At 43.7% G+C, this 142,373-nt stretch overlaps 3 protein-coding genes across 9 annotated transcripts; all 3 read left to right on the top strand.

Moving 5' to 3' along the window:
* Nucleotides 1-23,296: 23,296 nt before the first annotated feature.
* Nucleotides 23,297-48,186, top strand: SERPINE2 (serpin family E member 2). 4 transcript variants are annotated; one of them, XM_049803678.1, is made up of 10 exons: nucleotides 23,297-23,348; nucleotides 37,179-37,453; nucleotides 38,656-38,775; nucleotides 39,961-40,188; nucleotides 41,259-41,456; nucleotides 44,539-44,737; nucleotides 44,882-44,982; nucleotides 45,970-46,056; nucleotides 46,607-46,690; nucleotides 47,516-48,186. In XM_049803678.1, the coding sequence occupies exons 2-10, from the start codon at nucleotides 37,198-37,200 to the stop codon at nucleotides 47,551-47,553; spliced, it is 1,311 nt and encodes a 436-aa protein (XP_049659635.1). In that variant the 5' UTR covers nucleotides 23,297-23,348; nucleotides 37,179-37,197; the 3' UTR covers nucleotides 47,554-48,186. The 4 variants fall into 4 exon arrangements, with proteins under 4 accessions (XP_049659635.1, XP_049659634.1, XP_049659633.1 ...); XM_049803677.1 differs by lacking the exon at nucleotides 23,297-23,348 and adding an exon at nucleotides 33,830-33,942 and having other exon boundaries at nucleotides 38,659-38,775; XM_049803676.1 differs by lacking the exon at nucleotides 23,297-23,348 and adding an exon at nucleotides 33,830-33,942.
* Nucleotides 48,187-58,281: 10,095 nt separating this feature from the next.
* WDFY1 (WD repeat and FYVE domain containing 1) lies at nucleotides 58,282-88,767 on the top strand. Its single transcript, XM_049803680.1, has 12 exons — nucleotides 58,282-58,491; nucleotides 66,297-66,364; nucleotides 68,316-68,389; nucleotides 69,608-69,662; nucleotides 71,016-71,166; nucleotides 73,852-73,964; nucleotides 78,761-78,887; nucleotides 80,526-80,631; nucleotides 82,974-83,075; nucleotides 83,847-83,977; nucleotides 85,044-85,152; nucleotides 85,859-88,767. The coding sequence occupies exons 1-12, from the start codon at nucleotides 58,355-58,357 to the stop codon at nucleotides 85,916-85,918; spliced, it is 1,233 nt and encodes a 410-aa protein (XP_049659637.1). The 5' UTR covers nucleotides 58,282-58,354; the 3' UTR covers nucleotides 85,919-88,767.
* A 7,102-nt stretch (nucleotides 88,768-95,869) lies between these two features.
* On the top strand, nucleotides 95,870-114,858 carry AP1S3 (adaptor related protein complex 1 subunit sigma 3). 4 transcript variants are annotated; one of them, XM_049803700.1, is made up of 6 exons: nucleotides 109,635-109,644; nucleotides 110,203-110,487; nucleotides 110,761-110,939; nucleotides 112,168-112,276; nucleotides 113,250-113,387; nucleotides 114,377-114,858. In XM_049803700.1, the coding sequence occupies exons 2-6, from the start codon at nucleotides 110,428-110,430 to the stop codon at nucleotides 114,410-114,412; spliced, it is 522 nt and encodes a 173-aa protein (XP_049659657.1). In that variant the 5' UTR covers nucleotides 109,635-109,644; nucleotides 110,203-110,427; the 3' UTR covers nucleotides 114,413-114,858. The 4 variants fall into 4 exon arrangements, with proteins under 4 accessions (XP_049659655.1, XP_049659658.1, XP_049659656.1 ...); XM_049803698.1 differs by lacking the exons at nucleotides 109,635-109,644; nucleotides 110,203-110,487 and adding an exon at nucleotides 95,870-96,110; XM_049803701.1 differs by lacking the exons at nucleotides 109,635-109,644; nucleotides 110,203-110,487 and adding an exon at nucleotides 96,810-96,888.
* The last annotated feature ends 27,515 nt before the right edge of the window (nucleotides 114,859-142,373 follow it).

Here is a 142,373-nt window from a genome sequence, read left to right as displayed (position 1 = left end):
TTGCAACTTTTTTGTGTTCCGGAAATGCTTCAGAGAAGAAATTGTTAGAAATAGAGTTGTATTTTTTTCCCCCAAGAGTCAGGAAAGAAAGCCTTTCTAGGGAAGGAGATCTTTAGTTACTCACATTTTCCAAAATTTAATTGTCTATGGTTCTGAAACATATCTAATATCTTGCAGAATGATACATGCAAGAGGAGCCTAGATTTACAGTAACTTGCCTTTTGAAATTGTCTTATGGAGTGTTCAGATCAGTTATGGTTTTATGGGTGTGGTTTTATGGTAGTTTAAACTAGGAAAAAAATATTCATTTTTCCTGTGCAGTTAGTTTTCTGCCAGATTGGAGTCTGGAGCTCCGCTCAGCTCTAGGGGTCAGATAAATGCCACCGTTGAGGCAAGGAAGAGAGATGGGAATATGCAGCCAGTGAAGGGAAAGGACCACAGTGACATCGACTTTAGGTTCAGTTAACCAGTGATGGAAGTGCAACCTAAGCAGCTGGATAAAGCTACGGCATGCTCACAAGTTTTACTGAACTGGGACAATGGTACCATTCCTGTGCAATGGCCTGGCCACAGTTGTAAAGAAAAAGGAGAAGCAAGGCTGCTTAGCTGACTTTGGGCTGAGAACCACATATGTGGTCCACGGTTACTTCCTAAAAATCCCTGTAAGCACTTTCACTATGTGAATCTACAGGAGGTGACATTTCTCGAAGGGACCAACACCCTCCCCAGAAAAATTGCAGAAGTTCAGAAAAGGTGAAAGGTGAACACTACCACCCCCTTCCTCTTGTGTAATTTGATTAGCTCATCCTCTTAGGCAGCAGAAGTTGCCATCCCCGTGGTGTTGGTTTCAGGGCTTTTTTGAAGTCTTGTGTTGTTTTAGGAACTGCTATCGTGTTTGAACTCAATTGAGGACATGAAACCAACTGCAGTTTGGCAAGCCACATAGACTGGAGCTAATTTTTGTTCTCTGTTAATTTACCTGCCTGTGGGTTTTTGTGCTGCCCAGGATTTAATCACAACTTGCTCAAGAGGTGCTAAACGTGTTTGAAACTGTGCTGGCTGCTGACCGATGGGGAGCCGCAGTGTGTCAGCTGGTCTGGTTACTCCTCCCCATGGCCAGGCACAGCTGCTATGCTGTAACGTGGGCAGACCCCAAGCCTAAGGCTTCCCTTGACTACTGCATCCCTGAGAACATGAAAGGAGCGTTGAAAGGGTCTTTCACAGCAGGTACAGCTCTGGGCTGTGGGAGCTAGTGGGGCTGACATGTAGAGACCCCTCCATCCAGCTTTTGGGCTACACAAGGAGAGCAGAAGTGCTGGAGATGACGGTGTGCTGTGGCACACAGTTTGTGGAGAGGCCTCTGGGAGGGACGCTGCAAACTGTGATGACTAAGAGCGGCCTGGAAGCTAAATCCAGTGTAACTAAGGGAGTAGGTTCATTAAATGCTTAATCCAATTTAAACACAAGCTGCTTCCAACAGAGGTGGCCTCTCCACATCCCACATGAGCGTTCCTGCCCTCTCCCTTCTGTCACCTCTGGGTATTCTCGAGCCATAGGCTGACTTGGATCATGTTGTTCATCCAGTACAAAGCAGACAATCTTCTGTGCATTGTAGGTTTAGTTTGTGTCAGGCCATAACTATGCATATGACAATCTGACCTAGGAGGCCCCATCTGGTAGGACAGAGGGAGAAATACTTCTCTGTTTGGTAGCCTGCAGTTTGACTGGATTAAGTAAAAGGAAACTGGACTACAGGGAAACCAATATGGAAAATGCTCAGGGCTGAACTGGTTTCAGCAGCTCAGAAGAGACTAAAAAACAGAAAACCATTGGAAACTCCTCTTAGCTACCCCATGTAGGAACCACACAAAACCTGGATCCTTACACCAAGCTCCGGTAAGCAGGACCACAGACAGAGGAGCCTTCTTTTGGAAATGCCACTCAGAAGAAATCAGCCAGCCAAAGGCGGTTTGATGGGGTTTGCTGATACATTTATACAGGCCAACAGTCTGGAGGCCAGGAAGGAGCTCTGGTTTCTAGATAAATGCCCTCTCAGCCATCCACTTTACTACTGTTTAGTCCTGTTTCGGGACAGGGATGTGGCAGGTTTTGAACAGGGCTGGTGGTTGCACAGCGCTCGCACAGCACTGCAAGGGAACACAACCACGGCATCCTGCTCCCGCTCCACTGGCATCCAAAATAAACACCCTTTCATCACTGCACTTATGCTTTGATTTTAAACATAGCTTTTCCATTCCAAATGTAAACACATCCCAGGATTATCACCTCCGGTTTCTGCAAATGGATGTTTGTTTCAGGAAACAAGTGGAAGAGCAGCGTACTGCTGGGGTAAGCTCCCAGCTTCCAGCAATCTGTCGCATGGGGGCTTGCCTCCTGAGCATGAGATTGTGTCTCTGTGTTGAGAAACCTGTAGTGATTACTTCTTCCAGTCCTGTCAGTTAAGTGTAGTTGCAGAGTGCTAACAAAACATGTTACAGGACTGCTGAGAGGAGCAGTGGCTCAGAGATGCTTTGGGAGGTGCAGGTGGGAGCTGAAAGTGAGGGATAAGGAGGGAAGTGGAAGGGGTACCATGCCTGGAGTGTGAAGAATATTTGGCAGCTGTGGGAAGGAAGGAGAAGACTTCTAGGTTTTATCTGTAATGCAAAAAAAAAAAAAAATCTCAGGGAAATTAGGACACAAAACTGGGGATAAAGGCAGGAAAAAATATGGGAGCTCTCCTTCCAGCTTCTCCTTCTCTGTCCCGCTCCTTCTGTTCTCTCTATGCTCCGTGTTGGCGTGTTGCTGCTCTAAACTCTCGCCTGGAGTATTGCTGTGAATCCCATCCATCCTCCTCCTTGCGTGGCTCACAGAGCGGGTGCTGCTGTGGGTGTTTTCTGACATGCACAAGTAAAGGCTTTGCCTGGGGGGTGCCCACCTCAGGCAGGTGGATCAGGAGCCCCTTGCATTTTCAGAAGCGTCATGCCTTACTAGCCCAGCACCAGGCACCCAAACCAATGTGCAAGGCTTGTGTGCAGCAGAAGCGGGGCTTCCCCATCCAAGGATATTGTGGGTGAAAGTCAGATCATGAAGAAAGACTTGGGGGCTCATCCGCTGCCCAGACAAGACACCTTCCATTTAAGCCTGTGGGTTCTACAGCAGCTTCTCTGTCGCAGCTCAGGGATGAGCAGCCTTGTCAGCCTGCCCCGTCTCTGCCCCTGCCTGCGGTGGCACAGCTCCATCCCAGAGCTGCAAATGAGGCAGTTTGCAGCCTTGCAAAGGGACAGTGAGGGCAACAAGTGAACGGCACAGAGCACAAGCCCTGGCAGACCTGAAGAGAAGGCTGCACAGGTACAGAGGAGTTCTGGACTCCAGACCCTGCAAACTTTACAATCAAAGCCATTATCACATCAAGTAAATACGTACAAATAAATTAATTTAGGTGGCCTGCTTTACACAGTAACGTACTGCATGTACTGTCACTGAAGTCTTTAATGAGTTCCTTCTACAATAAATTCTGGTTTTTTTGTTATTATTTTTAATTCAGCACAGTTCCAGAAATGTCATCCAATTTCCCACTGTCATACAAAGTGCCCAAGGCCGTGATTGAAAAATCTTATTAAAAGATACATATTCTGTTTCTAATCTGATGCATTTCTGTCTTTAGAGCATCTGCTAGTTTCTTTTTGCCTGCACGCCTTTTCTATTTTGATCTAACCTCTTCCTTTCCTCCCCCTGTTGCAGTACCTCTGTCTATAGTGCTGGTTTCTCCTTCACAAGTAGTTAATGCAAAAAACTTACATCGCCCCATATCTGGGCAGGTCAGCTTCAAGTACGCCTGAATCACAGGTTCAGCTGATGTTTATGGTGGCTAACAATGAAAAGATTTTTTTATGCTGAAGACAAGGGTGTATTTTGCACTGTAAGATAAACCTTAGATGTAAAAATCATTATTTATTTAATAAGAACATCAAAGAATACCACTGGAGAAGGGAACTTCAAAGTTTCCCAGAATAATCAGATTTCTGCTATTATGTGGGGTATTTTTTTCTCCTGACTCTATAATAGTGAGTAATAAAAGTGTAGTTACCAGAAATCATTGAAAGCATTACTCGATTGAGCTAAAAAAAAAAAAAAAAAAAAGGAATTAAGTGTTTCCTTAGAAGCTAGGAATCTAGTAAGCGACAGGACTGCAGGGCTAATGAGACAAAGAGAAGTCTGACTTGGAGCAGACTGCAGTGCTTCCGAAACCCACTCCCAACCTCAACAAAGATTTTATTTTGGGAAGGAGGAGAATTACCATTAGGAAAGCTCATTGCTCAATTTCCTACAGAACTTGTCTTAATTAAATGCATATTTAAATAAGCAGGAGGTCAGTAGTGAAAGTATCCTATAGCATCATTGTGCATTGTCCTCCAGCGGTACAGAAGCACCACTGAGGGCAGCCCCATCCCCAAGCACTGCATATTCGAGGTAGAGAGTGCCACAGAAAAGACATCCTTTGTGGCTCTCCCGTTACAGATTTGTCTGAATGACTTTCTAAAGCCTCCGATGACTGACTGTGAAACAAGGCCCCAGTTGATTAAGGAACCGAGTGGCTTGGCAGAAGAATGGGGTCCTTCAGTTTAAATTCAGGCTAGTTTCCGTTTTCTTAGTCCTTTCCATGGCTCACAGAGAAATCCCTCATGATATTTTAACCCTTTGCTCTGCCTGGCTGAGCCCTGGGAAGACACGGGCTGTGAGCCCCCAGGAGCTTTCTTTGTCAGCAGCACCTCAGTGCTGGAGCCCCAGCGCAGCAGAAGAAGGCTCGCCAGGCAGGGCTTGTCGGAGAGGTGGGTCCACTCTCCTGGTCGGCAGAAAGGAGGAACCGAGGGGAAAAAGGAGGCATGCAGCAGGTGAAGCATGTATCTTCCAGTGGGGAGCATTACGGTCCAGGTGATGCAGTCTGCGGCTGGGAGGGAAGCGTGGTGGTCTCTGTCAGCCCCAAGCCCATGTGCAGCTTGCTGGCCCCACCTGTGATCAGCCCATGTCTGATGAAAGCCAGGGTGGACAGTCCCCTGCTGCGTGTGTGACATTTGGTGAGCAGCCATTTGTGTTTGACATTAATATACACAGATACAGCTCCAGCCCAGGCACAGTTGTAGCCACAGAATTGCCAGGTTTTGACAATAGCTGTGAAAGGTTTCTTCATCCTGAAAGAACAGAGTTAATTTCCTATTCCCACAATAAGTGCATTGTTTGCATGCATGTGTGTTGGGAAGGAAGAACAGTTTCTAAGTGGGTAAGGCAATGATCAAGCTCTCATTGGACCTGGCTTCTTGTCCCACAGCTGTCAAAGGCCTGCTCAATGGCATCCAGCAAATCACTTCACCTCCTCATGGCTCAGTTTAGCTGTTGTGAAACAGAAATAAAGGTGTTGACCCTTGGTAAAGTTCATACAGTGACTTCCATTAGCAGATGGTATGGGAGGTTATACCAGTATTATTATTATGGCATGCATAAGGAGAACAATAGACAGAATTGGAACAAAACCAAACAAAGTGGAGGGGGAAAAGGATATTTTATAGCAGTGACAGCAAGCAGGAAAAATAGTTAGGTGAGAGCATGTCTTGCTGACTAAGAGCAACCAGTGCTGTCTCTGTACCTTACAAGATGTGGGTGACCTCTTGGTGTCCATGCCCGATGTCCTCACCTGGGCAGATTTCTTGACAATAATGTGTGTATTGCAAAGCTCTTTCCAGCCTTTGGTTTCATTGCTCAGCTTTCTCGGGCAGTGCTTCACAGTCCTCTGTAGGCAGCAGCAGCATGCATGGCCCATAGTCCCAGCTCGCTGCTGGCTGCTTGTGCTACACCAGCTCCCCAGCCCGAGCTAGTGAGCCCTGCAAGGGCTTGCGGTGGTTCTCATGCAGGCATGTGCCTTCTGGCTGGCTCACAGCATGGCCGTAATTCGCTCGGGCATGCCTGCATAGGGCCTGTCAGGGCTAAGTGACATTGCCACATGACAGCTATTTCAAAACCTGGCTGGTGAAGAGTGGCAACACATCCAAAGGCACCTTAACCTGCGTGCAGTCAGGTGTCCAGGAGCTCCAGCCACGATATCACCCTGCCAGGGATGGCCAGTGCCGTCACCAAGCTGACTGAGGGCTGTACGCAGCACAGGAGTCTTTCAGGGTGGGCTGGGCTGGGGAGGGACCACTGAGATTAGACATTTGGAGGTACTGCACTGATTTGGGCTGTTCAGGAGAGCCATGCCTCATCTGCCATGGCAGGAGACAATTTATCCTTCCGTAGCTCACCCAGAATTGTTCCCTCTGACACAACAAACCAACGTTTCCCTTCTTGTGGGTAGGGGATGTGCGGTGGTCTGCATTCTTGGGTCAAGCAAGATGTACTTTTTCCCATTTTCCTCACAAGAGCAAAAATGGAAAGAAGTTAGTTGAAACAAAACTCTTCACTTAGTTGTTTAGAAGGGGGGGAGGGGAAAGCACTCAAAGCACACAGTGGCTGTTGCAGTTGCTCCCTTCACCCATTAGTTGGACTAACTACCCAGGACATGGGGGATGTGGCCCTGACTCTCTCCTCCACCTCACACAGGTCTCCTGGCAGCACTGGTCACCACTGCAGCACTGCTCGAGTCCTCCTGCACTGCTCCCCTAAGCCTGAGCTGAAGCAGGGTGAGTACCCAGGGATACTGCCCATGGGGATCATCGAGCCGGAGGGACAGCGCATCACTCCATCCCAAAGATGAGTTCTGGATTTCACCTCAGTGGAGCCATGCCGCAGCGACAGACTGAGGAAGGCTTACCCAAAAGCACCATGGGGCAAACTGAGCCTGAAAGAGGGTAGGGAATGGAGGCAACGATTTTAGCTGAACAGCACTAGGAACTAGGGAAATACTCAGAGGAGAGCCTGGTGAGATTGCTCCTCATAAGACAAAGAATTTTAAGACATGCAAAATAGTTATAACATTTATGGGTGTGATACCTGGGAGAGAAGGCAAGGGACTGCTCACGAATTTTGGTAACATATGGTGATTTAAGAAAGAAGGTTGCTTAAACTACAAAAACAAAGGTGATACTCAGAAAGCTGTATACGATTGATCTAAAAATAGTTCTGAAGTTCAGAAATAGTTCTGAACTTGTGGATTTTGACAAGTTGTGTAAGCTATTTTCAGAAGGCAAAAGAATATAATGGTATAACTGAAATGGAAGAATACAGGTGTCCCAAGGTCTTGAATGTTCTCTGTGATGTACTTACAGATTGCATGAAAAGCATAGTGGATAAAAAGATAATATACCTCTTGTCCTAGTAATAAACAAAATAACCTTTTGTTCCTATATAGAGTCTGGTTCCAGAAATATATGCAATACTATAATAGTACTTTAAAGTAACATCAAATACAAAGGTATATTTTCCTTTTTCCTAAATACCATATTTTTTAGAAAGTCTGTGGTTCAAGTCGCCCAAAGTATATGACTGAAAGCTTTTCAGAGATAGTAATCTGCAGGTGTGTTCCACCCCTGGACAGTGATGGATCTGCTGCAGAGAGTCCTTCCCACACAGAAAGGGGCTCCGTCTTGTGGGATGTGCAAAACAGCAGGAATGCAAAGCTTTAAGGAATATCTATCTATATATAGGTGGCAAAAATACTGTCAGTTTAATTTTTAAACCAATACAAGCACTTGTAATGATTCCTAATTGCATGAAGCAAGACTCGTACATACTTTGGCATTAGGGCTGGTGAAGTCAGGACAGAGAACTTAAGTGGGAGATTAGTACAGCTCTAACCATGCCAAAGGACAGGAGAGAAGGGTCAGAGTTTCACAGTGTAGTTCTCCACCAGAAGGATTTTTACTGGGTCAGGAGGAGTAAAAAGGAGGCTTATCCTCAATACAGTACAGTATTTTGGGGAGAATAATACTAAAAATGATAGCGTATAGAGCTGTTACAAGGACAAATTTTTGTGGACCAACTCTAAGGAACAGGGCCTGGACCAAAAAAGCCCTGCAATAACACGAGTGATAAATATAATACCTTCTTGAACCTAGAAAGCAAAATAGAAAGGCTGGAAAGAGTAGTATTCTGTATGAGATTTGTGGTATTTTTGTGGAGAACTGACTAACAAGCACATGATGTGCAGCTTGGAAGAGTGGGGGGAAAGTGCTGGAAGAGAAACCTGAGCTTTCAGAGAAATTAATCTCACTGACTTTAAAACAACCTCAGTTCACACATTTGCAGGAGAAAGACTCAAGTGCCAGATTTCTAATTAAAAGGTAGCCATGATCAAGCCATGAATAGCAAAGAGGCATAGCAAAGGTTTTTTAAAAATGGCAACATATTGAGGAAAACCTATATGGAATATGTTGGCTCCAACTGCAATATTGAGACAGCTGTTGAATTGCAGCCTGAAAAAGCGTAAAATATTGAGAACTGGTAACACAAGCTCCAATTCTGAAATACTTGTGTGACAAGCAGAAGAGAAACTCGCTAGGCAGCTGAAAATGTCACAGAACTAATTGCTTCATTTTGCTAGCTACCTTCTGTTACATGCGCATCAAAAAACACCTCCGTAAGATGGGGGATACTCAACTTTTGAGGAGCAGTAGTAGACTCTGTGGCATCTGAACACCTCCATGCTCCAAACTTCTGCTGTCTGGCACTGCAGTAAAGAAATGCCACTATTTCCATTTTACAGACAGACAGGTAAATCAAAACAAACTAAGTGATTTTCTAAAGGTTGCACTGAGAGTTTGTTGGCAGGTCAGGGACTGAACCCAAGTCCCTAAAGAACTAGCTAAATCTTTAACCACTGGAAATTTTTTTTTTCCTGAATTGTTAAATGGGTCATTGTTAATAATCCAGAATTGTTATTCTTTTCTCCTTTGACAGATTTAAGGGCTTTCACATGCCACCTCCTTGTTCTCTTGTATGTTTATATGAAGCATGCGCTGCATATTTGGTTAAAAGCCAAATGTGCCACAGTTCCTCATTTGCTCTTTTTATGTTGCAATTTATCTCCCATTCCACCTCTGCATTGTCTTTTATAAGTGTATCTCTAATCTCAAGCAGCGTTTAGCAAACCGAGATACCAATGTCACAAGGGGTGACTGCAACAGTAGTGCTCCTAATGGTCTCCACTACCGCATCTATGGAAAACTTGAGCAGCCCTAGGAACAGATCACTAGGTGTTTGAGATTATTTTCAAGAACCTTCGCTAAGTGTTCACCAGGAATAGGGAGACAGCTGTTAACACTCCAGAAATACCAAGTGAAGGTTTGAATGCCAATCCAGAAAAGGAGTTGAAAATATACTAGATGATTTATCAAGGGCATATTGGAGAAGTGTGAATAGAGATGGTGCTGTGCTGTCATGATGTATCTTACAGTGCCCGATACTGGAATGACTGCTTAGAGATTTCTAGTTAGACATGGCAAAATTTATGATAATTGCCAGTGTTGAGGGAGTACCAAAAGGCAAAATATGAAGAGCCTGAGGACAAAGGAATTTGGGTGGTTGGGTTTGTGGTTGGGTTTTGGGGGGTTTATTGTGAAACGTTCTGACACAGATTATTATAAAAGCATAAGAGGAAAATGGCATTTTATCACCATCCCACTTGCCATCAGTGGCAGTTCTCCCCCTCCCTAGCTCCAGAAATCAAGGGATGTAGAGAGGACAGAGGTCTGGGGAAGGAGTGCTGAGCGCTGCATTGCAGTGTGGGTGGTAGGGACTGAAGGAAGAGCATCTGCTGCTTTTGTTTGCCTCACTTCATCACTGCTGGTTTCAGAGGCAGTTGGGAGGTAGCCAGTCATACAAAGGAATTAACTTAATCTAAATAATAGGCATTGGTAATAAAATACAAAAGGAACTTGGCAAGAGGGTTGTACAAAAGAAGATCTGTTTTAACCTGAGTTGTGATCACACCTGAGGTGTGAGGTGTGAATTTCTGAATGCAGTGTTTAGGAAAGACGGATGCAAAATCAAAGGAGCTGCTGGCACCACTTGAGTGACATGTGAACTTGGTTTTGTCTATGTTACTTGGAATTGGCTTTTAGCTTCTGCTGCTCTATTATCTGAGCTGTTTTGACAGTAACTTAATAAAAGTAGGAGCCAACTGCTCTGAGGGATCTGTGTGTCCAACCTGGATGTTCAGTCCAAGTCCAGCCTGGTGTCTAGCTGGCCATGTGCATGCACAGATGCCACTTCCGTGCACAGAGTTGCTATGCTAGTGCCAAGAGATGTGGCACGCAGAATTTGTGCAGGCACATACGCAAACAGATAACTCGAAAATCTAGTCTTGAAAGTATTATGGTTATTACCAGGGTAATTCACCTTGAATCTGTTTAATAATAGCATTTTAGAATGATTCAATCCTAATGATTACAAAAAGAGACCTACAATAGTTTGTCCTCACATGTTCCATTCATTTTGAATACAGTATATGGATACTAAGCTCCGATTCTCTGCCTTTGATCCTCGAGTAACTATTCCTATACAAACTGGACTAAATGCTGCTGAACAGGAATTCAGTCATCCTGCCTTGCTCTGCTAGTGTGAACAAACCACTTCTGAAAGGAGAGGGAGCTCTGTGGTGTTTGGTGGCTGCCTGACACTGGCTCTACATGTGTGTGAAAGGCTGGGGTCAGACTCACTGTATTTGACTGAAACAGTCAGGCTTAGTAAAAATGTCTTTGTCTCACCTCTGAAAGGAAATCATATCCAGTAGGCAGTTCTCCGCTCTCGACGACAGTGAAGACTCAGTACAAATGATGTAATATTAGATTGATCAACACCTGACATGAAAAAAAGCTTATAAAAATTGGGTATGTGAAGATTTATTGAGATAAACTGTGGCAAGCTGCCAGGAATTCTTCTGTGAGAGAAATAACCACCCTAAGAAAGCAGAGCCCAGAGCACCTCTGAGGACTGGGCTGGCCAGAAGTGACAGTGAGAAATGGTTTCTCTGGAAGCAAAGGGAATTTGAAGTGCTCTTAGAAGAAATGCACGGATATAAGGGGCTGGTGCTTTGAGCTGTCTCAAAGCTACTTTGAGCCTAATTCCTGGCCTTTCTCTTACAAGTTACTAAAAACTAGGGTTTGATATATGCCATTTATTCAACACAAATGATTGTTCAGCCTGAACAAATGCCACTCACAGATGGCAAGCATAGAGGCACTGGGCGAGATTGCTACCTTTGGACTAGTGTATGAACCAAGTGGGAAGTTCCTAAGAAAAGCTGAAGTTGCTTTATGCAGCTCATTGCCATCTGGATTACCTTCCTGGACCTTCTTGATAACAGGTGAATTGCCCAAAATAGCTTCCTCTGATACCATAGTGCACGACAACTGATAACGTAACGCCAGTGCTAATGCATATGCCTCCTGTTGCTTCATGTGCCTTTTGCCCCTTCTCTCCTGGGGCATAATTAGAAGAATCCTCTATGAGGGGACATTTTAAGCTGGGTGGATGTTTTATGTGGTCCTCCATGACTTCCAAATCACACAGTACACCAAAAGAATTACAGATATTGGCTCTTCAGGACATTGTGACTAGAGTGAGGTACATCCACATTTTACTACAGGAATACAGTTCTTGGTGTCAACTGACCAGGAATTCATGAAGTTAGAAACCTAATCCATGTATTTATGATCTTTGAGTAACTAACTCTGGAGATAAGCTGAAACGAGCCAGGATTTCTGTGGTGATCCTTTCTCCTTGAGCACTGACAGCTTTCCTGAGTGCTGTCACCTCAAGGGAAGGCACTGGGGCTACAGCATCAATCATTTCTGAAGTGTTGTCAAGCCCGATGGGACAGAGCAAGCCTGAGCTAGGGACGCTGCTGCCAGCGAGCTCACTTTCTGACTTAAAAGCTTATCCACCGGGCCCAAATGGTGTGACTGGAAAACAAAGCAGAAAACCCTAGCTGACAAAAGTGGATGAAGGTAAGCCAGGACTAGAGCAAAACAAAAGCTGCAAATAAAATATAGGTCATCTCAGCCCAGTTAAAATAATAATTAAAAAAACCCTCACGTAGCCAGGGGAAGTCTATGCAGTGCAGTGATGGGCACAGAGCGGGCCTGGACATTGATTTACGTCCCTTCTTATGACACGGAAACGTGGTGGGGAAGGCAGAGTTGTCTGCCCAGCACAAAAAAAAAAGAAGAAGTCACGTTTGTTTTCCCTGTAGAAGGAGCTGACGTGAGAAAACCTCAGGTTCATTGTGTCCTGTATTGGTTGGGGAGTAGCTTTGATCTCTCCTCTGCTGGACTATGTGTGTCTGAGGAGAAAAGGTGCTGACCCAAGGAAGAGCCCGCGATACAGACTTTAGTGCAGGAGCTGAGGTTTTCTTAGGCTAGCCCATGAGCCCACCAGCTTACATGTGGTTTCAAAATGCAGACAGTGGACACAGCTTGGAGATAGAAACATATCCCCAAGCACTGTTATGATAGCTGTGGAAATGGCAGTCACTGTCTGCAGAGCCACAGCAGGACAGATCGCTTTGGCAACGTCTTCTGTTCAGGAAGGGGGCACCCACGGTGCTCAGGCACCAGCCAGAGGCCCAGACTTGGGAGGGAAATGTGTTCCACCTGAGCTGTTCAGACCCACAAGATGACTTCAGTGCGCTTAATTGCTTCTAGAGGGAGCCATCCGCTGGTGTAACTGTCTAGCCTCCTGACTTCTGGCATGATGAAAGTTTCCCAGCCTGGGACAGTCTGAACATCTTCCTTAGCTTTCCTAGTGATGCTAGGATTCACGGACGGATCCATCTGCTGAAGCCTCTGAAAGAGATGGAGCTTGTGCCGGTGCAACAGCGAAGGGGACTGGCAGAGGCAGGCCTGCACACGGTGGGGACTGGCCTTGGCCATCTGGCCAGGGCTTGACTTGGCACTGCCACCAAAAGGGCCAGAAATAAAAGTGAAGCAGATGGGAAGTTGTGGTAGAGGCTAACCACAGGGCAAGAGTATGGGACGCATCTGTCCGCAACACCCACGTACCATGGGAATGGCCCTGCTGACGCCTGGGAAGTGGTTCGGCATCCTGTCTGTCCCCCCCTTCCCTGTATTTTTCCTTGTGGTATCATTCCCTGCAAGCACTGACCTGAGCAGATGTAGTATATTTAAGCTTCAGTCAGGGCTTACTTAAGTTTGGCTACAGTAGTATCTAAACTGCTTGTCTCAGAAAGGATTTTGACAATTATTTTCACCCTCTTCTTAATCTACAAACTTGTAGTTTCACTTACTAGCAGCAGTGTGGTACAAAAGGGCCCTGTAGACTTGGGGGCAGAGACACTGCATGGGGAGGTACACACCGCACTCGCCAGAGGCAAGGCTTCAGTGCCTTCCCTTGGTCTTGCCATTACTGATGCACAGCCCAAGGTTTCAGCCAAAAAATCCCCACATAGGACACTGGCTGCTGCTGCGTAACAGTGAATTGAGGGCAAATGTGGTTTTGTTCCTTGGCAGCTGTTTTGTTGTACAAGGAGACTTCAAGAGCTTTCTTGGACACCTCTACATGAATAAGGACAGAGCTGTTTCTGCCCAAAAGTCTACCTAGCTCTGTGTACTAAAAGACAATGGCTTTCATAATTAAAGCTGCTTGTTCTGTTATCAGTAGTTGTAAAAATTGTTTCCTGAACCTCCCTGTTTCTCCTTTTTCTTTTTAACAGAGTATCTGTCTCCCATAGTGGTACTGGGTTTTGCCTTTTAATTTAAAAAAAAAAAAAATTAATGTCATATATGCTTTTATATATATTCATCGTGTATTGAAAAATATATGAAACATTTCCTATAGACGGATGCTGGGTAGTTGACATTTTAGTCCTAATGCATAGTAGCAACTAAATCTAAAGAATTAGATTTGTCCTCATCTTTTTTTTTTTTGTTACATCCTGTCAGCTAGTCCTCCAAAGCAGACTGCTCTTGTACCTCAGAAAATTGAGACATTAATTCACAAATCAGCCTGGTGTTATTAAAAATAAACCCCACCCCCTTCTGAAAGAATGCGTTTGAAGCGTGAACCATTCAGACTACTTCTGCCTTCAGAAACTGAAACTTCAAAAACTTCAGAAACTGTGACTTAAGAAATTGTTAGCCTGAAGTCCAGCTCTGGGAAGGGGACAGGGTAATGGACCCTTCCCAACATCTCTCAAATTATCGTGATATGCTTTAATTCTTAAAGCTTTGAACCAGTTAATCCTGTCTTTACTGTTGTTGCAGCACAAACTGACTCAAGGGGATGTCTGGACTAAACTATAGGCAAGAGAAGTTAAACCAAATCTCTCCTACCAAGCAGAGAGGACATCAGTCCTGGAAGAAGCTGGTGCTGGAATGCAGAAGCAGGGGGGCAAACCCAAGACACTGAGGCATCAAACACACCAAACAGAGGTGGTGGGTGGATAAATAAATTGGGAAAATAGAATGTTTATCAATATGGGGATAGGTGCTTTACATATAAAAAAAGAAATACATACATATATATATAAAACTCCACCTTAACTAGAGCTGAGTGTATAATTGCTAATCCCTAGAGACCATGAAAAGCATGACAGAAACAACACAAGCTGAAGATCACTAGCATGATCAGAGTTTAAGTGCAGGCAGGAAAATAAAGAGACCAGAAGGAAAGTATGAAATACCTTGCTAAAAAATAACAGGGTTTTCAAAGCAAGACCTGAAGTATGTTAATTAGTTGAAAGGCAAGAGACCTTTACTTTATCCAAAGACTGCCTGATCTGCCATATTCTACGTCATTTTGGCAAAATGAGCAACGAAAGATTTCCTGTGAGTACTACCCCAGCTTGCGAACTCAGAAGTTAGCCTTTGTTTTGGGAAAAGGCAAGCTAACTTGAGATGCTGGGGTTTAGCTATGGTGTCAGGTCTAGCTGACTTGTGATGAGGGAAGTATGTTCCGGCAGAAAGCTGGAAGGCTTGCTTTTTTGCACTAGCTGTTGTGATTACCCTGACGCACAAAGGAGAAGCCAGGTTAGCTCAGGCAGGCAGGAGCAAGGTACATTTGCATTGTACCTTGGCTGCCTGCTGCTGGGTTTCCTTCCTGCCTGAATGGCAAGTGATTACAGGCTGCAGCCGCTAATTATTTGAACCTTTGGGGAATCAAAGCCATAGTATTTCTCTTGTGGACTCTTAACTTTAGATATTTACTACTGGCTGAGCAGGCCAATAGCATGCTCTCTTGACAGGCTTAGCAGCAGCCTGTTTCATCCCAGCAGGTTGAAATCAAAACCCGGAACCTTGTTCGTCTCTACAGGCCTCTGAAAGAGAATAGTAATCTAAATTGATTTATTATTCTTGGGCTGAATATAGAATTTCACTTTAGACCTTATCCTCAGAGGATAGAAAATACTTGTTAGCCCCAAAAGTCACTTAAGTGGGCAGGAAAAAAACAACAACAACAACAACAAAAACAAAACAAAAATCCAAAGTCTGTAAATCTCTGGGGAGAATATTAGCTTTTTATTGTTTCCCTATCAATAAAATGCAGGAAATAGTCCTAACTGCCCCACCTCTACAACTTCCCATTACACAAGAAATGTCCTTTCTAGGCTCCTTGGTTTACTCCTGCAAATATATTATGCAAACATATCCCAGAATTCAGCATATGGAGCATAACAGATCCAAACTCTGTTCAACCAAATGCACGGTGCCTTCATGAGATGCTACTTCAGAGTGTGAGCTGACCACTCTCAGAGAAGGCAATGCACTGCATTGTATTACAAGCTGAGAGTATGAAAACACCTAGGTAGTCTTGGAAAAATGGCTAATCAGAAAGCATTCACTGGAACTGGCAGGAAAGCACATTTTGGAAACACTTGTTTTATAAATATTTATTTAAAAAATTGAATTTTGTGAATTTCCATATAAAAGAAGCCCTAAAACAGTGAATAGAAACTTCAGGTGTTAAATTCTTGTGTGTTCATTTTTTTTTTAATATTTCCTATAACCTCTTTTATTCTTTTTCAGTTTGACAGTTTGAAAGAACTGGAGAAATGAAAATCTAAAAAAACCTGTCTTGGGCAGAATGAAGAGCCAAGGCCAGGTTTCCAGAAGAATGTGTCAGTGAGAAAGAAACTTACAGCTAGTAACCAAAATGCCTGGAGTTGTTATCATTAAGTTATCTTGAATAAACTATGTATTGTGTATTTCCTGAAAAGCATGACCAAAAACTCAATGAAACCATAGATCTCCCAGTAGGTTATGGCTAAAAGCCCAACTAATGTTTTGTGCCTCTTTTTGGTTCATATCCAAAAGGATTTGTTTGTTTGTTTTTACTCATTCCTTACTCATGAAAAAAAACCCAACAGTGAACTTAATGGGGTTTGCATTACAAAATTCATTTTTCATTTGTTAGAGAGCACTTCCTTCAGACTGTAGAGAAATCGTTTCCCAGCACAGAAAAAATCTGTACTGATGTGGCTCAGATTTAAAATTTAGTAATGTATTTCCTTTACTGGGGACATTCTGAATTTCTTTAGAGCACTGAGTCATTCTGGTGGTGGAACCAAACTCATCTTATTTATGTTGAATGGCAAAACAACAACAAAAACTTTCCCAAATTTGAGAATATCACTGAAAAAGAATAAAAGCACAATTGTCTTCAGCCATTATGGCTGCCCTAATTTGAATCACACGGGAAAATGCTTTGTTAATAGCTTTCTTCTTTTACTCTTCATTGGCAACAAACCAAACCAAACCCCTTTCTTTGTTCTTTTTCCTTTATGTATTGCTTTTCCATCTGGTTTTAGAATGAGCTGGTCCCGTGGGTTAGCAATTATGTTGAAATACTAGAGGTCTGGGGTCGTTTCCACAGACTTCCTGAATAGCCACGGACTGACCACTTTACCTCCACTACTATTCTGTAAAATGGGAATAATTCCACTTTTCCTCACAAGGCTGTTGCTAGAAAACCTATTTATTGCTGCAAGATGACCAACTACCACTGGAATATTCAAGGCATATATGTTTTGTATTTTTCCTTACAAGTGTGTACTGTAGAGTTTAAGCTGTGTAGAGTTTAAGCTAATAAGTCCCGATGATGATTCATGATGATATGATGATTCATAAGAGGAACTAATTTGAATAGATTTAAATATGTGCATGTAAAAGAAATGTGTGCGACCTCCCAGCACTCTTTGAAATATAAACGTGAGAATTCCTTTAGATATAACACTGGAAGCCTTCACGTCAGACCGTATTGGCAGGTGCCAGGCAGAAGAAGCCAGCCAGAAGGACTGATTTATTCAGCTTTCTGCTGGCAGATCCCAAAGGCTGCAGCCCTGCATTACTCCAAACCATGGGGCGGGTGGTAGGATGCGCTCCACTAACGCCGCCTTCTGCTTTTAAACCCAAGTAGAAGGCTTATTCCTGTGTGTTCTGGACCTGTGGTCTTTTTTTTGGTCTGCTTTTCTACAACAGCTTCTCTGAGTTTGATTTTCATTTTATTCCACACACACCACACCACCCCCACCCCCCCCTTAGAGTATTATTTACAACTGAATAACAAAATGTTATAGGCTGAGCAGACAGGGCAGTATATATAGCAAGAGCAGGGCAGTTCCCCACTCTAATCATCTCCTCCTGCTTTTATGTAGATAGTAAATGATGGACCACAGAGGGAATTGCCATTCGTCTTTAGGAAATGCATGTCAAAGGGGTTTAAGCGCTGCATCCTGCCCACACCAAGGGAAGGTAATTTAGGCTTGACACAGCAGTACTGGCTTTTCCTGGCACTGAGGAGTTGCAGATGAGATCTTTCGTCCTTCACCTGTGTGCCAAGAGCCCAAGTTTTAGAATAGGAGATTTACAATAGCACATGGTAGCATTCCCAGCCTGGAGTAACAGCCAAATTTCAGCCAAAAAAAAGTGGCATTCATTTGCATCATCCCCCTCTGCTGACCCCGTTGCCTACATATGCCTCTCTCGGCCTTGGGAACCAGGCCATGCCTTGGCTGGTGGCTCAGCTCTGTCCTGCCAGGGCCTGGGCCAGCCTCAAGGCTGCCATTTGCTTTGTTTGTGCTTCGGGCTCGTTCCTCTGACTTGCCTCCCCCGAGCCAGCTGACTTGTCTGTGCTTTTTTCCCTCTGCCAAGTCTGCTTTGCTGCCTTCTTTCAGGTCTGGAGCTGTTCTGCTGCCTGCTCTTTTTACAGCTGTCCAAGTGAGCAGAAATAGTTGAACCAACAACAAAACTTTGCCAGCTCTGGTCACTTGGGTCCTACAACCTGAACACAGCACGCAAAAGCTTAAGCAGCAGCTTCGCTGATGGGGCTTAGCCCCAAATCCACACAAATCCAAAGTAATCTGAAAGCAGCTCACGGCTTTTTCTTAATATTACTGTCAGACGGCTTCAGCTGAGATGGAGGCTGAAGGAGCTGTGAGCTGTGTGTGTGCCTCGTCAGAGAAAGTTTGTGATCTAAAGGTTTTATAATCTGCATATTAAAAACTCCCAGAAAGTGTAGTGCAGAGGTTCTGCTTTTACATGTGCAGAGCTATGGGGCATGGGTTAAGGCCCAGCTCCAAGAAGCGACTGAGGTATTGCAATGCAAAGATGCAAAAGAGATCCTGAGTACAAGGTTATCAGTTAAATTTTCTGCCCAGCCTAGGGGTCGTTCATGTATTTTATCCACTGGCTGATTGATGTAAAATACAAAAGCATTCTGCCTGGCAAGCAGGGAGTAGAACTACAGTCTCCACCCTCCCAAAGGATGACTTAAATATGAAGCTACGGTGCCATGCTCTTCCTTTTCTTCTGCCTGATCAAATGCATTTCTAATTCTTTAATGCAAAGTAGGAAGGCACCAAAACAAGAGTCAAAGTGCTCTCTCTTGCTCCAGAAAAGCCTCAGACAGGGTGCATAGAGACCTCTCCTGGGAACACCAGCAACTCTCCTCCTGACTTTCGTGGAGTTAAAAATCACACTCCCCCTGTTCTAAGTGACCACCTAACCCCTGAGGTACAGGACGAACGGAGCGCTACCTCCTCCCAGCTGAGTGCTGCAGCACAGCACCAGGTACCATGGCATTTTGTACCCAGGTGGTCTCAGCAGTGGCCAGAGTCACCCAGTGAGCCAAGCCACTAGCCTGATCATACAGGACCTATGGGCAAGAGCAAAAGCACAGGTTTAGTCACCCAAGGGATATTAGCTCTTCATGGTCCATTGATGGATTTCAACATACTTTAGGAAGCCACCGTTCAGGAAGAATTGTCTTATACCCAACTGACTATACAAAATACAGAAGAGCCTAATGGTCTTCCAAAAATCAAATAAAAACTGGACATGCTGTTTATTGCAGTTGTCTATTCATTACAGGCAAAGCATTTCAGAGATGCTCCTCCTGAGGTGCTAAGGAACACCTGCTGTGGTGTTTCCATTGCAGGCTTGCTATGACCCAAGTCACCAATACTTTCTAGTTAAGTCACTTCAGATGAACACCATGAAAGCCAATAAATAAACAAGAGAATTGTTGATTGGAAATGCTTCCCCATTCCTGTCACCAATAAAAGCAGCCAACAATCTGTTGTTTGCAGGGTGAAACAGAGTACAAACTTTTTAATCCTCAATCCAGAGCTCACCTAAAAGATTTAGGGCCAAATATTCCTCTTATTTACTCCAGTGTAAATTTAGGGAAATTTCATGCCAGTTAATGTACCGCCAGGTGGTGGATATCGCCTCAGATCTCATTATTTGTTGGGCTTTTATTTATATTCAACCACTGTGTGTATACACGTATACAAAGCAGTAATTTTTGCCAGCAATGAGAAGAGAGTGGAGTTTGCTATATAAATCAGTATTTCTCAGTCAATATGTTGCAACCCCTGAAGGGGTTATAAAAACCATCTGGGGGCTTGTAAAGCACTGAAAATTTTATAACAATCTAAAGCAAAGAAAATGTCATTTCTTCCACTCTCCATATAGCAGCACCATTCTCTTGGCATCCTGTCAAAACCATACATGAAATAATAAATTCTATAGGCTTATCACTTTTACCATAATTTTTTACTTTAGCTTTATAAAACATGTATGGGAACTGTAAATTTTCTTTTACATAGGATTTCCAAACTGAACTGCTTGAGAAATAGTGCTTTAAAATTTTTGGCCTCAAAACGCAGTAGTTTGCATTAAGGGCCTCCACCTTAGTCTTCTCCTAAGCTGCTTGTTAAAACTACAGCCTATTTTGTCAAGCTTAGGCTTGTTTGTGTTGGAGCCAGTTTTTCTATTTCACTGTGACTTTCTGCCTGTCGGCTTCCTCTTTAAGCCTAAATCATACAGGGAAACATCAACATTTCACTCTGTGGGAAGAGATGTTTTGCTTCAAGTGGAAAAAATGGACGAGATTTCCTGTATCCTCATTAGCAACCTGGTGTACAGTTTGAAATCTGCCCTTTCTAAGGTGAGATACCATCTGAAGAACCTCTGTGCTTTTAAGTATAGCCTCACAGTACATTCAACTTGTCAGTGAATTTTGCTTTCATGTACGCATCTTTAATCTCTGTATATAGGTACTTATCTATGAAATTAATTCCAGCAGCAACCAAGTGTATCCCACATGCACTCACCTAAAGGAATCTATGGCAGATCTTGCAATGCCCCCTGTGGCTGAGTTTCTCCAGCAGTTTAAGCCAGTCTCGCTCCTGACTGCTGTTGGCCTGGCCACTTTGCTGTTCGAGTGGCTCCAGCATTCATCAAGCCCCTCAGAAGGCTCCTTCAGAGAATAAATTCAGAAAAAAAGCTCAGTGTTGGGTTTTTTCCCTACCAGGATGAGATGGGTCACACAATGGCCTGGCAAGCAGCAGAGCTAGTGAAGCTCTGAGACCCTCAGAGGGGTAGGGGAAAAAGGAGGGGATAGTAGTGCTCCCCTTTTGGCAGCTGTTAGGTTGGGTGGGCCAAACTCATGCAGCTTCACCCCAAACTCCTCTTGACTTCAACTATTTTTGCCTGATGCTTGAATTTCCACAAATGAGTCCTTTGCTGATGCTAAGTACGTAATAGGTATGACTCTTTCCAAAACGTGTGACTAGTTAACTGTTTAATGGGCACAAATTTGGTCACTTAAATCATTTGCAAACCAGGAGAAACAGTGATTTCTTGCCTGGGTGAGAGGTGGTTGCCCACGGCTACTTCAGTTTCTAGCTGTGGGCTACCTGGCAATAGGAAAGGGGAGGAACAGCATTGCCTTCTGGCTGCAACTCTAGCTTCAGTTTCACTGGATTGGAACTGTGCTGTCCAAACTGGATGTAATCAAAACTGAGCCTGTTTCACGGTAATTTGTTTGGAACGTAACTTCCCTTATCCCTGTCCTGTTTCTACTGAAGACAGACGACAAACTTTGCACCTGCAAAGGCTGGGTTTGGATACAAGCTGAGGGCATTTGGGGGCTTGGCTGTTGGCTTAGGTCTTCAGCCTTTTGGACTAGAGCCAGGGTTCTTGCCCCAAGATCTGGGTGCAGCTGGCTAGTCATGGTCTGGCTCTTCTGCCTCCTTTCCATAAGCCAGTTTGTACCAACAGCCTCCTAAAACCACTCAATAACATTTTTCCATGTGGTTTTCATGATGTTAAGCAGTTGGGCAGGAGATCTGACATGGTCTACATAGCTTTCTGTCTTCATCCGTGAGAGAAAAGGGATACTCAAAAGCTGTCCCTGCTAATATTGAACAATCATGCAAAAGGTGGGGGTTTTTTTGCTGTTGTTTTAAATTCATCTCTATTCTCAACTCAGAAATGGATCTGCGTTTGTAGAAAGGATGGTGTGAAGTATTTTGGGAAGAGGAAAAGAAGACGATTTTTAATGAAAATAGCAAAATCAAGCCAGTTAGTAAATAGGCTAAGAAATGTCCACCTCAGCTGGCACTGTCCCCGTTCCTCGACAGCCCAGCCTGCTGATGCCAGCACCTTGTCTCAGCGAAATTCCCCTTGCCCTGGTTGAGGCTGAGCTCCTTGCCTTCACACCCCGCCACGCTGTGCCACCTCCCTCATTCTGCTTGCCAGCGTTTCGGTTTCACCCAGGCACAGGAGCTCTCCACAGAGAGAGCCCACCTCGATGGGTTGTCCACCTTAAAGACCAACAGCAGCTGCCATCACTGCTGCTCCTGGCTCCTGCCAGGAGATGTTTGGGGGTTTTTTATCCAGAAGAGTCCAAACTCCTGAGGGAAGAAATGTGGTTTATTGCATACTTGTCCTGTTTCTTCAAAGCTGGGCTGCGCCACACATGAGAAATTTTTTGGAAAACAGGCCCAGAAAGGATGACTTAACAAGGCAGTGTTGTCCTCTGCCAGGCCAACGCGCTGCCTGCTTCTCTGGCATTGTCAGCAGCACCGTTTTGGTATTGATAGTGGAAATTCCCTGTTGTGCTTTGCCAGCTGAGGAGTCTGGGACTGTCAGTCAGTGCTAAGATTCACACGCGTTTGCCCAGGGTTAAGCTTCTGTCCTGCCACGCTGCCGTGCCTATGCTGTGCGGCTGCAGCAGCAGCCTGTGTCCCGCAGATCCCCCCTTACGATGTTTGTGACGAATAAAACCCCAGCACCATGTGAGGGATCAAGGTCCTAGGCTGCTGGCACACGTTTCTTCATCCCTGCTGCCAGAGGACACGGGTGCAGCAGTCCCAGCCGTGGGGAGCAGGCGAGGAAGCTGGGATGGCGAGACGAGGTGCCCCTTCAGCCGAAACCCTCAACTCCCCTGCAACGCCGCTGCCAGGAAGGGGCCTCACGGTGTCGGGGGACGTTGCAGCCTTTGGCCTCGGTGGTCTCCCTCCCCTCGCTACCCCCTGCTTCGTCAGCAGTCCCGCCAGGCAGGGCCTTGCCCCCGTGGGCGCCCCAACAGCTGCCTCCGCTTCCTTCTCCCCGCCGCGGCCGGTCCCTCTCCCCGTGCCCCAGGCAGAGGGGCGAGAGCTGCCAGCGGGGCTCGGGAGGGACCTCGGGGCAGCTGGGCCCCAGGCACAGGCGTGCCGGCGGACAAGCCTGGGGCGAGGGGACGCAGCCGGCCGTGCCCGGCACGACGGGCCCTCCGGTGCCACGGGCGCCACGGGCTACGGCCGCGCCGTCGGCCTGTGGCCCGGCACGCCGCGGGCAGGCCTGGCTGCTCCCCTCAGGCGGGCTCGGGGCCGGGCCGGCGCTTCCCGCCGCTGCACTTCCCCCGCTCCCCTCCCTTCCCCTCCGCGGTCCGCAGCGGCGGCCGCGGTAGCTCTGCCCCGAGGCGGGCCGCCGCGGGGCTCGGCGGAGGGGCGGGCGGGTGGGCGGGCCGGGGCGGGCCGCGGGCCCTATAAACGCCGGGCGCCGCCGCGCTCCCGGCTGAGCGGCGCGGTGCAGCGGCTGCCGCGGCGGGATCGGGCTGAGCGCCGCTGAGGGGAGGTGAGCGAGGGCCGGCGCCGCGCCGATCCGCTGCGGGGGCGGAGGAGGGCGCGGCGCGGGCTGGAGGGCTCGGGGCAGCCGCCCGGCGGAGGAGGAGAGGGGCCGGGGCGGCGTGCGGGCTGTGCGGAGCGGGGGAACAGAAGTTTCCCTATTGATAACCCGGAGGCCGCTGGCCGCGAATGGTCGATCCGGACGCGTTATGCAGGGTGCCGGTGGGCTCTTCGGGGTGCCTTGCCTGTTACCTGCTCCCCCAAGTTTCCCAACGCCGGATGCGTGGGCGCTGTGGCGTGAGTGGGTGCTTCTGGCGTGGTGAGTCTGTTCTTCTTTCTGGTTTTTTTGAAAGCAAGGAGGTGTGTCGTCGTCCCCCCCGCCTCCAAGAAGTGGGTCTCCAGGCGGGTAGCGCTGCCCTCTGCCAGCGCCGGCCCGGCCCCGGGTGGGGAGCGCCTGGCCCCCCTCTGCCATCGATCGGCTCCGTCCCGCGTCCCCGCCGCCCCGGGAAGCGCCCGGATCGCCGCTGCATCCCTGGGCCGGCGTGGGAGCCCGCTCCTCTCTCTCGGATGCGAGAGGTGGCACTGCCCGAGTATCGGCTTTATCCTAAGAACTTGCAAACTGGAAGTTGGTCGCTTTGTTAGTGTCTCCTGTCTGCTCTGAGAGAGAGCTTGCTTTTCTTGTACTTAAAAAAAAATAAAATAAAAAATCATAATTAGTTTAGTAACTGAGATTTGTCTTTACATAGCGAGTGATAGAGAAATGGGAGAGAAGTATTTACAGCCATTGCCTTTTCAGGAGGAAGGGGTGTATACATTCTGTTATTGAAACAGGATTTGGATAGTGCTGGTGACCTCAAATTGTGTGTTGAAGCAGAGACCTGGTTAGCTAAAACTCTTACCTTGGCTCCCTTTTGAATAATGTGGGGAGCCTGCTTCGTGGATTGAGTTCTGGGAGGATTTGGAAATGCAAAGTATACCTCAGGAGAAAGTCTTTTGTCTCCTGTTTAAAATGGTGTTCAATACCTTGGCTCAATATTGTGCAATACAGGAGGATCTTCCCAGAGAAATAAAACCTTTGGAGATACCATTGCGCGAACAAATAGGTGTTAAAATGTCAGATTTCCCTTAAAAGTTGGGAATATCTGCTTATGGATTAGAGGCCTCAGTGTGATTTATTTCTCCCCCCCTCCCTTTATGCCTGCATATGATTCTGAAACATGGTTTGCTTTTTGTGGTTTTAATTGCATTCTTGGGCAACTTCCTGAATGAGAAACCTGGTGGGCTGATTATTTTTTTCACTGCACTGAAAAATTACTACTTTTCCCTTCACTTTCTCGTATGAGCATTTATTAATGTCTTACCCCCTGCTCTCCACAGGAATTCATTAGAAACCTGGTTTTGTAGGGACTATTCACAGAACATACATAGGTGTAAACAGCTGTACTGTCGTGTAGCTTTGAAAAAGGGGAGAAGCTGCAGAAATCCATGAAAAAAGTGAAAAGCAGCTGCATGCCTGCTGAGTGATCAGATGAGTCTTTAAAGTGTGTGAGGTGAAGACTAATATAAATAAAAAGGCACAATGATTAAGTAGATTGATTCAAATATATATAAGATGAGCTAGCTTGGAATTTTGGATTTTTATGGGGTGTGATTAAACCTGTGAGAATAGTAGCTGTTTGGCACAGGGAGTATACTTTGAGCAATGAATGCTAGTCCACAGCTTCTTTACAATTATGGACAAGTTGTATGTAAGACAACCTGTCAGCAAATTTTGTCAGTGCTCTTAAGATGCTGAAAAGCTGCTTATCTGGACATACCCTTGCACCTGCTACCCACATAGCAGGATGTTATAAAAACTCCTCTTTGCTTCAGATGGTGATATGGCCATCACTATAGACAACTGTCTATATATAGCTCTACGTACCTCATGTAGCAGGTGATATAAACTCATGTCAGTACAAAAAAGAAAACAACAGAAATCTGCAGTGGATTTTGTCTCAAGGTGTATACAGAAGTGTTGAAGCTTCTGTTTGGTGTTGTCATTGACAACCAGGAGAATAGCATGTCTTGGTGGCATGCAGAGACTTTTAGTGTGGGTCTCTAAATTGCACAGCCAGAAATGTGTTCCAGTCCTTAAAGCTTCTTAACAGCATACTGTTAGGCAGAAAAATGTCAAGCAGTGAGCCCAGTAAGTTGCACTAAGCACTCTTAGACTAGATCGAAGCGTGTGTGTATATAAATATATCAAAATAACCACCTTGCTTTATTGCTAGGAATTAAAATGGAGATGCATATGCATTGTGTACATCTACAGAAGGGAACAGTTCAGAGGGAGCTCCGGCTAGAGCTTTGTGTGGTGCTTTGCTTTGGTGGTGGTGGGCTCAGTTATCTACCTGGCTCATGCAGCCGGTTGCGGCTTTTGATTCTTGCTAGGCAACTGCAGTGCTCATGCTTGAAAAAGCTGAGGCTCAGTGGAAGGGTTTTTTTGGAAGCTGGAGTTAGGGTTGTCTGGACTGCTTGGATTGCTTAATCACAAGCATGCATGAGAGCATGCTTTTGTAATATTAATTAGGGGGAAATCCAGCCTAATAATCAAAACACTTCCAGTTACTTGTTCTGTTAACTGGATTCTACTGTTCCTAAGGGTCAAAGGTTTTATACATGGGAAGACATGGAAAAGAGGGATTAATCATCGCTTATCTGTAAAGTGTTGCTGCATGCAGTCATCTTTGCTTGTCTGTGGGCATCTCCCCAATCGCCTGTGACATAACTTTACAAATGGTGTTTTATAGCAAAGTACTAGCCTGTAAGTACCATGTAATTCAGTGCACCTATACAAAACAACTTTTGAATAAGCAGAGTGATATAAAGAATTGCTTCTTTTTAGTGTTGGAGAGCAGGTAGCATGGAGTGGCCAATCACCTACATATGAATTTAAAGATTAACAGTGTAAATTAGAGAACTATGAAATATAGGAAGCTTTCTTATTAAAGTAAATGGTTTCTGTGTGTGAAAATATGAAAAAGCTGAATATGTGCAACTGTGTACATGTTCAGGTATGTCTCCTCTAGGATGGTTAAAAGGATGGGGTGCTAGGAGACCACGAGGAGGTGAAAATAAAGGTGATAGTATTCTACAGCTGTAGCTAAACAAATGTTTAGGCTGGCATGCTATGGAAAAAAGCTATCCTGTGTTGTGCTTTTTCCTGTCTCCCCTTTAGTACTAGAATCTAGTTCACTGCTCAACTGCATGAATACTTCTGCAAGCACGGAGGATGTCACTGCTGAAGCTGGAGCCGGTGATCATGGACAGGAGGAAGATGGGGCAGTTTTAGTGGCAATGCTAGTATGAGCCATAGTTTCTTGAGTTGTTTGTCATAGCCTTGAAATACACTTAAGTGCTAACCGAAATGCTTTATTCATCCTTTAGCACCTCTTTTTGAGCAGTGTCTGTGGAAGCACATGAGTTTTGGCAGCTACTGTATCTTGTCTGTGGTCTGGTGTTTACCTTTAATAGCCAGAAAGATGCTTTTGCTTGTATTTCCAGGCTGAAATCAGGAGGTGATTCATGCCGGGGCCTGATAAATATGCCACAAAGTGGTTTAAGTATGAAAGCATATTCATCTTGTGGATTGATCTCCCCATGGTGGAAATCTCAGTCTTACTGACCATACTCAGCAATATGATGTAAACCATGTGCTTCAGGCAGCCTTCTGTTCTCTTCCTGGGCTTTAGAAACAGTGGCCTGAAGTTCTTTTTAGTATCTTGGGACCATGAGAGCAATTATGGAAGGCAGAAAGACTGATTACCAGCAAGTTCTGAACTGAAGACCCCTGCTCAAGGCTGTGTATATGTCATGGCTTCAGCATGCAGGTAGAAACTGTTTGTGAGAAATATTAGTTGTCAACAGACTGTAAGCTACAGTTGTAAATCACACTGGAGTCTCCAGTAGCAGTATAGAGAGATGTTCGTACATCTTAGCGCTCTCAGTTCAGCTGATGTGCGGATGATATGAATTCATGTTCACCAGCTATGTAGCTTTGACCAAGCTTTGTTTTCTTAAATGCTTTTCTTATTATTTAACAACTTGAACTTTAAACATCTATTCCTTCAGAAGGGCATGTTGTGGTATTTAGTGATGGTCCTCACTGCTTCCAGGTCAGTTGTGTCATCTGGTCTGAACTGCAAGCTCCTGTTCTGTTGGCCAACGGTTGTGAGTTATTTTGGGGCTTTCTTGTTTTGTTTTAATAGGAGAGGGGCAGTCTCTGTCACTTGCTCTGACAGGTTACAGGTACAAAAACAAGAGGAGAACTGAACATACCTCTAACTTTTCCTCTTCCGTTCTGTTATATTCTTCCTTTACATCCTTAAGCAATCTTAAGAAATCCTGTGTAGAAGTTGGTGGATTTATCTGTTAGCTTTGTCTCCATCTTGCTATATACCTCCTTCTTCCAGAAGGAGTAGTTCATGTAGCTTTCTCAGCAATGAAGCAAGCTTCAGGCCTCCAGCTGCTCTGGCAGCTCAGCTTAAGAGGCTGCTTTCCCAGCTAATTGCCTACTTCCTCTGCCGAGGTTCGTCATCTGTGTTACAGAAATAGCGATGGACTGAGTGGAGGCTTCTCAGACAATGCAGCTCACAACTCAGCCTACAAACTTTCAATCTGAACTGAATCAGATGGTTTAATATGCCAGGTCATGACCTGCTCTTTCAGGATTCTTGTGCATAGTTCCTACTCAGTTGTCCCTTTTTTCTGTGGAAATTTAGGTCTTGCCTTTCCAGAAACCTGTAGTAAAGCCAGTGGGATTAATTGGAACTGAGGTCAGATTAATGAAAAGAGTGTGTTTTCCTAAATACAGGTCTTCTAAATAGCTGTTAATTCTCTTATTAATGTAGGTCATCTTGCAGATGACTGAGGAGGTGTCTATCTCAGTATGCAGATAGGGTTCCCAGCACGATGCTTCATTCCCGCATCCTTACTGGGTGTGATTCCTGCATCCTAACTGCATCTGTGACTTCTGATCACTTTGTGGTTGGCTGGTTCTGCTTCTGAAGCGAGGGTGGGGAAGAAGATGAATATAAGTAAATGTTTGTATGCTGTAAATAAAAATGTAAATATCTCTATCCTTTTTGGTAACCTTCAAGCTAGTTCTGAAACGGTTGAGAAGAGGCCACTAGAGAACAAGTATCTGATGTTTCTGTGAGCTTAAGTCTGTTTCAGTGATGTTGTCCCAGAGAAAGAAAATCAATATGCTTTTTTAATCTTAAATATTAATAACTTTAGTCCTTGGCTGCATTATACTTTGAGTTACACATGTTGTCTAGTTTTTCAGATGAGAACAGGGTTTCTAAATTCACCTGCAGATAGGAAGTGGTTGATCATTAATGTTGCACAGTATTGTTAATAAATAAATGAAAGGCTTAGTCACCTGTCACTGCAGATCTCCAACCACAAGTGGAGTAAATGGTTAGAACAGTGTTCCTGATCTGAGTATTTTGTCAGATGGTAGCATTCCCTAGATACAAATGCTTTAAGTTTCAGGTCTTGGATATCAATTTGTTTGTGTAAGTACAAGTTCTTATAGAAATTCTTATTATGAACAGAGAATACTGGAGCTGTTCCCATTTATTTTTATGGTGAAATGAGTGTATCAGATACAACTCTGTAAATTTATGGAACTGGCAGCACTGTTATTACCACAGTCTTACCTCTTGTAGGAGGAAGAATAAGTAAAAACTTAGTAATATTGAATTACTTGCATTATTTTAAGTGGGGTTTCTTAAAGGCCATTTGGAAGACTGAGAGCCTGTCTCTTACTTGTTACCAGTTGGACATCTCTAACAAAAGCATGCTTAGGCTTTGGTTAGATACCATGTGGCCGATACATCCTGCCATCTCTCTTAGCTTCCCAAGTGTATAGAAATATTATTGCTACATGGAAAACACCATTATCAGTGGTGCTGTAAACCCAGACTGAACCACAGGGTGTGGAATGATGGGAACTGGGCTTTGTAAGTTGTTGTTTAATAGGACATACAACTACTTTTTTTTGTAGAGTAAACTAAACCTAAAAGAATCTGAAGACAATCATCTCTCTTATACTCTGCAGCAACTAGTGTGCCTTGTCAAAGCTCTGCTGAAATTCTCAGTGCTCAATTCTGTCTTTTAGCTTTCATTATTGTTTACAAAGACTTTTTTCTTTGCTTGTCAGTTATCTAGGTCTGAGCATTACAGATACTAGTATCTTGGCTCTTCTGAAGAAGGATGTGTGCTGGAAGTTCTCGATGTTCAGTCTGCTCCAAGCACAGCTCTCCATGCAGTCTCAAAGTGGCCATGGAGCCATGTCCACAAGGCTAATTCTACTCTCTCAGCCTGGTATGAGCAGGAGATGGGGCATGTGTCACTGGCCAGCAGATTAAAATTTACCTGGGGAGAGAAGGAGCAAGTTTCAGTTTGCTCTGCAGGGGTGTAGGGGTGTGAGAGTCCTGGTATCAGATGAGTCCTGCAACAACTGGAAATGAATAAGGGTACCAGGTTTACCTTTAATATTGTTTAAGGAAGAAAAGAAGGTAAAATACTATAGCAGAAGTAGGGGTTAAGGTAAAGGTGGTGGTGGGGTACCTGATAAGACACCAGCCATGGCTAGTCCAGCAGCTTGTGGGGTTACTTCATAATTCTGTACTTATACAGCCCATTACCAAAGAGTTAATATCCTGTACCTTATTAATGGGACCTGGCAATCCTGGAGGATTGCCTTTGCTTCTTAATGAGCCTGTATTTGCATAGTGAGCATTGTTAATGTACAGTAAATGTGGGAATTGTGGTACCACAAGGTTTTTCTTCCACAAAAACTTAAAATGGGAGCCTGGGTTATAGACCTGCTGCTGTATTTTAGGCAAATACTTTAATAATTGAACCATTGTTCCCTCTGCTGGGGTGAATCCAGAGCAAGAGGGTATAGCCTCAGTGCCATGTTGTGAAACACTACTGTGCTGCATCTTTTTGGGAAACTGGTTCTGCAGCATTAGTCATGACGGGCTGACTGTCCCATGCTGTTTCTTCATTATGTTAAAATAACCACATTGCATAAAGAACTTAAGATCAACAAAACCACTGCTTTATTAAAGGGACACCAGTAAATTAAAAACATACTTCTGTTTAATCTTTCTGATACTGTAAGACTTGATAATAGATCTTAGAGAAGGCTGTGGAAACTCTGCTTTAAATACAGGAGTAAATAAGACATAGAAACTTTAACAATAGTTGTTGAGCCTACAGTAATGAGAGAACACAGATAAAATTTGGAAGTGGCGGTAGAACTGTAAAGTCTCAGAATAATCTCTGGAAGACCCCTGCCCTGTGATATCAGCAAACCATGTATTTGCTTCATGAAGCAGGGCTAAAGCTGGCTTTTTAAATTATGTATAAATGAGGGATGGCAGTAAAAGCAAATGATACATAAACACCTATTTATGTTCTTGAAACTGAATAGTGCTTATATAGTTGTAGTGTGGTTACAACTGAGTGGTGAAATCAAAAGTTCTCTGGTGAAATTGGTCTTTGTAAAGTTGACATCATGCAGTGAACTACCATGAACAACCACCAAGTGCTGCAGAAGACAGATACTGGTGAGAAGAAAATCAGTCTGGCTTATGAACTGGAGATACTGGTCATGAGGCTACAGAAAGTTTTAAAAGGAGCTTATCTCTGTCCTTCCTGCTAAAAGGAAACTCCCAAGAAGTGGTAGTCAGGACTCTTCATAAAGAAGCACTAAACTCTGACTATGCTTGGACAAAGAGATGGTTCCCGTCTGGGGCCAGCCAGTTTTACAAGCTGGTGCTCTGCTGGGAAATTCCCCCTTGGCAGAGGAGGGCTGGTTCGACACAGCTGAAAGGGAGCCGTTCCAGATGGAGATGGTGCATCTTGAAACAAACACAAATGCACTAACAAACTGAGAGAATTAGAAATAGCAGAGAAAGGTTAAGGTTGAGAGAGTAAAGCCTCAGAACCAGTACTGTGCTTTTTGCAGTTGTGTGTGATGTGGGCTGTAGTGCCTGAAGTCAGACCAATATCTTAACATACAAAATGTTTTTTAAAAAACCTTCTGGCTTATCTCTGTGTACAAGTTATGTTTATCTCATGTTGACAGTAATGTACTCTTCAGAGCATTATAAGTACTGAGCTGTTTAAAAGCTAGCAATCATCCTTTCTTAGTAACACTCTGCATATACTGACCCTTCCAGGTATTGAGTAATAAAAATCTGTTTTGTTGTGTTAGATATTTTTCATGTGACCTGACATGTTAATATAATGTGGCTTTTACTTTTGTATCTATTGGGGATGTCTGTGGGGTGTTTTCCTCACAACTTTGCAGGAAGTACTGGAAAAAGTTGTTAGATGACGGGGAAGAACCAACATCCAGGATGTACCAGAAAACCTGGAGGAAGAAGAAACATTTCACAGTTCTGTCATGTGGAAGAAGCCACTTCTGAACTCGCCTGCATTCAGACTCCAGGGTCTTCAGCATTCAGGGTCCTGCTGCTCTGAACCTGAAAGTGTGTTAAGGTGTAGCAGAGCCCAAGCAGTATGGTAGGAGAGGGTACGGAATGTGAAGGCTTTGAGCTATAAGAGGCTGAGGCAGAAATGGGAGTTGCAGACACCTGTGAGGCAGAGAGGAGAAGCCTACCAACAGGCTTGAGTGTTTTAATATGCTGCCAAGGGTGCATCGTCTGAAAAACAAGACCCAGCATGTGACCTTCCCATTGCAACCAGTGGTCTCATTGCTTTGGAGAAACAATTGCCGTGTGCTCAGCCAGCTCCTTAAATGACCGTTAACAAGTTTGGTTGAGTATTTGTTCAGTCCTGCTGGAGAGAGTTGGTTAAATGCCTGAAGTGAAACTGCTTTCTTTTAGCTCACATGTCAGTTGAAATAAGACTTTTAAATTAGTAGCACAGATGGCACTGACAAGGAAACATCAACATCTCAAACCTGGAGAAGTCCCTGAATGTTTGTTCCAGGCTGAGTTTCTCTGGGCACACAGGCTGCCCAGTGCCTGCTTTGTGGGCTCAGGGGCTCTGAGCTTTTTGGGCTCAATACAGTAAGACCAGCAGTGCTGCAAGACTTTGCTTCTTAGTTTTACTCTGTTTAGCTGTGCTTGCTGCTGTTGTGGTTACAGCTATTCACAGAAGTGAAGTCTTGTGTCTAAACTTACTTAGGCTTGATACATCTTTTAAAGAAACTGCAGAACCCATCTTGCAGCTGCAAGAATGAGCCTTCTGGATTATACCTTACTGCTGTTGAAGGTAGGCTTCAAAATAAACACTTGGAGGTGTCTCATAGGATACAACAGTATTTAGTGTGGTTGGTACAGATATCTAAATCTACAGTTCACTTTTTCTTCTTCAGTTCATTTTGAAGCGTTCTTCAGGCTCTCTGGGACATCTTTTCTCCAACTTACATTTTAAACCTGGGTGTCTTTTCAGCTCATGTTTTTGCCTCTGATCTTGAACCAAACTAACTTCTCTTCCTCTCGGGAACAGTGCAGCAGCTTGGTCTGGCTCTGAAAACAAAGTCCTTCCTAAGCTAGGCCTTTCCTGTAGGAGGATCTCCATGCACAGCAGCTTTTTCAGCCTGGGGCTGAAGATGTAACTTCTCCCTGCTCCACCAAATGCCTTTCTAGACCCAGATCAAACAGTCCATATTAATGTAACTTTGCTTTTGTACCAAGCATTCTGTAAACGCAGGCTGAAAGCACTGTGTCCTCCTTGTTGACGTAAATACTTCCATAATAACTATAGCCAAAAGCTTAACTATGCATTATGTGCGTGATCTGAATAGTTGAGCCTAGTGAGAGTTGAGTATGCTGCCTAGTATGTATGAGGGTTAGTGTTTGCAACACTGGCTAGAGGCTGAGGTCATCCAAAGATTGGTAGCCTGAAGATGTTTCATCATCTGTCATGAAACAACACAAAACTATCGGTGCAGATACCCCACGCTGTGGTGTTCCTTTCTTGCCTTCCCCAGAGCTCTGCCTGACTGGACTACTTGTCTAAAAATACGCAGGCTCTGCAGTTAGATATAAGTAGTAACTACTAATTTAGCATGGTGTACAGGAGTTGGTATGGTGCTGCTCAGTGAGGCAGGTGGAGTAATGGAGTTCTCTGCTTGCTGTTGACAAGGCATCCCTCATACAGGTGCTCACATTTACGTGAATGAATTTGCCTATACACCTTCCTCCTTCTCAATTAACTTTGTAAAAATATAAAGGTCATAGGCAAAGAAATGCCTAGCTTGTATTTTTGTTTGGCTTTCTGAAGCATTAGATTCAAATTTAACTGTCACTAAGTTTTTAGCTTCAGCATTATGAAAACTTGTTGGTATTCTGTATAGCAGGTCAACTGTTTTCCATCCTACACACCCTACATCCTTTTGGATTTTTTTTCTCCTTGCACTGTACTTAAGCTGTTTCTTTCTTTCAGGATATGCAAATACGCTTGTTACTGAACTGCATAGAAGTCGAATATACTGAAATCCATGCCAGAAGCATTAATACATGAATGCCACTCTTGCTTGAAGATGAAATTAGCTCCCCAATTAGCTGGTTAAGGTATGCAATGGGCATGGCAGGGCCAAGAAGTGACTGTTCTGTAACTAGTGCTGAAAAGCAGTTTTATTCTTTTCCTGTGCTCAGAGCACTGCACAACTTTGTTTCACCTACTGAGTAGGTATCTGTTGGAGATTGTGCTCCAAAATGGAGACCAACCTGCCTTAATGGCATAGTGGGAGGGAGAGGTTAGGCAAGCGTGGAGACCTCTGGGGAAACCAGGTGCAGGAGGTAATAATTTTTCCCCTGAAACAAAGCAAAACCGAAATCCTGCAGCAGTGGCCTTGGAAGCAGAGTTGGGTTGCTTTGACAAGGCTTTACCCATGTGTCATGGGGAAATGCAAGGCTGTTGGTAGCTCTCACCCATCCTGAGTCTGGCAGGGGTTGTCACCAGTGAAGCAGAAAACGCGAGACTTGCAATATAGTGTGGTAAAGGCAAAGAAGAGACAAGCGTCTGACTTCAGTTAGCCTTGTGCAGATGCAGTACATAAATGACAATGAAACATGGTTTTATTTGGTTTCATAGAAGTGTCGCTCCTGTCTTTGCCCTCATAATATACTTCTGGCAATATGTGTCAAGGGTAGATGTGCTCAAAATAGCTTGATCTCTTCTGGTTTGCTGGCTAGATCAGGTTGAGCTGCCTCAAACAAAAGTAGAATTTTCAAATTGTGTGCTCTGTGATTGTTGTCTGTCACTATGCCTGGTCTCCATCACTACATGGGACAGGCTGTATTGCACCAACACTAACTGTTTGCTTGCTTGTAAGTGCATCTACTAAGAATATCTAGTAGTTGTGGTTTTCTGGTGGGCCTTTTTTTGCCAAGGTACTAGGTAAAGGTAAAAGTCTGATTAATGTTGGGATCAAGATTTTTTGTTTAAACTGCCCCTTGGGTCTCTGGATAGGGAGAAGAGATGGTCACCAAACCACCAAAGACAATCCTTAAACCCAAAACATAGTTTCTCTTGGAGTGGCAAGCCACGCTTGCCTCCTGCAAGGCAGCATTGCCATTGATGTAGAGCTGCTGCCTGCGAGAGAGGGAAGCCTTCCCCCAAGAGCAAAACTAGAGATTTCAGGTGACTTGTTTGTGAAAGTATCAAAGAACACTTAAGAATATCCCTTAACACTTTTAACTAAAAAAATTACAAGATCACTTTCCCTGTCAGGCTGCTGGTCTTCCCCATGACTGCTTCCCGTTGTACCCAGTAGTGTGGGGTGCAGCACAAATTTAGGAAGTGACTGGTGTAACCTGCTCAGGGAGGTCAGATGGCATTTGGGTTTTCTTCCTGCAGGGCTCAGCTGTAGCTGGCCAAATCCAGTCTAGCTTTCCGGCTAAACTTGAGTAGTGCCAGCTGATGGCTGGTATGGAGTTCCTTTGGAAGGAATTGTGCTTCAGTGACTCCAAAACAGCTTGGGGGATTAGTAGGTTGATGGGAAAGACTGTTAATTAGTGGGCGGGCTGTTAACCTGCTTTGTAGGACAGCCTTTTCACTTTTTCTTGCATAACTTAAAACAGTCCAACAGGTTCTTCTGGTCACAGCTATACTAACAGTTGGGTTAGGGGGAGAAAGATGTCTCAACTCCTGCCTTATTTCATGTTTGGTATTTGGTTTATTCAGTGCTGCAAGGGCAAACTTTGACGAAGCCAGTTCTGTCCCCTGAAATGAAGAAAGTGGAAATGTAGAAGAAAGTGGAAATGCTGTATTTGTTACTTTCAAGTGTTTGAGCACAGTTGAAGTACATGCTATTAAAAGACGATTAAATGAATCTGCACAAACACCAGCTGGTTTTCTGGTAATCAAGTGCTCCAGAATGGTTTGAACTTGCAGCGTAGGTAGGCTGTGCAATGGCAGAGCTTCTTGGTGCAGTACGCCCTTCCGTGTGAGTGGGAGGCGGCTGTGAATAACACCGCAGCCAAAATGCTCCCCCCGCCTGAATGCTGCGTCTCTGCTGGCCTCCAGCTTGGGGCCTGCTGGAGCCAGAAGAGCAAGTGTGCAATGCTGAGCAGAGGGCTCCAGGGGAGGAGACCTATTTTTGGTTTTTGCATGTGGTATGCAAACGAAATTTTAATCGGCTGTATACCTTCTGCAGCCTGCTTAGCCCTCAGCGAACTAGGGAACTAGTTGACTCCTCGGTGTGTTTGAGAGACTTAACACCCAAGCATGCTCTTGGAGCACCAAAGTCAGCTCAGCGTGGGAACAGGCTTGCTTGTTGGTCTGAAAATGGAAGTCAGGACTCTTGAACTGCAACTGAAATGTCTTAAAATAAAAATGTTGTGATTGAACTTCTCAAACGTGAGCAGGGAACCTAATTTCATGAAATAGGAGATTATTGCATGACTATGCCTCTAAGTACCTGTTTGTACTAACAAAAAAGGGATTGAATGACACTTCCATGACGAGGAAATACAGCTTAGTAGTTACAGTACCCAGTATTTAAGATTTCGGCTTGGTTCTCTAATCGGTTGCTGAGAGGTCCTGAACAAACTGTTGCTGCTGCTTGTGGCTCAGTTCCTAGGTCATGGGTGTAACGATACTGAATTCTGTTAGGTGTTAGACCTGCAGATGAAGATAGGCCCACTTTGAATGTGACATTCCTTCTGTATTTATTAGTTGGTGAATTTTCTTAAATGGAAAAGTACAGGCTAAAATCAAAACTTAACCTTGCATTTTAAAATCTAAAAGTCTTCTTCTATATTCTCATCACGGAAAATGCCAGTTATGCAGCAACTCTTTATTATTCCAGGCAGGTGTAAATTCCCACAGCAGAAGGTCTGTTGGCATATGTGTACATGCTTCTGTTCACTGCAGAAAGTGATCTATAAAATGTACTGTGCATCACATCTTGGTGGGCGAGGATCGTACCACAAGTTGTCTTAACACTGATTTATCCTAAAGGGCAGTTTAAATAGAATGCTAAGACTCCATTTAACTGAAACACAAAACTAAGTGAACTTGTGTGTCATGAGAGGTAGTCTTCCAACTTGGTGGCTTTTGTCCTGTCTTATAGTCACTGATACATAGCTATTTTATGGTTATCTCTGATTCTGGAAACCCTTAGACGTAAAAATACTGGAAGCAGTAAAACGCAGGTATGAGTCCCATTGCCAGAGCTCTGTGAATGATGCATGGAGCATGTGCAGGACTCGCCGGCTCTTTAGGTGACCAAGAATTTAAGTTGAAGATAAAAATGCTGTACTTGTGAAAGCTGACTTAACTTTCCCCTCTTCTTCTCTTATAGGTATCTCCAACCAGAAACCATGAACTGGCACTTCCCACTTCTCTTTGTTCTTGGGACTTTAACATCTGTATGTTCCCAGTTCAGTTTTTATCCTCTGGAGGAACTTAGCTCTGATGTTGGAATCCAGGTCTTCAATCAGATAGTGAAAGCTAAGCCTCAGGACAATGTTGTTGTTTCTCCTCATGGGATTGCATCTGTCCTGGGGGTGTTGCAGCTGGGTGCTGATGGCAAGACAAAGAAGCAGCTGACAACTATGATGAGATACAGTGTAAATGGTCAGTGATTCCTAAGGTGTTTCGGGGTGTGTTTTGTCAGAATCTTCATGCTCTTTTGAGATGGCTTTCAAAGTGTGGTAGATTGCATCATATACCAATTAACTCTGTTTACCAAAGCACAAAATGGACATGCTTGAAGTTAATTGGCAATTTGAGTATGGACATGTACATATACTTGAACTGGCTTATATACAGCTTTGTTAATGACTTCAGGGCCCTGGTTAGTTGCCTTCATCTTTGCAAAATTGATTTTCCAGAGCAGTGTGGATGGCAGGCCAGGGCCAGCACTATGCAGGAAGGCTCTAATACCCCATTTCGGGCTGTACTGAACAGCCCTTAATGTGCCACTCCTTAGATAACAGGGCAAGAGAATATTTCTTGTTACCGCATTGAAAGCAATGCAAGCTCTAACCATACAATTGATACTTTCACTTCGATGCTCTTCAGATTTGTTCATTTATGTTTCTGCTGTCAGGATCCCTGAATCTGTAGTTTTTGTAGTGCCCTCTTCTTGAAACAGCCGTTTCTGCTTCTCTGTGTGCCTGACACTGCATGCATCTGTGTTTATATTCCTCTGCTAATGTCTGCCCCTCAAGAGGGTGTAGGCTGAAGGTTCTTGCTGCTTTACTTTGCATGCTGAGTATTTTTGTGAGTGTTTGCCAGCAAGACTTAACATCTTAGTGCCAGCATTCTGCCTTCCTTCCAGGAATAGGAAACCCTCCAAGAGGTAAGTGCACATTTAAATCTTGAGCAGTATTGTCATTTAACATGTTGTCCTGTCTTCATTTGCTTTGCTGTTTTGGTTCTGGGTTTAAAATACAGCAAAATGATTTGTCAGCTTAAGATCTAAATGTTGTAGATTGAAATCTCTTCATGGGATAATCAACTTTAGGAGCATTTGAATGCTCAAAATGTAAGTACTTGCAAAAATTTTGAAGCATTGTATCAACTGGTTTTATTTGGCCTGCAGACTTCCTAATCCTAACTGTGAGACACAGAGGTTCTCAAACTCCTTAGAAGGTAGCCAGTACCTTGTTACAGAGACTTGTTCTGGGATGCTACCTATCTCTTTGCACGAATCTCCTCTGCTCTTGTTCATGATTGCCTTACCATCCTTTGGCAACTACAGCAACTGCTTCTTTGGAAAGGTAGTATTTGGAAAGTATTTAATTTATCTTTAGCTGTCTTTTAATGCAATTTAGCAGCTGGAAGCAAAGAGGAGAGCCAGCATCATGAGACCAGCCAGCTCTCCCCGGACCACCAGCAAGTGCTCCGTGGACCACCAGTGGTCCACAGAATACAGTTTGAGAACCTCTGTTATGGTATGTTCTCCAAAACAATTTGCCCATAATATTGGAGAGTAAACATGTAGAAATTTATACAAGCAGTACTGCTAAAGCATTCATGATACATGAAACAGCAAAGCCATCTGAGGCTTTTTCTTGTATGCAGCTAAAAGAATAACTCTGAACTAATTTATTCCCTTCATATCTCTTATCTTAAGCTTGTCTACATATGGAAGCAGTCTGGAAACATTGCTGCCCAAATTGTATTGGGAAACAGAGGGAGCCCATTAATAACTGCTGTAAAAGCAGCCACCCGAGGATCCTGTTCAATATCAGTTGAACATGAAGTTGCTTGCCTGGCAATAGCTTTCCTGTGTAGACAAGCACTCATTTGTAAGCCATAACAGCGGGGAGAACTGGGTATGGTGAACATAGCAGTTCTTCTGTGCTGCCATATGCCTTCTCTCATGCAGTGAAGGAGCTAGCAAGCACTCGATATGAGCTGCTTTCAGGTCCTAAGGATCTTGACTGTAAGCACTGGAACCTACTGCTCTCCCTTTTTCCTTTTTTAAAGGCAAGTATATGTGTTAAAGGATTGACTCCTGCTTGTAGCTGATTTAGGCCAGGAACTAGTCCTTAAGGAAACCAAGACTTGACTTGAACCTTATTATAGAAATCTTGACAGCTTCCTTTGTTCTCCAGTAAATGGAAAGGAAGGATGGTGAGAAAACAACATTTGTTTTGCACTCTAAGGTTCAAGACCACCTGTATAATCCTGCAGACCTGTTTGCTCTGAGTAAGCAGGCTGAGCTCTTGACTTTCTTTGTCACTGTCGCAATTGACAGGTGGCCTGGGCTTATATGATATGAAATACATTTTTGGAACAGCCTGTTCTGTCAAAGAGCGTGGTTAGTAGCTCCACACCAAGACTTGAACCTCAATATTATCCCCAGCGCTGTCCATAGCATTCTGAGCAGACAGCTGGAGGAGCAGCAGGCATCAATCACAGTGAAAGTCCTGTCTTTGCTAGGAAACAGCAGTGTTCTTCAGATGTGAGATCAGAAATGGGTATTTTGGAAGACCTCTCAGAATGCCTGCTTTGGTTGCCTTTTCTAGTCCAGCATTTAATGTCTGACCTTTCATGTCATTAATAGTTGCATATAAAGTAACTGTTTGTTCATCATCTTATTCTAAATTAAACTTGCTGTTCTTTCCAACTAGGAGTTGGTAAAGCGTTAAAGAAGATAAACAGGCTCATAGTCTCAAAAAAGAATAAAGACATTGTTACAATTGCTAATGCAGTGTTTGCAAAGAGTGGCTTTAAAATGGAAGTGCCTTTTGTTACAAGGAACAAAGAGGTGTTTCAGTGCAGTGTCAAGAGCGTGGACTTTGAGGACCCAAATGCAGCATGTGATTCCATCAACCAGTGGGTGAAAAATGAAACAAGGGGTGAGTATTGGTGAGTGCTTCTATGTGCATGGCAGGGTGGTGTCTGAGCCATCTCAGATTCAGATGGAAATACTGGGGAAAGATGGGGAGGCAGAAAAAGCTCTGCCTTACAGCTGAAAACTGTCTTTAAGCTGGCATTAGTGTGATATTTTAGAGCTGGTGGGCCAGGAATCTGCAGTCCCACTGCCCCAAAAGATGTGCCTGTCTGGCCTTGAGGGATATGTATAGCGTGTGTGTCCATCTGCCCATGGGATCAGGGGAGCTTCTACTGTGCCTTGCCTTAATACAACTGGTGAGAAATCCAAGCAGAGTTCTCTTAGAGCTATGCTTTCTCAAACATAAAAGATGCTTTCAAGCAATTCAGACATTTGGCTCAGTAAATCAGATTTGTGGAAAGCTGTAAAGCAGTTCAGCTTTTGCTCTTGCTGCCCTAAACTGTTGCAAGATATGGCCATGTTCTTGGGAGTCATGTTTAGTGGAGGATTTTTAACTAACGCTGCCTTGACAGAACTCATGGTTCAAACCTCATGGCATCTAGTTGCCAAGGTTACATATGCTAAAGCCAGAAATCACGTTTTGCAACATATTCGTAGTCTAGGTGAACTACATGTTTGGTATCTCTTGGAGTTAAACCCAGTGCTTCCTGGATGTGAGGAGTGTGTTAATGATGTTGAATGTGGTATTTGTGAAATGAGGCTGTCAAATTCTTTGACTACCACATCACCACTTTCACATAGCAGTGTTGCAAGCAGTGTGTGAATGGGAAAGTGCTTCAGCTGAAACCGTTACCACTAACATAGTCTTAAATCTGCTCATGTGCTGGAAAGGGTAAGGCCTTGCTAGTAATAACATCAGTCTATCAATTAGCAAGATATGTTTGCTTTCTAATTATCCCAAAGGTTTACTTTTTGACAAAAAATACCGTTGGCTTTATGAACCTCAGATGTATTGCCCCATGAGGAGTTGGCACACTCACAAAGAGGCCTAAAGTAACATGTGCTTCAGGTTCTTAGTGAACAGTAGGCCAGTGTTATGACAGCAAATACTCAGACTTTCTTTATTTCTTCTAGGTATGATTGATCAGGTTGTAGCTCCAGATGATATTGATGGCAGTTTAACCAGACTGGTTCTAGTAAATGCTGTGTATTTCAAGGGCTTATGGAAATCACGATTTCGACCTGAAAATACAAAGAAACGTCCATTTTATGGAGCTGATGGGAAGACCTACCAAGTTCCTATGCTGTCGCAATTATCTATCTTCCGCTGTGGTAAGCTCAGTAACTCCCACTGCCACCAACAATAGCTGTAAAATTTGCTCTTTCCCTTCAAACTAGAGCAAGAATTTGCTGCACATGTGGTGTTTAATGGTATTGCTTATTGTAGCTGATGTAGGAGGCTTTGTGCTACAAAATTATCTGAAACTGCTGAGGTGTGGATGAGCTTGCTGTGCAAGGTATTTAACAGTTGCTTAAGGTTGAGTACTGTCAAAGTACTTGCCTTAGCTGTTGCCTTTAAAAAGGGAAATCTGAAGTACCTGAACTGAGAATTCTGCCTGTTATTTAAGCTTTGCAGTAAGAAGAAATCGTTAGTTTTTAAGGGGTGAGAATAAAGGAAAAGTGCTGACTGAAACAGAACCCTGAAGTGTATCTGGTGATGACCTGTGTATGGAAGAAAGATTGGAGTAGAATCAATCTGTATTTTACTGTATAATAAAGAAATGGGACTTGCACAGTCCCCAGACCTGTGGGAGTCAAAGCAGCACAGGGTTAGTATGTTGGCTATATCTTGCAAGGTGTGAAGCTGCTCTTCAAATTCAAATTGAGTCACAAGTGAAAAGAAGTTCAGCAGGTTCAGCCAGACTTCCATCAGAGACTCTCAGAGCTGACATAGGCAGCTCTATACAACTGACAGTATACTTCAGAGCTTCTTTATTGGTCAAAGTAAGATTGAAGCTCTGATGAAAGCACATCTTCTGTTGTGTCCTTCCAAGAAGAGAGCAGTGCTGCCTGGAACTCGCTTCCATGTGTGCTAAATACAGTCTGAGAAATAGGCCTGAGAGTACAGCTTGCTATAAATCCAAAAAACAAGACCTGCTGTGCTTTTAAATGCCTAGTTTTACTATCAGTAGTACTTGACTAATAGTAGATTTGTGTTAAACAGCCGTAACTTTCTGTCCCAAACCCACATATTAGAGCAGATGTAATACTTCGAGATAACTGCTGAAAGTGTGAGCTGGGAGAGGTGGGGAAGCTTACTGCAGTGTATATTACTTATCTATGGAGTTTGAAAGAAGTAGCTAACTTAAGATGGGCTTTAGCAAGACCATTATCTTAAGTTTTTGTTTCTGATGCTGGTTAAAAACTCCATTATGTTGGTGTCATGGTTTAACCCCAGCCAGCAACTAAGCACCATGCAGCTGCTCACTTACTTCCCCCACACCTGGTGGGGTGGGGGAGAAAAGGGGGGGGGGGACGGGACACAAAAAAAACTTGTGTGTTGTGATAAGAACAGTTTAATAGGACAGAAAGGAAGCAACTGATAATAACAATAACAAAATTACAATAATAAAAAAAGAATTGGAATATACAAAACAAATTATGCACAATGCAATTGCTCACCACTTGCTGACCAATGCCCAGTTAGTTCCACAGCAGTGATCTGCCCCTCCTGCCCCAGCCAGCTCCCCCCAGTTTAGATACTGGGCATGACATCACATGGTATCGAATACCCCTTTGGCCAGTTTGGGTCAGCTGCCCTAGCTGTGTCCCCTCACAATTTCTTGTGCCCCTCCAGCCTTCTTGCTGGCTGGGCATGAGAAGCTGAAAAATCCTTGACTTGGTATAAACACTACTTAGCAACAACTGAAAACATCAGTATGTTATCAATGTTCTTCTCATGCTAAATCCAAAACATAACACTATACCAGCTACTAGAAAGAAAATTAACTCTGTCCCAGCCAAAACCAGGACAGTTGGCCTATGTTTAAGCTAGAAAAGCTATTGAGGCTAGAAAGGAACAAGAGAAATACTGCTGAGTTAGGACTAGTTTTAGGTTGGGTCTCTCTGGATATCCTAACACAGGGTTTCTGTCTTATTTATGCTTGCAAAGGTATCTTTAAAGGTTTAAATTTCTTAAGCATCTTAAATCCCATCAGTTGACTGTGAAGATGAACTCCCCTCCTGTTTGATATGCCTCAGTAGTAATGATAGTAGCATGTAGCAGATCAGGAAAGTAGTACTTTGCTGTTGGACTGTTAACCTTTTGTTACTGTCCTGTAGCTGACTATGCAACCAGTATTTTGATCTGTAGGCCCCAGTCTGAGAACCGCTGTCATAATAAAAGGAAATAATCAAACTGCCAAGCTTGACACAATTCCTGCAAAAGAAGTTCAACACAGCCAGTTTTCTAGCAATATGAGTTCAGTAAAGGCAGGTTGCATGGCCCTGGCAACATGATTAAATTTCTGATGAAGATGTTGATTTTTCAGCTTGGGCTGACAAGTGCAGACTTATATGAAGAAAAGAGAAAGATAATAAGGTCTTATTGCTATCCAAAAAGTTTGCCAGAAACGCTGTCTGTATTTAAACTGACAAGTTTTCACTTGAAACTCCTATAAAAAGCATTTGCTTCCCAGTCACGTGCCAGAAATCCCACAGTAACCAAAGGGAACTTGGAGGACAGGGTTGCTCAAAGACAGTCTTCCCAGCACTTGCTGTAACTCGGAGGCATTGCTATCTCACTCCTTCTCATCTAATTGGCCTCCTTCACTGCCTTGAAGTGGCTGCTCTCCACTACCGTCAAGGACTTAAGACTACTTCCTAATGAGACCCTTATTAAGCAGGAAAATGAAGTAAATGCAATAGACTACCTCAAACAGGAGGTCTTCCAATAACTCTTGGAGGAGAAAGAGCTTGTCTACAAGATCTCTTTGGTTTGGAAGTATAGTCTGCTGCTTTTCCTTGGTTTTTGTTTCTCAGTGCTCAGTTGGTTCTGGTACAGCTGAGGTCTGAAGTAGCGATCCAGCTGATTCACAGACCTGGTGACTTCTAACACTTGTCACTCTGGACTGATGAGGTTTTTCTGGGAAACAGTATGCATATCAAACTCAAATGAGCATTTGCTTCATGGTGTCATCCTGTCCGTGCTCTTTGTCAAACTAGCATCTGTACAGAGCCGATGCCAGTTTTGAAGGGTTGCCTAACAGGAAGGCAGGCAGTCTGACTTTTTAGAGTTGGTTTTAAAATGTGGGCAAAGCTTTCGTAACAGACCTTTATAGCTGTAGGTGTCTAAAGGTAAAATAGAGATGCAAGACTAACAATTATGGCTCATCAGGTTTGCTTATTTTTTTAGGCACTACAAGTACTCCAAATGAGCTGTGGTATAATATCATTGAATTGCCATACCATGGTGAAATGATAAGCATGTTGATTGCTCTGCCTACCGAAAGCACAACGCCGCTCTCTGCTATCATTCCCCACATCAGCACAAAAACAATAGGAAGCTGGATGACAACCATGGTAGCAAAAAGAGTGCAGGTTATTTTACCTAAGTAAGTACTAATATAATTCATTTCTCCTTCAGGGAATGTTTTGGGGGTCATATACATATATCTCCTCTCCATACAGGAGAAACAGCAGGCTTAAGGCAAATTTCCTGCATAATACTCATGCATTCTTTTTTTTGTTCCAACTAGATTTACAGCAGTAGCAGAAACAGACTTAAAGGACCCTCTGAAAGCACTTGGTATTACAGATATGTTTGACCAGTCAAAGGCAAACTTTGCAAAAATAACAAGTAAGTTGTTTGTTGTTGGGTTCTTTTTTTAATCCATGTTGGTCCTTATTCATAGTTTCTGGCACTGAATAAAGCACTGTTTTAGCAATGCAGTTGTCTGTTTCATCTTGGGTAAGTGTTACCATGCCATTGGAGCTAAGTTCTGTTTTGTAGCCAGCCAAACATGGCTGCTTGTTTCTGTTGAATGCTGCAGTGGCTTTTTTCCCCTTATCTTGCACTAAAGCAGTAAATCATATTAGTCAGCTTAAGATTTGGTATTACAACCTGAGTCTCAAGCATTGTCTAAATCAATGGCAGGACTTCTAACGATACCATACCTTATACTATAACAAATACTGCAAGTGCAGTATTTAACTTTTCCCTAAAGTGTGTGTTTAATGACTTTCTCTTGAGCTGTAGGAAAGCTCAAGGACTAAATTCCCAGTTTAAGGGACTGGACAAACCAGAGCTATAAATATTAGTATCTGAAAATAGGGTGTAAACATCTTTTGAACTCATGGCTCTAAAATGGTGTCCTTTTTTCTGTTCTCTGCTTCTGTTAAACTCCTGATTAGCTTCTACAGAGAGATCTGACAAAACAGCCTGCCTTTTGCTGAAAAATTCCTGTGTTTTATTGAAAGCAAGGTGTCTTACTAAGTGCCTTTTCCCCCTGACATTGAGATAAATGGGAGTGTAACTTAAATTCAGATAGCATATTTTTTCAGTCATTTGTTTAATTAAAACTAAAAATGCAAGCGAACACTTAAACCATGAAATAAGACCTAGTAAATGGGGAGAAGGGAGTTATTCCCTATTCTCTAACTACTAACTTAGTGACTGTAATCAAAGATATTACCAGTAGTGTTCTTCCCTGCAGCTTCAGGATTTCAGCAAGATTGTAGCAGCTTTTATTAGTCTTAGCCATGCTAGCATAGCTGCTAGCTACAAGGTACTTCAGGACTCTTGCTTTTATTTTTCTGAAAGTGCTGTTCTCCTTGGGTTTTTCAGGAACAGAAGGTCTTCATGTATCTCATGTTTTGCAAAAGACAAAAATCGAAGTTAGTGAAGATGGAACCAAAGCTTCTGCAGCAACAAGTAAGCAGCTGTACTGATAACTGTCAGACTTGTTGAAAACTGTGTTAGAAGGCTACACCACTAAGCAAAGATAGCCCACTTAGAGCACATTCCTGCAATTGTCTCAGACTTCAGATCAGATTAGTTGATGGATTTTATGTAATTTCTAAGGAAAACCCCAACTTGCCAGTATTGATCAGACCATTTGTATATTCTAAGAAATATAAACAGGCTTACTTCTAGAGAAGTGTCTTTTAATAGCTAACACTTTGGCCACCAATGTAATGTTCCTGGCTATCTGGGTGGCAAAGAAGACTAAGCTACTGCATCCTTCAGGTGACAACCCAAGACTTCCTTCCAGCTTTCTGTGGGTCTTGTGTTGTGTCTTTTTAATGTGGTTCCTATAAGAATGTGACCTGTACAACTTTAAATGTCCAAGTTGGTAGGTTTTAAGCATTTATCTCTACCTGTGCAAGCTTCTAGTATATGCTAGAAAACTTCACTTTGACAGAATATATAATGTGTTGTGGTCCTTGCTTTGTCTAACTTTAAACCATATGTTTCCTGCAAGCTGCAATTTTAATAGCCAGGTCATCCCCTCCTTGGTTCATAGTAGACAGGCCGTTTGTGTTTTTCATCCGGCACAATCCTACAGGTAAGCAGCATTTATCTGTACTTTTTTGCTTAGAAGTTGAATATCAGCTATCTAATAGAGACAAAAGAAGTCTGGAGCTACTGAATAACTATTGCTTTAAAAACAAAATAATCCTGCAAGTATATTTCTATGCCTTTTAATACTAGATTGTTTTATTTGGAATACAACTCAACGGGAAAATAGTATTGCCTGCCAAGTTAACAGAAACAAACATGGCAGGTTCATGGGTACAGAAGAACAGTCTTTAATACTCCTAGGTCCCCTGAGTGGAGAGGAGATAACTCTGTTACTGATAGTGAATTGGTGAATAGGGACCCAGCTTTCTGATGGACAGTAAAATAGTGCTAGGGCAAAGGCTAGAATAGGGGCTTCAGAGATATGGGGTGTTGCTGCAGCCTGCTGTGAACAGAAGTTAGTGCTAGAACATAGTGATTGTGGTTTCTCTGCAGTATGGGTTGACTCTCATACAGCAGAGCTGCCCCAGTTACTTTGAATTGCTCATCTACTTCTTGCAGTGACATGTGGATGATAGATATGCTAGTTAGTAGGGAACAAGATGCAGCTGCCAGCATTGGGGGAAGAGTAGGCTCCTGGCAGCAGTCCCTGTCCCAAGGCTCCACAGAGCATCAAGACACTGTGTGTCTCTAGAAATATGAGCTGGCCACCCATCCAAACATACGCTTCCCTGGGCTCACAGACTTAAGGGAGGCTAGACAAGACTGTAATGACGTGGCTTGGCTGTGCTCTGTGGACTTGATGCTTTTATGGAAAAGTTTAACTGTATTCATGGACTATGGTAATCCTTGTTTTCACTTTGTCCCTCAGGTACAATCTTGTTTATGGGACAAATAAACAAACCTTGAATGTGGAAAAGACTTTCTTCAAGGAGTAAACAGACTCATGTGACACACCCCTGTTCTAGTAAATATTTTGTACGCTACTCTTTGACTTCACTCAAGAGCTAGTTTTAACCACTGACTAGGTTTTGAAACAGGAGTCGATGTAGTTCTGGCTTTGTGGGGAAAAATACAGATTGAAAACTACAGTATCTCTTCAAAATGTCTAAAAGATTCTCTAAACTACTGAATGGTTACTTACACTAACAAACTTCTGAGCTTTTTCTGTATCTACTAAGAATTTTATGTATGGTTTTTGTGAGAGGATTTTAACAAAGAATGATAAATGTTTCTATTAATGTTGGTTTCTTCTTGTGTGTGGAAAAGGTCTGATTTTGTAGATACTGCCTATCAAGATGACTTTTGGTTCTTGAGTATCTTGGTACCTGGATATTCTTGGTAGAAATAGATTAAAAGTTCTAGTAATTTTTATTTTATATAGTGCATGTATCACTGAATTTTAAAACTAATGTGGTGTTAAATACACATCGCATTGTCCTGTCTTATTGTAATGTAAACTTGTCATTGCTAGTATACACTTTCTATGGGATTTAAATTTTTATATTTGTTTTTGTACAAAGGAAAAAATAAAACTGCATTATGAACAGTCAGTGTTGTGGATCATGGATGTGCTGATGGGTATTTGGGTCCAGAGCCCTGTGACGTACTTGTTTGAGACTTCCTTCTAAGGAAGGTGAAAGAAGGGTGGTTTTGTGAGGATTTTTTTTGTTGTGGGTTGTGGGGTTTGGTTGTGTTTTGTTTTAACTGCCTGCAGCTGATTACCTTTTCTGCTGAAGTCATTCTGCTGTGGATGAATTATCCATAGGTTCAGTAGCTGAAGAGCAAACTCTTTGTATTTGCTATGCCCAAGTTGCTGCTAAAACTGCCATATGAGGACATCTCACTGCACCTTCAGGGTCTTTCCTCCTGCTCCCTATGGTGTAGGTTATGTGCACATTTGCATGTTTGCAGCTCTTTACAGGAGTCTCCTGAGTGCAAAACTCTTCAAAAGATAAGCAGTAAATCCCCTTGCCTTGTCACAGATGTTTTTTTGTTTGCAAGCATGTTGTACGGCTCCTGCGGCAACTGAGGGATTTGGATGGGGAAGGTAAATCTTTGATATTAGTTGCTTCTCTTAAGGGCATGCTTGCAGTGAGGGGAGCCAGCTGATGGTGATCTGTGGGCAGAAATTCCTGCAGTGTTTGACACTCAGCCCTGGTGTAAGTAGATGACAGTTGCATGTATCCACAAGCTGGAGGATGAATGAGCATTGAGCCTCTTTGTCAGGTAAGAATACAAGATGAAGTGAAAATGCTTCCAGCAGAAAATATCTGAATGTGTCATGGATGGCCAGTCCTGACCCAGGGTGAGAGCTCATAATGCCACAGATAATGCACAGGCACTAACTTAGTAAGGGGGAGGGGAGTTACAAAACAGCTCTACAGAAAGAATGTCTGGCTCTAACTGCTGGCCTCTCTTTTCCTGCTTGAGTTGATTACTGCAAACTTAAAGAAGAATAAATCTGGCTAGCTGTCTTTTACGGGATGTATTAGTTGCCTACCACCAAATACTCATGAACTGGGAGAGAAGTACTCCTGCTGTGTCTTGTGGTGCTGCATGCTAAGGGCTAGGTCTCCTGCACTCAACTCCAAAGAGGTAAATGGAGAAACTAGCATAATCTAGTTCTCTTCCAATCTTACTGAAGAGAAAGTGAGCCATGCAGGCAGAAGACAAAAACAACCAACCAACCAAAAAAAAAAAAAAAAAAAGAAAAAAAAAGAAAAACCTCTTAAGTGCATGACTGATGTAAATAAAGATCCCAGTGCTGCGCAGATTAACTAAAGATTCTGATGCTGAGCAGGAAGGCTCTCCTGGCTAGCCTAGCCAGCCTTGCCTTCAACTCCTTGTATCTCATGCAGGTAAGGAGCAAAAGCAGTAATGGAATTGTACAAAACTCAGTAACAATTACAGTGACGCTTGCATTGGTTTGTCTTGCATCTAGCTTGGGTATGGTTTTTCCTGCAAAAATAGAAATGTTGCCTCACAGAAACTGTATAACTAGGACCTGAGCTGGACTTCAGAAGGCATGATGTATGTGAGAAGTGCCTGCTGGGGTGCAAGGTGCCATCTTAGGGCTCTGGAGCAGTGTGGGATTGTATTTCAGAGTAACAGTATTGCTTTTTTGATATTAAAATTAAATTACAATATGAGAATTAATTTTGCAGTTGCTTCTATTTGATATTTGTGGTAAGAATTCAAATATTAAGGGGTTGGCACTCAAACTGAACTCCCATAGGGCTTGCACACGGCAGCAGTGTATGCTCTGTGCAGCAAGCAGGCTTGGGATTAGATGTGGGCAAGAAAAAAAAAAATGCAGTGACAAACTGTAAACAACTGTTGGTCCCTTCTGTTAGTCCTGAAATAATTTGCGAAATAAGATGATTGCTTAGAGCACTGAACAAAGAGTAACTGTGAGCATTTTCTCTTTCCCGCAACCAGGCAAAAGCTGGACAACAAAGAGCGTGGCTTGGAAAACATGAACGGGCTTATTCAGCCTGATTGGGCTGGGCTTATTCAGCCCAATACCTGCCCAGGCTGAGCTCTGAGTAAACTGGTGGGGAATGTCACATTTAGCAGCTACTTGGGAGCTTCAGGGTTCTGCAGTACATGGCTGAAATAAGTCACCACTATGAAAAAGGGTTTTTCAGCTTTGCCACTTATGACGCTTGAAGCAGTATTTTTTTTCAGTGCTGGGAAAGGCTGAACTAAGATGCTTATGGTATTTGCTTGTAAAGGAGTTCAGGATGAAGGGAGGTGAAATAAAAGCCTGGGAAGGAGAGGGTTAGGTTTGCTGCTAAAAACTTCCTTTTTAGTAATGCTGTAAAAAAACTGTCTGTGCTTTTCAGTCCTGGGAGTTGATTCATATCAAATTTCCAGTCCTCCTTGACAGAGTAACTACAGTTCAGTGTGATGTTTTAGTGTTAGGCCTATGCTTACTGTAGTCTTATTAACCCTTACTGTAGCAGTCTCTTAGCTGCTCTTGAAAGGCTTTGGGGAAGCCTGCCATCTGCAGAGGTTGTCTGTTAATTTTTTAATCTTTGTGTCCAGGAACATCAAGCCTAAGGTGAATGCTCGTGCTACTTGGGTCTGCTTCAATCTGTTCCTCCTTTACTCCCTACTGCTTTGCAGTTGAACTTTGTCTTCACTCCATGGAAAAGCTGAGGTGGTTTTGGGCCCCTGAGCCCTGCAACATGGTCAGCCCTGCACCCTGCTTGAGAGCAGGAGGCAGGAGGAGGGGCTTGGGAGGAATTGTCCACAAGAACAGTGTGAGATGGAATGTGTAGAACTCATGACTTAACAATGGATTGGTAACTTAAAGTAGGAGTGTATCTGCTGTTACTGGCTGCTTTCCCTAGATATGCCTCAGTTTCTCCATTTTTAAAAGTGGAGGTAATGCATCCTTTGTAAACTTTACTGAGGTGGAAAGCCCAGAGAGACTGTTACCTCTTCAGTAACATGAGACTGAAGCCCTGGGCAGGGAATGATCATGGAAAATGCTTGTGGTTATAATTGCTTTAGCCTAGAGACTAAGTAGGGAGGAAGAGTTCAGTAAAACTTGCCATACTTTTCCTGAGCCAGACTTGTAATGAAGAAAGTGGTTATGCATGAAGTAATTCACAGGAAAAAATAGCAGGCTATTAATCTGCTAAATTATCAACTTTGTCTTCCTAACTTTGGAGAGCTCTGAAAGGCTGCTTTTCTTTTACAACTTCCATGTTTCACTAACACTTTGTAGTTTTCAAATCTTGTTTGCTGGACAGAGTGGAGAGGGTAGGGAGGGGTGTGGTGGGTTGACCCTGGCTGGAGGCCAGGTGCCCACCAAAGCTGCTCTATCACCCCCCCTTGCAGCTGGACAGAGGAGAGAAAATATAACAAAGGGCTCATTGGTTGAGATAAGGACAGGGAGAGATCACTTGCCAATTACCTACCCCCACAGGGGTGTGGGTATTGAGGGTTATGGTCAGTTCATCACATGTTGTCTCTGCCACTTCATCCTCTTCAGGGGCAGGAGTCTGCACATTCTTCCCCTGCTCCAGTGTGGGGTCTGTCCCATGGGAGACAGTCTTCCACAAACTTCTCCGCTGTTGGTCCTTCCCATGGTGTGCAGTCCTTCAGGAGCATGCTGCTCCAGCATGGGTCCCCCATGGGGTCACAAGTCCTGCCACAAAACCTGCTCCGTGGGCTCCTCTCTGTGCAGATCTGCAGGTCCTGCCAGGAGCCTGCTCCAGTGTTGGGGTTCCCATGGGGTCACAGCCTCCTTTGGGCATCCCTGTGCTCTGGTGTGGGGTCCTCCCTGGGCTGCAGGTGGATATCTGTTCCACCATGGACCTCCATAGGCTGCAGGGGAACAACCCATCTCACCATGGTCTTCCCCATGGGCTGCAGGGGACTCTCTGCTCTGGTGCCTGGAGCATCTCCTCCCCCTCCTCCTTCACTGACCTGGGGGTCTGCAGGGTTGTTTCTCTCACATGTTCTTACTCCTCTCTCTCGCTGCCATTTCTGTGTGCCCTGCAACTTTTTTTTTCTCCTTAAATCTGTTGTCCCAGAGGTGCTATTGCTGATGGGCTTGCTCTTGGCTGGCGGTGGGTCTGTCTTGGAGTCGGCTGGTATTGGTTCTGTCGGACCTAGGGAAAGCTTCCAGCAGCTTCTCACAAGAGCCACCCCTGTAACCCCCCTGCTACCAAAACCTTGCCCCACAAACCCACTACAAGGGGCCAGATCCTCAGCCCATGTAAAGGGGTAACTGCTGTTCATCCCTTGGCATCACACAGAATTCCCTGGTGGCAGCCCTCTTATGACAGCATCTGCTCCTTTAAAAACATGGCTGCGTTGCCTCCCAGCAGCAGAGTGTGTTAATAAAGATGAAAAAAAAAATTCCAATATCTCTTTGTAAGCAATCTTCTAAAGACTCTCCCTTGTTCTTCAAAGAGAAAGCCCTTTAGCTTAGTCCAATCAATTTAAGCTGCATGTATTTATTAGTAATGCTACCACTGCCTGTAGTGGTTGAAACCTGTCTAACACTAAGAATTCCCATTATTACTGTGGTGCCAGGAGGCTGTGATAGTCTTGGGTGCCTGATGTGATGTCCAGGAGGAGACAAGCCCTACCAAAGGCAGTAGGGGAACCTGAAGGTAGAAGCTGTGGAGGGTGACGCAGTCTGTTCTCTTCCCCAGGAGGCTGGTGCTGGAGCTGATGACAGACTGCAGATCTCCTTGCTCTCGGTTTGCCAGGCTTGCTGCAACAGCCAAGTGGACACTGGTCACTTAACAGATGATAATTTTCTGTGAGCTCTTGACTAATGATGCTTTTTGCATGCTGCAGGGACATGGAGTCATCTTGGGTGGATACTGCTAGCTCACAGTAACACAGCCATCTTAGTGCTGCGCTGCCTTCAGTCCTCTCTGCCCTTCTGATCATGCTGAAGTTCCCAGGGATGCCATTTTTGCCTTCAAGGCCATGGTGGGGATAACTGTTATAATCTGGAAGATTGGACCCTGTCTGGGATGTTATGTGCATTAACATGCTGACATGTCCATTCCAGTGTATCTCCAATGTACAATTAGCCCTGAGCAAAGGATTACTTTCCCTGAGCCTTTCCTGGCTGCTAAGCCTACGGCATCTCCCTTGAATATTGGATCTGGGCTCCTAATGCACCAAGTTCTCTGTAATTAAGCGCACCAGCTCCTGATGGGTGTTGGTGCAACAGGGGCAGTGAATCAGATGCTTTTCCTTTGGGGCACCGAGCACCTGGAGGCTGTGGCCATCGGTTAATTCTGCTGGCTGTGAGCCACCCTGCCCTAGATCAAAGGGCTGGGCATGTCTCCTTGGTTCACGGGCGGCTTTTGCTTCACTTCCAGACTAATTCGCGCTGGCTGGTTTGGGATCTGAACAGGCGGCGGAGAGTGGGGAAGGCAGCGCCGTATCTTTTGTTGTATCTGACCAGCCTGGGCAATTTCACCTTCCTAAAACAGCTGAGGTGGGGACGCTGCTGCTGTTGGGCTGTTCAAGGCCTCACTGGTAGGTGCCTGCCCACGGGAAGCACGGACCCGTGTCACCTCTGGCCCATCTTGGAAAACGTCCCTTGCCCTGGCCCAGGCTGGCTGCTGTCCTCAGCAGGCATCGTGGGGTCCCTGGCGGACCAGGGCCAGCTCGTGTCCCCTTGAGAAGCAGTGCCACCCTCAATGCTCCCCTTTGTACTTAAAAAAAAAAAAAAAAAAAAAAAAACTAAAGAAATTCTGAGGGGAAATGATGGAATTTGAATGGTTCCGTTCTGTTTTTTTCTGTTACGTTTCCTCCGGTGGGAGCTCTGAAGGGTGTCTCCTGAGAAGCAGGGTCAAGCAGAAGGGCCGGGCGGGCGAATCTCCTGCCTTGTGGCATCTCCGCGTGGCGGTATTTCAGCGGGAGCTTCCGGGCTTCGCGGCCTTACCGGGAGCCCGGCGGGCTGCCGGGAGGTGCTGTCCCCGCGGCCCCGGCGCGCGCTCGGCCGCCGTTCCCCCGGCGGGGCCGCAGCCCCCTCTCGTGGCCAAGGCTTGAACATACAGCCCCCCCCCACACCCCCCTCCCGCCTCTCTAAGGAAAGGCTGTTTACTTCAACCAGCGTTCCCGAGCCTTGCGCGGCCTGAGCAGCACCTCCGAGCTCTCTTGCTGAGCCTGCCTGCAGGAGGGGGAGGCGATGCTCCGAGCTATTCCTTCGGCTCCCGCTCCTCCCGGGCGAGGAGGTTGCCTTCCCAGCTGTTTTGGGAGGGCCTCTTTGTCCTCCCCGTGAGCTCAGACCAGGGCTCCGTCGTCTCACGGCAGGGCGGCTGGAGCAAGAAGCCCTGCGGCAGGCTGCCAGTGGCCAGGATCCCCCCGGGAAAGCCTTTGCCTGCTCTCCCTCCCCGTTCCCGCACGCTGAAGCGTTGGGCGGCTTTGCCCTTCCCAGGTGCTTGTGGCCCTTGTCGCCGCCTTGCCACCCGTGCTGGTCCCCTGCGGGACTCTGGTGTGACGGGGCACACGGGAGAGAGGGGAGGTCGATTTGGGGGGGTTCCTTTACCTTCCTGTCTCACTTTCAGGGATGCCTGATGGCTGACGCTGTGCCAATTATGCCCGGTTTAACTTGGAAAGCTGTGGAGAGGTAACCTGGCTGATGGCTCTTTGCCTGTTAAAAGGAGCTGGAAAGTGAAGCCTTCTCCTCTTCCACACGACAGAGGCCAGTGCGGAGGATACACTGGCAAAGAATTGCCGGGGTAAGGTGTGCTCCTGCTAAAGGCAAAGGAGATGAAATGTGCTGTGCCAGGGTCCTCCAGAGACACAGAAGCAAGAGGAGGAACAAGGGCCGGCACGAGCAAGGAGCAATACAAATGTGGTCTGCTCAGGGAATGGCTTTTATTCACAGAAGAACAGCTTTTGCGGGATTTCTGCTGTGGGAGAAAAGCTGACATGATCCAGCCTAAGAAACAGGTCTGTGCAGCACCTTTCCAAGTCTTGTGAACAGAAATGGGAATCCTGCTACTTCAGGGCAAGGTGCCATATGGCTGTGGTGTTATTTACCTGGAACAATATGCCTTAAAACTAGACTGACCATCATGGCATGCTATGGCATGAGTAATTTGTAGCAGCACAGGAAGGAGGGGAGAATGACAGTGCTATATTTTGTGACTGTATGGGAGGCAACAGGAGGCAAGCTGGAGAAAGGGAGGCGGAGGAGGAAGGGTTTAGCAAGGAGGATCCAGTAGGTTGTGATTCTGGAGGTGGAAAACACAAGGTATTTTCATATCCCCTGCTCCTGCTCAGGCGATGGAAGAGCTGGCAGAAGGGTGTACCTCTGAGCCAAAATGCATTTTCACCACAATCCTAAGTCAAGGTCAGCAGGATGATGAGTACCAGATGATGAGGCTGGAGGGAACGTCTTACGTGATAAAAAAGGAAGGTTAAAAAAAGGAAGATTTAAAAAGAGCTCATAACCACTAGTCATCTAACAAAGTCTTTGGGTAGTTGTTTGTGAAAATCTTTCCCTGTGGATAAGCCATCCTATAGCTGCACATTCATACCGGGTCCCTGCTGTGAAGTCTCTGTATGGGAAGAATGCTGCCTTCCCCTCTCTTCTTTGGGCAGAGATCCAGAATCTCATTTCTGACAATTGGCATGAGCTAAGCAGGTCAGGTTTAAAAAGCAGAGGAAAAAAAGAGCATTGGGCAACAAGGTGTCTTTCGGTGGCTGCTTGGATTATGAGAGAATTATTAGTTCTGATTATAGGTATTTCCACTGGGCTAAGCTCTGTATTGCTGTTTGCAAGCACAGGGAAGCTTTGTACAGCAAACATAGTCAAGGCCTGAAATAATGTGTTTGAAGGATTTTAGATTCAGCTGTGCCATGTATTTCACTTATGTGATCATTGTCTGTTGTCTGTACTGGGCTGATTTGTTAGACCAGGCGTGGAGTCTTGTCTTGTCCTCGGCAGCCAGGTCGGACTGCCACGCACCAGATCCTCCTTTACGAATAGGATTCAGGCCAGATTCTCGCAGCACTATAGACCAGCACATTACTCAATAAACTATTAAGCTTACCTGTAGAGCTTCTGGTAAAGGTGGTCCTGGTATGAGGAACTGGTAAATGATTACAGGTGTTCCTGCACAAGCATGTTTGTATGTAGCCAGCACCCCCAAGTGCAGAGGGCTGAGTGAGCAGCTCTGCTGGACCTCAGCTCTGGAGCAGGTATCGAGCAGTAAAGCACTGGGAGAAATCCTAAAGCTCCCTGTAGGGTACAGCAAGTGTAAGGTCCGTAGACATGGAGACCAAGAGCCTCAAAAGGAGATAGATGTTTAACTCTCCTAGATTCCAAGGGGATTGAGGCACCTACCTCCCCCCAAGGCTCTGGGCTAGGCTCTTGGGGTAGCTCTGCACAGAGTCACGTGTTTTGGAAAGACCCATTTCCTCCACACGTCCTCCCGCAACGTCTCCCTGTGAAGCCTGGGTGAAGGCTTGCACAACCCTGGAAGAAGTGAACATAGTCAGTCCCCTGTTACAGGGACTGTTATCTTGCCACTTCATCTTATAGCTGAGCCTCTTCAGAACCATAGGAGATGTGAGGTAGTGCAGGGCTGGATTGACTTGCTGCAATTACAGTGGCAGTTCAAACAAGGTGGTGGAAAAAATAGGTTGGGGAAGGATAAGAAATAGAGAGAAAAAGCAGGTTATAAGTTTAGTAACTGGACCAAAAGAGGAACACCGGAGAAAGAAAAGCACCATGACACAGGCATGAGCTGAATGAGTGGGGAGTGGGCAGCATTCGGGAGGTAAGAAAAGTGGACTCTTGAAATACAGAGGAAAGACTAGGGAACAGGGAAAAGCTGAAGGCAAAGCAAAGTGTATGTAACCACAAGTATTTTAAAAACTTTAAGCTGGACCCAGTCTTCCTGGGTCTGTTTCCTTTGCTGTCTAGCAAATAGCTGGGAAAGCCAGCAAGGCAGATAAAATTCCTCTCTTGGGCCAGGTCAGGGGAAAGATAATTGCTGTCTGCTGCCCCCCTCCAGGAGCCTGGGGAAGCCTCATTCAGCCTCCCGCCTGCAGGTATGTGACATGGTCTGTGATGGCCTATGAGATGGTACACTCCCCACCGCCATGCCCTGCAAGGTTCGTCCTCGCCTCATCTTGTAGATCCTGTCTCTGGGCACAGTTCTGTGTTGGACATCCTGAGCAGAAATAGCTTTGCCCAGCTTACAGTTAGGATTTTCATGTAAGCTCAGTCTGTGTGTTGGTTATATCCAGACACACTGTTGTTCAAATATTTACATATCTGCTAGACCTGGGATTAGAGACTCCCATCTCTGCTCGCAGAGGAGGGTCCTGACCAGCTCCAGTAACCTCTCCACCAGCCCCTGGCGGTCCCTTGTCAGGACAAGCAGCAGCTCTGGTTCAGGATTGGACTCCAAGGTGCAAACAGGGCCCGGGCCATGGACGCAGCAGCTACCAAAAAACCAGCACCGAGGGGAGGAGTTCTGCTGTTGATTAACCAACTACCTGGCCAATATTGACGTGCACCGGCCACGAAGACAATAACCAGCACAATCCAGCCGCTTAAGAACTAAAGGATAGAGGCTTACAGCCGCTTCTAGTTTAGAAGATATAAAGCTGGTACATTTCCTGTGACTGCACATCCTTCCTCGGTCCGCATCCTTCCATTGAGCACTCCCGGGGGAATATCCTTTTCTTTGCCGCCTTACCGTGGCGCCAGGCCAGCCGGGCACGGGCGGCGGGCTCCGCGGGGCGCCAGGGTAACGGCGCGAACTGTATTTAACAGCAGCAGCGCTTGTCCCGAGCGGGGCTCTGCGGTTCGCGTCCGGGAGAGCACGGTCAGCCCCGCAGCCCAGGCCACGCAAACCCGTGTTTGAGCCCAGGGCCGCCTTCCGCTCCCTGGGACGCCACAGCCCCCCTGGAGGTGGCGGCTCCCGTACCCCGTAGCGGGCGAGCTGCCGGCGACCCCGGCCCTGAGCCGCATCGTCTTTTCCCGCTCTTCCCCCACAGGCGGCTCCGCTACCCCAGAGCGCAGGCCTGCCACCGGCCCGCCCTGCGCCACGGACGACGTCAAGCGCGCCGCCGTGGCTGCGCCGCTACACGGGGCACCTCGGCCCGGCGGGGCGGGGCGGCGCCGCTACACGCAGCGTTACGGCGGCCGCCGCGCTTTCCCCGCGCCGTCAGCTGATGGGCGCCGGGCCGGTCCCGCGGCAACATGGCGGCCGAGATCCACTCGCGGCCGCAGAGCAGCCGGCCCGTCCTCCTCAGCAAGGTCGAGGGGCACCAGGACGTGGTGAGCGCCGCGCTTCTCATCCCCAAGGAGGACGGCGTCATCACGGCCAGCGAGGACAGGTAAGCGGAGGCCGCCGGCCGCGGCCGCCTCACGGGGCGGTGAGGCCCCTCCGGGCCCGCTGCCCGGCGGGGGCTCGGCAAGGGGCTAGGCCGGGGCGCCGGCGGCGGGAGCGGGCGGGCAGGGCGGGCCCGGCCCGGGCGGCCCCTCGGCGGAGGGTCGGGTCGGGTCGGGTCGGGTCCGCTCCCCTCCCTTCCCCTCCCTTGGCGGTCTCCGCTCCGTGCGGGGCTGCGGCTGAGCCTCCGCACCCCCGATCCTGGACACCCCGCCCCGCCCGGAACCGGGCTCAGCGGCGGCGCGGTCCCGGCGGGAGGTGGCAGCCGAGCCGGGGAAGCGTAGCAGTGGGGCGGGGGGAAATCAGCTTTTACGCTGTAACTTTGCCAGGGGGCACGCAGCCATGACTCTTTGCCTGGAGCCATAAGGAAGTGACCGAAGCTGCAGTTCGAGGGAGGAAAATAGCGTTAGCCGACTTCCCGGAGCTCGTGGAGGGGGGCAGCGGCTGAGCCCACACGGCTGCGGGTGGGAGCGGGGCTCGGGAGCGCAGGGCTGACAGCGTTCCCCTGCCGATAGGAAAAAGCTGTTGTACTTCATGCGCGCTTTCCAGCCCCTGCGAAGTAGATGGAAAAGTACAACTCATTTGTGTGAGTAAAAGGGTTCTGCAGCGGTTACTGGCAGGACCAAAAATGTGGGAATAGGTTTTCCTCTGCCTTCAGGTGTGCTGGCTAAATCACTCGTAGGTACGTTATTGCTTCCTCTGTCTGTCAAGAGGGTTGGAGCTCCCTGAGCTGCTTCAGTCAAAACAAGACCATGCTGATGGCTCTGTCTGAAGGTCTCCTGCTTCGTTCTGGCTGAAACAGTTCAGGGAGTGAGTTGGCACATCCGAGGGGAGAGGCGGTGATGAGCTGCTGAGGACAGTGATTCCTGGTTGGAAGGGAAAACGTCTTCAGAGTCTAATCCTGATCCTGGCCCTGGCTCACGTAGTATGTGAAACATCTGTCATAAAAGCTGGTAATATCATTAAGCGGTTATTCAGATGAAACAAAAGTGGAAATGGGGAAGCAAGTAGCACAGAGGGTTGTTGGCTAGGGGAGGGGGGAGGGGCCTGCAGTGTACTGGTGAGAGCTGGAATTACTCCGTGCTATGTGGAAAGTGACTTTTAAATGTGAGAGGGGTAGGAGATACTTCTTAAGTGCTCCCGTCCAGAAACTGCAGTGGTGTTTGAAAGGACCACATTAAAGTATGAAAGTGCATTCTTTGAGATGTAGCTTGGTGGAGGCATGATTTTACTGTTATCATATAAAACTTTTAAAACTGAATTTGCATTAATTTTTGCATAAATTCTTATTTGAAAAGGCTGACCTTGCGAGAAAAAGTAGGATGTGAATGCTGAAAATCAGCAGAGCTATGGTGTTATTTGAAGTGGTAAACTAGGTTTTCTGCCATTTATTTTAAGGTCAAAAATAGCAAACAGACCAGCTAGCAACAGCACATGGTAACTTTATAAGCTTACTGTTAGTCAAGGCATTCAAGATTTGGATGTGGAGGGGAACAGATCAAGTGCAAAGGATGTAGACTTGTCCTGGTTTAAGTGAAGTTTACCACATATTGTTAGTTTTTCATTAGCTGGTATTAAAGCGACAAAATTTGTATAGGACGTGTTATGGTGCTCTTATGCAGATCAGGTGGAAACACTGTCAAATTTGTCCTACTTCTCAGGGACCTGGCAACATAAATCTGATATTAAAAAATGTGAAGCTATAGCCACACTTATTGGTGTTGATTATCAGCATTTCTCAGAATCAGAAAGTGCTAGTCTATCTTCACTTCCTATTGGGAGATGGTAAGAACGTATTTTTCATTGGCATGCTAAGAATTGTTTTCAAGTGCCAGTTGAACTCTTTAGAAAACAGAAGTAGAAGTAGTTGAATTTGGAAGAGGAAGGCTTATTAAGTAGTTCCTTAAAGTGGCTAATTGGATTCTACCACCCTTCCCCCCCCCTTTTTTTTTTTCCCCCTGAAGATTAAAATACTTAATTCTTAGATGAGCTGTCAATTATTGGGACTGGAGTAAACATCCATTGCTGAATTCTAAAAGCCTGAAGTACAAATACTGTAAGTTTGGAGTAACTGAAAGCAAAGATTTCCTTATGTTGTTTAAAGGCTATTTGAAAATATTTTTTTCTGAAGCACTTGGAGTCAGGCTCCTATTCCTAAAAATATTTTTTTCAGCCATCAGATTGGGTGCCTGTTGTAATAGGCCGTCACAGAAGTGCTCCTAAGTGCATTAATATTGGTGTCGGGGATTATACCATCAACTTTTAGCATGTGGCAGATATCTTTGTCGTCTTTCCCAAGCTTCCAGAATGCTGGAGTTTTGGGTGCTGGAAGGATTCAGCACAGCATTAGCAGGATCAGAGGATAAAAGGCATATGTGCTTTTCAGACTGTACAATTAGATGTCAATGTATTAAATATTTTCATGCTCTTAGACCGTAGGACATCATACCGTGTAATGTGTGCAGTGAAAGGTATGTAACAGAGGGAAACAGAGTTTTGTGACTCCACAGAACAGTACCTGCCTCTTCAGAGCTTGATTGTGCAACTTAGTAGGGCTTCTTAGAGTTTAAAATGTAATTTCCTGCCTGGTAAAGAGCTAAACAGCTTCCTTCACTGTTGTAATGCCTATTTAAAAGCAGCAGCATTTGAATCTCGACCCTTTGAAGCAGTAGTACATACTGCTGCTTCTTGAACCATGGCAGTAATTGTACCTAGTTTGCAGCAAGCAGTGACATTTGGATGTGTTAGGTATGTTTTCTGGCTTTGATTGGAAGATGGACTCGGTTGGTCTTTCCCCTTCCTGTGGGAATAACTTTCTGTGGTACATGTTGGATAACACGTTTTGGATGGGACTGGACAGAGTCCTTTTTATTCCACTCTTATGTGCGGTTGTTCTGGTATCTTAGTACTGCGCAGGATGAAGCTGGCTTTTTGGGTGCCAGTGTGGGCTGAATCTTAACGTGTTTGTGTTCAGTTTGTTTTGATACGCTTTCTGAAGGAGAGAAGAGGAAACAGCAATTTTTAAAAGTTCATATCTGAGTTAAACATGAACAGAATTGTATGGTAGAGGCTTGCAGAGGTTTGCCTGTAGCAGACAATGCCAGCTTTTAACCTTGGAGGTCTAATGCTGAAGGTTAGCAGTCTGTGTTGGTAAGAGCCAAGGATGCAGCTGCATCTTTTTATCTGGGCAAGTTTTGATGTCAGATACAGACTGTGCAAGGAGAGCAGAGGCTGTTACCCACTTATGGTGTGTGTAAATTTCTAAGCTTTGGACTCAAGGCTAAATTCATGTTGCCTGCCTTACTAAGGGAGTTTACTTAGATCTTTAAACTTTCAGAAACTGTTGCACTGTGTTACCTCTAATCTGGGATACCTCCTACAATACATGAAAGCCTATTCACTCACATATCCTTCACCTACAGTGTAACATGTTGTCAAACTTACTGCTCTCCTGTTTGTTTACTAAAGACGGGGTGTAAGTGTTAATGCTGCAGAACTGATTATGCTGCTAGCAGCAAACAAAGTATGGAGTTCAAGAAGCAAAAGAGCTGCTGTGTACACCAAAAGAGTAGGTCCAAAGTATTTTTGATTACATCTTAATACAGCTAAAGCTGTCAAGTATTTCGTAATAACCACTCAGAGGAATGCGTTTGCAAGTTTAAGTAGTGAGGAAAACATAGGTGTGCAAACATTCTCTTTGAATGTTGTAGATTATCCTCTTGTTAGAGGAGTTGTAGTTCTTTCTATTTTAAATTATATTTCCTAGTATGATAGGTAATGGTTCTATTTTCTTTTTGAGGGTACAAAAGACGCCATAGTAGATCTGTGAATACCAATAAAAATGCAGCTCTTTTTTTAAAGTTTTGAAGCCAAAAAAGGAAGCAGGAATACCTGCAAAAGTTAAATAGTTACTTTTCCCGATCTGATTATTTGGCAGGATACTTTGCCATCTGTGAAGCTTTCTCAGAGCTTACCTAGAAGGGATGATTAACTCTGTGTCCCTACAGGCATCTTGCATGACCCTGGCTTTGCAACGTTTGGATTTGTTGCAGTGTGTCCCTCAGCTTGGGCAGTCAGCTCAGGTACCAGCTGTGGGTTAGATCTGGCTGTTTGAGGCTGGCTCGTGTTTTCTCAGAGCTGAAGTAGGCCAGTGTGGGCTGCACAGATCTGTGATACAGTCAAATCTCTGGACTTAGCCTTATTATCCTTGTTCTCAGCAAACAAATAACTAAGGCAAGATGAGTGTTTCCCAGCTGTAGGTGGGGATGCTGAGGGATGATAAGCTAGTGTACATGACCCTAAATGCAAGATTAAGGTACTCTTTTTACCACAGGTTAACAGGATCTCTAGAGCCACTAGCACATCTGAATGCTGGTGTTCTGTGACCATCAGCAGCTGCTATTGCATTGCAACTACTGCTTAAGTTGCAGTATTAAGGGGTTTTTTTCAGTTATGGAACTTAAATATTGGTCAAAAATAAACTTTTAGTGAGAAGAAATTCAATAAAAAGCATCAACTACAAGCTGTGTCCTTGAGCTTGCATTGCACTGTGATTAAAACAGATTCCTAATGCTGTTTTGGGAACACGGTCAGTAGCAGTGTAATACTTCCAGTTTATTTTGACTACCAGAAAAATGCAGTCTTCTGTTCTTGGTAGGAAAACAGTTGTTAGTGATTGATTTCAGATAGGAAAGCAATTGTTAGTGGTTTGAAGGGGTTAGGAACATGCAGTTCTTGGAACAGGGCTAGCGTAGCTGTGTGGTACTTGCTGCAGCGCTTGTATTGTAACAAGTTTGGATTTGCCTGCCAATCTTTCATCACTTCTTTCTCCCTAACATACGTGCATTTGGCTTTTAGAGGGCAGCATATGTGGCATGAGCACAAATACTGTTGGAACACTGAAGGATTTTCTTTGGTCTCAAACCCCAAACTTTTTCTCCAGCACCATTGGGTGCTTACTCACTCTGTAAAAGAAAGAGCAATTGAGAACAATTAAAATCCTTAGAAATTGGTAAGGCCACACTCAATATTGCTTAAAGATGGCTTTTGTGTGTGTTTCTTTATATTACATAAAAAAAACCCCCACCCAACCAAAAAAATACCTTTTGAATTACTCTTCTATAAATGTGCATGCTTTCCAGCTGAAAGCAACTCCTGGTTCAATACTCAATGTTGAGGAAGTCTAGAGGTCTATTTTAATCTTGTTTTACCTCCTCCTGCCACTCTCAGATATCTGAGTCTACTATAATTTAAAAAATAGGTATCTATCTCTGAGTACTCCTTAATGAGTTTCAACATTTTCATATCCTTACTGTGACTGCTGTCAAACCAACCTGTGTCTTTCTAGGCCCTTAGTAGGGAATCCTTAAGGAAAGGTGAGTGATAGCCAGCTCTTCTCAGGTACTGAGCACAGGCCTCTTCATTAAATAAAGATGAAGTTTTGAAAAGACTGCTAAAGACTCTAGGGTTGATATGGTGGTTCTCATAATAAAACAGTTTCATGGTAGAAGGAGATTCTGGAAGTGGAGGGCTTCTATAGTCCTTTAAGCTAGAACTGGTATTTCACAAATAATTTGTCTTAATAAATGGAGATGCACCACAATAATAGGTCTGTAAAAGAATCAAGGAGAAGTGGGATTTTGGCACAGGTTATTTGCTGACTATGGTGAAACAACCTCTTCAAATTTTGCTCAGTCAGAGCTTTGTATAATTAGATATAAAGCTGTCTGACAGCTTATCTTTGCAAGCACAAGGCTAGTGAAGGTCTAATCTTACTTAAACCAAAATAAGAAGCTTTCAGAAGTTAATTTTGCTAACTCTTGCAGCTATTTGCTTAGGCTCTCAAGTTCAGTGAGGGACTGTACTGTTGATGATCACTGTACAAATTATACTTCCAGGCAATAATTTGCATAGAAAAAACAAATCCTTGCTTCCTTTATATTAATTCCTAGTTTAGTATAATTGACCAGAATACTGAGAGGAAACAAAGTCTAATTTGGGGAAAATCAGCAATGCATGATCTCAATCACTATGATAACTCCTTGTCTTTTTATATCAAAAATAATTGCATGATTTTGGCTAGAAGTGAAAGAGTTAAATTAGTAAGGGTAGAAGCTATCATCTGAGATGTTCGGAACAGTTTGATTATGATGGACTGGAGTAATGTGCCACTGACCCGGTGGAAAAGTGACTTGATTCAAAAGCTGAAAATTATTGTTTTGAGGCAGTGTGTACTCAGCTGTATTGATTTCAAGTTTTAGAAAAGGAAAGTAGTACATTGAGGGTGGGCGTTGTCTGCTTTATTTGTGAGTGGTCTTTTAAAGAAAAGCCCTTAAATGGATTACAAAATTAGAATGCTACCTTTATATCTTCAACCTCAAAAGTCCTAGCCCTGATGCAAAATATCAGTCCCTTCCTGTGCTTTTTTTGTTAAACTCTTACTGGCAATCCTATATGATATTTAGCAAGTCTATTCCCTATTTTTTTCCTAAAAAATTCTAAATACCAGGCCTTTTTTTAGCTAAAAGTAAATAGAACAACTTGTCTTGATGAAGTCTCGTGACAGTGTTTCCAGGTATGCGTATTTACAGATCATTTAGGTTTCCATTTAGGAATGAGGAAGTTAGTTTTAAACAATAACAAGGTGGCAAACAATGGTTTGGAGAGGAAATTTCAAGTAGACTTAAAATAACCTTAACACTGTCTACATGTGTACTCTTAACTTTTTGATGTAGAATCCCTTCAAATGTGCCTATTGTAGGAATGTTTTTGACAATAACTTTCCACTTCCTTGCTGATTCTCTTATATCCCTCCTCCCAGGATTTGACAGTAATGAGAGTGGTATAACGCTAAATGTTCTCAAGCCTGTTTTTCCTTTCCTTCCAATGCCTGATTCTGAAAGGTTACAAACTAAAAACAATTTTATAAAGAGCCTTAGCGTGCTGTCCAAGTCATCTTATCAATTTCTTTCAGTTCCCGTTTGACTGGCTAATCAATCCTGTTGTATTTAGGCCAGAGGAGCAGTGCAAAGTAACAGTGCTACTAACATTGCTTGTCCTTTGCAGTCATTCGTACATGAGGGAGTGGACGCATGGGTTAGAGGAAATAATACTGAACTAGATAGGATGTCCTCTATGGATCCATACATCAATATTTGGGGATGGACGTGTCAGTAATATGCTGGTCTGGAGGATGAGGTGCTTCTGTTACTAATATTTAGTATATGGCTTGCTGAAGGATGAGTTGCACAGAGAAGCTGTAAGAATTCCGAAGTTCAGACTTCCATAATGGAATGATTTGCAAATATAGGGGTTTTTTAAACATATCAAACACTTAATCTGCTACAAAACAAGCTGTGGTTTGCTCTGACAAAGCTGGGAAGAACATGCAACTTGAATTTGACTTAAATCAGCCAGAGCCAAGGAGGAGGAATTGAAGGATTGCAATATGTAGCATTTTCTGAGGTGAGCTGAAATAGTATTTCTATTTCATGCTTACTGAAACTCAATGTATAAACAGTTTTGAAGAAAACACTTCAGAATCCAAGGGTGGCTATTCTTAGTACTATTATTCTTGTTATGTTAGAGTACTGTTGGAGTGTTATTATTTCTATTATGTTGTTCCTCAAACTGTTGTGTTTGAGTAGCACAAAAGCTGAGAGGATTGGAGCTGATACAGAAGTAGTGAACTGGTTCAGATGCAAGGGATGATGGATTTACAACTGTCTTCTCCCTGCTTTTCCCATGACACAGAACAATACGAGTATGGCTGAAGAGAGACAGTGGACAATACTGGCCCAGCATCTACCACACCATGTCATGTAAGTACAATGGTGGAGATGGTAAATGATGGCCAAGCATAGCTTGGGTTTTGTACCTGTGCTGTGTGTGGGAATACCTCCTTCCCATTTCCTCAAGTGCTGGATTCGCTTGATGATCTTGAATTTGGGAACTTTGCAGCAACTCTAGCTCAGACTTTAATTTGAAACTAGCTGCGTAGTGGGTGAGATCTAAGGCAGCATTCTGTCACAACCAGATCCTTCACCAGGTAAATCACTGTGTGGATCTGCAGCTGTAGATGTCTCAGATTCTGGCAAATAACTCATCTGCCGAATAAGTGAGCTTTTCAAACCACTAGCTGAAAGTTCAGACATAAGAATATTCTCTGCTTTCCAAGGTGTGCATCTTTTTTTCCTTTTTTTTCCCCTGTTTTTTTCCCCCAGCATTTAGATTATTAAGAAAGCAATACTGAGTAGCAGCTTCAGTGTTGAGTAGGTCTTGAGTGTCGGTGTGCTTTTTTGATTTTGAAACATGACTCAGCCAGGGTGCTTTACTGTAACTTTTTTAATGTAGAGTTGCTACCTAGACACATACCACATATAAGAAGAGGGAGTACAATGGCAGAATAAAATGTCATAAAACAAAGGATAGTCTTTGGAATGACAATTTCTGCAGCAATTTGTATACAAATGTTAAATGAAGACCAAAGAATTGGACTCTTTGATGTTATGTGTCTTTTCAGCTGCAGGCTGAGTAGCCTAGGCTCTAGGTTAGAAATACCAACTAATTTTTTTTTTCTAATAGTTGATCTAAATTACAGCAGTTGCTCCATTTATCAATTTTTTAAATAGACTATTCAGATTGTGTTCTAAAATGGTTTATGCAAAATAAAGTGTGCCTGTAGGTAGTTCCAAAGGATGGACTTGTGTCGTGGTTTAACCCCAGCCGGCAACTAAGCACCACACAGCCACTCGCTCACTCCTCCCTACCCCTGTGGGATGGGAAGAGAATCAGAAGGGTAAAAGTGATGTGGGTTGAGATAAAGACAGTTTAATAGGTAAAGCAAAAGCTGCACGTGCAAGCAAAGCAAAACAAGGAGTTCATTCACTACTTCCCATGAAGAAAATTAACTCTGTCCCAGCCAAAACCAGCACAACTTGTCCTTATGCCATATGACCGCTGTAATATTCCAGACTGTCCTGTCTGGCTTTAGATTTCTAAAAACACCTTCAAGGCCACATTTTCTGAGGGTCTTGGAGAAGAAAGTATTAGTTTAGAACACTGAATCCTTCTTATCCTTGTAATTTGCAAGTTTAATAAGGACATTCTTCAGTGAATTTTTTTTGCAAATTTTCATTAGGACACTTTATTGTAATTTTGTTGTTATTGCTTTTCACATCTATTTTAGCTCTTAATTTCAAAAAGGGAAGTAGGTCTTCGGAGGTTTTCTGCTAAAAGAGATTGTATGTAATCTCAAAAACATGAGTCTCCTTAAAGTTGCAGATGTTGAGACATGATTCCATATGAAGTTGACAGGCAATTACATATTTCTGTCTCCCACTTTGCTCGCTCTAACGATACAGTCCTCAAATGTAATGAATGGAATATTGTTCTTGTGTACAACTCAGGACTCCATTTGAGGTAATTTTAGTGAGCTCAAGTTCTTAAGTGTAACCAGCAGCACATGCTGTTGCTGCTAGCTTGGCTCTCAGCCTGTGTAAAATTCCTCTTACTGAGTTGCACCTTGTGGTGGGAAATCATGTTTGCATGTGGTTCCTAGCAGTGTATCTGAGTTCCTGTAGTAGTGTACCTTTCCTCAGCTTCACATATGGGAATTTAACTGTCTTGCCAAGAGACATTATCTATGCAGACTAATTTCTATCAAGCTACTTAAACAGCTTTTGTCCTGAGTGAAAGAATTGGTTTTAATATGTCATGTGTATCCTAATACTTTCTTTTCAATAACTGTAATGTGCTTGCCTTTTTTGACAGCACCATGTTCAGCCATGGCTTATCATCATGACAGCAGACGAATATTTGTAGGCCAGGATAATGGAGCTATCATGGTAAGTTGCTGTGACTTTTCTTCAGAATGTGGATTAGAATTGCTTAGATTGTCTGTGAGCACCAGGTGTTTCTGGCAGCTGATAATTTGTTTTCTTTCCGTTCGCTTTGGAATGCAGCTACCACTAAATGGCTGAACATCTTGGCAGTTCACCTGAGTTGTACATGGGCGGACTGCAAGTAAACAAGGGTTCTTCTGGCTAGATGTGAGCCAGCTAGCCTCAAGAAGTCATTGCGCCATTAGCATAGCAGTGGACCCAAACAATTACACTTTATCAAGGAATTATTTTGAGGAGTACATTAAGCTGGGCAGAGTGCCATGGCAGTGTGCTAACAGGGGTTGTGAACTGCCCCTAGCTTGCATCTGGCCAGAAGTATGGATCTGCCTGTATCTCACCATGCACATGTCTCTGGATTTTCTTGCTGCAGATCTTTTTATGATGTGGAAATTTCAACACTAGCTCTAAAATTACAAGAGGCAGGGTTGGTTTCTTTCTGGGAAGTCTTCCTTCTGTCTTTTTATACTCTTGCTGTAATTGCTCTCCCTTTCTTGGAGAGCAGATACATATGGCAGAACAGAAAGTGGGTCTGTAGTCTTCCCCTCTTTTCTTGGCAAAGGAGGGGAACCTTGTGATTCTCAGATGCTTTAATGGCTTCCTTTCTCTATGAAAATAAGGTCAAAATAATAACAGTCCTTTAAGGAGCCAGGGTACTGCATGAGTGTCATAAATAGTGATTCTACTGATAACTACTGTGAATAGCCTACACAGAACTAATTGAATAGTGATTCTTGTGATAACTACTTGAAATTATAAACTGAGACTTGTAAAATTTCAGTAAGCCTAATGGATCAAATAGAGAATACTGTCACTTAAATCTGTCCATTATGAAGTCTCAGATACTGAAATTCTAAATACTACCAAGATACAGGGGTTTTTGTTCCTGCTAGGGACAAATGAGATCTTATCTCTTCCTATAATCTCCTTTCAGCAAACTCAGTTCTGAAAGGATGCTCCCTGTTGAAAATGTAGTTTGCTAATAACCTTAATTTACAGTTGGTGTGTCAGTGTGCTATGGTCCAGCCTGAGAAACTGCTGGTTTTTAGTGAGATCTGTTGCTGCTATGCAAATTCTGGCCTGTGAGGTTACTGCTCTTTTTGGGGTATCAATATTGCTTATGTCACTACGGTATCTTTTCTAACAGTTCCACTTTGCTTTTAGGAGTTTCATATTTCTGAGGACTTTAATAAGATGAACTTTGTGAAGACTTATCCAGGTAAACTGTTAACCAGTGTCTAGACTAACATTTGTGTGAAGAGGAGGCATCTAAAATGTGTGGGAAACTGGACACCATCACAGATTAATCAAGTCCATATATGCTTTAAATCTGACAGACCTTCTAGTTGTCACTTAGTTGGGGATAACTGCCATAAGATAAATGCTCTGTTATTGAGTAATCTTCAGTCAGGTCAGTCTGAGTTGCAGTCATTATCATTAAGTTCAGTACATCATTAGTGTAATGAGCCAGAACTAGTGAGTTCAGATTTTGCTCTTCAAGTGGAGTAGTTACAACTGCATGAATGTTAGGGTAAGAGCTTTCTAAAGGTGCATTTTGGTATTTGCAATTTCCATCTTTACTTTCTGTAATCACGGGGCTTGGTTACTTCTAGCTGAAGATAAGAGTCCTTTCCTTCTTTGTCATCTTAAGAGACCAAGAGGGATGAAAAAGATCTTATTTTTCCAGTACATGGGGAATAGGGATTGTCCTAATATTTATGGAGATGCTAATTCCAGCGTTTGTCTACACATCCTTAAAAGAAATACAGAACTCAATTGCTGGTTAAAAATTGGAATACTAATGTGAAAGGCCTGAAGGAGACTCTTAAAGACTGCAGATTACATAGGGAAACAAAGTGCAGTTAGTCTTAATGACTCTGTGACACTGACAGAAGCAACATTCTTGCTTAGGAGGAAAAGACCTTTTTCTTAAAGCAACAAAACTCCCCTTTATCCTAAGGAAGATGACTTAAACAACTCAGGCAAGGGAAGTCCTTCCATCTTGGGGGCAAGGGGTGCTTCTTTCTAATGCTCATGTAACTTCTTGCTTAGTGGCAGCATTCTAAACAAAGCTGGGTGGCATTTGGTTGCTGTCATAGGTAGCAGTTTGAATGCTGTGGGCTAGGTACACTTCTAGGTGCTTAAAAGCATGAATCTGAGCATAGCTCCCCTGGGGTAAGGAAAAGAGGCACTTAAAGAAAGCAGATTAGGTTTTTAGATGTGTTACATTACGCCCCAGAAATACTGGCCTAACTAGAGGAAGCTGAGGGTTTGGCTGCTCCTTAACCAGAGCATCTTGGGTATCTGGGCTGACCTCCGCTTCTCTCTGTAGGAGAAAGGCTTAAATTAGCTGACTGCATGTTTGGTTCAGTTAAGCTATTCAGAAGGCAAATACAAACCAGAACAATGCTAACCTTTTAATTCAGCCTGGAGGCAAGTAAAATATGATGGTAAAAATGTCTCCTTGGGGCATTGTTTACATATCTTCAACCTATGTCTCTCTGAGTTAGAACATAAGAACATGTCACACTGATTTTAGGAAAAAGTAGCCAGAATCTTTTTCTTCCCACAGCTCATCAGAATCGAGTGTCTGCTATTACTTTCTGCCTGACATCAGAGTGGGTTATCAGCACTGGTCATGACAAGTGTATCAGCTGGATGTGCACCAGGAGTGGGAGTATGCTGGGGAGACATTACTTCACCTCTTGGGCTTCATGTCTACAGTATCCTTTGAAAAATGATTGCTACCCTGAAACTGGAAGAGTACTTTGTTCCTTTAGCTCAATTTGCTCCCTCCTTTTCTTATAAAAAGCTAGAGTGAAATCTCTTGCAAGTCTGCAAACCCTTATTCTGATTAGGTGTTTAATACCTTTATTTGTTAGCTGTTGTTAGATACTAGAAGGGCATGTTCGGACCTTGAGTTACAGAAATTGCAGTGTGTACTAGTTCCTAGTTTTGAGGTCTTTGTATCATCTTGTGGAAGTGACTGCTAACTGTATCTACAGCCTGGCCTGTATACTTCTAGCTGAGTCACTTTGTTCAACAGATGCCAGTGTGCATTTGAGTCCTAGAGCATAAAACATCATGAAAACACTTTGGACTGCTTTAATTCTTCTGTATTTGCTCATGTTAATCTTTTCTAGTTTAAGCTATGAGGTTCATTGAAACTTTATTCATTACGAGTAGTAATTTCTCTGTGTGTAGTTTGCTTTCCTTGCAAATTACTTTTAACTGCAGCATTTTTAACTTAAGGACTCTGCTTGTCTATTCAGCTGCAAGTACTTTAGGACATTCTTTATCCATGTAAAAGACTTACAAACACAGTAGCCTAAAATGTAGTTCAGCTATCAAAACTTTTGACCATGAGTTAAATACTTTACTTTAAATTCTAGAACTATTTTTTAGCACTTGTTAATAGTGGCAGTTTAGATGTGGCTGGACAGTAACTGGAGGTACTGGTTGGTGTGTGAGGATTAATGGCAGTAATGTTGTAGAAGTGGCACGATTCAGAAGCTGAAAGAGATCAACTACATCTCTTGAAAAAATAAAGACCTCTCTAGAATTGCTATATACCTGTGTAGTGCTGTGGTTGCCAGCAGCATGTCTAGCCTTCTGAGGTCTCCCATCTGTGCAGACCCTGCCTTACTGACTGAAGAGCTAACAGGTTTGTATTGTTATACTCTTGCTCTTTTCTGCTGTCCTTGTTTTAGAGTTCAGGGGCTTTGTGTCCCACAAAACATTTCCTGTACAGCTCGCTTCAGCTAAATGCTGCACAGAACTGGGTTAATACTGGTGTGTGTTTTAGGAGACTAGCTCACAGAACAGTCTGATGCCTCTGAGCCTCACTATTTGAATTCAATGTGTTCTATAGCTAATGCTGTTGCAAATAATGGAGTACTTTATTATGAAAATGGAGAAAAGAATATGACCTTTTCTATCAAGATAAAAATGAATTTCCACTGAAGACCATGGCATTTGAAAATGTGTTGTAATTGATCCTGCCTTTGGACTTGTGTTTGGAGGAGCTAGCTTTCTGGTGTATGTACTAGGTGCTTGGTCTCCCTATCAGGAGGTTCATTAGGAGTTGGTTGTTAATGATCCTGTGTGTAAGCTTCTGAAAAACACAGCAGAGTGCCTATTCTTTACTGGATTAGTGGGGATAATGCTAGCCTGAACTTCCAAGATGAAGAAAGGATCACATGTTCAGAGACTAAGTGGATTTCTTGAAGGCGAATTGTTCATCTCAAGATTCTGAAGGCTTAAGAGATTTCCATCAGATGGCAAAACCCCTGCTTTTTTTCACTTACAGTGGTGGGCTTTTTGGTATGCTGACTTTTTAAAGTTAGTCTTTTCTGTTGCACAGAATAGGCTACTTTGCTGGCTGGTGCTTGTGTTTTTGTGTGGCTCCAGGAGGACAGGTGAGTTGATAAATAACTCTTGGGTTATGTGGTGTCAGCTGTATGGGATTTTCGTAGCTCTTCCTTATATCCTGAACAGCAAAAGCCTTCTAAGGGTGGCAAATGATCTGGTCCCATCCAGCTTCCTATGCTTTAGTTTCTGGAGACAGTAGTTACGTAGTAACAAAAACTGAATGTCAGAAAATTGTTATGATGTATAATGCTTTTGCCAAACATGCCACTGTGTTAATAGATAAGATGTTAGGATGTGCTGTGACTTTTATGTCAGTGTTAAATGGCAGAACCCTTTCTGAAATACTGTTTGGTCTTTGATACTGTGCTCAAGGACCTGCATCAGTAAAGTTGGAAGTGCAGTAAACAGAACAAGAAATTACATGGTTTCACCTTCTCAGTAGCTAGAACACTGGGAGTGTACTTCCATTGTAAGGGAGATTAGCTGTGGAGGGTCAACATCCTTGTATCTTAGTTTTCCTCTCCTGGGGGCATCTAGTATAATATGCTAGAAAACTAAGAGTTTATAGGAGCAGATACTAAGTAAGGCTGAATGCCACCCAATGTCCAATGAGGTAGTCCTAATGGTAGCTCTGCACTGCAACAAGTAGCCTGAGGAGTTCTGGTATGTCTTGTAGAAGGTCATGAGTGTGTTCTGTAAATATCTGCTAGAAACGGTCTAAATCTACTTGGCTTGCTTTAAACTAGGGGATGGATTATCTCATGGCTTCTCCAGTGGCTTTCTAAAAGATTTCTCACTTATTTTCCATACTGTCCTACTTGCACACGTAGGGAAGGGTGAGGAGAAGAGAGGAATGAAAAAGGTTTAACTATTACAGTCTCCAACCCCTTTAGATGTATGTACATAAATATTTATCTGGAATATTAAAATTTTTTTTCCAATTTGTTTAGACTCTGTAGCTGACAGCTGTGCTATCTGTTTCAGTGCCATAAACTACTCTTAAGAGCAAATGAGGCTTCTCCTTGACTGGTGTTCAGATATGATTATGAAACTCGGCATGCATTTGTTGGTGATTATTCTGGACAGATCACTCTCCTGAAGCTTGAGCAGAATACTTGCTCAGTTATTACAACGCTCAAAGGGCATGAAGGTAAAGTAACTCTTCGTCTTATAGAATCATAAAATAATTTGGGTTGGAAGAGACCTTCAAGATCATTGAGTCCAACCATCAACCATGCCCACTAAACCATGTTCTGAAGTGCCTTGTCTACACGCTTTTCAAATACCTCCGGGGATGGTGACTCAACCACTTCCCTGGGCAGCCTGTTCCAGTGCCTTGCAACCCTTTCAGTAAAGAAATTTTTCCTAATATCCAACCTAAACTTCCTCTGCTGCAACTTGAGGCCATTTCCTCTCGTCCTATCTCCAGCCACCTGACAGAAGAGACCAGCACCCACCTCACTACAACTCCCCTTCAGGTAGTTGTAGAGAGCAGTAAGGTCTCCCCTCAGCCTCCTCTTCTCCAGACTAAACAACCCCAATTCCCTCAGCTGCTCCTGATAAGACTTGTGCTCCAGGCCCCTCACCAACTTGGTTGCCCTTCTCTGGACACACTCCAGCACCTCCATGTCTTTCCTGTAGTGAGGGGCCCAAAACTGAACACAGTACTCGAGGTGTGGCCTCACCAGTGCTGAGTACAGGAGAACGATCACCTCCCTGCTCCTGCTGGCCACCCTATTTCTGATACAGGCCAGGATGCCGTTGGCCTTCTTGGCCACCTGGGCACACTGCTGGCTCATACTCAGCTGGCTGTCAACGAGCACCCCCAGGTCTTTTTCTGCCGGGCAGCTTTCCAGCCACTCTTCCCCAAGCCTGTAGTCCTGCATGGGGTTGTTGTGACCCAAGTGCAGGACCCAGCACTTGGCCTTGTTGAACCTCATGCAGTTGGCCTTGACCCATTGATCCAGCCTGTCCAGATCCCTCTGTAGAGCCTACCCTTGAGCAGATCAACCCTGCCTCCCAACTTGGTGTCATCTGTGAACTTGCTGAGGGTCCACTCGATGCCCTCATCCAGATCATTGATAAAGATATTAAGCAGAACGGGGCCCAATACTGAGCCTTGGGGAACACCACTTGTGACCCCCCGCCAACCACAACCCTTTGGGCTCGTCCATCCAGCCAGTTTTTCACCCAGCAAAGAGTACAATTAATTCCACTGGACCCAGATTATGGTACCTCTTTGTAAATTGGGATGAGACGTTCAGTTGGGTATCTACCTCTTAAAGATAGATACTGGATAAACAACTAGTGCAGGGCAGTAGTTATCAAAAGCTGTTCAGAGCTGTACATATGACTCTCTCAAAGAAAAGACACATTCTTGCTGAGGGGAAATCTTAGCCTTATAAATACTGACAGGTATTTTTATTATAGATGAAAAATAAAGGTAAACATATGCATTCAATTAAACACGTTAGCCACTAGATGGCCACCTTTAAAAACTTTAGTCTCCTTTAATATTGAAAAGGACGAGAATGTGTTACTTTTTTTTTCTTGAGATCTTGTAGTACTATAAATAATATGTAAAGCAGCTTTAGCAAACCTCAGTCTAGATTCTAAAAAGCCACTTAAGTCTTCCCAATGCAGACTTTGATGTTCTGATCAATCTTTGAGACTCTAGTTCAGTTTCCTTTGTTTAGCTGAAACTAAGCCTTGTGCAAGAAATCTACAGAGCCTTTTAGAATCAAAACTGTGTAATCAAAGACAAATGTCTCATCCTGTGTAGTATAGCTGAAGTCCTTATATCAGATGAAGAACCAAATAGTCTGTAACATAATGTGGAGCCCCTGTCTGCTGTAATGAGTAAGTCAAGAATGCAAATCACAGAAGAACATGTAATTTAATAATAAGTTGTGAGAAATAAACAAGACTTAATGCCTCTTCCCATGCAGTACTGGCAACTTTCAAATTGGCTGACTAGTTTGCATTTGAGTAGGGGTGAATTACTGGGTCATAAGTCTCTGACCCACTGGAAAAGCCTGCCTTGTTTAATAGCTCTAAGTATAGAGTAGACTTTGTTAAAGCTGGGTAGACTCCTGATTTACAGATTACTGTAAAATGGTAAAGCTGGCTTTGAATAAGGGAGGCAAGTTGAGATTTTCAAATTATAAATGCCTCTTTTGCTTTCAAGCAGAATTTCAGATTGTTTTAGTTAAGAGCAAAATAATTCTGGCCCTAGAGACTCTTTTACCTCTGCATGCTTTTGCACTAGTCTGTATTAAAATGCAACCCCTTGATAGATACTACTGTTAGTCTGAAAGCAGTATGGTACTACGTATAGTGCATATTCTATCTGTTGAGCTGCGGTGGGCTTCCAAGCACCAACTCCAGCAGTGCTGTCCGCATAGCAGACAACCTTGATTTATATAAAAGTTCCCTAAGGCGGTTGTGATCCTCAAAACAAGAATTGATCTAGTATAGAAGTTGATTAATGAGGGGCAGAACCAGGGTGGGGTTTTGGTGGTTTTTTTTCAATTATGGTAATAGTAGGGCCTTCATTTTTTCTTTTTTTTCTTTTTTTTTTTTTTTTTTTAAAGCAAAACAGATAATGTGTAACCTTTTTGTCTCTACACTATTTACGTAATATTCTTAAGGCCTGGTAACTCTAAACTTAAATGGCATCTAGTTCTTCTCTGAGTGCAGCTGTGTTTGCCAGACTTGAAAAGTTGGACTTCATCTTGTTTCCTTTCTAGCTCTTGCCGAACTGTGACTTCATAAGCAAGCAGGATTTGCTTTGCAGTTTAAATGGTTTTAGAATTGTCTTCAACTGTCCTTCAACAGTCAGCTTCCAGAATTCTCCATATTTTAATAGCCTACTCTGTGCAACACTGAGATAATACTCAAACTGCCTTTTATGGTGCAGATGGTCACTGTTCTTTCAGAGACTATTCCCAAATGGGTCAGTCTGAAAACAGTGTGGCCCTAAAGGAGGCAAGAAAAATCTCTTGCTCCAGAGAGCTTGAAAGGACTGATTTGGGTTGTAATTACTGTGGTGGGTTGACCCTGGCTGGAGGCCAGGTACCCACCAAAGCCGCTCTATCGCTCCCCGCCTCAGCTGGACAGAGGAGAGAAGAATATAACAAAGGGCTCGTGGGTCGAGATAAAGACAGGGAGAGATCACTCAACCAATTACCGTCACAGGCAAAACAGACTCGACTTAGGGAAAATTAACTTAATTTATTGCCAATCAGATCAGAGTAGGATAATGAGAAATAAACCCAAATCTCAAAACACCTTCCCCCCCACCCCTCCCTTCTTCCTGGGCACAGCTTCGCTCCCAGATTCTCTACCTACTCCACCCCAGCGGTGCAGGGGGACAGGAAATGGGGGTTATGATCTGTTCATCGCACATTGTCTCTGCTGCTTCATCCTCCTCAGGGGCAGGACTCATCACACTCTTCCCCTGCTCCAGCGTGGGGTTGCTCCCACAGGAGACAGTCCTCCACAAACTTCTCCAGCGTGGGTCCCTTCCATGGGCTGCAGTTCTTCACAAACTGCTGCAGCGTGGGTCCCTTCCACAGGCTGCAGTCCTTCAGGAGCACGCTGCTCCAGCATGGGTCCCCCATAGGGTCACAAGTCCTGCCAGAAAACATGCTCCGTGGGCTCCTCTCTCCACAGATCCGCAGGTCCTGCCAGGAGCCTGCTCCAGTGTGGGGTTCCCACAGGGTCACAGCCTCCTTTGGGCATCCCTGTGCTCTGGCGTGGGGTCCTCCCCGGGCTGCAGGTGGAGATCTGCTCCACCGTGGACCTCCAAGGGCTGCAGGGGAATCTCTGCTCCGGCACCTGGAGCATCTCTCCCCCTCCTTCTTCATGACCTTGGTGTCTGCAGGGTTGTTTCTCTCACATGTTCTCACTCCTCTCTCCGGCTGCAGTTTCTGTGTGCCCTACAACTTTTTTCCCCTTCTTAAATATGTTGTTCCAGAGGTGCTGCTACTATCGCTGATGGGCTTGGCCTTGGCCAGTGGCGGGTCCATCTTGCAGCCGGCTGGTATTGGCTCCACGGGACACAGGGGAAGCTTCCAGCAGCTTCTCACAGAAGCCACCCCTATAGCCCTGCCCCCCACCAAAACCTTGCCACACAAACCCAATGCAATTACCATTTATCTTGCTTTCAGACTAAAAAAGCTTTTGATGACAACTGAACGATAGAAGCATGCCTTAAAGGGAAGGATGTCTGTAAGGGAATAAAATGTTTTGCAACTTCAAAACTGTAGGTAGCACGAGTGACAAAATTACTTCTTTAGTCTCTTATCTACATTACTATGCATATGGGTTTAGTATAAGACTGCTACTGTCAGATGACTTGTTTCTTTCTATGCCTGACTGATGAGGTGCATAGCCAGGTTGGGCCTCTGAAATCTAGTTTTGTAATTTAGTACGTAGTGGCCAGGTTTGCTAACAGCAGTGAAACTGTCACTTAATTTTATATTCCAACTATCTTAAGGTTGTAAATGGTTACATAAGGGAGTTGGTTTACCTGTGAACACTGCACCGCTGTCTTGCAGCCACTGCCCAAGCACGTTACTGTGTTGTAGATACTAGTCTCTGGCAAGTTTTAGTACTTTTCATCTTCCAAAGATCGCATAGCAGCCTGCCAACTGTTAACAGCTGCCTAAATACAAGGGGCAGAAACCTAGTAACTTGAACTTTCTGGCTTATTCTTTGCATCTAACTTTCTTCTTGGGGATGTTTTTGTTCTGTTGTCAAATGCTCTTTGCCTCTCTGGCAGGACTGTTATCTTGCTGTTGCATGCTGTCTTTTGCCTTAAGGCTTTCGGTATCTGTTATTGTAGTAAGGGAGTACCTCAGGTTTCACTTTAATAGCCCAGACATACATCATTGTGGTGGGGAGTGACTCCCTTAGATCTAACTGCAGAATGTTCTTTCCTAGGAAGTATTACTTCCCTGTGGTGGGATCCTGTTCAACGGCTGCTCTTCTCAGGTGCCTCTGATCACAGCATTATCATGTGGGATATTGGTGGAAGGAAGGGGCGAACGCTGCTGCTCCAGGGACATCAGTATGTAATGGTGTTGTATTTTTCCTACCTGTTCTGTAATGAACACAGAGTCCCAGGAAGACTAAACAGCATGGCAAGATACTTGAATCTTTGTGAATAATGGAGAAAATAACTTTTTGCAGAACTCTGAAGACTTTGAGGGGGAAGAAGGATAATCAGTACTAGGAAAGCATTACAGATAAATCTTTTTTTTTTTTTTTTTTTTGCTCATGTTTGATACTTCTAAACCATGGGTAATGAGAAAATAACATAAAAGTAGGTTATAGAAAGAGGTGGGTAAAAATCTTGAATCATCTTGCTTGGACTTTATGTAAAAGTTGCATGCTTTGGTATTGTAAATACTTCACTGAGTTGCCCATGAGGGCTGGGCTAGAAACTTAATGTATAAGCATGTTCGTGTACCCATCTAGAATAAGCTTCAATATGTTCCTGTTCTCTGTCTCTTTGCATCAGCGAGGCGATAAACTGATCGGCTAAATTACAGGGGTGGGTCTCTAGACTTCAGAAAAGCATGTCACATCTCCACTGTTCTGTGGATTAGGTAGTTAGTTGTCTGTATTTAATCAGCTATTTTTACAGAGACACAACACTAGCTGCCATTTTTTAATCTAGGGCCTTAATTCAGTCTGACAGGCAGTTCACTACTGAAGATATATTCTACTTAGAACTGCAGTGGTAGCAGAGATCTTGTTTATGTTTAAAGATGTATTTGTATAGTGCATTCTCCTCTTGTCTAATTCCATAGATGCCTCCATCCACCTTTGATCAAGACTGGTAGCCTTAGCCCTAGAACTCTTGTTAAATCTTGAGGATTTAGTTTTATGGCTAAAGAACTAATAATAGAGTACTGGATACAAAAAAGTAACTGAAGTCAGTGACTGGAGGACTTTATACTGCTGTTACTGCTGCATCATGTGTCCTGGTGAAGACTTATAACACTGTTAGTTTCTCTTCAAACATCACACTTAGCATCAAACTTCATACTGAATGGGAAAGTAAGTTCTTCTGAGAAGCAGAATGGTTTTTTAATTCAACGTAGATGTTGCAAAGCGGTCTAATACTGTTGACATCCTTTGTTTAGTTTCTTAGGGTAGACTTATTTTGCCATGACTCTTCTATTTAGAATTAAACTGTCTTACTGGTGAATGCATGCTTTGTTTTGCAGCTACAGACTGACTTACTGTGATTTGTTAGCAAAAGTGGAAGCTCCATCTGCTTCCTAGCTATATCTTGAAACAAATATTTCTCTTTATTTTTTCAGTCATCTCTGTTTTGATAGCTGGCTTTCCTTGCCAACACAGAATATCATTTGCACGCACACTCTGAGCCAGTTGACACTCAGTTTATTGTCAATGCTTACTGCCAGCAAACATTAACACGGAACTGTACCTCTGGTATTCTGGTCAAGTCTGTAAGAACACTGTTCTAGGCAACATCCTGATGCTAGGGTAGTGCTTAGGTGACAGCATCTGTTCGCTCATCTTCATAGCTCTATAGAGAGCTCTATAGAGACTTAGCAAAGTGTTTGGAAATCAGTTTTGGCTTCCTAGGTAGCTTTACAAGGATAAATCGGGGTTTGCTAGGAAACTAAGCTTTGTATAAATACCTATGGGTAAATAGCATCTACTTTGTTTGCAGTGACAAGGTGCAGGCTATCTGTTACATCCAGCTGACACGGCAGCTGGTATCTTGTTCAGCTGATGGGGGAATTGCTGTTTGGAATATGGATATCAGCCGAGAAGAGGTAAGATCATGTCCTAGGTCAAAGATATATTCTTTCAATTATTTTTTTTTCCTTTTTCAGAGGCTGATGTGGCTTTGCTTAGTTGGTTCTGCAGGCTGTTTTCCTCACATTGTCTGAAACTTTAAGGCTGAATGATATTATTAAAACATGCTCTGTTCTAGTGGCTGTCCATACTGCATTGTAGTAGATGGATTCCCAGGACAGGAGAAGTGCAGGACAGGCTTGGGACTGCTTAGTCTTACATCAGTGAGACCATATGTTCACTGGAATGGCTACAGCCCTTGCTGCTAGAACAGTCTAAAGCAGGCACGCTTCTGCAGTAAAGAAACCAATGGACTGTGCTTCAACAGTCTTGAAATTCATGTCAAAGCAGGTAAAGAAGTGGGATGCTGTTTTTGAGATGCAGTTCAGAATGTAGAGATTCAGTCCCCAGACAACTTTTTTTTTTTTTTAAAGACCTCAGTACACAGCAACGGGGCCTGCCATGCACATTCTTTCTGCATCAGTTCATATCCATCATAGGAGCTGAAAAGATGTATATTACTGCTGTCTTTGGTTAAACCATAATTATAGGTGTTAGTTTGGTTGCCCCCAGAAAGTGGTATTTAAGGCTCAGCCTCCTTGCCCCATTGCTTTTCCTTAAATGCAAGTGTCATGATTAAGAATTGTTTTCTGACATGTGTTGAGCTGTCACCTCGAACATACTGAATGCTGTATGTGGTGCTTTTAACATTTTCAGCATGATGATCTCTCTTCAAAACTTCTGTGATACTATGAAACTTTGTAGTTGCAAGGAATTGACTTATAATACAATCGGGAAAACAAGGTGTGGCTGTTTCTTTTCTGGATCTGCACACAATAATTAAGAGATCTTCTAAATAATAGACAGTTTTAATACAATTAAAATAATATGGTTACCTTAGAACAGCCATGATGTCTCAGAACTCACTGGAAAAACATAATCAAGTCCAATCCAAAAGCAAAGATACTAAATGTTTGAAGAATGATGAACATACTGCCTCTGTGACATTAGCTAGCAAGTCATATTATAGGCTATCTTCAAATATGCACTAATACACGTAAGACTAGAAGACGGACTTTTTTGATTAGAAGGAATGGTAACTCTGCTGACAGCTGTACTATTGATCTTGGGCAGTTCCAACTGTACATTGGTAATAGTGTTGGTAGTTTTTTACCTCCTGTTTAATGCCTGAAATTAAGGTGAAAGAATAGGAAGGTAGCCTGTTTTTCTGTTAGAGAGAGACAGAAAGTGGATTGTCTTCTCAAAAATGCTATTAAGTGAAAACTGCTATTGTAAGTAACTGAAAGAAGTAATATGGAGCATCTCACTTGGTGGAGAGGAGACTCATTTCCTCTACTGTCCTCCCCCATGCAGGACTTGTAAAGCGTAGTAACAATATTTTCCACTAGCGTGGGGGAAGGAAGGGGATGCAATCAAGGCTGAAGATGTAGGAACTGGATATCTGGTATCCATGGTGAGATGGTGGTGCAACTGACAATACTATTGTTTTATTACTATCAACAATGGATGGAAGTTAATTGAGGAGAAAAGCTTCTTTGTTGTTCCAGCTTTCTTCCTGTTGGGTTTCAGGGAGATTCCCCCATCAGATGTATGAAGTTGTATAGAATGTATATGTTCTAATTCAAGTCTATGTACTAAAAATATTGTGCCTCTCTTTCCATCCCTTACAAGAATGCTCAGTTGAAGTATCTGAGAGTGTTGAAATGTGTGACAGCTCTAACTATTTTCATTTGGCCTAGTCCGTTTATGGCAGGAAAGATACGTGGGTGTGAGAAGGGATGCTTAATGAAGATGTGGGCAGGATGGAAAATGCAGATGAGTCCTTAATTATTTCAAACTGAAATCCTAGGAAAGCAGAAAAGATAATTCCAGAATTTACTTCTGGATCCCTGCTCTTAGAGGAGATGACTAACTGCCTCATAGCTTCTACAACTTGGATTACACCAGCCCTTAAAAATTATCTAGGCAACCAGAGCACTAGTCTTTGAATGCCTGCAGCAAGTTTAATAACTTAGATGTTTGAATTAATTTTCTTATGAAGGTGTTAATATAACATACTGCTGTGGGCTTAAAAAGTATAGGAAGTGTGTAGGTAACAAATAACTGTAGCCTTAGGTTTGGGGTTTTTTGTACTAAACTTCCTATGTACTATACAATAGGCAATGTACTGTTGTAATGTCCGCAGCTGAGAAGGGACATCTTTCCAAGTAAAACTTTACTTTGGGTTCTTAAAACAAGTGTCCTAGGCTGTCATATCAGGAAAAATAATCGATTGCTTGTATCTCTGGCTCTTTTGTAGGCTCCTCAATGGCTAGAAAGTGATTCCTGTCAGAAGTGTGAACAGCCTTTCTTCTGGAATATAAAGCAAATGTGGGACACAAAGACATTAGGGTTGAGACAGGTGAGATATGCTGTTTTGAGTGCTTAGCTGTGCTTCAGCATTTAAGCAAAATGCAAACAGAAGACCACTAAAGCTGTTAGGTCTTTTAAACTGTTGGTATTTTTGCTGCTTTGAAGTTAGGGTTTATGGAGAGGTCACAGCTTCTCAGAAGTGCTAAGAAATTTCCAAATTCTATGGAATGTGTTGCATCAAACTTCTATCACAAGGCAAAGCAGGCTGTGCTGTGAGTGCTCTGTTGTATTTCTCTGAATATTTCTATGCACTGGAGCTGTGGACAGCTAATCTTCAAGTGTGGTGTAAAGTGGCACACAGTGCCCCATAACTGAGCAAACTATAGCCTAACATGTTGTAGGGTACTCAGTTCAGGGAAGCAGTGGTAGCCCTGCTCTTACTGGGCTGGAATGTGAAAGCTTTTCAGAAAGCTTTCTTTTTGGAGGGACGAGACAGGCACTGGGACACTCATCTATTTCTGGCTTTCTTAGAATGTTATTTCCTTGGTTGCTTGTTCAACCCTCTTTTTCCCTGGCTCCCAGAAGGAGCTTGCAAGAGGAGAAGAGGATGGGCAGGCAGAATATGGAGGTAAACCCATTAATGGCCAAGGAGACTGTTCAGAACTCCAGAGTCCTTGGTCTTCGCTTGAAGTAACAGAAGACTTCCTAACAGGTTGCAAACCAGAAGCTTTGTTGTTGCTGTTCAGTGAACACTTGGTAAGGTGGTCGAGTGGCACAATATAGTGATTTTGTTTGTTTGTTTTCTTCTTCCTTCATGAAGCATCATTGCAGAAAATGTGGGCAAGCAGTGTGTGGCAAGTGCAGTACCAAACGGTCAAGTTACCCGATTATGGGATTTGAGTTCCAGGTCCGTGTTTGTGATTCCTGTTTTGAGTCAATCAAGGATGAAGAGTGAGTATTAACGAGTAATAAATTAAAGTAATACTGCTGAGGTGCAGAAACACTTGTGCTGGCTCCACATCCACACACGCACAATGCTACACAAACATGCCAAGGTGACTCTCTGCTAATAGGTCACCTTTGCCTTGGGCACTCAAAGCACTACAGTGGCAGAGATCCCTCAACTGGCTCTGCAAGCTGATTTGGATCAGATGTGGTATTACAACTTTTTTATCCACTTTATCTTCTTTTCCATGAGCCCAGATCTAGAGTTGAAACATATTTGTGTCAAGATTTCTATTTAGGTAAAGGCTATTGATTGCACTTTAAATTGTTAAATGGGTGCCTGACAATGCATAGCTGCCAGCATGTATATGCATTACTTCACATACACTACTGAAAACTGTTTCTATGGGAATATTCTTTACAGCCCTATATTATTTTCCGCATGCAAGCAAATTGGGTTAAACATCGTTTGCTGCCATTAAACTCTTCTTAGCAATGAAGGAACTCCCTTTTTATCTTGATATGAACAGCACTTCACTGTTCGCTGTCTTGTAACCTCCTTGGCCACCTGGAGTGCTAAAGGACCAAAATAATCAGATGCCAATTTGGGGGGTGTTTGTTGTTTTGTTTTGTTGTTGTTGGTTGTTGGGGAGGTTTTTTGGTTGATGGGGTTTTTTGTTTGGTTGGTGTTTGTTGTTTTTTTTTTTAAAAAAGGGAGGTGCTGTGCCCTAGTTGTCCTGCTAGCTATAGTGAGTCAAAATGTAGCTGAGCTTGACTTTATAACCAAGAGTAGAATTATTTACTAATGCAGTGTCCCACCTCTGCTCAAGTATTATTAACAGTCAGGCTGCAGAAGGCCAGGAAATGTCACACCTGTATAACTACACAAACAATGCTTTAGCATGACTTGCTAATTTAATTCTGTCCCCTTTGATATGGCACTGCAGTTCTCGGAACTGATTTATTAGTACTTGAGCAACTTAATTTTCTTGTAAGTTTATTTTGCACTGCTATAATTATGCCATCAAGCTTCATCTGATGGCTGGCTTTCATTTGAATTGTTCTCGTGCAGCCGTACTTCCTTAGCAACCTTTCATGAAGGAAAACACAACATTTCACACATGTCCATGGACATCTCGAGAGGGCTAATGGTGACTTGTGGGAGTGACCGGATTGTGAAGGTATGCATGTACCTCTTTCCTGCATTTATTAGAGATATTTAATAGAGAGCTAATGTTTGTGTATACTTTTTTCTTTGACAACTGTTGCTACAAAACTAACTGTTGTGGGCAGCAAGAGTCATTGTTGTTGCAGACTGTTCTTCCTGCAGCTGAATGAGGAAACGACCTGTAACTCTGCTGTATGGAGTCTAGCTGTCGGAACTGGTTACTGTTGGTGTCCTCTGGACAAAGCAGGCATCAGCAGTAGGAGAATCTGCCGGCAGCCTTAAAGACACAGACATGATGAAACACGCAGGCTTCTTTTACTCTGAGCTCCCTGGCTTCTTACACCATTGCCACTAAAAGCCCTGGTTATGAGACAGTGACATGGAAATCAAACTGATGTAGAACGTTGCTGTGCTTAAGCTATACATCTGCCATGCATGTCAGAACTGAGACTGTTCCAGTCTGTAAGCATGTTTATAACAAACTGCATAGTGCTTTTTAAAACAGACCTACAGAGACCTGCTAGAAGACTCTCCTGACCCCTAAGTTTGGCTGTTGGGTTGTAAGGCTCCTATAACCCTTTATGATGTTTTCCTAGTTTAAACAGGATTTATTACCTTGTGTCCAGGGAGATCTTTATGTTTGCTTCTATGCCTCTTAGAGAAACAGTTCTTGGATCTTATAATAATGCTATGTAATTCTCCACAATATTTTCTTCCAGATCTGGGACATGACGCCAGTAGTTGGTTGCAGCCTTGCAACTGGCTTCTCTTCACGCTGATCTCATACCTGACAGGTTTATGCACCTTATGTACAGCAATATGCACCGAATGAATGGAATCCTTCTTAAGAATATTACCGCAAACACTGGTTGCTTGATTCTTCTCCTGCTGCTGTTCCAGGGTGGACAGTCACCTTTGTAGAGCACGGCTTTTCTGTTGGGCTCACCAGGAATCTCCTTGGTGCAGAAATGCAGTTTCGCAGCCTCTTGGACTAAAGTAAAATGGCTTACCTGCAATATGACACCTTGATGAAAGGACCTGTTGTTTCTCGGTTTACATACATAGTGTTAACAATGTGCTATCTCTGCTGATACATCTTGTACAGATACGTTGTAGCTAAAACATTATCAGAGTAAAATGAGTGTAGTAAATTCAATTTGTGCAAATAGTAAAATAACTTATTCTCTCTTCCAAAAAGCAGTTCTGTAGAAATACTTTTGAGCAGTCACTGTCTAAACTGCCTCCAAAAGGTATGTTGGTTATTCCTATGGAAGGAGGAGATAGTTCAAAGTGGCAGGTAGTGTCTTTCAGATGAGATAGTAAGAGAACCTTTGATCACACAAGATTTCCATTATTGGCCTTCTTGTAGTGTTTGTCTTCAAGTTCAGATGTTAGTGAAATCACTTTTGTGGGACAGCTGTTCTGTTTAGGTAGCTGGTGAGTCTTAGAACAATGCTAGGCTCTTTAAGTAGTGTTTTAGCATAGCTAATAAACTTCTGTGGTTCTTACAAAAACGTGCAGCCCAGCTACTGTACTTTAAAGAGAGGCCATAGGTATGAGCCATATACTCTGACAACTCTATAATGCTGTTAGAATGGGAAGCTAAGCAAATCTGCCTTGTTAAATGTAATGGCTAAGAAAAAATGGCCAGCTAAATTTTAGAGACTTTTTCCTGTGGAAAGGCTGATGTTTCTTTAATGGTAGGGAACCTGTCTCTGCTAAAGTGCAGCATAATTTCAAATACTGCCTTGATGTTGCTTGAAACAGATAAATACTGAGTAATAATTACTGAGGTACAGAACAGCTGCTTTTTTCCCTGCACCTAGGTCTGTTAATCCTGAGATATCTATATTGATCCCTTCCTGTTTCAAAGCTGAGAAGAATGAATAAGAGCTGGGAGGCTTCTGTGACTGTGCAGTTGGGCACGTACAGGAAATATCTAGTGAGATGTCAATAAATTGGTCTGTCAGTTGTGTGAATTTCCTACATTTGAATACTGTAAGGAGAACTTATTTCAAAACTTTGAAAGCTAAGGTATTATGTCACAGAGTTTAAGCTTGGAGCTGTTTAGATTTTTCTGAAAACAGATGCATGTGTGAGGACAAAAAGTGTGGGTAGGTCAGCTGGCCCGAAATAGGTGGTGGTGTACAACTGTCAAAGGTAACAGGCTCTTTCTGGCAGAGGACTTTAAGGGTTAGACTGTCTTTATTTACAGCAACAATCAAGTGGTGCTATGAGTGTTAGTGAATTCAAGTCCTAGGTGTGTAACTTGACACTAATAACCTGCATTGGACCATGCTGTAGGCTGAAATAGATGATGGTATTGTTAATATGCCATGATTCACTTGGATTTTAAGCCAAAAAGCTGATAGTCTCCAAAGGGCATTAGAATCCAGAATATGTTAGTTACTGTTATTTTGGACCTTGCTTTGTCTACCTTTCCATGGGCCTTCTCTGGAAGCTTTGCAAAGAGTCTTTTAATTAGCTAGGCTTATTGGGCCACTGAAGAATAAACAAAGCCCTCTTTTGTGGGAATCCCAAAACTTGTCTTGTCTTCAATTTGGGATTTAGCACTTGTCACACTGATTTGATTCATCCCTTGCTACATGCTGTATAGCTTACATTTTTTGTGAAGGCTTATTTCTAAGCTATTGAGAGAGTATCAGCTTGTACTGGAAAAAAGATTCAGCTTTCTGCTCTGAAGGCTTTCACCCTTGTAAATTAGGAAGGAAACCAAGTGGTTGAAGGGGGGAATAAGCCCTGATAATGCCCTGCATTCAGTTTCAGACTTCTTCCTGTCTGGCTCTGGAAGAGAATGGAAGCCTTCTTCCTCGCAGTGTGTAAGGCAGAACATAAGTTATATTGCTAGAACTGTTAAAGATCTTACTGTGGTAGGTAAGGAGTATCTAGGGTCATGAGTTAAGCTGGGAGATTGATGTAGATGTGGGATGAATAGCCTATTTTTTCAAACCAGACATTGTGAAACTTACACCAATGATACTGAGGTGTAACTTGTTTGCAGCTAGCACTCCTGAGCTTCAGATTTTTTAGTTCTGATTTGTCAGCGTGCCCCCTGCTCAGCATGCAGCTCCTCCCTCTCCCTGTGAATACTTCCACTGCTGCTTTACATTACGGTTTTGACACTAGATAATATATTCTCTACTACATATTGTTAAACCTAAGGAATCTATTTTCTATAATTGATAAAGATAGTGTCAGTTCAGATGTAACAAGACAATTATGGCTGCTAAATCCTTAGTCATTTAAGTATACTCTTGGTGTTGAATGAGTAATGCTTACAAACCACTAAAGAGATAGTGCTTTGTTTATAAACAACTGTTTTGAAGGCACATACTCTCTCATGAAACTGAACATCCTTCAACTATGTCAGCTCAAGTGTGCAATTACTGAGAAGGTTTGATTTGAAGCATTACTAATCTCGCTTGTATAACCTTCATTGGGGCAGGGAAGGGGAGCAAAGGGTACTAATATGTGCTAATTCTTTACTAGTTGTATTTCTGTACCCTGCATAGTTAAGAGATGCTAGATAAATCTGTCCCTTGCTCCTTCTTGTCTGTTTTTTAAACTTTGATTACATGTACAATAAAATATTTCTTGATACTCAGTCTATTTGAGTGATCCATGTTTTCTTCCATTCTGTGAATGCACAACTGCTACTGTATGCTCTGGCTCCTCCTTTACATGGCCCATGTCCAAATTCTATGTTGGAGGGAGAGCTTGTCAGATGTGTTGTATTGGAGCTGAATGAGCTGCAGCAGTGGAGTTAAAGGCCCATGATGAATCAGTTTGCTGAGAGACAAACTGCTGCATGGTCCCAGCTAGGGATGTACGACCCTATCCTGTGTCCTGCTTGCCAGCTTGTATAGACTTCTCTGGTTCATCTGGTTTTCTTCAGAGGGCTGCAAGGGTTCTTGCAATGCAGAGTATCAGAGGATCAACCTCTTCCTTGAGATCCCTTGGATCTGTCTGAGGTCCTTGGATCTTTCTGAGGTATTAGAGAAATACTAATTTATGCTGGATGGGATGAGCAGAGTCTACAATATGATATATTCAGAGGACACAAACTGCAGCCACAGGAGGTGGTTATACTTGTCTCATACTTTCACAGAGAAAGGATGGGGACGAGCTCAGAAGCATCCTTATCCCTCACAATTACTCACAGCCTTCACAGGCTCAAATACAGTAGTGACTGTTTGTAATACTTTGAATGCCCGTTAACATGTGGTGTAGCTCACCGCTCCCAAGGGTATTTAGGAGCCATAGAAGGAATCTGAAAGGGTTTCACAAAACTCTTTCCACCTCTGAAGGGTAGCTAAATAGTCTGTGTGGTATGTAATGCTGTAATTTTATTTTAGTTTTTTTTAACAAGACATGTCTCATTTTGATCACCTTAAACTTCTCACCTTTCCCAAGGCAAAATACCCTGTTTTGGAGTTCCAACAAAAACTGACTGGAAACAGTGAGGGTGTTACTGATCTATAGTTGGAAAAGCCTGTTTAGATGTCTGTGTAGACCATCTTATAGAATCTTTTAAATAAGGCATATGAACTCTAGATTAGTTAAGTTTGAAAATGTTTGAGAACTGCACATGGTGTCCTTCTAGTGAGAGCATTAAAATATGTGTATTGGTTTTCTAAATGAGAATGCATAGTTGATCATGTCTCACATTCTATATGTCGCAAACTTCATTTAAATTTCAGGTAAGCTGTGTGGCAGGCCTTAGCAATGAGTTTTTTGGTGTGGTGTTGACTTTACTCATTGGAGAGATTTAGAATATGCTAGATGCAGGAAAGGGACAGTTTTTCATACTGATCAGATTTACTACTACATACTTCAGAAGGAAAGCTCTCTAAGGCTTTTTTTCTCTGTAGACCAAGTCCTCAGTGCTGAATGACCTGGCTAACAGTGAAATACCATGATGAAACTACAGAAAATGATGAATTTCTGCCAGCTTAACATTAACAGAAACACGTGTCATCAACTAATTTTCAGTGAGTTGCAACGTGGTCTTTGAAGGCTTTCTCGGCTTCTCTCATGAGTATAAGGCAAGCCTTCTCAATGATCTCTGAAGTGACTGCTACCAAATGATCCCACAAAGTTTTTTGCTCCTTTGGAGGAAGTAAGGGCATGGTTTCTAGGTAGCTGTGTGTGGTCTACTAAACTCTATTAATATGTAAAAGCTAATAGTTGAACAGATTCAAAGACAGTGTTACTGGTTTTATCACTTAAGCAATGGAAGAAAGTATCAAAATAATGTCAGTAATAAAATCTACGCAAATTATTTTTCATAAAATTAAATATGAAATATTTTATCGGATAATAAACTGAAATATATGGGGTCATTAGAAACTTTGCTTTCTGCTTCTATGACATAAGCCTCTTTCCCCCCAACATACAGGCAGCTCCGAGCTGCCGTAACTAATTGCCCTCCAACTCACTTGTGTACCCAGGGCCTCTTAGCAGTTTTACTATATAATCTGTGCTTACACAGAGAAGTTGAACTGTATTCTTTGACATACTCCTGATGTGTTATACTGATTTGGATGGGATTGACTGGTTTGTCTGCAGAATATTTGGTACATTCATTCCTAAATTGCCTTTTGTCGCAAAGATATCATGGGTTGCCTCACATCTAGTTGTCATAACTGAATTACTAAGTCAGTTCTGTCAGTTTTGTTTATGAAGGCCCTGGTGTGCTATGAATCATGCTTTCTGTGAGACACCCAGAGGCTTAGGGTATCTCTTAGCATTTATCCAGCTCAAAACCAAGATAAATTTATGTAGAAATACAGGTTGACTGTAGGATTTCCCATCTGTATTTTTGTATGTGGTGTTTCCATTTTTCCTCTGAAATGCTTTATGTTACCCTATTCTTCAGGAAACTGGCTTGCAATAACAAATGCTATGGAGGTGTGTGCTTTTCTCCCCTTTACCTTGCTTGTAGTGAAAGACACAGAATAGGGTTTAACTTGCTCCTAGCTTTGCTACTATAGCTGTCTTTCAAATAAAGAAGATACCATGACTCTCACTATCTATATTGATTTTTCCTTCCAAAGCCTGTTTTCCTTATGGTTTCAGCTGCTCTCAAAATCTATACGTACGTACCTGTCAAAACTTATTTAAGTTTTCATGAACTGAAGTGCACCCCTGTGTTGCTGATCAAGAGTGGGTACTGCTTGCTAATATTCCTTGATGTTGTTGCTGCTGAGCCATAGCTATTTTTCTGTCCTAGTACTGTCCTTTGTCTTTTCTCTGTTCTCATTCATTTCTCCTTCTTTCTCTCTTAGTTTATGGCTCCTTCTCCAGGTTTCCTCCACAGCAGCATGTCCATGTTGGAGTTCAGCTCCTTGAGACAGATGATAGCAGCTCTTGAAGCACAACTGAACAGCCTGCCTGAGCCTCCTGATCTCTGCAAGAGTGAGCTGGTCTTGCAGTAGCTAAATTAAGGATGACTGAGGCAGCAGAAGTGGAAGGTGAGTCTTTTAGGAAACAATCCATTACCTCATCCTCAGTTACAAGACTCCATCCCATTAAGCACCCCTAGCAATGCAGCCATAACTTGCAAAGGCTGTAGCAAACAGAAGAGCAGGTTGGAAAAAATACTGCTAAAGCTGCTACCTCTTACAACCCTGACTGTGCAGTGTCCCAGCTAAGTGGTGGACACCAGGGTTTTTAATCTTGGTGATTGGTAGGGAAGGTCTGGGATCAACAGGACTGTCAATAGTACTTGGAAGGCTTTGAGAATGTCGGGGTGATTTCTGTAAGGGTAGCGAAATGTTGCACGTGTCTCAATGGTGTCTGTGCGATACTCAGTTTAAAACTTGATCTCATAGGCATTATCTAAAAGAGGGAAGCAAGGCTGTAAATTCTGTCCTTTGATGGAGGAGAAATGCTGGGAATATAAGCATGCTTACAGGCAGTGAGGGATGTTTTAGTTGTCCTATTCCAAAACGGCAGTTCTTTTGTTTTACGGTGTGAATATACCAACTAAGCACTCTGCTGTTTCAGGAGCATGGTCTGAATATGCTTAGATTTTACAGCCAGGATGGAAAGAAGAAAAACATGAAAGAAATGGAGGCAAGGTGGAGAGGGCAAAGAAGTGAATGGCAGTGTGGTTAAAGCATGCAGGGCCTTGATTTAAGGGGTCCTAAGGAAGGACACTGTGGATCTAACAGCTGTTAATCCAACTGAACACGAGAGGGCTCAATAACACATTTTCTCTTGATAGAAGGAGAATTCTGGATGGAGCTTTATTGATGTCTGTTTACCTTATGGCCTGCTCTTAGTTTTATACAGCTGGGAAATGAAATAAAATGCTACTTGACACCCTTTAAATACTTGTGTACACCTATCACTTCAGTACAGGCTGTAAGGATTTGAGACTGCTATTTTTAACACTTTCCTAGTACTCTGAACTGCTGAAATGTTGGGACTACTTACTGAACATGCTGTTGCTGCTGATAAGGTACCAAAATCAGTGGCACAGATATATGATTTGATAGGTTCTCTAGTGATATGAATGCTGTGTTCTGCACTTAAATTGCAGAGAATCCAGATTGTGTGAGCAAATAAGGAAAAGGGAACGTAGGAAAAGCAGGGAAAATTGCCTGGAAAAGTACAACCCCCTGCCTAGTAACCAAGAGTAAGTGTTAGATTGTTTCTCTATTGATCCAAAGTGCAATTAAAAGCTACCCCCTGCAGCTGAATTTAGATTGGGCTTTTAAAGTTTTCTCTTTCCCCTACAGAACTAGTATCAAGTGGAAAAAAACCTGCACAGCAGGTCTTCTGTAAAATCACCAAGTGGAGCGTGCATCAGCCTGAACTCCTTGGTTTGCACAGGGATACTTACCTGAAGTAGTCTGTGGCTGTGTGCCTGGCTCAGTTTAGGTGCTGAAAAAACGACACCAAGGCGTGTGCTGGCTAGAATCAGTGTAAATAGCTTAATTTGTTCTGGTAGTCAACGGCAGTAAAAAGGCTTCTTTCTGCAATAAAAAGGTGGGAGTTTTTTCAGAAGGAAATTTTTTGCATTTTTTTTAGAAGGAAGTGAGAATGTTGTATTTTGTTCTTTCCCTGCTGTTCTTTAGACAGTGGTTTAGGTCTCCTAATTGGAGTTGTCAGGATTTGTTTGTTTTCCTGGAAATGTATGTGAATATAACTTCCCAATCAATTGTAAAATTATTAGTGAATGTGTAGCTTTACTTATATGGTCCAGGATTAGCTTCTGCAGTCCATAAAGCTTGCAGAGATTAGGAGGGTCTAAGACAAAGCTTGTTGCAGGTTTAGGACTCCATCAGTCCATGGCATCTAACATCTTAGCAATTACTTGTTTTCAAATAAATAATGTCCAGACTTGCCAAAACTTATACTTAGGAGCTAGAGAAGCTCTTACCAGCAGCTGTAGGCACACAAGGCTCACTGAATCCACTGTAACTCTTGGTGTGAACATTTTCTGCTCTGACTGTGATAGGCTGCTAGAAGACTGGAAAGAGGACGCAATATCCAGTAGCAGTAAAAAGCTGCTTGCCTCATTTAAAAGCCTTTTCAAAGGGCCCTCAAGAGAGGAATATGAGCATTTTCCTCCAGGCAGAGTCAGAAGCCAGAAGAGAAGGGTCTTAAAGCCTTTTGCAGCCCGCTTTGAGAAATACATTTGCATTACTTTGCAAGCTTTTGTGTTCTGATTAATTAACTGGGCCTTAGGGAAAGACCCGAAGGAGTCCATGGTATGGCATTTTTCTGGCATAAGATCACCCCACTGGTTCACCTGGCACAACTGTGTGCCGCAGGGGCCTTCCCCTGCTCCCTTTGACACTGATAACCATCAGTAGTTCCTACCCGGGAAGTTTGAGCTATCTTCTTTATCACAACATTATGCACACACAGTGGCGGAGAGGCGGGGAGGACAGAATTCCAACTCCTTGCCACTTCTAGTTAGCCAGTCATTAAATACAGCCTGGCTTTCTGTGCGGGAAAGCATCTAATTTAGACATGATCCTGTATCTGCAGCCTTGTTTCTGTAGGGCAGCAAAATTCTTTTCTCTGCTAACCTGCAAGATTGGCCATAACGGGTTGATGCTGGCCACTGCTGTTAATGTGCACTGTATGCATGATGTGTTTGCTGCTGCTGCTGCTTTTTTTCTGATGTACCTGCAAAAACACAAAAGCAGCAGGCTAGTTTTCTTGAGTTCATGGGCCTAATTAGGTAAGCTCTTTGCATAGAAAAGTAAGATTATTGGGAAGTAGCTGTTAAGCAAAAAAACATTGTTGTCCATCATTGGAGTAAATTACATAGCTAAAATGTAGGTTGCTGAACAGAGGTGTTTTCATGAAACTTGGGGGGGTTGGGGGGGGTGGGGTGGTTAGGAGGTGTGGGGTGAGGGGAATGTTCATTCCTTGAGTTCATTTTGGAGATGAAAGTCTTGATGCCCCACATCTGGAGTACAACTGCAGTTCTGAGTGTTCAGAGAGAGATGGCTTTCCCAATGCCACAGTGGTATCTGTGGACATTCCACATTTGCCACCAGTGAGGAATGTTAGGGGTTTAAATGCAGAGGCAGCTCTCTGTTGTTCCGCATAGGCCACAGTGGGTTGAGCTGGGGGCTGCAAGGGACAGGAGCATGACTGTGATTGTGCAGAAGCCAGATGTTTACCTCCTGAGGAAGGCAGCATGGGTACTGTGGCACTTTGTGTGGCCTGTTTACTCATCCCAGCTATCTTTCAGAGAATCCAGCAAAAGCTTTTGGCCTACTTTACCAGATGCTGATAGCAGTAGCCACGTGTGTGGCAGCCTCACTGAAGGCAAGAGGGTGTTCCAGCAAAACCAGTGAGGCCAGTGCTGTCCGGCAGCGTGATGCAGTGTGCTGCACCACAGCTGTGCAGTAAAAGGCAGGCGTGTTCCTGCGGTCTGTAGATAGTGCTGCTTTATGGGCTCGGGATGTGTACTCAGGAAGTGACAAAGGCCAGAGGCAAGTCAGCAGATGAAGTGTCAGTGAGATCTGTAGGCAGCTGGGACTCGTACTTCTTGTGTTGTGCACTCCAGAAGCGAAACCAGAGCGCTCAGCAGCTGGCAGCATCACAGCGCAGCATGCGTCATGCTGCTTGGTGGGATGGGGTTGGAACATACAGAACTGAGCAAGCAGCAGTGAAGGGCTCTATGAACAGCACGTCTATACAGACCAAACCAAAGCTTTTGGAGGGCAGAGAGGAGAAGGGTCATGCATGTTTAGGGAAATGTGGAAATTACCTCCACACTGTTAAATAAGCATAAGGAGCACACCCCAGCATATGCTCTCTGCTCTTGCAAACAACCATTTCCAACTGGGAGTGGATTTCAGCCCAGTTGCCCTCTCAGCCATGCACGCACAATTGCTTTTGACCGAGGGACCTCTCCCCGCCCCCCCCCCCCCCCCTTTGCTGAAGCCAGAGGCTGAAGATGGGTTCCACCAGTGTCAGCCATTGACGCTGCAGTGTCCCCTGGAGTCCCTGAGCTCCTTTGGATTTCCCTTTCTCACTGGTGACTCAGAGGCACCTAGCACTGCACAGAAGAGCAGGGCACAGCTCTGCCCGGAGCAGATGGGAACCATATCCTGAATCCAGACACACCGCACTCGGGGCTGGATGCATGCTGTGCATGCTCTAAAGGAGCATCTCTCCTTTAGACTACGGACGTGGGACTTGAATGTCCTAAGTCTCCTCATTTTATGCTCATGTGGTAGTTTGCATCTGGATCAGACTCCTGGTAAGAGCTTGAGAAGCCTTAGGCCTGGATTTAGGGCTTTTGATTCACGTGCTGAGTCTGTGGATGTTGCACATTCTTTTGGCACCAGCTGCTTATCAGCAAATCCCTGCCAGAGGTTACAGGGATTTGCTGATCTACCGGTAGAGCTGCTCATGTCTTGCTCTCTCATCCAACTCCATCAGAAAGCACGGGTTAGCAAAGCCCAGCCATTTAAGGTATTTAAACTATCCGCGTTTCATTCGGATGGAGACGGGCTGCCGAGCAATCCTGCCTGCAGCTCTAGCGGAGCGTCTTCAGGGTATGAACGCTTGGCAGTAGCTAGAGCCAGCGGAGGGCACGAACGGCATCCTTTGAGCGGTTAACGCCGGTACAGAGTGACAGCCGGAGTCGGGGTCCCGGCAGCCCCTGCCTGCCGTCGGCACCCTCGCTTCCCAGAGACGAGCGGTCCGCGGGGAAGCCGTGCCCCGGCGAGGCCACGCTGCCGCTGTCCTGTCTCTCTGTCCAAACCCGCCCTTTCGCCCACGCCCTGCCTCCCTTCTCCCGGGAGCGCAGCGGGGGAAGCGGGGGCGGACGCCGCCGTCGCCCCTCGGCGGCCTCTCGCCACCAGGCAGCCGAAGGCCCGACGGACGCCGCAGGGCCCCGGCGACGCCTTCTGCCCGCCGCCCCGGCGGGAAGAGCGCGGGCAGCCCGCTCCCGCCCACAGCCGCTCTCTCGTCCTCCTCGCTGGCATCTCGGGCCGGCTCACCGCCGCGGCCCCCACGGCCTCCCCCGGCGGGAGCCCCGGCCCGACGGCGGCGGGGAGGAGGCGCCCGGGCAGTTCCCTTTCGGGGCATTGTGGGAAGGCGCGATGCGGCCGGGGCCTCACCTGGCGCGGCGCGGGGCGGGGAGGGAGGCAGGGCGGGCGGGAGGGAGGGGGCCGGCCGGCAGCCAGCCGGGCCGGGTCGGGTCGGGCCGGGCCGGCTCCCAGCCTGCCGCCGCCGCCGCCGCACCATGGTAAGTGGGCCGGGGCCGGGCGGGAGCAGCGGCCCCCTGCCCCGCCGCAACCGCCTTCCCCCCCGCCCGGTGCCGCGGCCGGGCCGGCGGCGCAGCCCCCCTCGACGGGCGCGTTCTCCGGGCTTCGCCTTAGAGCTGCGGGGACCGGGTTCCTCCGCCCGGGGCGGAGAGCCGGGGCTGGGCCGGGGGCAGACCCTCGGCGGGGCCGGCCCGGACGTTGCTGCCCCAAGAGCCTAAAGCAAACAGAAGTGTTTGCGGGCTGCCCGAAAAAGCCAAGTCCCCGCGGAGGTGGGCTCAAACCTGGCTCTGCCAGCCGAATACCCCTGTCCTGGCGTGCCGGGGGCTTGGGGGTGGTCCCGAAACGGTGCGGCAGCGGCTCGTTTGTGCTTGGGAAGAACGAAACTTGGGGGTTTTTGAAAAGTCGTTCTGCTGGAATAATCCGAGTTGGCTTTAGAGGTAAAACGTGTTCTTTAGAAAGTGCGTGCCAGCCTGTCTGCTAGGGCCGTGCCGGCTGCTCCGCGAAGCAGAAATGTTATTTCCAAGCGGGTTTGAACAAGGTTTGCACCTGTTTTGAGGAAACGAAAGCTATATTCTTTTCCTTTCTGTCTTCTGACCCTCGGGGTAAGCTCGGGTCACGCTGACAGCCTGTCGTAGCCAACCAGGAAGACAAGGCTGTGACAGAGAGAGGTTTTATAAAGTCTTCCTGTAACTTGAGGAGCTGAGGTTCAGGTCTGCTCCAGTGCTTGGAGGAGGATCGAATGTGGTTTCATATGGATCTGTGTCTTTTGGCTGGCTCTGGCGTCAAAGCAGAGTGGTGTTGGGCAGCGGGTTTTCGGGTGGTGGGAGCATTGGGAAGAGCTTTTCCTCCTGTGTATTCCCTGGTGCCGGGTGAGTGGAGAGCTTGGGTGGCAGCCCTGCCTCTAGCTCGGGTGCCTCTGCTCAACTGCCTGGTCTCTCACGGGGGTGGTCGGAACTTGGCTCTGCCTTTCCATCGAGCAACACGTCTGTGAGAGAGCGTGTGGGTCTGGTTCTGTTCCTCACGTGTTGTCTATTGGCAAGCAGTCTACGTGCGCAACCCGGCTCCGCGGCTGGGTAGAGGCGGCAGCAGCCGCTCGTCTTGGCATGGAAGGGGGCAGCAGCCCTTCAGCTTAAAGGGCTGACAGGCAGCATCCCTGGAGGGAGGCCCTTTGGCTCTCCAGTGCTGTGCCTGGTGGTGGTTTGCTGGGATCGGAAAAGTTGCCATGGCTATTCTCTTTTGTTAAGTGTGATGACCAGTATCCTCTGAATAATGGCCAGCTTTTCCCCAAGGAGGACTTCAGGCTTTCGAGCAGCAAGATGGTCGGGGATGCCTCTTAATTGAGAAACCTTCTAGCTGCTTGATAATTCAGACTTGGGGCGGGTTCTGCAAGCATGCCCCGAGGTGCTGTCTTGCACAGTTTGCCTATTATGTGCATCTGTAATGCCAGTAACTGGCAGTGCACCTGAACAGAAGTCTCTCAACTCCTTCATCGGAGGCCAAGTTGTGTTGTTTGTCTCTATCTTCAAAGGCAGAGCTACTCGTTTCTTTTCAGTGGTTTAGCCAGAATGCTAAGTATGTGTTAAGTCTAGTGTATTTAGAAAGGTGTACCTGTCATTACATTTGCAAATAGAATATGCACAGTAATGAATTTACAGATGGCAATGCGGTCTCCACACCTTAAGTCCCTATATAGATACAACCTTACCGATTACACCCTGAGACAGCCCTACATATCCACTGCCCTCGGGTAAAGTTTATGTAAACAACTGGAGTTCCTATTTTGCCCTTGAAGCTCAGTAAATACGGGAGCTGATTTCAGGGAAGTTGATCTCAGAACCCTCCCTTCACAAATGCCAGTTTTCAAAGCACTCACGATGGTCCCAAGGGAGTGCTGCTTACCATAGTGCTGCTTACTGACAATTTGGAGACTGCTGTATTGATTGTTACAATTTTATAAGGTGAGTGTGCATTCTTACAATTAATAATTTTTTTTTTTTTCCTTTTCTGAGGTCATAGTACAAACCCTTGCTGGTATTGTTACATTAACTACTGCTGTCAGCCTTGCCTGTTCTCCTGTTGTAGAATCAGTGCTGATGAAAGGCTGCTTTTGTCAGGGTATGCTTTCACTTAAAATTCCTCTGTCTGTCATCCAGTCTCCATGAAAGGGTTGTTACACTGGGTTACATGTCAAGAAATAAGGGTTACTGGGTTACGAACCAAGAATAAGCCTTATTCAGTCTCAGGAGTGAAGAACTTTCAACAGGTCATTTAAACTCTCTGTAGATCGGTTCCTCCAGTTTGGAATGACATGGTTGTGCTTGCCACCTTTTTTCTGTGTTTTGAGATCTGAATGGAAGGTACTTGTGCAAATGGTACTGTGTTTTAGCAAGAGGGTTGTTACAATTGTTTGCTCTGTTGCAGATTTCCAGGGAAGTTTCAGGAAAAAATCTGTTTAGCAAAGCTAACTTCACATCCTGCTAAGACAGACAGCTTTTCTGCCTGGCTGCTACTTTGTGTTACATTAAAAAAAAAAAACGACTTTTTAGAAAAGAGACTAAATTCTGCTCCCTGACATACATGGGTGCAGCAGAGAAACATGTCCTGAAGGATTGCTGTCTCAACAAAGTTGAAGAGCAGGGAGAGAGCAGAGAGGAGAAAATGATTAATTTCCCCAAGGACATGTGTTGCTGTAGTCTTTCATGCCTGTAAGTGTTGCAACACCTTGATCCTACTGCCACCTCAGTGTTATCAGTATTACTTTCATGACAGTACATGGCTCTGCTTGCGTAGCTTTGAGTGCAGAATTGGTGCTTCCATAGTAAAGGGCCTGATTCACTCCTCCCTGTGCTGCTCATCAGAACAGTGAGAAAAATTAGTGCTTGTGGGCATGATCTGAAACCCTGGAGAAAGATCAAAAGAATCCCATTGGGCACAGGAACTCTAAAAATGTACTTGGCCTAAATAGAAGTGGGCAAGCACTGTTTCCACTTAGCAAGACATTTGATACCAGTCACTGATCTAGAAGTTTGGGTGAAATATTGGTTGAAGTGACAGAAGTTGCTGACACCTGCCTGGTGTTTGGAAATGAACTCTCAGCTGTTCTGCATATTGAACTCACCAACAGTCTCAGTGCTTTTAATTGTTAAAATAGACACAGCTCTGCAAAAGATGTTTTCAATGCTGCACAGAATTTACTATCTAGAGTTCGAAGAATAACTGGGTTTTTTCCACTCTGTGATACAGCTGTGTATTGGCCTAGCAAAGATGATGAACTTTGCCTCTAGGCATTTACCTCTGAAAGACAAGAAGGACAGCAAATTAGAATAAATGAGGGAAGGAGAGGAAATTACAAATAAATGATTCCTGTTGTTTGAGGCAGCATTCTACATGGGGGAAAAAAAAAAAAAAAAAGAAAAAGGAAGTCCATGTGGTATTTCTTTGTTTATTTATCTTGTGAACTATTAGTGTGGGAGTAGATGATGGTAATGGAACGGCATCCTTTTTGGAAGATCCTGAGTAGATGGACTTTTCAGCTTAGAAAGAGATGACTACAGGGGAAGTAATAGAAATGCATGAAATCATGAACGCTATAAAGAATGGTTGCTACAAGAAGAGTCAGGGTACATCCTGTGAAATTTTTATGCACTAAATGTAAAGAAAACAAAAAAGAATACTTTTTCACACAGTCTGGATTAATGTTTTTAATCCACTGCCAAGGGTGCTGTGGGTGTCCTGGTAGTTAGGCAGTTCATAGAGGATGGGTCCACAGGTAGGTTGTCTGGATCCAGTTTCTGGACCTGAATCCTTAAACCTGTGATTCCTGGAGACAGGACTACCACAATGATTTTACACATGCCCTGTTACTTATGCTCTCCCCTTCTGGAAGCTGCTCAGATCAGAGTACTGCTCAGGGGGTGATCCATAATCTGGTATTCAGTTACTACCTGTCATTCAGTTGGACTTTGAATACCATATTGTAGGATTTGCTAGGAAAAATGTTTTTTAGGGTCCTTCTCAGGAAGTCTGTAATCTCTGACTATTGATGTGGTCCTCTTCCAGTTGTGGATATTCTCTCTCAAGTACTCGCTGTCATTACAGGTTGTCACCGTTAAGCTAGAGACCACTCTGGACTGGCTGGCTATGCAGTAATTGCGATGCACACTGTACTCTCTCTGAGTAATGAGCTCACTTCCGGAAAGCAAATGAAATGTTATAGGTGATCTGCTGATTCTTTGCTTAAGTCACTTTTTTTATATATTCACTCACAAATAAGGAAATTGTAGGCATGTCTCAGAGCCAGGAGTTACTAGGTTGTGGAGTGCCTGGAGGGCTTTGGAGAAAGCCATGGCATCTGGGGTAGGCAAATGCCTGAAGAGGGCTGGAAGGAGGGGTAACGGGCAGCCGGGGCTATAAGGAGGCAAGAAAATGCTGCCAAGCATGTGGACCATGTAAATGTTTGCTGCTTTTCTGTACCTTTACTCTAACTACTTCAAAATCCCATGCTTTATAAACCATCCCATAGACCTTCTGCCTTCTGAAGGCACCAGTTATGTGCAAGAGCAGCAAAGGGTCAAAATGATGAAAGTACTGAGGAAACTGATGGGGCAGGGAGGGCAGGTAGAGCTGCTCCTCCCCGAAGTACTTACAAGGTTTATGCTTTGGCATGTACATCAGGCATTTCTGTGCCTCTTGTGGTCTTCCCAGTGATGCCTAAATTAAAACTGTACTGCTCCTGTGAAAAGAATTCTTTCTGTATCACATATGCACAGCTACTAATTACCATCCCTGCCCATTCATTTCCCTACTGTCCTATTCCTGCAGGCTGTCGTCTCCATTTACTTGGCTGCTTTGGGTGTATGCTTTTTTGAGTGGCCACCCCGGGCCTTTGCATTTTTGCAGAAGTTGCAGTTTATAGAGGTGCAAGATCCGGTCATGCACAAATGGTATTTCATTTCTGAGTAGGAATATAGCATGCAGAGTCACGGGGGTAGGATGGGAAAATAAAATTTACATTTGTGTGTTTGAAGGCAAGCTTGACGCGCCTTTCTGGCCAGACATGTCTTTCTGGCCTAGTATGTCCTGGATTTATGTTTCTCAGTATCACAGACATAACCCCAGGTACTCTACACACCAGTCTTTTTTTCTTCTCTAACTTGCTGAACTTGTGTAGGATGTCCATCTGCAGTCCTCTGTTCAGGCCTGAGAAGAGAAGACAGGGCATTAAAATCCTTCTTCACCAGCCAGTAAATTCCTGTTGTTGCCTTGCTGCTTGCCATAGGAGCTTGAAGGTAGTTTTGCTCAGACACTAGCAGTTATCGATGGCTCTTGTTAACCAGCACAGGAACTCCTGTATGGTCATCACCCTCTGCTTAGTCCCCTGAGGCGAGCGGTAGACACGAACCACAAGGGAATGAGAAATGGCATCGGTTTTGTTTGAAGAAAATGCAGAAATTCACCTTGCCTTTGTCTTGCAAGGCTGCCTGCTGGAAGGAGAACATGTGAAGTGTTGGGTGAGTGTCTGCCTGTCTGCTCTGAGCTCATGGGAGTGGAGACATGAAACTCACAACTCAACAGCAGCTGGGCTCAGGAGATGGGGATGGGGAAGGGGCAGTACCTCAGGCATTTCTTTTCCTCCAAGTCTCATGACAAGACCCAGATGAATAGCAGAATTAATTTTTGGTCCACTTTTTCATTCCGGAGGCTAAATTTTGGGCCAGCATAAAACATTTTGTGAGATCCTGTGCTCTGGCCCTTCCTTCTGTAAACAATGGTTGCTTTTTTATGTTTAGGTTATTAAATCCATGTTGTTTTTTTACCTTAATGAAAAAATGCCATTTTAAAATGGAAAATTGAGAATGTCTCTATTGAAAATGCCTAAATGAAGAGCTACAATGTTGCCAAAAAATTACTCCTGTGCTCTCTCAGAGTCATTCACATCTGTGATCAGGTGTATCTTTGGTCCTTCCAGAGCTCAGGTTTTCTGTGAGCATCTGTTGGAAGCTGGAGGAATGGGTGTGAGGCTGCTGCAGACCTGCAGTGTTCCTGCTCCAGCAGGCACAGGTGTCCCGGGGTTGAAGCACTATCTGTCAGCTGTCTGAGGAGCCGGGGAAACTCATCACCTTCTGGTGTGCCCGCCCTGTCCCAGAGCAAAGCATTTTAACTTTGCTCCTCGAAAGGTCAGAGGCAATGGAAGGGCCCTGCAGAGCCTTCACGTAGCAGGGCTTTGCAAATAACTGATAAGACAAACTGGAAATGAGAATAAAAGAGGCTGCACCTTTTGCCAGAGTCCTTTGGGCTAGATTTTAGCTCCGTTTCTTCACCAGGTGTTCAAGGAACAGACTGGGAAGATGCCTTATTGTGCCTGTAAAGTACACTTGGGTTATAGTGAATTAGGGGTAACTCTCTGCAGCTTGTTCAGCCTCTCCCCTGGTCTCCACCTCCTTAGAGCAGCCTAATGAATATTTTCCACTGCCTCCCAAAAATTTATAAACAAATAATGCCTCTGAGAGCCCAGCCCAGGAGGCAGAAGGGAAGTGATTACCTAGTCAATAAATGTTCTGAATGTCTTCAAATTGTGCTGCTTTCTGTAGGGTCAGTCAGCTAGCATCCCTGCAACTGTCTGTCCCTGGAGCCGAGGCTGAAGGTGTGAGTGCTGTCTCTGGTTCACACGGCTGTAGTGCGGTCACTGGCCTGCTGTCAAATTGCAGAGTCTGAGGCAGCTTTTATGCAAACTCCCTGCCTGGATCTGTCCTTGCTTATTGTCTAGAAATGAGTAATTCCACTTGCAGGAATAAGAAAGCACTGATTTAAGAAAACTGAGAATAATTATCCTCTGTAAAAACTGGATGTCATTGCTTGCATCTACATCTTAGGAGCTGTCTTGGAAAGCTGTGTTATCTCTCCTCTCCGGAGAGGTGCCCGAAACCTGGCTTTGCTGTTCGTGGGATGCCCAGCAACCTGTGAGGAGGAGGAGGCACAAGCATGCCTGTACTGTAGGGAGGGTGTTGTTGAAGGAATGCTAGCAGTTTATGAGAAATGAGCCAAGGTCAGGAGGACTAGACCTGCTGGAGACACCTATAAGCAGGAGCAGAGCTGGAGGGAGCTTGTGGGGCACTAATGGCTTCCTTGAGCTTTGTTTTCTGATCCTTGCGTAGGGATCAGAAGTGAGGAGCTTCAGGATGTTTTTGGTTCAGAACTTGAGCTCAGCTATACTGTTTTGATTACAGTTTTATTTAACACAAGGGAGGCTATCAAGAAGGTTGTTGGCTGAATCAATAGTATATGGTGTAAATATCCTTTAAATGCTAGTATGCTGGTCAATTTAAAATCTTCAGTAATAAGATAAGGGTGACTTCTGCATCGTGAAAAGCATAAAATCAATATGTAACTATAGTCACATGTGACCGTAATCATCTGGCACAGCTTTTATTGCATGGACTTTGGATGTATTGTTTAGGGGAAATTGTTCAGAAATGTTTCTAATGGAGATTAAGTGAGAAAGAATTCTGTGCCAGTTAGGCAGCAACATGCTGCTTTGGTATTTTGGGGTTGCTGTTTTTTCACTTATTTTCTTTTTTCTTATTTGCTTACATCATACAGACTAAGTACATGTTTTAAATTTTAAAGCTGAGATTCTACAGTATTTAACAAGCATACCTGTTGGCTTCTGTGTTGCTGTGAATGAAAGTTTTAGTAACAGAGTAAACATGTAAGGGTATTAATATTTTTAATAAAGTAGCCTGGTTTGGATTTTACATAATTGCTTTAAAAGTCCCTAAAACCCCAGAGTGTATATATTAAAGGTCAGTAGCCAGATGGGGACTTTAAGCAGCAGTAGAATACCAAAATACCTGTACTTCAGTGCGTTGTTATTGTGTCTCTTCCTGATGTGGCTAGATTGTTAATACATTAGGTCAATAGATGTCTGTTCAGTACCTCTTTCTTGTTTCAACCTAAATGCCTGGCTTTCCAAACCATCTGTGTGTTCACAGTATAGCTATTCTTTTTTTCTGGAAAAATTTCAGTATTTTCTTCCCTCCCTCCAAAAATAACACTAAACTAAGCAAAAACTAAAAGCAATTTTTTTTTTTCTTCAAATATTTGGGAGAAAACAAAATGAGCTAATGGCTGGCATAATTTGGATGTTCATACTTTTTAAAAGAAATAATGTAAGGAAAGCAGGTTTTGTTCATTTTCAGACATGATGTAAAAATAAATACTAACAAAAAAAAATTCTGGACAGCTGCCTATGTTGGGAAATACATTCTTTCATATCAGAGGAAAGAATGACAACTAGTAAAAGATAAGCAGAATATGAACTCAACGACACTAAAACAGTGCCAGAAGATCAAACAGGCTTCAAGGGAGTCAGAATAATTTAATAGAGGACTTTATCATAAAAAGTCGCTTCCTCTCCGCCAGGTACAGCCAGTCAGTCTGGTTTTCCCCAGGCTTCTGTCAGCAGCTGTTGTCATGTCAGCAGCTGAAGGTGTGGCTTTTTTCATCCCACTTCCCTCTTTACGCGGTCTATGAGTTTTTCTTTATTAGCATGTCATATATTGCCTGTTGCCCTACTGGCAGCAGCAGGCTCAAACGGAAAGTTTTTAAGGAAAACTTAGAGTTTACGAGTTCTGTCAAGCTGTTTGGTTTAGGATAGTAATTCCTAATTTGCAAATTTTAGTTAACTTGTGAATTTCAGGAATCTTTCTGTTTTACAAAGGTGACTTTGATTTGGGAGGGCTCTTAACTGAATTCAGAAAGGTTATAGCTGAAGCAGAGTCTAAACCCAGTGCTGCTGGACTGGCAGAGCTGCCTAGCCGAGGAAATCCTTGCCCCAACCAAGCACCCAGCAAACAGAAGGTTGCTTGCTTTTCACAGTCTTCCAGCCACCAACTGCTGTTCTGCCTTCCATTCCCTTAGGCTCCTTGGAGTCCTCCCATTTCCCAGTCCTCCTCTCCCATCAAGGGACCTGGAGCAGCCAGATGCCAGAAAACAGGTTTGAAACCAGTCAGCAAATGTTATGCAGGTTGAATTACAGGAGGAGGAGGAGAAGCTTTTCTAGCGCACGTTCTTTCTCAACAGTGGGGAGAATTAGAGCCTCGCTGCATTGACCCCTGGAGTTCACCTCACCGGAAGAAATGTGACGTCTTTTACATGTTTATGTCATTGGACGGTAAACTGCAGAAATGACCCTGGGAGTCAGGAAAGCCGCTTTGTCTTCCCATGTAGTCATCTTTTGATATCCCTACAGGTGGTTTGTTCTGTGTCTAATAGAATATAGACTGGGGTCCTTTAGGCAGTTGTGCTAAACATTGCAGTACAGGTTAGGTTAAGTTTTAAAACCTCTGTAAAAGCAACAAATGATGCGAGTTTGAAACCGGTGAGCCAACTGTAAAGCGTTTCATCAGTCTGGAGTGTCAAATGGCCACATACTGGAGAAAGCTGCACCAAAGGGGACCTCCAGGGGACAGCCCAGGAGACAAGCTTGGGAGAGCTGCTTGTCAGATCATGACAGCCCATTAGCAAAAGGAGGGAAAGGTCTCCCAAGGAAGGTGGAAAAAAAATCACAGTGTGTATTAGTTTTTTACATATTTTTCTTACATTTGCTGTTTGTGTACATGTAAACCTTCTGTGTTTTGCATTTTTGATGTCTGTTCTATTTCCTGTTAAATTATTTTGTGTCGAAGTCTACCATTTGATTTTTTTGTAGCCCTGAAACTAAGGGTGGTGTTTGTTATCCTGGTACAGTTTTGTAGATCTCCATAAAAGAGAAGGCCCCATAACTTTCCAACCTATTATGTAACTTACAGCTGCAGTTGATTCAGAGATGCGTGACAAGGGGATAGAGTTCAGGTTTAGAAATCTGGTTTAAAAGCTTGATTTAAAAAACCAAAAACACGTTTTTGCAACTAGAAAATAATGGCCTACAAATATAAAATGCAGTCATTTAGGCTGCTTACTGATGTTTATGGAGATCATTTTGCACAGTACTGTAGGTGGTTGGGTCTGATTCAGTAAAACAAGCTAATAAAATTACACTCAGCTCCCAGACCAAAGCTTGTCTCCTACAGACTCCACATGTGATGGCAGCCAATGCTCCCATAGGAACTGCACGCCTCATCCCGACCCACTCAGGCTTGGACCTAAAAATTCTCTCTGGTGTCGCCCCTGGGTCTGGTGATGGTTAGTCACAGCCAGCACGCTCTAGAACAGTAGGAAAGGAAACCAAGCACCCTGCTTTAAAGGTATTTTGCTTGAAGCAAGTAATTTGCCTTTGTTTTCCTCTGGAATTAGCACTTTTAAAGCTGAGTAAAACATTGCAGGATAATCTACCTCTGTTTGTAGTTTGGCTGCTGAAAACCAACCAAAAATTCTTTAATCAACATCCATCTTGTCATTAGCACTATAGGAAAGCAAATATGTTTTCACAGTCAAGGAGCAAGGAACAGATGAGCCGATAGATTTGTGTTTGTTCAGTACGTCAACATTTCCAGGTTTATTGATGCATCAAAATCTTCCCAGTGAGCTGTAATGAACAGAGCTATGAGAGTGAGGAATGTGTTGTATCGTGTCAGTGTGGCTGGGCAGAGCAAAGCTGAACTGAATGAAACAACACTTACAGCAATTGGATACTTACGCTTACAGGAATTAAGCCATTTTTAACCTCTTGAGAATGAAATATTTTTTACCTCCTAATTGCCCAGATTGAATGGATTTTAGAAATTAGAAAAAGGAATAAGAGTCAAAAGAGGAACACCACCCCCCACCCCCACCCCAATATTTTCTAAGTATCTGCAACTTTCTAATATGTTGGTTTGTTACAGGAGCTCTCAGCTGCCCAGGAATATGTACCTAGGCTTGAGGGTATGCTATTTTGCCATAGGCTGTAAAATTAGAAATGGACTACAGCAGAGGCTCTTATCTATTTTCTAGCTGTATATACTTCTATAATAGTAAAATTGCCTTATAAGGTATGCAGTTATATTCTGCATATGAAACAGTGTGGGATGGGAGACCCAAAAGATAGAATTTTTGAAGGTTGTGTATGAATCTTGATGTGTTTAGGAGCATTAATGGGTATTTTCTGATTGCAAAGATTGTTGCCTCTGCTCATGAAAGTGGTGGTGAAACATCAACTGCATCTTTATATGAAACAGTGGAGTTTTCAAAGCAATTTTAAATGGAGAGCAGCTCACTTTCCTGTGGGTAAAACGTAACATGCTGAAGTAAACTGGTCAGAAAATGGTGGTAATATTCACAGTAATTCCCTGGCTTGTTGGTATTTAAACTTTTAGAGGCATAAGGTCATATACATATATCTCCTGGAGATACATGTGTTACTTGCAGGCACTTAGATTTAAGGTCTGTTGAGTCAACAGCTGAACCTAAACCAGAATACCCTTTCATTATCTTCCCCTATTGAAGCACTGCAGGCAAATAGCTTTCTTTCTGCAGATGTCTCAAACAGCACGATCTTGTTATGCTGAACATGCTGTCAGCTTTTGATAGGGATTCATTGACTAATTCCCTGCATTTTCAGCCAAATCTGATCATCCTCTCCTGTATGATTCACCATGTTTTTAGAAATTTGTTTATCAAATAGCTCCTACCTGTGCCTGATTGCTTTTGAATGGACACCCACTGACCTGCTGCTCTTATCTGCAGAACTTACACTCTGTTTTTCAAAATGCATTCATCTTTATGAAGGCTTTGGAGTTAATGTGCTGTGCAAAGTAGTCTTTCATTCATCCAGCTCATCCCAGTAGACAAGTGTATGGACAGTAAGTACTGTCCCTTCATCCACTGGGAAGGGGTAACCCTGACAGCTGGAATATTACCATGTCAGAACCCAGTTGGTAATTTGAACAAAGACAAGAACATGGTACTTTGATCTTCACTGTAATCAGGCCATGTGTACTGCCAGCAGCATAGTTTTGATTTAGCAGGCTCATCTGGAGAGTATTACAGGACTCAACACAAGGCAGCTACAAAATCCTTGTAATTTTATCAAGCGCATTAGACTAATGATGGCAAGAGCCATATTTCCAGCAGTTGATCCTGCCATTGGCACACATGAATAAAACAGTCCACCTTTCCCTAAAATGATCCTACACTTGAAGTCTTTCTCAGTATAGTCAGAACTCTTATCTCCGGACTACTCAACAACTATGTGACTTAATAGCTAGAGAATGGTTCTGAATTATGAATGAATGCTTTGTTTAAAACCCAGTAGCTGCTTCTTTTTTTTTTTTTTTTTCTGCCTTTTACATAGAAACTTCTCTGGTGTACTTCTCTGCTTGGACTTCACCAGAGCGTAGAATGATTTTATCTTTACAGAAATCTGCATTGTAATCTTGATAGTAATTGTGAACATTAACTTTAATCCTCACTGGGGAGATGGAGTGATGGGGAATTATAGGTACAGCAATAAGCTGGAATAGAAAACAAGAGGGGGAAGGGATTAGGGTGTAGACTGAGAAGCTGTAGGGAAGCGTAAGGCTAAACTAATGGGAATGGGGATGTGGCAAGGGACCTGCCAGCTCTTCTGTTTGGAGTTTGCAAGGATTGGGAGCAACTGAGGAAAATGAGGCTCCTGTGCTTCTCCTTCGTCCTCCCAGCATCAGGGGAAGCCTCATCTCTGCACAGACAAGTGGCAGTGTGCCCGTCAACGTGCACGTGGCTGTGACTACGGTTAAACATCCTTCCTGCAAGTCCCTGGCTTTCAAGCATTGGTACTGGTGAGAAAACCAATGGGGATACCTGTCAAGAACAGGGCAGTTCACAGTGTCTTCAGCCATTGGAAGCATCTCTTATCGCTGCTAGTTTGTTCAGGGTGGTTTTTTTTCTTCATTTAGCAGAGGACATCATGTCATCCTCAAACAGATTTCCTGCATTCCTAAAGCCATGTCTATGCTGTGGGTAGATGACTTACTGTACTTCTTAAAGACTTAGTATGGTCAGTTATTTTAATCTGCTAATAAAGGTATTTGTATAAATGTGAATCGATACTTTTTTCCCAAAGTCTCACTGGCATTTAAAAGCTAGCGCTTCTGTATTTCAATAATACTGCTAATGCTAAGCATGAAAAAATCATGGGTAAAACCATGTAAAATTATGGCTAGCTTTAAAACTGAAATTTAGAACAGTGTACGTATCATGCTTTATTTACCACAATATCCTTGGTCACTGAGGTGTGTCCTTTGTCATCACGATCATCTTTCATAATCTGGTGATTTCTGTAGTAAAACTAGTCAAGCTCCCTTTCCAAAGTAGTTGGTTTCTCCTGCTCGTTACAGCCTCTCCTAGGAACATGCTGCTTTGTTTGTGACCTGAAATAGCACAAGACCAGAATTGTTGGTGATTTTGTTTACTATCTAGGTATTCATACTTCTAGTCTTGTGCCACGCTGCATCCTTGATCTGCCTAGCCCTGTTGTATACAAGTCTTTATTCCTTTCACTAAGATGTCTAATCTTGCTGGAGGAGGGACTGGGACCCTCTTCTCACCACTGCAAAGTGGTGATGCTCCGCCTGTTCCCAGGGTCGTGGCGGAATAGGAAGCAAAGCTGCTGTCTGCACAAGGTAAGGGAGGACGGGTGGGAGAGGATGCAAAGGGGATGCCTAGGGGAGAGGTCCCACAGGGAGGGGAGAGCTGCCGGGGGAAGAAACAGGAGAGGGGAGGGATTTCTCCTCCCACGCTCAACTTCCCCCAGACCTTGCTGATGCCACGTCCAAACGTCACATCAGGGCTGCAGGTGCCTTCGCTAAGATCTCACAGTTTTCCGGCATTAGGCGGAGGAATGCTCTTCTCTGGCTGTGGCCCTAGCATTAACTATGTTGCTTTGTTTACTCTAGATACACTTTATACTGCTCTTCAGCCGGCAGGGGAAATTAAGGCTTCAGAAATGGTATACGACACTACCTGATAAAGAGAAGAAAAAGATCGTTCGAGAAATTGTTCAGATTATTTTGTCTCGCAATCAAAAAACAAGTAGTTTTGTTGACTGGAAAGATCTCAAGCTTGTTTACAAAAGGTGTGAGTAATTTTATGAGAACATATAATTACTATTCATATAAATAACACGTGCTAGAAGAGGAAAAATAAGGGCTCGCTTTAAGAAAAACAGCAAACAAAACCCTAAGTGCTAAACTAAGCTAGTAGGAGCCTGCCATTGGCAATCTAACTGTGTATAACAGCACCGTGTCCCTGGATAAATCAGTAGGTAAATTGTGGGCTGAAAAATACTTGTACAATCTGTCAAATGAGAAAAATGGGAGTAACCTAATAAGCGTTAGTGGTCGAAATTCTGTTAGAAGGCTTTAGGCTTCACTGCTTCTTCTAATTCCCCAAGGTAGCTTGCTGAGACACGTGCTGAGCTGTATCAGGCTCTCTGGGAGGTTGCAGGAGCTGTTCTGAGGCACTTTCAATGTTTTGTCAAATTTCGTCTTTGACATATTTGTTGCTCTGGGAAGTGTTACTTCCCATTTCCTTTTCCAGACAAATCCCTGGCCCCCAGTTACACCATGGTTAGCATTAACTGGCTGTTAGTTCTTGTAAAGTTGTAGCAAACAAAAGTAGCCTTAAGGTATAGCACACTGTACAAATTAAGCAGCATCTCCCATTTAGCAAAAATTGAGTTCCGTGCTGTGAAGTGATGGATGTAAACATCTGACCAGATGCTGTGACAAGCTGGGCCTCCAGCCACATCACCAAGGAGTTTCATGCAGATCGTTACTCCCACCTTGGGTTGATTTAAACATAAAGTTTTGCTGCAAGTTAGTGATGAAGATTGTTCAGTCTAAGCAGCTTCATGCTTTCTGGCCCTATGTAAAACACTGTCAGTCATTTGATAGCCAGCAGGCTTGCTGAGATGTGCCTCTCTCCACCTTTATTTTTGCCTTTATTTTTATTTTTTAATAAAGAGCAGTAACTCATCCTACAGTTTAATTGACCCCACTTACTGTAGTGCTATTACAGCAGGTGAGGGAGAGCTTAAAGTATTGCTGATTTACTGTTTATTTTAAGACCAGTGTTGGAGGTATCCCATTTTGCCAAGGGTGGAGTTTGTTCTTCTAACTAAATTAATAAGTTGTTTAAATTATCTGATCTTTTCAAGTGTTTTCTGGGACACTGTAAGAATGAAAGAATATTATTTTAGAGACCAAATAGACGTTAACTGTCATTTGCGTAACTTCTAAAAGATGAGCAGAGCACTGAAGATCCCACTGTTCACTCTCACATTTTTGCCTTTGTTTGCCTAGGTATGCCAGTTTGTATTTTTGTTGTGCAATAGAAGACCAGGATAATGAGCTCTTGACACTAGAGGTCGTTCATCGATATGTAGAGCTTCTGGACAGATACTTTGGAAATGTAGGTTTCACTTTCTCCCATGAACCGCATTCCTGGCTGTCTGATAAGCAGATAAACTATTTTGGTTTGTGTTTCCATAGGCACTACTTGCCCTGTAGACTTTCTCAATCCAGAGTGAAATTCATTGTAAGAATATTTATAAAATAGTGCTGAAACTATCATAAGATTGTTTTTCTATGCTTTCTGACCCCCTCCCCCCCCCCCCCCAATTAATCTTGATGCATTGTATATCTGTCTTGGCATAGAATTTGAGGAGAAAGCTTGAGGAAAACTACTTAAAAAAAATGCTGGGTGGCTGTACTTTAATTCTCTGTCCTGACATCTTCAGGTATACTGATTTTGTTTATTTCATAATAATGTGTAACAATTAAGGACATATAAAGAGGAAAGAGATAAAGTGGGTATTTTTTTAAAGAAAAGACCTGAAGAAGGTCCAAATAAGTCTTTCAGTAAGTCTTTAAAGACTACAAGAGACCCATCTTTTCTATGAATATTTTTGAAATTGTTACCACTACCTTAATTTATCTCTTATTTAAATCATGGTGCCATGACTCATGTTGGTACTGCCTCAAAACAAAAAAGCGGTTGGTGGCTGTAAGGTCACTAGGACAGGGAATTTCTCTTGCTGTGTGAAACTGTGCATGAACGTATGTAACCCATATTACAAGTGCTATATAAGACCTATTACAAGGTTAGTAGGCTAGGAAGTCAGCTTTGTTCTCTGAAAAGCAGTATGAATGTCGTGTATTATATAAAATATAATAAGTGAAATATCTTTGCTGTAAGCCTAGGCTATATATGTGAAGAGAATATGTGCAGAAGCTGCAATATTACATAATATAAAGTATCTTTCTTCATCCTGCTACCTGCCACGAGAGTGCATATGTTGAATACATTTGATCTTCTTAACAACTTTTGGCCCAGTATTGCTTATAATGTGATTTAAATGTGGGGTGTCCTTTTATTCTGGCAGGTGTGCGAGCTGGATATTATCTTTAATTTTGAAAAAGCTTATTTTATTCTTGATGAGTTTATAATTGGTGGAGAAGTACAAGAAACTTCAAAGAGGTCTGCAGTGAAAGCCATAGAAGACTCTGACATGTTGCAGGAGGTAAGGCGGAGGAAGACAAAAGGCAAACACTTCATCTTCCTACATCTTCCTTGTTTGACAGGAGCTTAAAATACAGCTAAGCACTTCTGGTACTTAATTATCCAAATGTGTCTTACATTCAGTTTCAGTAGGTACAACAGTGCAGTTAAGGTAGCAGTTACATAAGCTTTCAATTCAACCCCCTTGCAGAATCATCTGGAGGCTCCTCATATACTGCTGTTGCTCTCTTGTGGTTTAACTGCTAGAGTTTCTCAGATATTATATTAAGAAATAGTTTAAGGCATATCTTAAGATATTTATATAAGAACATAATCTAAGATTATATTTTATGTATACATATGTATATATAAATACAGAAAAATCTGTTCTGTTTCACTAATCCATTGGAAACAGATGACCTACTATTAACATTTAAAATTGGAAAGACTATGTGCTGGCAAACTCTGCTTTCATTAATAAACACCTGACCTGTGTAGTTTTTCTACAGGGCACAGATATCTAACCTTTATTCAGAACCATGCAGGAATTCTCTTCCCTAACTTGTACTGTTGAGCCAGGAATGTCAAAAGCAGTTGAATGTGATGGATTTACTTCATTTTCTCCTAGGTAGCGACGGGTGCATTGTAATACTGAAGGAAACAGCACGCTGGTAGAGCTAGCTAGGGACATACTATGCAAGTCAAACAGTTTTTCACAGGGTTCTGGCATTTGCACATGAAACTAAGCCAGCTATATACCAAGGCCAGCTAGACATGATGAGTTTAGCCACAACCATGGTATGTTGTGATTTGAAAATCAGATTCTAAAATGCTGTTAAAGGTTATTACTTCTAGATTTTAATTAATCTGATCTTATTCCATGCAAAACTACAACTGTCTTCAAAGAGGACAAGGGGGTTGGTTTGAATGTTACTGTACCACTCCATAATGCATCAGTTGTTTGTTTCTTTTTTTTTTTTTTTTTTTTTTTTTTTTTTTTTTTTTCCCCAGACAGTGGAAGAGTACATGAACAAGCCTGCGTTTTAATGTTAAAACTACCTGGAGAACTGCTGTATGCACCTGTAAAATGCACTTCCTGAAATTGCTTCCCAGTGTGCCAGATCCTCAGAGAAGTACCAAAAACCAGTAACTAAAGGGATTTGTTTGTATAATGGTGAAGATGAAGGTCAGCTAATGTAGCACAGGGTTTAACAATTCTGTACTTGCATTACTCTGCATATGAGTTTCTCAGAGTTGTTGTTACCCTTGATCTAGTTTCTCTTCTCTTTGCTGGATTAAACACTTGTTTTGTACCGTATCTTTTAGCTACGGGTTTTGTCATCATAAAATGTTACTCTGACAGTACTTTGTAGATGTATTTTTACTAATTTTGGTCCACTGCTGACCGTATGACTCTACTTTTGTACAAATGTCCATTATTTTGAATGTAATGATTATTCTGCTCTAATAATAATTTTTTTCTAAAAGACAAATTGTTGTGGGCCCTGATTTCACAAGCTTGTTTGAAAAGATTAACCCATCTAGTATAAGAAATACTCTTCTCTTTGGACCAACCCCTTTCTTTCACTATCTTCCTTCTATTTTCTGCTCTAGTCTGCTAATAAGACTGCTCCAACTGCTACTAGAGCACACTCCTCACCTCCATTTAATCTGGAAGAGTGTTCTAACTTGAGGTAGGCTTCTCCCAGGTTATAATGAATCCTTTTTGCTGCTGCATGCGGGTGGCCTGTTTCTGTCTTTCACCTCATTTTCCTATCCCCTTCCTAGGTCCCCTGGACCTGGACAAAGACTACAATCTTTGGAAGCGTGCAGCTTGAGAGCAGGAGATATCCTGAAGAGAAGAAATTAGTCTTTGGGATTTTAGGATGAAGATCATCTTGTATATTTTTTGGTATCCACCAATAACCATCTTTCCCAGTGGAGTTTTCCAGTCCCAAATTCACACACCTATGGGGATGATCAGCTTTCTGGTAGTTGAACATGGCCAATTTTTGTGAAGGTTGGACAACTCGTTCAGCGTTTTATAACTTTGCAAGCTGCACAAAGGGAAAAGGGGCAAAACAGTAGAGGAGAAGAATGAGCTGGGCTATGCATCTTACTGCGCATTATAAAACATCGTAGCCGTGTGTGGAGAGCCAGGTGTTTTAGCTTGTCTGTCTTTCTCTCAGTGCAATTTGGACTCTAAATTGATTGAACTGGCTTCCTTAGAGAGATTATTTCCTCCTTTAACAGAATTCAAAGCTCAGAGAAATTCTATTTATCTTAGCCCATAACTCATAGCTAGATGATTTGTTTCTGTCAAAGCATGAAATTATCCTATACAAAAATTAGGTAAGTTATCAGAAAAATATGCCAGAATCATCCGAGCATTGATTCGCATTTCCCTTCAACATCTGTTTTCTTTGATTGCTGGGAGGTACAGTCAGTATTTTCCTTCAGGGATTTTTCTATTCTTTAAATGTCCTGCATGCTTATTCTAATTTTTTCATTGTTCCTTCCTTCCCAGTCTGTTTGTATCTTCCTGGGGATGGGTTTGGGGAGCCTTTTGGAGGGTGGGAGCACTTTGACACAACATGACAACTTTGCTAATTGTCAACCCCCTTTTCTGCCTGTTATGTAGTCTGTTGGTAAAACTGTGATAAGCTGGTTCATAGTGTCATGTTGCTCTTTTTATAATTACTTTAACCATCTGTTTTCTCTGTATTGATGTCAAAGGCATACTTTCAGCATTGAAAAAACAGTGAAATTGCTGAAGGGCTTTTAATAGCTCTGAAGACATTCAATTTAATAGTAAATTAATGAAATTGTATCAGTTGTATATTATTTTCTCATGGTTTGAAAAGAAGTTTTTTAAAGTAGAGTGTTTAATTGATTAAGAAGCCACTTCAGAATGTGCAGAGGCTCCTTCCGCTCTTTACTTTTATAAGTGACTTCTATTCAGTGAAATCATCAGTAGTTTTGTTTGCTTTTACTCTTTTTTGCAGCCACGCTGTGATTCTCTGACTCTTATAACTGTCATGTTGCTTGAATTCTGGAGTATATCAAAATAGGAGTTCCAAAAAGATTTTTTGGTGTCAGTAAGGATATCATAAGCCTGTCTTTTTCAGTCATTCTAAGAAGAGCTGTAGGACTGCTTTCTCTCTCACTTCAAATGAAGAAGAATTCTGTATGGGAAAAAATAACACATTAGCTAGGAGTACTTACACTAGCCATATCAATATAGCATCTGAAATAAATAGCATTGCCAAACTGACGTATCTGGTGTCAACTTGAGAAGTGTGAACGAATTAGTATGGTTTTTGGAACCTGGTGTGCCTGTTTACAGATTCCTGTTGCTTTCACCTATAGATAGTCTACACAAAGTAGGCGGTGAGGGTTACTTAATGTGAGTTTTGCAAGTGTCAGTCTGTATGTATACCATCCTTAAGAACAGACTGGTTTGAAACGTAAAACGTGTATTTATACTTTTTGCAACCTTGAATGAGAAAGAGGTCACTCACCTAGAGTGGTGTTATAATGGCATTCAGCTCAACCCAACTCTTTCTCCAAAGGGAAAAAGCCCAAATGAAACCCAGTTATTGTCAGGTTGCCATTAGGTCACTGTGTCAAAATGCCTGTGCATCCATCTTTATGGAACTCCACTGCCATCAACAGGACTCTACATAGTTTAGTGCACTGTGGAGTATAGCTCATCAGAAGATTTATATCTCTCTTGATATCTTAGTTCTTTGATTTTTCTTAAAGCAGGAGATACATATATCTTTGTATATATTCACAAATCTGTCTGAAGCGTTGCCCATTTCATTTGTGTTTGCAGTTGATGTTTCTCTTTCCAACCTGCCTGACTATTCTAGGACATGCTCAATGTAAAGTTCTCTGAAATTGCTTATGAAATTATCATCAAAAAAAGTACTAGAAAGCAGGTTCCTTAACAGTTTTCCCAACCTCACTAACATCTTTTGCGGTTATCTAAACTCTCACCTTGCTGACAAGCTTCAAGCAGGTATGTCCTAGTTTGCAAAATTGCATTTACTAAAATAACCCTTAATCATGGTCATGTTGCTAGCCTAGATTCCCTTCCTTGCTTTTGCCAGCTGCACCTAACAAAAAGCTTCTTGATTTTTCTTATTAGCGTCTCTGCCTGGAGGATTCTTACTGTGATCTTACTGCTTACCAGTTGTGACAGGGCTGGTTCTCTGTCATGCAACTATTTGCAACTCATGAGCTGTGACATCTTTGAACATATCATGGCAATTAAAAAGAGAGAGAGAGATTAGGCTGGAATAAAAGTAAGTGTAATAATATCAAAAGGAATATTAAAAGTATGACAAGTCATCATGAGTGAGAGGCAAGAGTGGCAGGATCTCACAGGATTAATGAATTCTTATAATTTCTGTTTCTTTTTTCATTATGCATCTCTCAGTGTTGTGGCTCATTAAAAAGTGTCGAGTCTTACAAATAAGTGTAGGAAAATTGACATTTAGGTTACCTCCTATCAGCCTTTGTTTAACAAAAAGCCACTGAAGGTGAATCTTCAACACCTGCCCCTAGCTGCTCCTTCAAAAACCCCTGTGCTTTCAGAAACCCATCCAGGTGGGAAACTTACTGTAAAGTTTAGGTATGGTTCTGTGTCTGAATTTATGCTGGACAGAGTAATGCTGTACTTGTGAAAGGATGAATTACTATTTTTTCATTTAGTTTACAGTCCTTTCAATAGACAATGCATTTTTTATCCTCTACTTAGCACTTTGCTGCATTGGAGTAATACAGCATGCCGTAATGGTACATTAGGTGTCCGGAGGGATGGGTTTATAAGGAAAGATTACAAGAGTTTAACAGTGTGAGCGAGGCTTTCAAAAATACCCAGAGATGTTCCATCAACAGTCCCCTCAAAATAACAAGGCTCAACACAGTTCATAGAGAAAACTCCTATCCGTGCCTGTCCATGATGTTCTACTCCACTGAAAATGCATTTGAAAATATTTCTGTTAGCACAGGTCCTGTGTGAGGGGGGCGTTGCTCTCACCCTGTATAAAATGACTAAACCCAAAGGTCTCAATTCTGCAGTTAATCCCTATGGTGGGATTTTCACTAACTTCATCTGATGCCTTTATGAGCGTGGAGTCTGCATCATCATCTTACATCATTATAGTTTTGTTCTAGATGGCTGCCAAGAATTTGTGAGCTCAGACCAGGTAAAAGCATCCTTCTGGGGAATTTGATGACATTCCTACTGAATTCAATAGCGTGCAGGTTCCTTAGCGAGACCATAGTACAAATAAAATACAGCTGTTGATTTAAATGTCTATTAGGATTTTTCAGGGATTTTTTTCATGAAGATAGCTGGTCTAGGTTAAAGTACAGTAGTGAAAGCTTAGTGTTTATAGCAGAAATAACAGGCTGTGCTGCAAGAGACTTAATGTTTGCTGTCATGGAAACCTGTTGCCTTGCAACATGAGTAATGAGACCCAGGCTAAGGGAAAGGAAGAAGCTATTCTTGAAATTATTCTTCAGCAAACCCTAAGGAAGACCAGCAATATACATTATCATAAATTATAGTTATTTCAAGTTCTGTTGTCTAGTCCACTTAACATTGTCTTTTTGTTTACTTACTTTACAGCTCTTGTAACTACATGTTTTCATACAAAGGATGCTATAAAATAGTTCAAAGCTAGTCCTTTGGCCATCTAGAAATAAATAGCATCTTATTTGCATTCCTCTTTCCCAGTACACTACAAAATTTGTCCAAGTTTTGTGGAAAGGACACACTGAAAACAAACTTGTGGCTGGTCTGGAATGCACCAGAAAGCCTGAGGTTGGTTAGCAGCTTAGCTGAGGAGTTTTGCCTTTGGTTGTAGTTGTGTGTTTTAAAGACAGTCCATGTACATGATGTAGAGAACATTTCTGTGTACATATCCATATGGAAAAATCTGGTTACCCCTGTGTGTCAGTGTGGTAAGATTGCTGCTCTTTAATGCTGAAAGGAAACGGTGTGGGGGAACATACAGAAGGTATCTTAAAGATTATTTTACCCTTCTCTCATATTCATTTAAAATTCCCTCTGAGAATTCTCTCTTCTGGAGCTTAATGCTCCAAACACAGTATGTACTGTTACACACCAGATTCTGCAATGGAGAATAGAGTTCTTTTCCTGCAAAGGTGAATTTCATGTGTCTGTTGTAAAAAACAATGCTGAATGTAGAATCCCTAGTTACACAGGGTGACAAATTCATTATGGATTGCTGTGGATTTCAGCTGCTGTCTGGACCAGGATCTTGCATGAATAAATTGTCAGCAGCTGTGTAAGTCTGCCTGCCTTGTGGAGATCATGATTCAGGGTCCTTCTGGAAGCTAACAGTGAGGAGTCAGCCTTACCTGAGCAGAGCCAACAATGACAAATCACAGAGGAACACCTTCACAGCAGTTTCAGGTGAAAGAATATGTTCTTTTTTATTTCTCAAGAGGGCTTAGGACGTGGTCCTAGGTGAGTATTATGCTGGATAACAGCTCTGAATTAACAGTCTGACAATGTGGCAAGAAAGGAATACTCTGGGAAAAAGAAAAAGAACTGGCTGGGTTTGTAAGCTGACAGCTGCATTTGAAGTGAAGAAGGATATTTTCTGGTGTCTGTTAGTGACAAGGTGATCCTTGTTCTCAGAGGAAAAACTGGCTTGAGTAATTGGTTCTTGTTTGGCAAGGACTGACAGTGTTAGGCTGGCAATGACAAGAATGTTCTGCTTGCAAAAAAGGTACTGCAGAGGGCAATGAAATATTATAAATTATTTTTGAATATGATAATAAAACATTGATTCATTCTGGCTGGCTTAATGTGGGGAAACCTCAACATTTAGCATGACAGTTTTGTGTGAATGATGATGAAAATAATTAGTATGTCAAAAATGTTATGTTGTAATATATACTCTAGCATTTTTGTTTAAGCCTGGCATAAGAGTGGAAAGACTAGGACCTCAAGAAATCTTGATCATCCTTCAGTCGCAGGCAGGATCAGCTGCACCTAAATCATATCTGAGTGATATTTTTCTAACTTCTTCAAGTCAGCCTCTGGTGGAGATCCCAAAATGTTTGTGGACAGTCTGCCTGAAACTAAACTCCCCTCTGAGTTGAAATGCTCTTCCTAATGCCGGCTCCGATACTGCGACATAAGCCCACAAATGCTACTTGTGACATCAAGCATAGATACAGAAATACCTTCATTACATTTCTCTTTGCAGCAGCCTCTTAAGGGGTTCTGATTTGCTGTCTAACTCCCAGGTAATGCTGAGGGAGCGATGAAGTACAAGGACAGCTGTGTCTTCAGTATGGGGGTGTTGGGTGGTTTTAGCCTTGATTCTGTTGCGTGAACCATATTCAGTTGTGGCTCACTGGTAGCCGGTCAGAAAATTTAAATAGCAACTAAATTGATGAAAACCAGAAGCACAATTCCTTTCTCTTTCTTCTGTTTTCTTATACTCTGAAACTGCTCGTAACAACTGTGCATGAGGCGTGGATTCAGCAAGTACTTTGGGGTGTCCTCTGTTACAAGCGTGTAAGAAAGCTCAGATTGCTTTAATGGGGCTACCTGCATTTTTGAGGTTTACATTAATGCCCCTGCCTTGCTGGCTCAGCACTGGGGAAACAGCTGTTTCTTTTCAAATGTAGAAAAGGGGAGTTCTCTTCACTATTACAGCTCAGGAGTCATGCTTTAAGATAAAATAAAGGAGAAATAAAGTTTGTTTAAATTCTAACAGGTGATGGGTGTGGGTGGGAGGTTCCTGCACATCATTTTCCAGCTGGAAAGCAGCAGCACAGCTCGCCTCCAACAGGCAGGGCTCTTCTTGGGGCGGTGGGAGGGGGGGGGGGGGGCTTGGTGAGGGAACTTAAAATATGAAACTGGGTATGTTCTGAAGCCAAGGAAAACAGTGAACTGAGGCGTTACAAAAGGGCTGATTTCTGCCTTGCCTGGCTTCTCTGCTGGGCTGGGGCAGTCTGTGAAGTGCTTCAGCCGCCTCGAAGCGGGCACAGCTGGGCACAGCTGTCCCTGCGGGCGGGGGCCGGGGCTCAGCCTGGCCCCTGCGGAGGGCAAGGAGAGGAGCTGCGCCCGCGTTACGGTGCCTTTTCGGAAGGCAGCGTGCACAGCCTGCGACAGACCCTGAGAACACGCCGCAGGTGGGGTTGCCGCCTGGCAGGACCGGGCAGGAATCGCTTGTGCTCGTCCTTCGTCCCCACGCTCCCCGCTGCACCGCAGGGCCCCGGGGTGAGCTAGGAAGTGCAAAAGCTTTAAAGCCTTAGGTCCAACTTGCTATGTTGCTTTTGCAACAGCAGTGAGGGCTGGGCTAGAGCTCAGACATGCGGTTTAATGAGACGCGGCTGTGCTCCGTGTAGGACTCGGCCTCGAAAAAAAATATATCCACTTCAAATGCTTTGACTCTAAAATTGTTAGTGTTTCACTGCGTGGGAAGGGCTAAGAGCACGCGCAGACAGCTCATCTCTGAGAGAGCGTGGTGGTCAGGTTAGTCCCATTCGACATACAAGCACCCGAACAGTGCCCCAAGCCGCTGCGTTGGCTTCCAGAAGAAATGGGAGATGAAATCCTTTGGGACACTGGGAGGAGTGGAGGAGCGGGCTGGGAGATACAAGGCTTTGCTGTTGGTTGACTTGTCCTGCCATGCGCTAACAAGCAGAGCAGCCTGTGCATCCTGTGCCAATAAGGTTGTCCCAAATATTATAGCCATGTTGGAGCATCCAGTTCTCTCCTAAAGAATGGGAAAAATCTGAGACCCTAAATATTTGTGGATACTCCAGGAAAAGGAAAAACTAACAGGAAAGCAAAAGGGTGCTTAGAGAGGGAGGGGAGCCTCTGTTTTCCTTCTGTTCCTTAATGAAGATACAAGGACCATATTTGCTTATAAGAAGGTACTGATGGTAAAGATGGGGTTGTTGAGGGGTTTTTGGTCATTTTTTTAAATAATGACTTTCTACAGCTGCAGAAGGCTGCATACATCAGGCCAAGCACTAATAGTGCGGCACAAGTGAACAGGAGTGAAAGGGCTTACTGCTCCCTTTCTGCTCCCAGGTGGTCCTGGCCAGGAGAAGGAGGGAGGTCCTCCAGGGCTCTGGCATGCAGCTTCCCCTTGGCACAGCTTGGGGAAGCAGGAGATCTCTTAGGGGTGGCTGCCAAGAGCATTAGAGAAGTCCTCAGTGCCAGTTGGTGGCGGGAGCGATGGCAGCCTCTCCTGCTTCCAGCATCCCTGCCGGAGCAGGGAGCAGGGCAAAGAGAGGGTGAGTCACCCGACAGGCAGGAGAGACAGGCAAGAGGGAGCAGTAAGAAAGAGGTCCTTCCAGATGCAGTCTCCACACTATTTAGACGGGAATAGTTGCAGTAGTGTTATCCATGGCTTTCAACTCTTTCTGCTCTCTATTTCTGCATGGGCTGCTCCCCCCATACTCTCATTACCACTTTTTTACAACCCTTCCCTGTTTTCTCCAACCTTGTTTTTCTTCCTTTCCTTTTCCTGCTGCTGCTCTTGCATAAACTCCCCTTCATCTCCCATCTCTTCCTTTCTCTACTCACTTTCAACGGACTTTCCACGGAGGGAAGGAATGGGTCTGTCTCACCAGGGAAGGCAGAGCAGTGGAGCCCAGGAGCCATGTTCGGCTCAGCCCTCAGCTCCTGCTGCCAGCCCTTCTGTGAGCTCTCCCTCTCTTCTCTTTTCTGCGTTTCTTTCTGCCAAGAATGCAAAGTCTTTTGGAAAGCCTTATTTGAGGAATGACCATGTTTCCGGTATTGTATTCCCCCTTTGTCCTTCTTAAGTAACTACAGCGCTCAGTCGGTCTAGCGCGGATGACTTTTGCAATGCAGTGATGCTTTGCACGGCGTGTTAGTCACTAGGTAAGATGGCAGCTAGGTGCTTTTTCAAACTGAAATGTTATTTAGGGTCTAAACTTGAGATTATGAGGCACGTGCAAAATTCAAGTTCATTAGCACTTCATTGCTAATTGATTCTAGAAAGATAAGCAGTAAGAGTATTTTCACTCCTATTTTAGAGTGCTCCATTGTCCAGAGTTAACTTGGACACCCAGGGACCGTTTTTTGCTGTGAACTTTCCATCTCTTTGCTGCATATCTATCTGAGAAAACAACTTCTGATTCAGCCTGCAGCTAGGCAGAGACCCCACCAAAAAATAAGCAGTCAAACCAGGTCAAGGCTAAGAATACTAACAGAGCCAAAAGGTCATACAGTAAGCCCATTTCTGCAAAATGACATAAGGATTATGTTGAATTTTTATTTTTTTTTTAATAGAATAGCGCGTTGGGCAGAGCCTCCTGTCACGGCAACTCTCGGCCTGTGTGTAACACTGTTTTTTCTGCATCTTTTATGTTACGTATGTTTGGTCAGTCAGTCATTTCAGTCATCCTTGGGTTTTTTATCATATCTGTGGCCTGACCAAATATCAGGGGAAGGAGTGCAGGTGGGAGCGCAGCCGTACTCAAACGGCATTTTCCAGCTCTGGCACAAACCCCGTGTGTGCGGACAGCCCCCGCGTTGCCACACTCTCTTTCCAAACCTCCACTTTCTCCCTAATTGAGTGCCTTTGGTGAAGAGATTCAGCTAGCAGCAGTATTTCTGCTTCCAACACCATGCTGGGGGAAGTCGGGACTCGCTTGCTGTAAGCGATGCTGCCCTCCAGGCAGCCAGGAACGGAGCTAAATATATCTCCTGTGCCCTGCCGCGGCGGTTCACGGCTGAAGAGCGAGCCGCTGCCGTCTGGGATGCGCTGCCGCAGGAGCTGGGCTCAGAGGAGGCTGAGGCTTGGCTTTGCAGCCTAAAGCTAGCAGAGAAAATAAAGTATCACAGATGTTAGTAATTAATCCCATGTAAGAGCTAAATCTCAAATTACCCAGCTTGCTTCCTACTCCGCTGCTTTGCAGATTTTCTGGGTAAAATGCCGTTGTCCCTGTGACAGAAGGACTTGCCGTCTGGAGTAAAAATCCGAATTTAACTACAAACAGCCCCTCTCTAGATTACTTCTGCCTCTAACTTTCATGGCACTGGGCGCAGGTTTCTTCTCAAAGATAAGGAATCATGGCCGCGTTCACGTGGTTTTTTTTCATGTCTGTGCATTTCAGCACAACCTTAGTGGGGCATGGAGGCGAGGAGGGTCAAATTTGGCAGCACTGGGCTCGTTGATGCTTCTCTGCATGTCTGTTTGGGCAGCCTTATCGGGCGTTACTGGGAAGTATTATCTGGGCAATTTCAAGGACTGCTTAACAGCTACTTTGGGGTGTGTAAACATCTTGTGGAAGTACTCCCACCTTGCTATGAGCACTGGGTGCTCACCGCCCTGCAGAGCTCTGCTGAGCGGGGAAGCGTTCCTGCGAGATGCACAAGCAGGGTTTACTAAAAGGCCTAATGCTGGGGGTTTGTTTTGATTTTTGAGTCAGTATCTAATAAATCAGCTTGCCTGAGGAGGTATGTTTTATGTTTTTAGTATTCAGCAGAAAAGTTTACCCTTTGAAGGAGCAGGCGGTGTGTCTGCACAGTGTAAGTCTTCAGGCAGCAGCAGCAGAGATGACCCCTGACCAAACCCCGTGTGTTTGGGAGGAAGTTCAGGCTGTTATGTTGATACCTTTTTTTATCTCTTTAATGAAACCTCCTTCCTGCCATTTCAGAGGAGAGGAGGGTTTGACGTCATGTGCTGATGAGTCACTGCTTTTAACAGGCCAGCAAGCAGGGATTGAGAGTGCTGTCTGGAGCAGCCGCTCTGTTAATCATTCACAAAAAGCCCAGAGAAAGCTCAAGGGGAATGCTTGTGAATAATTAAATTTCTGTTTTCATTATGAAGATGCAGTTGAGTTACCTGGATTGCTAGAACGCAGGTATTGGGAAGTGAGGGAGGAGGACAATGATCTCACCGATTTACTGATACTGCTGTAAATAGCCTTTGGATAGTCATTGGTGTCAGTTAAGCATCTACATGATTTAACAATTTCATGCAAAAGCTTATGTACTATAGCTCTGGCCATCAGCTACGTCTCACTTGCTGCAACCACTTCAACCATACCCCTGTTTTCTAGAAGAGAGTTCTTGGGGAAGAAAATGCCCTTGGTAGGGCAAGGCATGGATTTTACTGGAAGATATCTCATAGCCTAAATTCATGTATTGTCAAAGGAAGCTGAGTTGTCCAGGTTTGTTCACGGATGGTTCTCCTGCTCATAAACACCTTCTGGGGATGACTCCATCATTGTGAGTTAATGCTGAATCAGTGTCTTGGCAAGATATGTCGCACTCATCCTTGTTGTGATGAGCTTTAAACTTCAGTTGCCAACATGTGATGATCAGAGAGTTCATTAGATTCTGCTTTGGATGAGCAGGACTGTTATTTCAGCCAAGGTCCAAACTGGATAGATTCCTACACGGTGAATTATTCACTGCTCAACTCTTCCTCTTCTAGATTGTTTAAGTGTCTTAGACAAGAGCTGCTGCCTTTTACCCAGAGGTAGAATAAGATGGGCGGTTTTCTCCCAAAGAAATCCCATCCCCTAAGTGGTCGGTTGAAGCTGCCTTAGAACAGAAGTGTGCCACTTGGCTTTGACAAAATGTTAGATTTAGCTTCACCTACACAGTCAGAGTGCTGGGACCATTAGGGGAGTGGGATTGCTTACAAACATTTACTTTCAATACCTATATGATGTGAGTAGAAAGTTGTTATTCTGGCTGACAGAGGAATAATGAGAAAAAAACCCACACTATGAAACCATTTGAGTCTGAAGAACCTTTCTGTCTTTGGGCATTGTTTTCATGGATTTATGATATCCCACCAATGTTTAGGCAGAACCTAATTAGCTACAGCTATTGAAAGAGCAAAATTTTAAATAATTTGTTGAAAATGGAATATGTTTTTCTTCTTTCAGCACTGTGGCCAATTTACTGTGGATTTACCATCTTGAATTGATTAGTAGAAAAGTTTAACTGATTATATCAACTTCTCCATACGCACATTAGCGCCAAATTCTAAAGCTTCTTACCACAGTAAAATGCACTTATTCAATGGGCTGCACTATTCTTGATAGATGGAAAAAAATGTTGATAGCTGAAACCAGATAGTATCACTGTGGAAGAGAGAGTTACACTAGAAATGCAATAGCTAATGATTTGTCATTTCTGTAATGGCAAAATTTCCGGAGCCCACCTCTCAGTCTGCAGGTACGATGGCCAGTCCGGACCTTCTCAGAAGAGCTGGCCTCCTGGTGGGGTAGGAGACTGGGGGGGCTACTTAGATAGTTAGGGGGGACAGCGAAGGACCAGCAGAGATGATACATGAAATCTTATGGGGGGGAGCAGGGGCTTTCATTGGAATGGGTTGAAATCTGGGGTGCCAGCAACAGGCTGACTGTCCTGAGCTGGGGAACCAGAGCCAGGAGGATGGGGAGAGTGGTGGGCTAAATAAGCAGCTGAGGTGTAGCTCTTCTGAAAAGCAGCAGCAGTAGAGATAAATGAAGGCCAAGGGAACGGTGGAAAGGCTTCTCTGCAGACCTGTAGGAATTGGTGTTGGTAGAGAAAGAAGGAGGCCCCTGCTGAGGAGTTCAGAGGATGGCTGGACTGGCTTTTTGCCAAGAGGACCGGAGATGAGCCTGAGCAGTAGTAGGTGCTGTGACCAGGACAGCTGATGTGTCAGTGTGGTGATTTTGGGGTTGTTAAGGTTTGTGTGCTGTCTGTGAGTAAATGAGAGATGGTGGGTGTACCTGGGTCATCACGTAGCACAGGAGACTAGCTGTGGAGAGACTGGGAACAAACCGGGACTGAAGTGGGAGAGCAGGATGGGAAAACCAGTAATGCTGTGCCCTTTTCACAAGGGTTACCTGGTATCTATGAGGGGACATGGGAGGGAAAATTTTGGACTTCACATGGCAGAGCAGAAGCACTGAAGATACTGTAAGTGAGCAGGTTGTATTAGCTTTTCAGATCCATGCTGCAGCGGGTAGGGTTGTCCATGCAAACCCATGGAAGGTGTGATCAGAAGGAAGTGATGTTTGCACTGAATTTGGCAGTGGTAGAGCTCAATTTACAGATGCTGACAGTGAGAGATTCTGTACATACCCTGTCCCAAGCGATCAGAGATCATGAACCAAGTGTGTGTCTTCACCATGGAATTGCAGCCTGAGAAAAAGGATGCCCAAGGATGGCTGATTTGTAACTTTGGTCCTGTGGCACATCCTTCCTGGAGCTCTTTTTGTTTGACTTCTGCCTTCTGAACCTTTGAGATTCCTCTGTTCGAGTTCCTATTAATTTTAAGGCCTGGAGAAACTTAAATGTTGAAAGCTGGGATTCTAATGAATTAATGACTTTTTAAGTATAACTAGCTTTACTAATAACTCCAGATATTGTGAGATTTTAATTCTTCACCGTCACGAGCCACTGAGTCTGAGACGTGGGATAGAGCCCAGTTTGAATATCACAGCTTAGGGTGGTTATTTATACTAGCAGGGGAAAAGGTATCAGCAAAGCAAATCGTTTTGCTTGCAGATGGAGCATAGTTTGTATGGCATACAAATAATGAAGGTCATCTTTCAGAGCAAAGTTGCTATTGAAAAGTTAAGGAATATTGAAAATAGAGGCAATCAAACAGGAACTTACGAAGTATGAGAAGAAAACAAAATCAAAAGGAGGAAAGCAGTTAAAATCTGAAAAGAACACTGTTTCTGAGGCCTCATGTCAAATGTTGATTCTACAAAAGATGCTTTTTTTCAGTTGCTCATTAAAAAGGGTCGTACTGAAGAGTTATTTTTCCCTGAGAAATCAGATGCATTGTATAGTTACATATCATATTAAAAAAGAAAAGATTTCTGCAAAGATGTGGATGCAAGAGAGCAATAAAGCCTGAAGGGGTTATTAAAAGCTACCCAGAGAAATTGGCCATGTGAGGTGTATACAAAACCGAGAAGCAATCGGCAGCAAGAAATCTTCTGGGACACCAAAGCCTAAGTCTGCACGTAATCCTGAGCACCTGGGAGCCTCTGATCTCCCTCTCCCGGAGGCCTCGCCGTGCGGATGAAGACAGCTGATGCCCTTTGCTCTGACATTTCTATGGCTGGAGGCATTCTCTGTGGGAAGGGCTGGCAGGTTTAAAAATAAGTTTGAAGATTTTCCCTATTCTCCAGCCACATTTTTTCCTCCTAATTGCAAAGCAAGTATAGGGTTGTTTTTTTTAAATAACTGATTCAGCCAGCCATTTAATCTCTTGCTCTCTGTGCCCAGCAAAAAAGTGTGGGTTTCTCTGGAAAAATAATAATTGGAGAAAGATTAACACAAGGGATCCAAATTGTCTGCAATTAAATGAAGGGCTCTGGAACCTTTCACCAGCCTAGGTCAACAGTAACCAGAAATTGTCCAGTGGGTTTTGACAAAACTTGTGGTCTCAGGCCAGTGTCCAGGGGTAGGTACCAGCCCTATGACATGAAAGAGCGGGTATTCCCTCCCTCAGGCTCTCTCATCAGAGCGCAAGCCCGTCTGCTCACCTGCCCTCGTGCTCCTTAGCGATCACAGTGTTGTAGGGTAGGAAGAAGCACGACGGGTTGCTGGTCAAAAAATCAGATTTCTTCCCTCGCTTCTGGCATCTCAATTTGCGCTTGGGAGAGCTCGCTGAGGCTCCTCAAACCTGCCGGCTCTCCAGGGCTGCAGTCAATTTCTTACTCACCCAGCAAAGTGTTAGGCAGTTCTTGTAATGCCATAGCCTATTATGTTAGATGTGTCATTATTAATTATTGACAGAGCGCTCAAAGATTGGATTGTGATATTTCTGTTCTTTGTTTCTTTTATAAGAAAAAGAACAGTTTCTAAAATTAAAATTATTAAAAAGTTTAATTTTGAAGAGACGCCAGTTCTCCCATGCCTGAGGCTAGGTTTTTTTTCTTCTAAGGTCAGGAATAAGTTTCTCTTCCAGCTTCCATCCCTGATCCGATAGCACGTGGTTTACAAAGGCTCTATGTCCCATGTAAGCCAACACATCAGATAACTCCAACACATCAGCTACAAGCTGTTCTCACAGGTACGGTACCAAAGGCAAAAGACTTTAGTGCTGTTATTAACTCCTCCCTGCTTCTCAGAAGTGACTAGCAGGCATCCTCAGAATCTGTCACAGCTTGAGCCAAGGCTCATAAAGATGGAAATACCTGTTGCACCCCTGCTCTGGCAGCCTGACCTTGCCTGTTGCGAGCACTGTCCTTCTGTGCGTTGCAGCAGGGATTCCGAATGTCCCCGTGAAGCTGTTCTGCATTTCGAGAGCATGGCACTTTATCTCCTGAGAGACAAAGATGTGCCTTTCTTTTAGATCCCAGCCTACTGGAAAACAAGGTCAACCTGATTGTTTCGGAACAGATGGCTTCCTTCCATGTAGTGGCATTTCCCTGGCTAAATGGAGCCTGACTATACATAAATATCAAGTGCAGCTATATGTGGATTTGTAAGTATAGTAGCAAATCGCAGGGTTAGGAGAATTTATAGCTGCTGAAATATGACCAATTGTTTTCCAAAAAAACAGTCAGCACTTTAAGTTACTAGTTTTCTTTATTTTCAGTAGTCATCCTTTAAACTAAGATAAGCTGGCAGGTGACAGGTTATCCCAGTCCCTCCTGGGAAAGGTTTTCAGTGGAAGATGGCTGGAAGCAACTGCACAAGAAGAGCTTGATATATTCTGAGCCATCTCCCCCAGCGGAGTGAGGTTTTGTTGGGTTCTGTGGAAATGTGAGCTAAACCACATCTGATCTGTATACTAAAACATGAGATTGACTGTGAAGCATGGGTAATGAGGCTGGAAAGAGTACAGGTGGATTAACTGGACACAGAAAGACTAACTTACTGCTCCAGAGTAAATGCATGCTGTTGTCAGTTTTGCTTGGTTTTTTCAGAATATGGGGAATGCTTGTGCCCCAAATTCTTGTCTGTCTGTATTAGAACATGCTTGGTGGGAGGGTAGGGGGAGTGAACTACGTGCCTTATGCAAGAGAGCTTTATTTGAGATTTCCTGTGTTTTTCAGGATGTCTGCATGCTTTTCCTGGTCCCCCCAAAACAATTTAGGTTCTATTAATTAATTATTTCAAATCATATTGTGCAGGAGGGAAGAGGACCATACGACCTCCAGAGGCCCATTCCAGCTCTATTTTCTGTAGTTTTAAGAAAGCGGGTGACACCAGCAGTGAACGTCACTGATGCAGGCTATTTACCCCTGTGCGAAAGAGTAGCTCTGGCAGTGTGCGGAGAGCCCTGCCTTTGCAAAGGTGGCATTCAGAGCTCTCCCCTCCAGCTTTATCTCATTAGCTCTTTTCAGAAAACACAGCAGAAATCTAATCCAATCACTTTGGCGTTCAGGCCCTGGCTCAGCTAGGACACTCCAGCTCAGTAAGGAGAGATGCTGCTTCGTGACTCATTTCCTCTCCTCGCCACTGAGTCACCGTCCATTCTTACTGCTAAAAAACTACCTGAAAGACTCTGAATGGATTCCTGGGCAGTCGGTGTTTTACCTAACTTTAGGTGTGGAAGGAGGCACTTGAAGACATGGGAGTTTGTCTCCCCCTCCAAAACACCCTGAACTATGTTGATTTAGCAAGCCTGGCTTAAAAATGTGCAGGTCTTCTTTGGCCGGTAGGTCATCGCCAGAAAAGGACTGAACCACAAATGCAAGGACTTCAGAGGGGCTCATATATGAGCTAGAGCTGAAATTCTGTTTCATAGCTTAGGCTTGTTTCCAGAGCAAAGCAGAACTCAGGTCTGGATTTTAAACACTGTCAGTCTTGTCTGTCAAGTACCAAGTTCAAGCATAGAGTCAAGCAAGGACCTTGACCTAGGTATCTCCGCTGCGCCTAGCCGTAGTTCACACGCCTTTGTGCTTGTGCGCCCGTGCAGGAGGGGAATAGCGCGCTGGAACACCTCTACCCTGCCTGTTTGGCAGCCTGTCAGCTTTCCTCTGCCCGGGTTTCCTTCTGACTATATCTTTGTGTTCTTCTTTTTAACTGCTGGTTCTGCTTCCAGAAATGCTGCCAGCTCGCCACAAGTTTGTCTTTTCGGTCAGATTTCCTAGTGCTCACACCCCACAAGGCTCCCTGGTCCAGCCCTAAGTCTGGAAGCTGATGTGGTCTTGGGACTGAGCCTGCTCTGTCTCTCCTCACGTAAATCAATCCACATATGGCAAGAGATCCAAGGTGTCTTAAAAGCAAACCCAGTTCATTACAAAATAGAGAATTTTCTGAAACAAACCCTTGTGTTTATTTTAAGGGTTTTTTTTTTCTTTCTTCACTCAAAGGTTTTTTTGATCTTTATCAATATTAAAGTCATCCTGTTTTAAGAAATTTAGATTTTTCTCTTTTGAGATGGGAACTAATTTAACACAGTATATCCCAGTATTCTGATAAAAATTGCTCACTTGTTTAAACCTCTTTACGAATCCCAGGGAACAATACCACCATAAGCATTAATAGACTTAAGTGAAGCTAGATGCATCATTTATTTTTTAATAGATTTAGGCTAGCCAACGCCCCAGATTCATATGTTTTCCTCCTTTTTCTTGTGATTTGGTTATCCAAGGTAATAATTCCATAGTGATGTAATATGATGCAACATTCCTTCATGCAGACCTTGTATTTACTTCCAGTAGTTCCAAAGGAGACCTCCCATCCTGCTTGGAGCAGCCTGCCAGAAGGCAAACTCATTATTCAGAGACCTGCTTTACACAGATGTCCTTTCTGCTCCCAAGTAAAAGCGATCCTAGTCATGAGAATTGTTGACCCCCTCTATATACTTGCAGCATTCATCAACCCAGCTGTTAGTCCAGAATAGGTTTTTTTGACTTTGTTAAGATTTAGCGACCATTCAAAGTGACCAAAAGAGGGGCAGTGCTGCTGTAGAGTTGCTGGCTGCCTTCCTAGTCCTGTACTCCTGGTGCTTGTGCCTAACCTACTGCACAGTACAGTGGCAGCAACCAGGAGCTTGGGCTGAGACATTTGTTTACCCCAGTAAGTTGGTACATGCCCCCTGTAATAAACACACAGACCAGAATATTACCATAAGTAAGCCCATTATGTGAGACAGCTAAGAAATTAGGGGGAAACAAAGCAAAACCTGGCTCCATAAAATCTGATTAGTAGTTTTTGCTAGAAAATGCTGGCAACACAAAGACTTTATTTGTGTTGTTTCATAGAGATCAGCTGAGACTAAATGACTGAAGCTGAGCAAGGATTGACGTACATGCTTGATTTACATGTGCTCTGTCCAAAACGATCTTGATGTTCATGTGCAAGTTTAAATGTTCACAAAGTCTTCGGAGAAGCAAGTCCCTGAAAATTAACTTTCAAATGTTGGAAATGATTTCCCCAGAGCTCATGGATATTTAAATCCCTGTTGTTTGGCTTTGCTCATTATAGGATGAGTCCTCCTCTCCCGATTCAAGATGTTTATGAGCTATGTATGGTCAGATAAGCACAAATAACTGAGATATTGATTTACGAGTTACCAGCCCTCAGTAACCCCTGACAATAGATGCAGTCTTGGCGTGGTTTGGATTATATCTCCAGTGCAGCTGCTTGGAGTCGTGTGTACCCTCCTTGAGGCTCTCCTTCCCCTCTGGGAGGGAGAAAAGTCCATCCCTGAAGTCTGAACCTGGCTTCTGAATTTCTGCACTCTTGTAAGTTTGCTTTCATTGGTTGTATTTGAGACACCTCATGAAGGGACTTCGTAGTGGTGCATTGAATGTCCCTGAATATTGAGGCTTCTTCGTTTGGTTTTAGTTGTATAACTGCATTTTTACTTAGTCCTCTTTTCCATCATTTAAGTCATATTAAAAGACAATGTATGTTTTGGAACAGAAAATTAAATGTACCAAAGCAATTTGAAAACTATTTAGCTATCAGGAGCTAAATTTAAGTCTGTGAGCAGCCTAGGGGTTTGCTGGTTTTCAGAAAACTCTGGATAAGGTGCAGAAAGGTCGCATCATTGCCACAGCTCTGGCTGGCAAAATATGCCATAAGATCAGAATCCTGTTGCTTAGCGACTCTTGAAAGATGATTAACCCTTTCCCAGCACTGCCCAATATTTGTATGGAAGCCCTCCTGAGGCATCTTTGGCGACAAGAACTGAATATGAAGGAACTACTCTAATATCTTTAGCTACTAGATGTATTGATTTATTCATCATTAATGTTAAATGAAGGACTGTCTTAATCTTACCATTAGTTACTAAAGGAGATCACTTAATCAAAAGCCATTCTTCCACAGTATGACATGCAATTATTCAAAGGAAGGATCATATAATTACAGTAAAGATGGAGTAAGAAGTGATTAAAAATAATTTGGGGGTGATGGTGGTTAATGCTACTGCTGATATTTCTTCATATGAACTCAAGTATTTCTAAAACTTCTGCTAGGTTTAAAGACTAAGCCCAGGTATTGACATTGCTCTTGCACAGGGTGCCTTAAAGCAGAGTTTGGTAGCAACAGTAGTTAGGGAAGTTCCTCGCCTCTCATCTTCTTCCAGTGCAACAGGGAAATTATATAGGCCATTTCAGTCTGAAAATGCTCCTTTTAATTAAAAATGGAATTAATCTCTGAGGTTGATGGGCTACAAAATTTCAATTTTCTTCTTGGAAAGGTGCCTGAAATTCAGCAAGAGTTGATAAGCAGGAATGTGTGGGTGTGGTGGGTGTGTTTGGTTTTACCTGGTGTCGCCCTTTTGCAGATACTACGGCACAGAAACTTTCCATATGGCGTTACTAGTATGTTCCAGCACTTGAGTCAATGTATTTTTCAAATGTGATCACTTTGGATGGTGTTCACCTTATCCAGCTCAAGCTGTCTTAAAATTGGATGAGACGTCAGTCTAGCCATCTACAGTCAGAGCAAGAGGAGCAATTCTGATGGGTCAGTCATTCCATCTCTTTCAAACATACCCTTGAGTGGGCTAAACTGCCCTGGTTTGCCATCTATTGAAAGCAGCCTGGAAAGACCATGGCACTCCAGCCTACAGCAAGCGCCGGGTGAGATGAGCCCAGCCCTCTGGTTTCAGTGGTGTCTTGTGTAGCGTTATTTCCACAGGGGTGGCTTTCTACTGTTCAGTGCTGCTTAGTAACAGTGACAGAGCAACATGGTTTTCAATTGCAGGGGCGGAAAAAAACCGCACATGGGAACGGAGGTTAAGGCATAGATAGAGGATTTTAAATTGCAATGGCCTCTCTTTGTGAAATTAGCTGGTAATAAAAGCAAGAATTCCCCTGCAGCAAGAAACACTCTGGGTTTCACCTCTCCCATCGCAGTGTTCCAACAGCAGCAATTAGTTTCTGTAACTATTGGCCCTCAGTTCTGGTAGCTTGAGAGTAGGTTGAGTCTGTTGACTGCTGAGAGCTGCTTCATACACGTGAATCTGTGTGCAGCAGCATCCCAAGCATCTTTGCGTCTCTGCTGTCATCAATAGAAAAAACTGTCTGAGCTAGAAACATTTTGTATTTGATAGTGTTGAGATTGTGATCTCCTCTTGTCTGCAGGTGGGTTAATTCTGTGACCTTAACAGAGACTTTGTAAGGCGTTAGCATCAATCCAGATGACAACCTGCCGTGAATACAACCTTTCCTATGACGTACCCGAGTGCAGTCCCTGAGTTGCTTAATCTGTCCTTAGTCAGTAATATTATGTGTGCCCCTATCAGGCAAATACAGAAACTGCTGGAGATCTTGTTTCCCAAATGCCTTCTCCTGATGCATTTAAGACTTTTGGCTCCAGAGAGCAGCTCGTGTGATAAACAAGCCAACTGCGTGCCATGTGGTGTTTTGCACTACTGCTTTTCATATGAGTCTCCATGCCACTGGACGATCTCGAGGGAGATTAACGCTGTAACAGAGGCACAAACCAATGCAGATGCTTCTGAATTGTTAGGCAGACTATTTACTGCCGTTTTGAACACACTTTTTTAACTCACCAGCAGCAAAAAGAACTTGTGCCACTGATATCTGAGCTGTTTCCTTTCGCTGCTGTCAGTAAGGAGATGGAGCTTAGAAACTGGGATGTTTTGGCATTTCACTAGAATGGATGGATTTGACTTGTCTGAAATATGATTTCTGTTGGCGCCTATCAGAGGAAAGAGCCATTTATCTTGCGCTGTGCTAGCTGGCGTGTGACGCAGTGGGGACAGCATGTATTACTAGCCCAGCTTTGTACCTCTCCTGGCACGCGTTAATCACGCGAGTTGTGGTGGTTTGGTTACGAGCAAGTAATCCTGAGCTTGTGCTTCCAGTTTCGTTTCTGGGCAGAGACCAGCCTGGGAAACCGTAACGTAAGTACTGACGTACAAAAAAGTCCAGTAGTCCCGTGTGTGCTCCAGAGGAGAAACAAGAAGTACACTGCTGCTTCTGGGGCTGAGGAGGGGCAGGGCTGAAGCACCAGTGCCCCAAGCTCTCTGCTGAGCCATGGTGAGAGGGCAACGTCTGCCTCTCCGCTCCTTTCTCCTTGCTTGCTCGCTGAGGTTGGAAATCAGACCGCTGGCATCACTCAGGACTGATGGGCACACTGGGAGGCAGCAAATACTCGCACCGTGTGCTCTTCCTTGGCTAGACGCTAAAGTTCTGTGTTCTCTTCGGTGTGTTTCTAGGGGCAGTTTTCAAAGAGTTGAGATGCTGGAACTTAATAACATGCTTTTAAGAGAAACAAACTTAAGCCAGGATTTTTGTGGGCAGTAGGGCCATTGCAAAGTAATATGTGTGTATGAGTATGGTTGCCATTGGGGAAATGCTTGGGAATCTTTGTACCTCTCTGATTCAGATTTTGTATGCAGCTGAAGGCCTCGTGCTTTTGAGGAGCTGTGTGGTTTTGTCTCTGTAGGAGAGTCTGTGCTTTGGACAGGTTGCAACTTCCTTTGATACTGAAACGTAACAGCAAATGGTGCATCCTGCGGGGTATGCGGGCTTTGGGTGAAGGGTGGTCCAGGGGCTGAGACGCTTCTGTGGGCTAGGGCAGACTAGGATCCGTTCTGGGTCCCCCGCAGACATCCCGTGTGAGCACGTCAGGTACTTGGGGCTTAGACTCCCTGTGAAGCCACAGCTATTTGTAAAGTACTGTCCTCTCCCCTCTCCCCCTTCCCTGCTGCACCAGGGAAGAAGTACTGCGGAGGGGAGAAAGCTCCGATGCCCTGGTGATGGGTGAGGGGGATATTAGCCCCTGGGGGCACGCTGGGACCCCCCCTACGCCTGCATCTCTGTGCCCTCCAGCCTGGGGGGACCTGAGTTAGCTCTGCTCCAGCATCCACAGGGCTGCGTTAGCACCTGCTGGATCTGCTGCTCGGCAAATATACAACCGTACCTGCCCACAGGGACCAAATTCTCCACTTCCCATAAATTCTTTAGGGGAAAAAATCTGGACTTGCAGATATTCATTAGGTCCAGGGGTGCTTCAGCCATGTGAATTGTGAAGAAAAAAAGGGCACGTGAAATTCTAGTCACTAGAATGGGGAAATAAGAGGCAACTAGTCTAGAAATTATTGCTTTGGTTTTTTTTTTTAACTTGTTCTTGGTTAATATTTAGCCACCCCTAGCTGTGCTTGAACACAGTTGCAAACACAAAATGTGAGACAGGCAATAAGGAGTGACTGATCTTATTTTAACATCCTTTAATTAGTGCAGAAAGTAGCCCGTCGACCATATCTGAAGTGGAAGGGCTGCACACTGAAGCGTTCACTGGGATGAATTAATATGTGATTCCAGGTGAGGCTGTTTCTTTCAGTGTTGTCAACAGTGAGCCCTGGGGAGTTTGTTCTTTCAAACTGGATGACAGCTAGTGACAGATTTCTTAATATTTGTTACAGTGTTGATGCCTTTAACTGTATGGCGCATCTGGAAGAAAAGATTCACTGCTCTGAATAGCTGAACCTGGCCTTTTTGTTCCCACCATTTTAGTGTAATGGTATAGCTTTAAAATGTAAAGCCTGTGATATGAGATTATCAGAAGTTCTTTAGTTAGACTGTAAACTGCCATGTTTTAAACTGCTTTAAATTCATTCAGCTAGAATGAACCTTAATGCCACAATGCTATGGAATGCAGAAATTTTTGCAGGAAACATCTGTACAAAACCAGAGAAAACTGTTTTTAGGCACAGTACAGGGGGCTATTCTGTCACATTTCTCATCTTTTGTGGTTTATTTTGAGCAGTTTTCTATCCTGTGAGTTGTTTCTCTTCCTACACCCCTCAAAACCTACCGAAAATTTTATGACATTTTTCATACTAAAGGGGCCTCCCAGTCTTGAATGCTTAATGCTGTGATGGGCAGGGAAACGTATCTGTTCCGCAGAGAAAGTAACCGGGAAAGTGATCTGCTGAAGTCCCTGCAGGAAATCCACAGCAGATCGGGGAAGACATGCTCTTGGTTGCCCTGCTAACCGCCATGGCCAGCCACGCTCTCAAACTCGCTATTTGGTCTTGTGTGTTAAGCATCCCTTATGCTGAAAGGAAGGCTCTTTGTTACTAGGATCAAGCCCCATCCCTAAGCAAAATGCAGGAAATTCTGGAAAGAGAAAACCCACAACTTTGGGTGGATGTGCCCTCAGATATAGTGCAACAGTGACAGAATACCTGCTCTTCCACCCAGAGCTATCTCTGTGTGCCCATGCAGCCTCTGCAGCCAGCACGGTAACATGACAGACCGCTGCTGCACGCTCCTAGCCAGCAAAAAAGGAGCAGAACCTGGAGCCCTGTCATAATCTCACTTGGGAAATAGCAAGCAGTCATTGTGTCTGGAAACCTTCATCATCTGATTTATTTTCAGTGACTGACTGGGTAAACGTATTGCTGTATTTTGTGTTACAAAGGAGAACCTGCTTTCTGTCTAAGCTCTTCCTCTCGTAGGCTGCCGAGTGTTAGCAGAGACCTAGTAAAAGCAACTCTTAGCAATGTTTCTTTCCACTGGGATGTAGATAACTGTGGAAGGATGGTTGTAGGTATTCAGGACTGTCTGTTGGACCTTAGGCTTAGGAGACACTACATACAGGCAGAAAGGCTATAATCACTGCTTAGTTTCTTCAAAGTCTCCATCCAGTCTGAATCCTTTGGCTGGGACATTGGGTGGGTGTTGATGGAGAACAACGCTGTGCTTTGCCTTAAAACATTAGAGAGCAATGGCTTGTTGTCCTGGCAAGTATTTCAAGGTTTTCCAGCCCAATAAACTTGGATGATATTGCAATGCAATGGCTGAAGATAGTGTTTTGCAACCATTAGTCAAACTGAAAGTTAGGTACTTTTTTACAGATATTGAAGCCAGCTCTGTTAAAAAGGCTTCCACCTCTGGCTCCAAGAAGTTCCTGGTGATGGTAACAGAGGTAATAGCTGGATTTTTTTATTCTGTCTTAAAAACTGATTTCTGTAGTATCAAGAGGGAGAAAATACTACAGAATCACATAGTTCCAGGAAAGTACATATGTAACAGATGCTAAATTGTGAGAAGGGGGCTGTTTGCAGATAACAGATATAATTGTTATTGAGAAAGATCAGAAGCAGCCCGAGAAATACATGACTGAAAGTGTATTTGATATTAGGCAAAGACGGTCATTGAAACCAAAAGTCTCCCATACAGATATTCAGTGCACTTCTTGTGATCTGGATCACCTAATTCTGCCTGATAAACATTACCTTTAGTCTGGGAGTGCTTTTTCCTCTCTGTCCCGTGTGAACAATTTAATTTTCCTGGCCCATTTGCAGCAGCATGTAATAGCAAAGCATGTATCTTAAGCTGCGGCACAGGGTTTTATGTCCTGCGATCCTGGCTATCAGTCACAGCTTGAAGCATTGACAATATCCAGTAATGAGGCAGTGCCATGTCAGATACAACTGGATGAGTTATTTGTAGGAAATAACTGATTTAATTTCTTTCCCTCAGTCCCTGAATGATCGACTGTGAGGTTTTGACTGCTGGAGATCTGCGTGTGTGAAATGACAATAACTGGTTTATGCAAATAGGTTTCACGCTCTGGATTGCCTATCAGCTATTCAGAGAAATTATTTCTTATTATTTGCTGTTTTGGCTGAATGACAGGCCTTGCAAGTCACGTGGCGTTGAGTCTGAGCCCCGAATGAGTAGCTTCCAAACTCACATGGAGCTTTCAAGATCATCCTTCAATAGGGCCGTATTCATGCTCCGAGCATAAACCCTCCTGCAAACAGATTTGCTGTGCTTTCCTCTTCTGTACCGTGTTCTTGTCAATGTTTGTTTATTGCCGGCAAGGCAGGGGAGTGTTGCCTAGCCTCTAGGGCAATCAATTGCTTGTCTTCAGACAAAGCTTTGGGAGTCCTTTTGGGCAGCATTTTCTCGATTGTAAGTATGGGACACACTGGTGCAGGAAGAGAGGGTTGAGCATACAAGCGGTGGGGTAGTGGTTAATGGATGACCTGGTACGGGTTTGCCGGTGCCGCAGCAGGCGGGTTGAGCCGACCCATGCCGACGGGGCTCGGGCGCTGTCCCTGCTCCCGCGGGCAGCCGCCGGCACAGCCGGCCACCACGCTCGTACAGCCCAGGCTTTGTCTCTGCCCAGGAAGCATTCAACATTTGCTGTGTTCCTTACGCAGTTTTTCAGCCAGAGGTTGTACATGAGAGCGCTAACGTCATTTGTGACAGTTGTAGCTCTAAATAGGAAATGATTAATATTTCATGATTATTTTTCTGTAAGGCATGATTTTGGGGAGAATGCATCAGTCTGACTTGCTTGAGAGAATGAGCCTGCCTCGCTTAGCTTCCAATCAAAGTGTAGTCAGGCACTGCATGCTATTATACCTATATTAGATGAAAACTCTCTGGCTGTCTGACTAATGCTCTGCTGCGAATACGTCAGTACAAAAGTGAACACTTAGGTTTTAGAAACTTCTGTTTCACTTGTCAGTCTTGCAAGTTAGCTGTCTTTCTGCCTTTGTCTTGTGCACCTTCAGTCTAGGTTTTAAAATAGTGCAAGAGGTCATGAGTGTCAGCCAGCTGCATCAATTGCAAAATCTCTGATTCTGATCTTTCTTTTTTTCTTATTTAGTTATTTTCCCTTTGTTGAGTCATAAGCAAACCTCCTTAAAATATTGCAGGACTGCACCAGAGAATAGCAAACAATCAGTCAAGGAAATGTTCTTGTATCTGTGTGTCGTGGTTTAACCCCAGCCAGCAACTAAGCACCACGCAGCCGCTCACTCACTCCCCCCCACCCATGGGGGAGAAAATGGGGAAAAGAAGTAAAACTTGTGGGTTGAGATAAGAAAGGTTAAATAGAACAGAAAAGAAGAAACTAATACTGAGAATGATAACACTAATAAAATGACGACAGTAATAATAAAAGGATTGGAATGTACAAATGATGCGCAGGGCAATCGCTCACACCTGCCGACCAACACCCAGTTAGTCCCCGAGCGGCGATTCCCCGCCCCCACTCCCCCCAGGTCCTATACTAGATGGGACGTCCCATGGTATGGAATACACCGTTGGCCAGTTTGGGTCAGGTGCCCTGGCTGTCTCCTGTGCCAACTTCTTGTGCCCCTCCAGCTTTCTCACTGGCTGGGCATGAGAAGCTGAAAACCCCTTGACTTTAGACTAAACACTACTGAGCAACAACTGAAAACATCAGTGTTATCAACATTCTTCTCATACTGAACTCAAAACATAGCACTGTACCAGCTACTAGGAAGACAATCAACTCTGTCCCTGAAACCAGGACACTGTGATACGACTTTTCTGTGAATGCTATTCAAAATGCCTCAAGGTAAAATATATTGGCAAATATCTTACAGAACTTTGATTGTATAATAGTAATAGGATGGTCCCAGAGATACTGTTAATTGGCAGCTAGGTCACCAAGACTTTGACTTATGCCCTGGACTGCTCACAAGAAAGTCTACAGGAAGGCCACGGGAAGGTTGGTAAGAAAAGTGCAGCGGAAGCTGCTCTTGTCCTTTCTTCTCTGCAAGCTGTTCTGTAGGAAGACGTATGCAATATTGTAGCAGGATGCTGTTAAGTGCTGCAAATCAGGATGAAAGAAGCGGTAGGACAGATTCCTGTTTACATATATAGGTTCTATTCTTTAATCCAGAGTAAGTCAGACCAGAAGAAAATGAGACTGAAAGATGATGCATGTTCCCACAGACTAGTTATGATGGCTTAATCCTTGTGCAAACGGCAATACTGGAATATAAATAATTCACAGCAGATTCTGCTGGTCTCAGCCAGGGTTTCATTCTGTTAGACCCAGTAGAGAATACTACAAAAACATGGTGAAGGAGAGTTAAGATTGCAGAAAAAACATACGTTAGGAAGTGTCAGCATTAAGGTGCCCTGTGAAATGTTAATTTAACTCCCCCCACCATCAAGTGCTACACTTGTTCTTAATTACAGTCATGTCTACCCGTCCTATCTGTACAATGGAGTGGATATACTTGCTATAACCAAACAAAACAAAGACTCCTGGTTCTTTCTAGGATGTTATTTTAGAGCTGGATTTGGTTTTATATCACAGCTGTTCCAGATTTTTTAAGGGCTGTTGATAGCCTCTAAATAAAGCAGAAAGGAATGTGTAGGAATGGCAACTACTTTGCAAGACAGCTCTACATTTGTAAGACACTTGAAAATAAGTCTTGGAGAGGAATAATTTACAACACTAGAAGTACTCTGAGACCTCACTGAGAGACGGGGTCATCTCAGAACTTTTGTCTGCGGTATCCAAGTATTCATGGACTTAGAATTGCTTTGCTTTGCTTTTTTGTCTACAAAACTTGATAAAACAACCCCTTTGGGGTATGTATAATTTTCTGCACGTGTGGGTATATACTACAGTATTTGATGATCCATCTTTTTTAAGCTAATGCAGCTGATACGTCAGGCAAGACTTGCTCAGCGTTATTAAAATTCATGTTGTTTTATGAATTTAGGACTTACATCAGCACAATGCAAAGTATGAATTCAACAGCTACTCTGCAGGTCAGAGTAGTCTTCAGATAAT

Source organism: Accipiter gentilis, chromosome 6 (assembly GCF_929443795.1).
Source record: "Accipiter gentilis chromosome 6, bAccGen1.1, whole genome shotgun sequence".
Lineage (NCBI taxonomy): Eukaryota > Metazoa > Chordata > Aves > Accipitriformes > Accipitridae > Astur > Astur gentilis.
The sequence above is the reverse complement of the archived record's forward strand: the minus strand, read 5'-3'. Positions and strand labels throughout refer to the sequence as shown.

Bases quoted from the DNA above. Each gene is read 5' to 3' on its own strand.
- SERPINE2 (XM_049803676.1), top strand. From the start codon at position 33,893: ATGCCACTCTTGCTTGAAGATGAAATTAGCTCCCCAATTAGCTGGTTA. The intron at 40,189-41,258 runs GTGAGTATTGGT...TATTTCTTCTAG, and splicing joins GGTGAAAAATGAAACAAGGG to GTATGATTGATCAGGTTGTA. The intron at 46,057-46,606 runs GTAAGCAGCTGT...GTTTCCTGCAAG, and splicing joins CAAAGCTTCTGCAGCAACAA to CTGCAATTTTAATAGCCAGG.
- WDFY1 (XM_049803680.1), top strand. From the start codon at position 58,355: ATGGCGGCCGAGATCCACTCGCGGCCGCAGAGCAGCCGGCCCGTCCTC. The intron at 78,888-80,525 runs GTATGTAATGGT...CTTTGTTTGCAG, and splicing joins CTGCTGCTCCAGGGACATCA to TGACAAGGTGCAGGCTATCT. The intron at 83,076-83,846 runs GTGAGATATGCT...TCCTTCATGAAG, and splicing joins AGACATTAGGGTTGAGACAG to CATCATTGCAGAAAATGTGG.
- AP1S3 (XM_049803698.1), top strand. From the start codon at position 96,048: ATGTCTTGCTCTCTCATCCAACTCCATCAGAAAGCACGGGTTAGCAAA. The intron at 96,111-110,760 runs GTATTTAAACTA...TGTTTACTCTAG, and splicing joins GCAAAGCCCAGCCATTTAAG to ATACACTTTATACTGCTCTT. The intron at 112,277-113,249 runs GTAGGTTTCACT...TTATTCTGGCAG, and splicing joins TGGACAGATACTTTGGAAAT to GTGTGCGAGCTGGATATTAT.